Source organism: Diadema antillarum, unplaced genomic scaffold (assembly GCF_040938485.1).
Source record: "Diadema antillarum isolate AM-2024a unplaced genomic scaffold, OU_Dant_1.0 scf00000163, whole genome shotgun sequence".
Lineage (NCBI taxonomy): Eukaryota > Metazoa > Echinodermata > Echinoidea > Diadematoida > Diadematidae > Diadema > Diadema antillarum.
Window position 1 is genome coordinate 679,376 of NW_027271052.1, and position 144,179 is coordinate 823,554.

General features: G+C 38.0%; 3 protein-coding genes across 3 annotated transcripts in view; 1 reads left to right on the forward strand and 2 right to left on the reverse strand.

The window, feature by feature from the left end:
- Positions 1-17,564: 17,564 nt before the first annotated feature.
- On the forward strand, positions 17,565-44,622 carry LOC139722294 (protein dead ringer homolog). The gene is made up of 7 exons (XM_071633603.1): positions 17,565-17,600; positions 18,315-19,151; positions 20,011-20,083; positions 35,356-35,539; positions 41,867-42,129; positions 43,567-43,773; positions 44,453-44,622. Exons 1-7 carry the CDS (start codon positions 17,565-17,567, stop codon positions 44,620-44,622), a joined length of 1,770 nt encoding a protein of 589 aa, XP_071489704.1.
- Positions 44,623-52,594: 7,972 nt separating this feature from the next.
- Positions 52,595-87,699, reverse strand: LOC139722336 (transient receptor potential cation channel subfamily M member 3-like). Its single transcript, XM_071633646.1, has 26 exons — positions 87,640-87,699; positions 85,536-85,664; positions 79,456-79,550; positions 78,013-78,169; positions 76,969-77,182; positions 76,203-76,342; positions 74,620-74,797; positions 73,854-74,028; positions 73,270-73,393; positions 72,513-72,585; positions 71,764-71,864; positions 69,667-69,804; positions 68,916-69,002; positions 66,665-66,808; positions 62,973-63,202; positions 61,977-62,199; positions 61,220-61,354; positions 60,581-60,775; positions 60,118-60,246; positions 59,259-59,370; positions 58,342-58,487; positions 57,287-57,461; positions 55,330-55,471; positions 54,120-54,313; positions 53,353-53,485; positions 52,595-52,730 (listed from the first exon to the last, which is right to left on the reverse strand). The coding sequence occupies exons 1-26, from the start codon at positions 87,697-87,699 to the stop codon at positions 52,595-52,597; spliced, it is 3,765 nt and encodes a 1,254-aa protein (XP_071489747.1).
- A 13,227-nt stretch (positions 87,700-100,926) lies between these two features.
- Positions 100,927-144,179, reverse strand: part of LOC139722337 (putative ammonium transporter 2) — a 46,363-nt gene continuing 3,110 nt past the window's right edge. The window contains exons 2-11 of the mRNA XM_071633647.1: positions 132,207-132,362; positions 131,592-131,702; positions 116,390-116,533; positions 111,195-111,405; positions 110,314-110,456; positions 107,631-107,843; positions 107,188-107,314; positions 106,661-106,939; positions 105,544-105,739; positions 100,927-101,016 (exon numbers count right to left, since the gene is read on the reverse strand). Of these exons, the coding sequence (XP_071489748.1) occupies positions 100,927-101,016; positions 105,544-105,739; positions 106,661-106,939; positions 107,188-107,314; positions 107,631-107,843; positions 110,314-110,456; positions 111,195-111,405; positions 116,390-116,533; positions 131,592-131,702; positions 132,207-132,362 (1,670 nt within the window). The remainder of the gene's footprint in view (positions 101,017-105,543; positions 105,740-106,660; positions 106,940-107,187; positions 107,315-107,630; positions 107,844-110,313; positions 110,457-111,194; positions 111,406-116,389; positions 116,534-131,591; positions 131,703-132,206; positions 132,363-144,179) is intronic.

Here is a 144,179-nt window from a genome sequence, read left to right on the forward strand (position 1 = left end):
CCCAAGCGTCACTCTACTTTCACTGAATTTTAATGAAGAATCTGTATTTTTCGTCAATGGTCGTCAACTTTTCCATAACTTTGGACTTCTTACAAAGTCACCTCGCCCATGTTTCTAAAACTTACTGAATAAACACACATTTTCCACACAAAAAAGACTATAACGTGTTGTAACCTACGGGAAACGTTTTATGTTGAATGTCATTTATTCACGATGTATATAAATTATAGTTCTTATACTTCTGAGGCACACATTTTGTATGGACTATCATTTTTTATATGCCCATTTTTGCATTATCTATGTCCCACTAACATTACCTCACGTCTTCATTTGAGAATGCCCCGTTATCGTCATACAGTGTAGCTGAACTTCGCATGTAGATGGGTGAGAATTTTGAACGATGTACAATTGTCAATTTTCGTACCTTATGACATTTTTTCCCTTAGAACACGCCAGGATGATCTAAGAAACCAGATTTTTTCATGTCATCTCAAAGATTGGTAAATTTCCTTTCAGGAAATATATGGTTTGGTTGACTTTTGCCTGATATTTTTCATTTCACAAGGACTTAAAGCGTAAAAATACGGTAAAAACGCTATTTTCACAATAATTTTTGTTTTTCAAACTAATGATGTGCATTTTTAATGGTACGTGGCATTTAATATCTGACCATGTTCTGGATTTGACATATCATGGGTATGTACCACAAAATTATAAGAACTTTATGAGCACGAATAAAACTACAGAGAACAATTAAAATATCAAAGTCCTAAACAGACGAACGTCCGTGATGCTTTTATTTCTATCGCTGCTGCAAATTCTACTTTGTTGTCCCAACTGTAACGTATACGAAAATTTGGTGTTCCACCTAATGAACATATCCTGCAAAAATTGTACGTCTGCTGGCTGTACATGGGACGTAATATTCTTTTATGCAAAATTATACTCAGTTTTCGTCACGGACGTGCCTCCGCTATTTTCTAATAAAGATCGTAGCCCATGAAACGTTATTGGTGATATTGTTCTGAGTCGTAATCAACTAAGATCTAGCAACACGATAATATGTTTGTTTTGAGTTTCTGTCCATCCTTTGCCAAATAGGAACCGAAATTACATTTTTAAACGAACCTCCAAGAAAAAAAGAACGTCCGTGATGATTAAAACGTTTTCGAGTGGGACACCATCTTGCTTTGATGGCGAAGGTGCATTTTACCTTTGGCTCTCTAGCCGAGGAGCTGCATGTCATGTTAGGAGCGGACTGAGTTTCGTCCGCAGTTTTTGGACCATGCAATTCATCAAAAACCAAGCAAATAATTAATATTTTCTCTGAAAATTCACCTCCTGATCCCCTTCTGAGCAATACATATGTTGTAACGATGTCAAATTTCTTATAATTTGCATTGACAATACATTTTCAAATTTTTGAAAGAGTTAGGAAGGCTAGGTACTCTCTGCCGATTAGTTATCCGTCCTGGAACATGACCCTAGTAGTAGAACGAACGTCCGTGATAATTCCAGAGAACGTCCGTGACGTATGCAATCCCTCCGATAGGGATAACTTGTCCCGAAAGTGTCCTGTATTCTTTAAAACTTTTGGCTCGAATAGCGACAAATAAAGTTTTACAAAGTAGAAAATGAGTTTAGAGCAGTAGTTTCAGAATTTTTAAGGCGTTATGTGATCATGATGAACAAACAATTGAAAATTTACTCGCAATTTTACGCTTGTTTTCCCTCTAATTATACAAAAAACAGCTAAACACTTAAAACTAAGTTATAGGAAAATGGAATTTTGCGTAATCTGTAATTTCTGTGCGTTTAAATTTCTTTCTAATGAGGTTCTGGAGACAATTTGTACTGTTACAGGTTCTGAAAGTTTCGCTCACGGAAGTTCTGTCCGAGAAAGGAAATTTCTGACAATTACAAATATATCACTGCACATAAGATTAATGTTACTTGAAAATATTACCAAATCACCGAGCCGCTCATACCCGAAAGTGAATAGCGTTCAGCACTCAATTTACCTGTAATAACAAACGGAAAACGTTTTTTCACGGATGTTCGTTGGTTGAATAAGTCAGTGGATTACATAGTAGGAGAAAGAGGATCAGTGCCACTTTTTAGTGACAGGTGCTCTAAGTGTTTATCTTTTGAGTATGGTAGCTGCCGTCTCAAACAGAACACATCCAGTTTTGGTCTCCATAACGGACGTTCGCTGTAATTGTCATAATATTAAATGCCTTAATTCATTCTTGTTTTTCTCTTCATGACGATTTTCTCTCATTCCCTCAGTAGCCTGAACATGCTGCGACCAAACAGAAAACAAAAACAAAATAAAACAAACCAAAACAAATTCGAAAAGTGCTACGCAATCACATTCAGGATAATGACGGAAGAAGTCTGTAATGAGCATGTGTTGAATAAGAAACGGAAAAGTTTCAAAAGGACGTGGAAGCAGTTGAATGAAAACGACTGAGAAATAGAGAAGGGATCGAGATCCAACACACAGAGAATAGAATTGCCAGTGCACTCCCCTTATACCAAATTCCTCTGGAGAAGTTTTTGTTTGTTTGTTTATGTTTTTTATTCATCGAAATGCCGTCACAAGCGAACAAAAATCATGCAGTATACAATTATTGTCTGATGAAAACACACAAATCCTCCGCTTATCATCACATGGTGTTGTTTTATACTCATCAATGAAAAGCCATATTCATTTGTAATTTTTTCCAAGATTTTTTTTTTCATTTTACATTTAAGAGACAGAGAGATCGTCAATTTGTTTGTGCTTTTGTGCTTACTTTGAAAACACATGTTAAAAAAGTAATGATTAAGAATAGGTTTAAGGTTGCACTTTGATACGTTCGCTCTTCCAAAGATTCGTTACTCCGATGTCCAAAGGTTTGTTATTCCAAAATAGAAAAAAAAATTGTAGTTAATTTAGGAGGTTTGTTATTAGAAATGTTCTTCGAAAAATAGATATTAAGGATCATTATTTTTAGGTCCGTTCTTCTAAAAGTGGAATGGGCCTGATATTCGTTTAGGTGAAAACAGTTATTATGAGGTTTTGAAATTGGAGGATTTTAGTTGTTAACTTGTTTCTCCACATTTGGATAAGCGAACATAATTTTTCATGTTCCAATAAAATAAGCCTTTCGGTTAACCTTCGGAGATTCCTATCATTTACCGAATAAAAAAGCTTCATAATTATACGAACTCTATCAATTTTCGTATTGACAAACTGTATGAATAACGAGCCTCCGAAATGACGCGCTACAAAAGGTTTGTTATAACAAACCGTATTGTATAATATTGAAGTCACAAACATCCATCCAAGTTATATGGAATTATTGTGTCTTGTTATGACGAAACTTCGCAGTATCGAACCTATTATCATTTCTGACTAATATAATAACACAAATTCTCCTCGGTAACAGTGTGTAACACAAGGAGCAAACACAGAGGGATTTCTTCCTAACGTATTCGCTTGCCCTCACCAGGTAAACTTCGTATTTCTGTAACGGAGCACATTTCTGTTGTTTCTCTATATTAATTCTTTGTCATGATTTTAGCTGTGATCATGTTCGTTATATAAAAAGCAAATTTTGCATTGTAGACTTTATATAAAAAGTTTAGGACCTGAATATTTATTTTCATGATAACGAAATTTTGATAAATATATTCGTTCTCAAGGATGGACTACGTCACTGAGATTACACGTACGTTTGCACGTTCATTTACGAGAGATGGAAAAATTGTTTTCTTTGATTCCTCAGTATGAGAAGATAAACAAGCTTATATAATTGAGAATTGGTAATATCTATTCAGGATTTTGCAGAGGAGTTTGTTCTCGACATGAAATTGCTGTTTGCTGTGAGTAGAATGCGTTTCCAACTCAAGAGAGCTGCATTGTTCAATATCTTGTTTGTTCCGAACGTCCGTGAGCTACATGCGAACCTCCGTGATGAAAACTATGCTATGTTTGTTGGGTTATAGAGACTGCCCAGATGAGATACATCTTAAAAAGGTATATTATTATTTGGGAGTGAGGATTGAAGTATGGGATAGTGAAATAAGAGGTGAAAATATTGAGTTTCTGTAAAATGCGCGTAAAGTTAAGAAAGTGTTTAGCGGAAGAGCAATATTTCCACAGAAATGACGAATTTAGTTAAATCATCAGTTGTCTACCATTACGTACAGGTTAAGAGTACAAGCTTAATATTCTGCAATCACGTACACATGTCCCTTCAGATATTTCGTTAGGATTTTGAACTGAATCAGATCTTTGGAAACTATGTTAAATGGTATTCAAATGTATGTGCAGTACTATTCCTCACGGACGTTCGCTGCTCTGGACATGGTAAACTTCAGCGGTGAATAAAAACTTGTTCCTCTGGGAAAATCCCAGTATAATTGGGTTCATATTAAAGCTTGAGTTATACTCTTTCAGGTAAGATGAATGATTAGATGAATTTCCTACTTTTTGAATTTTGCCTTGTTTTGGCTCAATTGTACATCGTTCAAAATTCTGACCCAGATACTTGATGGAATGGGCATTACATACAGTTGAAAAACTGTCATAATCATGTTAACTGATTTGACTTTTGGATCTATTTCAACGGAGTTTCAACTGTCATCTTTGAGCAATTTTACAATCATACAATTACATTTGTAATATTATATCATTGTAGCTCTTATTTAACATACTTGAGAACTCGTTTGTATTTTGACTACCATCACTCGATGTCATCCGCCATTATGCCTAACACGTCATTGACTCAGGAAAAGGTCCCAGCCATTATCATTGGTGATAGTCCTCCAAGCTATAGGGTTCTGTGCATGAAACCATACAGCCGAACTGTCAAAACGTATTGAGGCGAATGAGTGGTGGGATTCCTACCTCCCGGCTACAACGTAGGATAATGGATAATGGTCAACTGAAATCAGCAAGCTGCACAAATCGCTTGACGAGGAGCATGTCATCATGAGAGTATTCAGCGAGGTGTCAGCCCATAAGAGCAATACTCAAGGTAATATGTCTGAGATTCTCTGGCGCGGAGGAGTCTAAACAGAAGACACTGGTTATCCCGTTTGCCACATTGTGAATGGGTGACCTTTGGAAATTTCAAATGTAGGGTCATGTAGAGCTTATGCTTTTAACAATACATTGTAGATTAGGATCCTTTTTTAAATACATGTACATGTGTAGATACTGTATAGAGAGTGTGTATGTGCCAATGTAACCGAGTTTAATGTGATAGAAGTGTTTGTAGCACCACCTGCACCAACAAATGGAAGGGACAGAAATCCAAATCTCAAGAACAGAATGTTTTGTTTTTTTATGTTCATTTCTGATCTCTAAACATATGGTTTGTTTGTTTGTTTGTTAGTTAGGATGTTCTTTCTCTCTCACCTGCCGTTTTTTTTTTACAGTATTAATCTTTTTTTTGTCTGATTGAAATGCACGCTTGTTTGTCTTTTTTTTTAATACTTGAATCATGTGATATGTGAAGTCTTGTTTTTTTTCCCTGCTTTATGTTTTAACAAGTCTATTGATATAAATGTAATGTTGTAAGTGATTAAGGTTTTTTTTTTGTTTTTGTTTTTGTTTTTTTCTGGTGAATGACATGAATGCAATATATATTTTTGTCATATAGTATTTGAGAAATGTTTATAACAACCTCTGCATCAACAAGTGCAAGTAACCAGTATATGTAAAATAAGCACAGAATATGTTTTTATGTTCATTGTTGATTTCATTTCCAATTTTTCATTTTCCCCATATGCCATGTGCCATTTCTTAAAGTCTCAGGCAAACTTTTCTGACTCAGCCAGTGCAATACTGCCATACACAATAGTGCAATACCTGCCTTCTTATGTTCTGTGTTATGTGATCAGTGATATATGAAGATTTTTTTCTTTTTTTATGTTTGACAAATTGTTTTGAAATATGAAATCAATGTTTTAAGTAACAATGATAATATATAAGGGTTTTTTTGGGGGGGTGGGGGGGGGAACGTGATATTGATTGTAGTAAGAGTAATACGTTTGTAAACGGTGGTTTTGTTGTAATGATATCAAATGTGTGGTTATGATAATGATAATCAATTTTGGATATTGTTAGTGAATAAAATGAGGTAGAAGTGAAAAAAGTGAAAGTTGGATAATGTAAAGCTGAAAAAAAGGAGAGAGAAAATGAAGAATAAGAAGAACAAAAAGAAGAGAAAAAGGAAAACAGAGGAAGATGAGAAAGAAGTTGAATTCACAGATATTTTTAAAGTAATCGTAATTATTTATGGTAATGAGAATAGTGATGTTAGAAATTGTATATGTATAATGGGAATTGTGTTTTTGTTTTGAATGTTGATATTGTGTGACGAATATGTTTGATATTCATCTTTCATTCTATGTATTTTATACAATCTTGTACATATTTTGTAGTATCGTGCTTATTTCTGTAAAATGTCTGCAATCCAGCCTGCGGGCTGCAATGGACATTACTCAATAAAATACCCTTTCAATTCAATTCAAAAGCCTGCTCGATCAACCCATATGCCAAATATGATACATCAAATAATAAAGAAGTTATATATAGGGTGGGGTAAATTGATATTTGTATTCTTTGGTTATTTGTCTCCCATTGCGGATGACACTATAATACAAGGACGTGTGACAGCCTTTGTCACAGCTATATGTGAAAACAATTTGGTCGTGTATTCGAAGCATTGAGAGCGACACGGTATCTGTATGAATCACATCTAATTTTCTAATTATACTGGGACATTTTGCGGGAAGTATTAGCACTGTCAACGTACCTATTGATAATGTTTTGAAGGAGAGCCACATACCAGAGACATTATGTGCAAGCACTGTAACGATCCTTTGTCGTGTTTGTGAGCAGGTCGTGCATGCACACACTGGAAAACCACACTAATCTTTGTCTGATCACAAACCTACTACACATGGACATTCATCATTTTCGCAAATTAATGTATGCCTCTGTCTGTGTCAAAAGTGTCACACACACAAAACATTTTAGATATTGAGTTCCCTGCTTTGATCGCATGATTTCCTCCGCTGGCAAGCCAACGCTGCAAAACACAACGCAGCTTTGGAAATTATAACACAAATGTGCAGAAGAAAATAAGTGTCAAGGAAAATGCATGGGCGGTTGTGGTATACATCAGTATGATTATCACGGCTCAGATATCTTCATTAGCAAAATGAAGATACTTCTAGACAGAAAGCTAAATATTTAGCAAATTGATTATGATTTGTAAACTCATTTTCCTTCTATTCCCGCACATTTTTTTCCAGAGTAAAAAGAGACAGCAAGGGAAGTGGACATGTATGTCTCGCTATGTGTTAGGGATAGTGAGTGAGTCTGCATTTCTTAGGAATATAAACGAAATTAGTAATGTTCTGACGTTTGCTGCTTCTCGTCATTGGCGTTTATTCAAAGACATTTTTCGTCTGAAAAGGTGCATCAGCCAAACAAAACCGGAATTAGGGAAACAGTTCTTTTGTCATTGACGATGCGTGATAATGCAATCATCATTTTCGAGACACCTGTATGTACCCGATAAGAGTCAGGAGATGGTGGCGGATCTCGTTCTTCAAGGTGGTTGGCTTGGTTGAAAGTCCAATCGTTAGTAGGTCCATGGCCTGATGTACCGACGTCTTTTTATAGTTCCACAGCTATTATTCATCTTTCTCACCACTGCCTTCCAAACTGTGTGCATCAATCTCCAATGACTACTGTAAACTGTTTTTTCTGTTACTGCTCGCCATTCTCGGGGTTTTGGTCACGTGGGTGTTATGAAAACATTGCCCACTTTTAATGCATACTTCCAAACCTATATTTTATATCAGAGGACACTGACATTGATATGAACAATACATGAATAGTGTAAAATTCCGTTGAAGGTGATTTAAAATGAAAGCATGAATCGGTTTCAGTGAATTCAAGACTTTTTTTTTATTCAGGGTTCAAATTTTGCTCTATTTTTACTATCCCTCTGTACAAAACTTCATCTTTGCACAGGGGTCAATTTGGTGTGTATGGGAATGTATGGTTAGCTTCCAGACAATGGCCCTGAACAATAATTGTCAGGATTTAAATGCTATATTCATACTGTATATTCATGAGAAATTCCATTGTCACAGCTAGTCTTTATTCATCCTGAAATGCAGTGTATGCAAGCACACGAAAACATTGTATTACCTTTTTCATGTGCATGCATTTTACCCTTTACCATGAATTCAGACCAGCAGTGCCCAGTCAATCCATTATAAAAATTATTATTAAAAAACAGTGGCGGATCCAGGGGGAGTGCACCGGTTGCGCCCCCCCCCCCGCCTTTATTTTTTTGTGTGATTGAAACAAAAGAAATAAAATGAAAAAATGGGGGAGGGGTGCTTGCGCGTCCCCCTTGAATTTTGCAAAGGCGTCCCCTCTTTACGGAATTCCTGGATCCGCCCCTGATAGGGCCTAAAGCATTCATTTGCTTGGACAGAGAGAGAGAGAGAGAGAGACCAGAAACCTAGTCAGCAAAGCTCTGAAAAGGTAGTATTCATGGTATTTATGTATTCATGTATTCATGTATTCCATCTGGATTAGTCTATTGTTCAGGGTCATTTTAAGCACACAGTCACATACACATTAGGCCTATTGGTTACTGCGTAAAGTTTAAGTTTTGTAAAGAGGGTTCAAATTTGACCAAAGTCTGGAACTTAACTTTACAATTGATCATGTATTTCATGAAATTGATTTATGCTTTCATATTCAAATAACCACCCACAAAATTGTACTTTATTCAGCTATTAAATGACAGTGTTGTCTGTTACATATAGTTTTTGGAATTATTAAGGATCAAAGTGGGAGATGCTTTTTGTAACACCTCATACTATGTCAGCACGAGCACCGAACTTGAAATCACACAATGTCTAAAAATATCAATAAGGACTCTGTCGTTAAATCAAAGTGTGCCATCTACGGTCAATAATAGCATTATCGCGGTCGTGTAGTTCCGATGTAGTCCTAAAAAAATCGCAGCATACAATGTCGTGCTTTCTATCTCAGTAGGCCCTACATGTATTTCCCTTTTATACAATGTTGCACTGTTTGTGTATAACTATGTATATGTAATGTTTAATCACAGTTGTATATTCGTTGGAGATGAAATCAATGAAAAAGATTGAATTCTTAAGAAAATACACGTCAAATGTTCAAATCCTTGATATTATCTTGTGACTTAGAAAAACAAAATCTGTATCATCTATAGCTAATTCAGTAATAAATGTTGTTGAGGTACGTAATAAACCAATTCACAGTCAGAATTTGAACATGTGCAGGTCTTCTCTTAACTTGACTTGTAAATGAACTATTTAAAAAATGGGTAGGTTTTTATGAAAACTACGCAATAAAGTACTTTTTGCGTACATGATTAAACCAGACTGACAGGTGAATTTGTATTCTTATCAACTAAATCAACAAAAGACTTTCAGCATTTACCACTTACCAATTTACAGGTCAAATTACCACCTTCAGTTTAGCTATTTTAACCGCTCCACTGAAAGATTATTCCACTTCTTCCGCCTCAAGAAAGAGAAAACTAACAATTCCTATACAATTTGTATTTCCAAAGGTCACTGAATACTAGCGGTAACTGTGAACCGGCTTATACTTGAAACATGGAGCTGTACTTCGCAGCACGTCTTTCCAATCTTTCAGTAAGAACGCATAGTGAATAGCGCCCTCACTAGGGTCGTCGGCAGACTTTTACCATGCTTTTACCTGTTCAACTCAAGTTTGTCTCTTACACGCCATTACAATAAGTGACAAATGTTTACTTTTGCTGTAAACACAAGAACAAATCTTGCGCCCTGATATTTAGGGAAGAGAAGATTTAATCAGCGACATCAGCTTTTATCTAGAAGTCCATTTGTACCGTCTGCATGAAATGGCTATTTCCACGAGACTATGTATTTACATGTCAAATCAGATGTCCTTATGGCCTACTCCCTGTGCATTTATTATTTACTTCAGAAAGCTCCACTCAAAACAAATAAAAAGATAGTAAGAAAGAAAGGAAATAAGTCATCTAGGCAATTTTACGTATTAGAGTGGATGTTGAGAACGCATCCATCATTATTGTTGATGCATCATAGAATATCATTTTAACTGCAGGTATAATGCTTGCGCGCATTTACATGATATACACACGTGCGAGTTTATGCGCGTGTATGTATGTGTTGGCGTGCATATATCCATATGTTGTTTCATTATATTAAATGGGTTAGTCAAATACCGGTTAGTGATTGGCTAAACACAGTCGCGTGATGGAGGCACATTGGTTATGTTCGCCCATGGGCAAAACATTTTTGTAATGTTCTCCCATGGGAAAACATTTTCACGTAACAATTGACAAACGATACCAAAAGATTGGACGATCATATTTTTCACGCAATAGATAGGATAAATTTGCCTATTCCATACAATGTGAAAAAGCAGATTTGAATAACCCATATGATATAACAGATGATGACTTTTGTTGTCGGGAACATGTACCAAACGTTCCACCCTCAGGGCTATGGAAATGCTATTTCGGGGGACTATAAGTCCCTCGACTTCGTCTCGGGACTTATAATCTCCCTCAATAGCATTTCCAACCCTTCGGGTGGAACATTCGGTATGTTCCATCCCCCGCCAGTCATCATCTATACAATGTTATTTTCAAATCCTTTCCAAAACAGCCCGAGCAATGTCAAAAAGAGTTCGAACGTAAGGCGGAAATTAAGAGAGGGGACGTAATCACACAGCAGAGATACGTATTGTTATCGCTATGAAATGGAAGGGAAGAGATAGAATAAATGGGGAAACAGAGAGAGAAGGAGAGAGAGAGAGGGGGGGGGGAAGAGAACTACTAGCGATAGCATGGGTGTTAAAGTGGCAAAGGGGAGGTAAACAAAAGCCGTCTTGTTTCCGGTTCTATTCCGGTGAGCTACTCAGCAAGACTGTTAAATGAGTGTCCATTTAAGAAGGCCATTTTAATGCAGCACCCCATAGGATTATGGTGTTCTTGTGACCATGGTAACGGGGTATCATCCATCCCGAACAACACCCCCTCTACCATTGTACCGCCCCTGCTTGCATTTAAAGGAGCGATGAGGCTGAATCGCGAAGCTATTAACTCTGTATAAACAAATTCAAGGAGGAAATAAAAGGGTACGGGGAGTGGAGAATCTGTCAGCGTGAGACAATCTTACGGGGAAGAGAGAAAAAAAGACATAGTGGGGATATAAAAGACTCAGTGGGTACTGCTAGGGCTTCTGCAAGCTGTATTTTGGCCTGAACTGGTATGTGATTGCTTTGAATACACCGATCAAGAGGAGAAATACAGGTGCCAGATCAGATTGTATAGATACTTTCTTTCGTCCTTTTTTTTTCTTCTTTTAGCTTGAGTGACGTAACTTTGATACTGTAAAAATGCCAATGCCTTTGAAGGAAGATCGAACGGTGAATAACAGATCGCAAGAGAGCTTTCGTTTGATTCCAGCCGACAAGAATATCGACAACAAAATACCAACCATAATGATAACAAGACACCCTCCCCCCCCCCCCTCTCTCGTAGAAAAGGAGGTGGTACCAACCAGTATGGCGTATTTTGCGTCACACCAGCATGATGCATGCAATCTTGTCATAATATCAGCATCATGAAGTTTAAGTCATTATGCATATTTCCAAGACTGCTGTGTGGTGCGCAAAAGGTATAAAGTCAAAACTCGAAGTCACTGTAATAGTGAAAATATGCTTCTTTTTAACACACCAGGCAAAATCAACCTCTTCTTTACAGGCCTATCAGCGAATTCCCTGACTCTTTTGATAGTCATTGGTCGCTATCAAGTCATTATACTTCTCTGAAATATTACCATAAACATTTGCTGATCTATTACGTTTTTGTTTTGCTTTCTATTTCTGTGTGAGTGTTTCATTATTGTTTCTTTCTTTACTGGTTCTGATTAAATTCATACGGGTCCTCTCCCCCTCCCTCTCCAAATGCGATTATTAGAAACAAAGTCGTTGATTGAAATCACCAAGATTTCATGTAAATAAGGAGACATTGCTTCTTCAGGGGCGATCATTTTCAACGATTCCGCGGTTTTCAGAAAGAAAGTCTTTGATTAAAATCACTAATTTTAATGTGAATGAGGAGACATCACTTCTACAGGGGGTGGTCATTTTTAACAACTTCGAGCTTTTGGTAACAGAGTTTAAGTTCCCAAAAAAGCGGTATGTCTTGGTGTCTCAATACAATGCTTTCCGGAATGACAATTTGTAACGTTGCGTTGTTATAAAACATTATCACATGCGGTTCATGTCAGCAAATGATTGCTAATTAAAGGACAAATTCACCTTAATAAACATGTGAATTGAGTGAATGTTGAACATCAGTAGCACACATCAGTGCAAATTTGAGGAAAATCCGACAATCCATTCAAAAGTTATGAATTTTTAAATTTTCTTCGCGGTCACTGCTGGATGAGAAGACTGCTATCACATGCGTAGAACGATATAAAATATAAAGAGAATTCCACAAAATGTATTTTTATTTTTGAAAGAAGTACACATTTCCTCGACTTAATACTAACGTATAAGGGATTTTTTAATTATTCCCCTTGCCCTCTGAAAGAGGCAAGTCAAGTGCTCTTTTATTATGCAAGAAAAGTGAAAATAATTATGTTGAATTTTCTTTATATCCGAATCGTTCTACACAAGCGTGACATCACAAGCTGCAGTAGTCTTCTCATACAGACGACACTGAAACTTCAAAAATTCATAACTTTTGAACGGAATGTCTGATTTTCCTCAAACTTTCACCGATGTGCTCTCGTACCATGAGTACTGTGCTGTATTCTCTCAATCCACATGGGTTAAGGTGAACTTGTCCCGTAACTCACTCTTCCACCCATTCATGACTTTGGATGGATTATCACTATATAACGAGATTCTAACGGTTAAAAGGATAACTTGAGATGACCTTCAGATGCCCCTTGGAAGAAACAAGTAAAAAAAAGTAGAAAAAGTAAGGAGATGAGAGGCGAATGGGGTGGGGAGGGTGCACTGCTGATCGGATGGACAGAATGCGGTCCTTAAAACCGCGCTGGGAAAGAATTGGGTTTAATTAGTTCAGGTGTGCCGCTGGGTTGAGTGGGGGTATTATCATGCGGTGGGAAAAGAAATTGCCTAACTGAACTCCGTTGCTGAGCCGTTACAGTCGTTTCAATGAGTATTAATCCCAAGTCTTTTCGTCCCAATTTCAATGTCGCTCAATTACAAGACACGCTGTGAATAGAGGAGGGGGATTAAGGGGTACTTACTTGAGGTTACAGTCTTCCTCGAAGGTTTAGAGCCAAAGAAAAAGAAGAGAGGGAAGAAGAAGAAGAAAAGAAGAAGAAGAAGAAGAGAGGGGGATCTTGCGGTATATTCATCAAACATCATCTCCTGTATAAAGTGTACAGAATTACTAGATGAATCTTGAGCTTCTACTGTTTGTTTTGTCAGGCTTTTTTTTCAGTGCATGCATCACTACGCCTCCGTTGGTGGGAGCAAACAAGTTGGTCAAGTCAAATAACAGTCGATTTAAAATGTATCAGTAGAGTAATTATCACCCAATTCATTGGTATGACGGGAATTTGGCATGATTCGACGCTCTTTATGTTTACTTATTGTTATATATGTTCCTGAGATTCGGTTTGGAGGGTTCGTTTCATATCATATTACACTCTTTATATTAACTTTTGGTGATATGTTTATTATAATATGATACAATCATGCATACGTGTAAGGGCCCTACAACATAAATGTGTATAAATATGTGTCTGTGTGTGTTGTTAGTTAATACATGTATATGTATAGATTTCTAATGTTTCTAACGCTGTCATGACTGTGATTGTTGCCGTGTGTTGTGTCGTTTTGTTTTGTTTTTTGTTTTTGCGGGGATACTATCCCCCCCCCCCCCCATAGGCCTATAAACCGTGAGGAGGCTTTATGGCAGAAAATTGATAAGATCCCACGCTTTGCAAATGAGGTTTTGGTGTTCATGTATATTGCAAACGCTATCATGATGTATACACGTATTTCCCTCACTTGAATTGCGCTTTCACTCTGGTGATTTTAGAGCAATGGCTTAATGGTTGTTGATTCCTGACAGCTTAGTACCACGTACCAGATAACAACAATCATTAGAAATGTGTCTCTCTTTAAACTCGTATTTCCTGCGAGAAAAACAAAACAAAACATGGGTGTATTCGTGGAACACGACGGACTTGCCCAAGAATTAGCGTCATTATGATCATTACACATGGCTCCACTGTGTTCAAACCCGTAAGACGGATTTGTGTGACATGCGCTGAGTTGTTAAGTTGTTGTTGTTGTTGTGGTGGTGGTGGTGTTGTTGTTGTTGTTGTTGTTTTTTATCAAGGGGAGATTGTCATAAAGACGACAATGAATGTACTATTTGAATAAAACGAAATGGTATAATTATGATCTTGTAAGCGAGTCTTATATAAAATTGGTCCTACAACTTTGGCATAAGACAGAGGTGGGGGGGGGGGTTGAGATGGTTGGTAGGTTTTTCTTCTTATAAACAAGAGGGACTGATGTCATATGATATTATGATATATGTGATTGTAAAAGTTATCGGGAAGAATGGTGGACAGTTTGACAATGTATATTATTTTGAAAGGGATTAAAGGGACGGGATTGGTTGAGATGAGGATTCAGTTCTTAACCTTTTGGAAGATACCTAAAAATCACTTGATAATTAAATCGTAAAGAGTATTATAATTCTAAAAGGAAATCAAAGCTTATGTGATGAAAATCTCTTTTGAAATGGCTGGGATATATTGAAACACAAATTAAAACAAAGTGATCATAATAGAAGGGGTCCCACCTTTTTTTTTTTTAAGGATCGATTTCTTTCAGATGTCAGCTAAATCAAAACCAATGGGGATATTGAAGGGGGCATTTCAAAGGAAAACGTGTCCAATAATACAGTTCGTTTACTTATCAATGATAGCAACAAAGAAACTGACGTAAGATAATCTATATCAACTCATGGTAAACTTTAACAAAAAGCATATCTTATTGGTCGTCGTGACATGGGTTTAGGTTTGTTTCTGTCTATTTTCCTCCTTGTATACCTTATTTGCAATACAAAATATGCAAGTATAGCAAACCTTTCTTTTTCTTATAATATTATATGGACGTCATTGGTTTCTAATCAAATGACCAATTGTTAGGAACTGTATGCAAAGTCATACAAGTTCTGATCATGATAGGATGAGTAAATTGGAGAATGACATTGTAGTCGCATATAAGCAACAGAATGTAACTGAACGTTTCTCGATATAAGATATTTTATATCACATCTTATTTTGTTTTCTTAGTTCTGTCTTTCCAAATGCCTTGACCACAGTTATTCATTCTAATTCCACTCAGTCATGACTGAAATATACTTTTAATGCAGTTTCTTTCATCAACTTATGTTTGTGAGTTCACTGTAGCCCCCCCCCCCCCAGGTAGGCTTATACTTTATACTGTAGTGACAATAAGGCCTAGTGTCATGAGTGTCATTCGACAACAAGGAATGACTTTCATTACATAGTGATGGTTGCTTGCAGTTTACACCATTTAATACTGCGTAATGTAACGTTTTTGTTTTCCGATTATTGCGTGCCTGTAGTCTGCCTATGTGGGCTTCCATTACTTTACTTTTTGTTCTTTTGTGTAATTCCAATACAATCGAGTGGCCCGCATCTTTCTTTCGTTATATGAAATTTACTTTATAGATTACACACTTACTTATTTTTTCCACTTTCAAGTGTAGTATATGTTTGCTTGTTCCTAATTTTTGTGTTTCATTAATTTGTCGTAACTGTTTTATTTGAATTAAAGTAATGATATTGGAAATAACATCCCATTTGAATTTGAATTTGAATAACTGCGCACTCACACTCTTACATACATATCGATTATTTATACAGTTATAAGAGCGAATGAAAGAGTTATACGACATTGAGCATGCCATTAATGTGATACGTGTTCATTTGTTGAAGGAAAAAAATAGCATTATCATAGCATGATATGTAAAGTGCAGAGGTCATAGCTGGATTGATAGCCTACCGCAAGGACACCACACCCTTTCCATTACGATCCGAACAACAATTATAATTTACATCAGCCAGAAAACACGTGACCATTCTAATTAGACCGGCGCGATCCTAAATCATCATCATAGTTTTTAATAGAGCCTAATCATTGATCGGGTGTATTGACCTCACAGGTTCATTGTCCCCACATTTTGACTCGCATCTCCGCAACAATCACAAAAAGACTGCAATGTTGATTATGTTCGTTGAAATAACGATGAGGACATGCTATTCCAATCAGGGGAGGGATAGGAAATTTCCCAATTACGAGTGGAAGTGGGTCGTTAAAAAGTTACCCGATACGCGAAATGGGACAAGACGCGATATGATTGGGACATGTTAGGTGAGATCAACAAATCGATACACGATCATCCTCATGCCCGGTAAACAACTCTTAACCGGTCAATAATTCCCGCATTGGGTCTCTCCTCCTTATTCAAGGGCGTTTCGAGCCTTGACGACGGCCGGAGCGCGGAAGTGAGAAATCGGTGTTACCGAAAGTGCAGAAAAGCCCCAAACGCTCGGATAAACAGCGCTTCCTGCCGCAAATTTAATTTCTTCATTAGAGCTTCCGCCGCTAACCGCAACGATAGATCGCGATTGGCTCTTTCCACAATTACGTCTACAATTCTTCTATCGGAAGATGTTTCATGAAAGTATGATTTTAATTCAAATCTCGATTTGATTTTACTTCTGTCGTGAGCCTTCTGCTCAGCAAAGCCAGTTATAGCAGCTTGCCGAGGGGTCGCATTTCTGGAGAAGAGCTTTGTTGCGCAATAGCGCGCAGCTCAACACCTCTCACCTACGTACATTCCTTTACATCACCGTTGTTTCATCCATTGGTCTTTCGGCGGCCGTGCATTATCTGTGCAGTTGGCATGGTGTGCTGAGGAGACTTGCTCGCCCGCACGTTGCCGCATCGGTGTCATCTCGCTCATTCACATACTTAGTACTGAGTTTTCTGACCCAAGGACAGGGATATCCTGCGTGGAACACAGGGAAGGTTGCTGGATTCTTGGTGGAGCACATAGAACCTAGGTTCCAACAGTTCACGAAATTAAGAAATTGCGTCACCTGATCAAATGGGTGCAGAAGTAATATAAATTCGTGGCAATTTGTCAACTAATAAGACGTAGAGTATTACAAAAGAGCCGAATTGGTTGAAAGTTTGCGCCAGTGATTTTCAATCAGAGCTCGGGTGAGGCACCGCGCGGTCAGCATCGGCGGAAGAGACGGCTGTTTTCTGGGTATACTGCTGCGGGTAGACTGGACTATATTGTTGCGATACCTCTTCATCGAATTTGAACAACTGTGCAGGGAAATTCTCCCCAACGCATCAAATCAGTTACTGGATGATGGAATCAATTATGACTGCTCCCCCGAAACACCTGGTGAGTATGAATTCCATGTTATATCACTCAAAAAAGAACATCTTAATTCTTGATCTCAGTCCAAACAACACGCTATTGGTATTGGTCCCTAATTCATTATGATCTTGTCTTGATTTGCGTTGTGACTTACACTTGCATTTTATCCAGAGTTTGTACTACGAGTTTGAGAGTCAAACTAGTGTTATGTAAAGTTGATTTTGTGTGTCTTTTTTTAATTTCTAGCCAGTTATACTGCATTTTTTCTTTCTTTGCTTTGATACCTAGCTCTGTTTAAATTGTATTTTATGCCAAACAATCTTCCCTAGTTTTTCCACCTCATCATCCCGCAACACAAGCTCACACATCTGTTAATAGGGCCTACCTTGCAATCTTATGTATAATTCATGGTGGCTTTAATCTTTCACCTCCATCTTAAATCGTCGTTTTCCTCCTACTCTGGTTCAAATGAGAGAGCCCTCAACTGAAAAAAAAAATAAAAAACTTTTTCCGACTCTACTAGTAATCTTTATGTGTTTGGTTGTTGTTTTTTTTTTTGGTAGTATTGTCACTCCTGAATAACTCTTGCATGTACTTCATCTCTGACCAGAAAGACTTGTTTGAATGTTATTACATAACCTTTGTTATTTGCCATTGCTATGTGAGATTATGTACTTTTCTATTCTTTTTTAACTTCTGATTGATTTTTTTTCTTTTCATTTTTTATTTCACTTCCAGTCTCCAAGACACCTCGCCATGTATGAAATGTCACGGCGAGAACTCCTGGAACAATACATACACCAGAATGGCCATGAAGAGAGTGATCATCCAGACAAACCAAGGAGAATGAGTGTGGATCCAGCCAGCGATGAGGAACTGGATCGTGAGGAGGCGGTTACCAAGGAGAGAGAAGAAGATGAGCGGAGGCGGGTGATGGAAGAGCAGAGGCGCATCATCGAGGAGCAGCGTCGCATCGTGGAGGAGCAGAGGAGGAGGCTGGTGGAAGAGCAGCAGAGGCAGCTGATGGAGGAGGAAGATGAGGAGCGGAGACTTCTCATGGAGGAGCACCGGAGACGTCTCATGAGGGAAGAGAGGGAAGGCATCCACGACAAGAACCGTAGGGAGGAGGAGGAGGAGGAGGAGGAGGAGGAGGGTAACGAGGAGGAGATGCAGACGCGAGATGAGGAACTGCGTGTCAGACGCGATGCAGCCCAAGCCCACATCGACCTCAACATGATGCGTGCGAACTCACATCTGAAGGAGATCATCAACAAGAACCGGCGATTCAGCTCCCCTCCCGGTCCCACCGAAGACCTGTCTCCGCGACACACTAATGGTAGCATCCATGACAGCGACAGCGAGTCTTACCTCACACATCGTGCAGCGCACGGTGGCAGCCCAGACCTTCCTCACTCATTTGTGAAAGCCTCGCACCCCCTCATCAAGAATGAGGAAATCCTTGAAAAGACGGACATTGACATCGGCTTGAAGGATGACCTCAAAACCACCAGCATGGATGACCGGGATGGAGAGAAACCACAGACAGAGTGGTCATTTGAAGAACAGTTCAAACAGGTACCAGATGTTACCATCCCTTCATGGCTATTTAACAGATCTTAAAAATAATGTGCAACACGGGTCATAAAGCCATGTGCATATCGTCGGGTGAGAATGAAAAGGGTGTAAATTGCCACTAAACCCATTTTGTTTGAGGCAACTTAATGCCCTTCTCATTCTCAGCTGACAATTTAATGACACTTGAAATGTGAAAAAAAAGTATAAAGTCAACATTTTTATGATAACCTTGTGACTGTTGTAAGTTCGATGAAACCAAAGTCTAGCAGCTACAGTGTTGAATTGTCAGTGGAAGCTCATGTTAACCATTGACTGCTGTAACTGTAAAAGTTTTTGTGAATTGAGAGACTAAGGAAAAAGGATTTTCATCTTCAGAGATTCAGTGTGAGCAGCTGTTTAGATGTTGCTGTTTGTAAAGTCTCTTGATAAAATTTTCAGTCTATAGTCACTGCTTGTGCAGTGGAACCTCTTACAAAAATGTCAGACATTTAAAACGTTGACATTTGAGGGGGTAATTTTCCAGGTCCCAACTCTATATATTTCTGTGTTTTGCACCCTGATGTAGTCATAAACCTGATATGATGATGGTAATAATAAGGTTATGGTCATTTTTTTTTAGTTTTTGTCATTATGATTTCTCTTTTTTCAGCTCTTTGATTTCTTGTTGGTTGAACAGAACTACAAATTTGTACTGAGCGCTGAGGATTAAGTGATAGAATTACGAAATCGAGTCTAGTACTGGGGTTGGTAATAATTCAACTACCATTTGAATACTTGTGTCTTTAAATGTTTTCATGTGATTACATGTGGATATGATCCATTGACTTTTTATTTTCCTCATTTCCCCTCATTTTTCCAGCTGTATGAGCTATCAGCAGATCCTAAAAGAAAGGAGTTCTTGGACGATCTTTTTAGCTTCATGCAGAAGAGAGGTGAGTAACAGGTCTTCACTTGTTTCAAAGCTTGATTCAGCAATTCCTCTTCATCTTCACCAACATGTTGTAGTTTTCTTCCAAGTCAAGTAGAATTTTTTCTATTCTCTTTTCCCTTTGAGGGATACCTAAATTGGTCAAATGCTGATGTTAATAATACAGAACGGTATTGTTACAATTGTAGCACTACCCAGTAATCGTACATCTCAGTATAGTATCATACATGTTTTTTCCTTATTTTGTTAGTTTGTCACGAAGTACAGGTGTAGCTACATTCTAAAGTACATACTACTCATGGCCATCATGTTCTAGTGTGAGATTAGAGACAGCTGATGTAACTGGATCTCACCAATAGAATTCACACAAAATCATGCAATGCTAGTAACAGCTACATTGTAGGTATTAGGTAAATGAGATGGTCCCCCATTAGACTTTTTTTATCACCCGATATGAAAAAAAAAAAAAAAACTTTATTGTATTTGCATCCAGAATTCTAAGCATTCAGGGGCTTTTCTACGAATTTTGTATTGTTTGGCAATCAGAGATATGCTGGTTATGATATACCTATCAAATTAAGTGACATGGTAACATACTTATGAAACTGCAACATCTGTTTGACCAACACCCAGAGTTAGGTATTAATTGGCATTGACAACTCTTCTGAGTGCAAAATCAGATTAATTATGCAAATTTTGACTCTGAGAGGGGGACTACTTATCAGATTTAGCTCGGGCCAGAGGGGACTGAAAATTTATCTATTGATTCAGCATGGCTTTTGATTTCAGTCAGTCCCATCTTGGTTCTCTGGATGGCAAATTAATGACATGATGTCAGCGTGCATCAGATCAATACCAATTAGATGGATATGCTACTCTCTCATGAATGCTGCACAATCTGTCGCTGGAAATCGGAATGGAAGTGTTGGTATCTGCAGGTGGTATAATAGCAATCTGATTCAAATCCAACCTGGGCAGCTTCCATACTTTTACCAGAAATGCATACAGAGTTTGCTTTGATGAGCAGGTTAATGCAGAGCATTGCAAGTGAAGTATTAGTGATAATCAAGCACCATAAGGAAAACAAAAAAACAGTACTGATAAACAAAACAGAAACAGACCAAACATGATATGTCTTAACAGGAGACATGGTAGCAAATGAGAGCAAAATACTTCTGTTAGTGAGAAGCTTTGTACAGCATATGTACTTAAAACAAATTGAGAATTTGGTACTACTATTGTAGTTATCTAAGATGAAAGATAAGTGTGAAGCACTGCCATGTTGAGGGTTTTTTTTTTCCATTTCCAATCATATCAAAAGGAAAAAAAAAACTTAGTACCACCTCATTTTATTATCTTGTTGAGCTGTTGGTTGGTCATCGGAAACTTCTGATTAGCATCGCCCATTGTAAGATTTTGTTCTTCTTTCATGTTCATGTGAAAGAATTGATCCTGAAACCCAGGATTTGTGGAAAGATCAAATTCACTTTTAATGCATCATCACAAATGGATTGCTTACCCAAATTTTGTCAATTTTGTTCATACAATGAAGAATGACCACCTTTCTATAAACTCATGAACTCTGAAGTAAATTCAGCATGAAACTTTGATAGCCAGCTACTGAAATTGCTGATTGCATTTGAAGCATTGGGCTAATTATAAAAGTGCCAATCAAACTTTTATCTTCACTGACAAAGCAAAGTAACAGAGAATTTTCACAATACATTGATTTTGATATTGTATGATGTCCCATCTTGAGCGGTATTTTGCCTACTGATTTTTTTTTCTTTTTTTTTTTTGTTGGGGGGGGGGGTTGCATCTAGGGTTTGGCAAAGAGGGTCATGCTCAGTATCTGGAAAATGGATGACAACAATGTTCTCTCAATATCATTGTAGTCATATTTGAGAGAGAGAGGAGATATTTGAAGCACTTGCTGATGTAGATCCCCCACAACATTGTTGGATTGAGTGTATAACTTGCCCTGGGATTGGTATCAAATCAAACATTTTGACCTTCATTGCACAGATTTTCTTGAGAAAAGTGGAACTGGGGTTGTTCTTTTTCTGTGTGCTTGTGTGTGTGTGTGTGTGTGTGTGTGTGTCTGTGTTATTTGTTTGTGCATGTGTAATGTGCTGTATCTAAAGGTTCAGCTCATTAACTTGCTTTCTGATGAACATTAGGAAAACAGACAATTTCACCACACAATGTTTACATCAAATATTGCTTTGTTTTTATAGCATTCAGACAATAAACCTCAGTACAGTAACCATATTACATCAGTGGGTTGTGTTCATGGGAACTTTGTATGTAAAAGTCTGTAGTAGAAACTTTAGTTAAATGTCAGGTAGGTTTAATCATGTAATGCATAAAAAGCAGGAGTGTTTATGGTTGTTAATATTAATTACCTTTCCACATTTAAGTATGTTGTAATAGTGTGTACATAGTTGTTTGTTTTTTATCTTCTTTTGTTCTTCTCTGAAGTTGCTGTTTCTTTTAAGATGCAGGTTCAGTAAGAATCAAAAGGCTTCATTTCAGTGGAATAGTAATTACTCGGCCTAATTGCTAAAATAGAATCTGGCTTGGATGCTGAGAGCATAACTGTAATGGAATATATAATTTGAAAGTTGAGGTTGTTGTAATAGTGCTGTTATGGCTTGATGTTCATGGACATGAAGACAAAAGAAGGAATTAATTACCAATCAGTGCTGTCAAACCCCCTGTTGGTCCTCTTAATTAGAAATAAATTGATTTCACTGGAAAAAAAGCCAGCACTATCTTAGAGTGGCATCTCGGATGAAAAGAAATGGATCAAAGACGAGTTTGATCCAATGTAAATGAGGGTGAGACAAGACGCTAAGTGGTGCTCCATGGTCCACGATAACACCAAGAGCAAACACTGATATCATCAAATTATTAGCTGCAAGCATCAAGCATTTTGTGTCAATGTAACTTGTAAGAGAGCTGTTTGACAAAATGTGTAAAATTAAAAAGTGAAATGTTAGTCAGCATTGGAGTTACCATCATGGGTACTATTCTAGTGTATAATACCATGAATAAGTGATTATTTTTCCCACTTTCACTGAGTGATTGATGGGAATTTACGGCAGTTTGCTCCATTTTGTTGTGAAGGAACATGATGATCTCCAAGAACAATGGAAGATAGTTTTACAGGCGCGTGCTAGGTCAGTACATGTAACAATCAATATCAATGCTAGAGCAACAAAAGGGTCTAGACTGCATACAGTCTTTGGCCTTGTGTTCATGGATGAATTCAAGGGTTTTTTAAACCTTCTGCATTGGAAGGTAGTTTCCTTCCTTTTAGAAAATCAAGTACAAGTCTAATGCTTAGTTTTGATTAGCAAGTAGAGGGCTCGACACTTACATTGTACATCTCTCTGTGGTTGCCTATTCTGGCCACTATCAAAATATTTGCATTTGAAATTTTGGTGGCCCAAAATTGAAATGTATCAACCCGACATAAAAGGTAACATAACAGTTCATTTCTTTTTTTTAGTTTAAGTTGCTCAGTGGGGCCACCAAAAGATAGCCTTTTTGGAAATTTGGTGCCCCGACATCAGTTTTTCGTGGCCCCAGGCCACTGGGCCACCGCTAATTTTGGGCCCTGAAATATACACTTTGACTGGATGTTTTAGATTGACAATGAATTATGACTTTTCACACAGTGATGAATAATTTTTGGTGTTGAGTAAGAAAAGTGTTAAGAAAATGAAATGTCATTGATATAGGTGTGATAATAATTGTCCAATATTTTGACATTTCATTCTACAGTTAATCTCTGAATACATTAAAACAGTAGTCCTGAAGATTTTGATCCCAGAAGGATCAAATACAATAATTTGTCTGTTTTTTCTGCATCCTACAGTGAGGGATTGCAGCAGACCAGCTTAGCATGTAAGATTCTTCAAACTTGAGGGCATCTTTCACTCTTAATACAGAATTGTAGATGGGGTGCTTCAGTGCTTGTCACATTGGATTTTCTAGTGTGCATGAAATGGGAAAAGGAACACGATTATCCCAAGAGTTTTTAAGGATTCATACAATCGTTTCCGCCCGGGCTTTTGTGGGTAAAAAGAATATGCAGAACCCTTATTTGACAGTAAATCAACTCCCTCGATCCTTTGCTTCCCATTCACCGATGTAAGATTTCATGTACTACAGTCGAGTAGAGAGATACACCAACAAAAGATGTAAATTTATCCCTGTTATCTACAAATTATAGTGGGTAAAGTGTATGGAAGCGCGTTCAATGCAGAGTTGGAAGCACTGCAAAAAGGGGGTTATTTGGAGGCATTTAACTGGTTAGGTTTGACTTAATATTATTCTGGAGAGGAGGAAGACTTCAAAGCAGATCTATGTCATCTTAATTGCACACCCCAAGAAAGGTCTGTTGTTGTACAGGGTAAAACTGGGGCAGCCTTATTCCCAGTTGCCTTTCTAATGAACATATTCAAGTCTTGTGTTTCCATTTTCACTCTAATACATCAGAAATCTATTTTCATTTATCTGAATGATCACCAATGATCACTCTGTTTTCAAAGGCTGTCATTTGTGTACAAAAAGACCTTGTATGTTACAACACCAAGGTTCTGTAGTCTTCCTCTATTTTGATAACTTGTGTAGGAGTATGTTAAACACAACAGTGTAGCTGTAACAGCTTTTCAACATAATTCTGATCACATTTGAAACAGAACATGTTCTTTGATATCAAAACTATGAAGCTATCACATGCTAACCTATATCCACCTTTATTCTCAGACAAGTATCCACTGGGATTTAAAAGGGAGACATGTTTCATGTATGTGCTCCAAATTGTCACTCATTTGAAAGCAGAGTTCAATTTTGTATTCACATTTTGATAGACATCTAGTATAAAATTTATGATAGAAATAAAACAGCATATATAACTTTAAACAATTTTATATAAGTTACCCTTTAATCGTAACTTTTGCTGTCAGTTTGCAAGCTTCTAACTCTAACTGACTGGAGACGAGCAAGGTTGCGCACTCTAATTGTGGCTGCTTAATGCTGCATAGAAAGAGACATCTTGGAACATGCTGCTGTCCTCCGCTATCTTGTAATACTGACCAAAGTGGTTGGCTCTATTTGCTGTTGAGATGTTGGCAGCTTGAGTGAATGTGGCACCTGTAAACAGGTACAGGGTGAAATACATCTAAGAGAAACTTTTTTTTCCCTCCTCCAGTATCAACTGGATGCTAAGCCGGCCAAATTAAGCTTTACCGCAAATTTTTCCTTCTAAGTATCCCCTGTCTTCTACCCATCCAGTGTTAAATCTAAAAGCTAATATGATGATGCCGTCCCAATAGCGCTACTGAAAATTCCTGTTTGTTTGAGTCACCGTGACAGTGGGTGTGTGAAAGGGAATCACACATTCCTCTTCCCCCTTGAGGGTGTTTGATCCATCCAAAATTCGAGCTTGATTGTTCGGGCCCACTCCGTGTATTATCTCACCTAGCTGGTAGAATCGGCATCCCAAGTTTGCGCGGAAGGAGCTCCATTGAAAAAAACACGAACTACACCAGCAGTAATCCTCTACTTTCTTCTTTTTTTTTTTCATTCCCCAAGTGGACGTATTTGTCACAATGGTTGGTGTTTAATCAAGGATTCATCCAGCTTCCCAATCTGAAGAAAGAGGTTTAATCTCCGGTACTATCATCCGGCAAATTTATTCTGCCATTGAGCAGTGGTAGCCACTGGTGGGCCTCTTAAGTTCTTCTTGCCACTGTATCGAGCTGGAATCAAAAGAGCTGTTTACTTCCCTTTGGCTTGTCCCATTTACCCACGTTTCTGGAGGGAAGTGGGCCACTCTTTCAATTGTCCAAAAAAAAAAAAGAAACACAAATCACCGCCCAAGAGCTTGTGGTGGAGATGGACAACACAAAACAGAAGGAATTACTTTTCTGGGAACGAAGAGATGTTGTTGAATAATAGCTGGTCTTTGATTGGTAGGAAATACCTTGAGTCAGTTTGTGCAGTGGAAAAAGGGAACACTTTCACAAAACATCACAGAATCAAATTGTATGATAAAAGGAAATCAATAGGATGGCATGTTGGTTGATGTGTGTTGGCTGGGAAAGAGGCTGGCACTCTCAGCTGAGGTGCTGCCCGATGAAAAGGTCGTCATCATTCTCAAAGAATGCACCTCTTAGGCTGCATTTGTGTGGTTTATGATAACTATGCAAAAGGAGCAGTGACCACAGACTGTTCCATTATTCCAGCATAATGGCAATTAATGACTCAGTTCTCTTCTTCAACATTTGTCAGTCATTCACCCAGCTCAATTAATTACATCAATTGGGAGAACTGGGAGCATAAAGCCTGAAAATGACTGCAGTTGTGGGGGTAAATTGAAAGTGGGAATGGTTTCACAGAAGAAAGAGGAATTGTTGTCAGTCAGTGATCTCACCAAAAATAAGATAATGCAGTCTAAAAAAGCCATTTGATTTCTTGAAGATTCTGAGAACCTCAAATGTTTTTCTTCTTGTTTTGAGGAATACACTAAAAGCACCTGCACACTGAGTGCCCTGTGTGTGGTACCTTGTGGTCACCACACAAATGGGTAATACTGAAGTGCTTTACTATCATTCAGTTGTCATTGGTATATCCACAGGCCATTTAGTAGCTGTCCACAGAATAGCAATGATATGATTAAAGGTATATTATGTCATATATTACTATCGAAAAAAGACTTTTGGTCGCATTACTCCCAAAATGTCAAACTGCGGAAGATCTTGATAATATGTAAAAATCTTGCACTTCCCCCATACCATGCATGGGTTGTAATAATATTTTACTCTTGTTTCCATGTTGTTGTTGTTGTTAGTTTTTTCAGTTGCCCCTCCTCTGAATAAGAAAGTGACGTACCGTATATGTGGGAAAGAACACTTGGACTTAAGATGTTCACACAGAGTAGCTGGCATTAGTGGAGGCATCATTATAAAAGCACATTATATACTGTGGTTATCGATCCCATCTTCCTACCTCTTACGGCCAAATTTAGCAGTGAATCCCATCCAGAATCAATACGCATCAATGGAGGACCATTTTGATCCCCTCTTATCACTCGCTTGGCCATCCCGCCCGGATGCATTGAACTTGTCAGTAGTCCAGTGCGGCTGAATAGATAATTGATTCCATTCCAGCCAATTCAAAGCTGTAGAGGATTCCTCATTAATCCCTACTGATGGGAAACTAACAGTTGCCCGCTTTACCTTTTTTTCCCTCCATCTTCCCCTTCGCGTAATCCTTTTGAATAAAAAAAGTGCTGTACTACTTCTCCTAATCCCCCCTGAATCCTTCTTTGAATCTATAGATCCCTAGTAAGGACTTTCCCAGATATAAAGGAGGAATGAAAGGGAGATGCCCGTGTCATTGAACCCTGTAGAGCTAATGTCATTAGGGACCTGCTGACTAACTGAAGGGGGCAACTTTCAATTGGTGTTAGCATGTGAATTAAAACGAAAAATCAATGCAAGGTATTCAATTTTCAGCAGTCTTTCTGAAGCTTTAAAACCAATAACTTTGTCTTCTGTTGATAACCCAGCCCAGTTTGGTCCTCCCCTCCCCCCCTCTCCAAAGTCAAATTCAAAGGCACATTAAAATAATCCTCAACTTTGTTCCTTAATCTATGCCTGAGACCCCTCCCCCCCCCCCCCCCCCCATCCAAATCAACAATCAAGTAGACAGCTGTACACTGTATCAGGACTTATATATTTCAAATTCATTAATCAGACTTCCAGAGTATCCTTGACAGCAGTACAAAAAGAAAGATGTTTTTGAAAAGGGGAGAACATCACTACAGTAATTCATGCTAATTCATATCATTATTTTATTTTTATTCTCTTATTTTTGTGTTTTGCAGCCAAGATACCCTTTAACGTAGATACTGGCACCTTGTTAATTTTGCAAAGGGGGCACTCTTCATTCTTCCATGAAGCAGCGAGTCATGTCAATGTGATGTAAATGCAGGTTTGTGTGATTAGTATTTCACAAACAACAGGTGTATACTTTAATCACCGTTCTCTCAGGGATATGTGCACCAGTTATGTCCAAGGCTGACAACAAGAGGAGTGCACTTTTCTGTCTGCGAACAACAACAAAAGCATTATGAATCCATAGTTCATATGTCATTGAACAAGTCTCTTTGATTCTCTGTTTGATCTTATTTTCTTTTAACGATCATTTAGTGGGACGTTTCTGGAGAGCATTCTGTTGAGATGTGTTATTCCAGAAAAGACAAAACATCTCCTGGCACTGGTTCTGCAGATAAAAAGTACATGTAGTTGAAGGACTGCAGTAATTACAGTTCTCTTCTTTAATCAACTGCTTTTTTTTTTCTCTCTCTCTCTTTTTTTTCTTACCTTTCTTTTGTCTGCTTCACCTGAGATGGCTGAATTGAAGAAGGGTTCTAAAGTGGCTTCTCTGGAGATCAAAGATCATTAACTAGCAAATCCTCCCCTGGGATAGAGGTGGTTTGGTGATTTAGGCGGGAGGAAAGAGGAGATTACGGGGCCCCAGTTAAACTTGATATCCTCTGATGAAAACCATTAAGTGGAAGTTGCAAAATATGATTATGACACAGGTGTTTTTTGAGAAGTGTTGATTAGTTGTCATTTATAGGCCACGCAAGCTCTGTCTTTTTTAAGATTTGATTAGTCAGATCAAGTGGATTTTTGAGCGCTGCTCTTTCTTGCTAGATATGAAATGTTTCAAGAGGGTAGTTATTATATTCATTTTTTAAAATGAAATAGCAAAATGGGCCCATTTTTCAATAGATTTTCAGGAGTAGACTTAATTCTAGCACAAAAGAAATAAAATATTTTAATTACGAAGCACATCTTTGCACACGGCAGAATATGTACAAGGTTTACATTCAAACCAATTAATGTCTTTTACTTGTCCCTGGATTATACCTCAGAGTGAGATAAAGCAATACCTTTTACAAGAAAGACAAGTTGCAGAAAAAATGCACTCGTCAAATTTAGTTCAACGTGTATAATGAATACTGTATACGCTATATATTTCGCGGGGGTTTTATTTTCGCGAATTTCGCGAGTCGGGAGCTATTCGCGAAATTAACAACACGCGAAAATATTACCTTCCAAAATGAATCCCTTGCCTTGATGATACGAACATTTCAGTACTAAACTACTAGTATACCATGTCATGGCTTACCGAACAGACCATACTGGCTAAGCTTGTTTACGCACGTCCACATCTACTTACGAATACTGTAGAGAGCAAATCCATTATCGCAAGGGGACCACTCGTCAGAAATCTAGGGGACCATGCACTCGTCAGAAATCTAGCGCGATGGACTTAACCACTTCAAAAATATTGAATTCTAACTTACTAGTTCGCAGAGTTTGCAAGTCTTTTTCATGCAGTGTATAACTAGTATCATTCTTATTTGCTAGTAAGTTGAACATTCACACTTTCTTTGCCACTTGATATTTTCTCTGGTCCCCCAATCGCGAATTTAACCACTCGCGAAAATGTGTGACAGCGGCAATTCGCGAAAATTTATGTACGCGAAAATTATAGCGTATACAGTAGATACTACTGACTGTAACTTGAACTATCACCGAGAAAGAGATAGAGTCAGTTAAGTCTTACTTCAGTGTTGTGGAAGTTGCTACCAGGGGGACTTGTTGTCACTTTTATATCCATGGGGAATCAATTTCAAAGTAATGAAGAGGGCTAATAGGGAACATATTTGTGGATCTAGAAAGTAATTGTCATACTACCCAGATCCACTGGAGGTGCCATGTTTACACCGCTTCCTGCCTGTGTGTCTGCCCAGGGCTGTGAAGACTTATTCCCACCATTACAGTGCCACGCCTATTGGCATGGTTTTGATTAATTCTCCCTTATGTTGAGAGGACGGCGGCTATTTGTCATCGTTGCGCTAATTCGTGCCCTCTCCCAAGTTCTGATCAGATGATTGGACGTAGGGTCCTTACCGGATTAATCCTCCGCAAACTGGTGAATGCCTGCCATGAATTGTGCCTAAAATTGAATTACACGCCAGACTAAAGTCTTGATTCCCGATGATGGGCAGGTCGCACTCAATGATATACGGAAATCTCCGGGAGATGACCTGCACTTTGATTCTGAGGCAGCTTTCGAGAGTGAGAAATCCTTTCTGACTGCAACACAGACTTTGTCAACTAATTTTTCAATTTTTCATTGTCAGTTTATCCTTCATGGCAAGGCACTGGCAGTTTTAAGTGAAATTCTTATTTTCTCCGTATTGTTTACACCCTTTGTGAAAATGTTCAGATTAATTTTTATACTTACCTGACTTATAGAAATAGAATCTCTTTCATCTGAAACTTTGTATGTAATTTACAGTCTTCAGAAGGAACAGAAAGACAGACATGAAGAGGTGGGTACATCATGCTCTTCTCAAAGGCAATTAGTATCTCTTCCCTCTAGTGTAGAAATCATCGAGCAAGACATCCCTAGATACCAAACAGTGGATCACCCCCACATTATTATTGTTTGTCTCCCTAAATAAAAGGGGGAGGGGGGTACAATCTCCCTCCATGATGAGGGACAGTTTCCTTACACATGTGGTCGGCCAAGATAAGACATGAGATGTTCCTGCGCTCATAGGCTTTATCGGAAGCTGGAGAGGTTATTGCGATGAAAACATGCTATTGATACAGTGCTGGGGTCTATTAAGAGAACCAGGCTTTCTTACCTGTACACCTCTGCCTCCTCTGAGTATTTCTTCCAAACTTATCAGTGCATCACGAAGTTGCTTGCGTGGAGTAAGGTAAGATCATCCTCTTAACACCCCTCTCAGATGACAAACGCCCCAATCTGATATAAGCATCTCAATCTCCAAGTGCTTGTTGGTTCATGGGATTTGGATAAAATTTCTAGCGCAAGGCACAAAAAAGCAACAACAGCAACAACAAGAGAGAAGAAGCAGCAATAGTTATCAAATACCAATAAAAAAAACAAACAAAAACAAACAAACAAATGGACCTGCATCGTTTACAAGCTGAACATAGGTAGCAATCTGAGACAATGGCTTGCAGAGAAGACAACAATGAGGTTAGATCAATTTTTGAAGCTTGTATCAAAAACCAAAGGTTGAAGAGGATGAGGTCACTGAAAAGAATCACTATTTCTAGGTTGTGGGGAACAAGAAACGATTGTTACGGAATACTGAAGTTTAGCAATATGAGTCTCTCTTTTCCATAGTAAGAGTTTTTACAGTAAATGGCATTATCTATATTGTGTTTATTTCTTGTTTTAGTAAAAGCATTCTTAAAACTGAATCAGACAAAACGGTGAAAGTGACAACCTGCAGTTAAAAGTTTTTGCTGCCTTCAGAGTTTGTGGGAAATTGCTTGCCCTACTGCACCAAAGTGATCACATTAGTACTGTCATTGTACCATTAAAATCTGTTCTGCATTTGAGCTAGGTAAACCAGTTGTGATTTATCACATGTACACTCTACATCGCAGAAAATATAATGTACCATTATATCATTTTTAGAATCAATTTTCCTTTAATTAGGAAGGCCTCTACCGAGCAAAAATTTGATTCCCCAATCTGCACTCGATGCAACTCTGAACCTCTTAGAAATAGTATTCTTCAGCATGCAAACTGAACCTTTTATTATTTGCATGGCAAGTTAAGTACTATGTTTGTCATTGTGCATTGTGTGGTCTCCATTAGAGATTTGTATTTCTCAGGGGTATAGTCATCGTACACGTTTGCAAGATTGAAATAAGATGCATTTGGAAAGAAAACCCCTGAAGCTCATGTCCATCGATATTGTCTTTTTTTAGGGTGAGACAGGATTAAATTCATCCTTGGTTGATTAGAAACCATGGGAAAACATAAACCATGAATTGTCGCCCGGGAATAAAGAACAAGGAAGGTAAATATTCATTCCACATTTCAACAGGTATGAAATGATAAATATCTGTAGCCCCCTTCTCTTTCTCTGCCCAAAGCTTGCTGTGGAGAGATGTGGGTTATCGGAAAGCCTCCATTAATGGGAAGTACGCACAGGTTAGGTCGATGACAAGCAGACATTGATACCATAGCCCAAAAAAGGCAGTTGTCAAAATGTTGGAGTTATTTGATTTCAAGATCATGGCAAGCTTGGCTGCAAAGATTGCGGTCCATTCCGAGCGTGGCGAGTTCAATGATTACAGTGGAGGCTACCGCGTTGTTTCCGATCATCCTTTAGGGTTAGCGGAGTAAGGCGATTGTAGGCTAAGATCGGACTCTGGTCCACCTGATAGTGGGCTGGGACTTAAGTGAGAGTTTTGCCCCTTTCTCAATTCTCCTTTCAAAATACTACATCATATTCTCCCATTAGCTTGTATACATAATTTGTGTATGTGTGTGTGTGTGTGTGTGTGTGTGTGTGTGTGTTCTGATACCTGTATGGTATAAATCCAGATTTAGTAGCAAGATACAATAGACTTTCCCCCTGATATTTTGGAACTGTTCTCAAAGATCATCAAGTTTTATTGGTGTATACCTCTCCCTCATCCTGTACTATGCAAATAGTATTTTGCAATCAAAGTTCTGAGACACTTCTGAAGATCGTGACTATCATTTTTTAAAAGTATTATTATGATTTGAGATAACGTTAGCAAAAGTTATGAGAAAGTATGCTATTGATCAGTACAACATGTGTTTGACAAATTGTCATCAAAAGATTGTATTAAGTTAACAGCTAAAATGAATATCAAATTATCAAAAAGAGAAAACAACTTTTATTTGATTTTTTTTTCAAAGGGGGAATTTCTTCGCAAAGAATGTGATATGTTGCTGTGAAAAATGGAAATGAAGTGTGTTCATCTGTAACAAGTATGTGAAAGTAAAACCTCCAGAAGGACATCGGGAGTGTGAGCCAAGAATTGAACTCGTAGCTTTGATCCAATATTGGTTATGGTGGCCTTCATGTTGGGGCACAAGCTTGTTTACCAGAATTAGATAAACAATAAAATTGAAATCAATAGGAAAGTCTGACGCTCCGTGGTGGGGCGCAACAAAGGCACATGAGAGATCAAATGAAAAATGTCATTGTGGTTTGCGAGGATGGCACACACCTGACAGATGGAGGACTTGTTACCCATTGTGTGGGAACATATGTCCTGTGCGGCCAAAGAAAAGAGAGAGAGTGCGTATCGACAGGTTGGGACAATGGTCGAACAGGGTTAGCCATTAGAATTAAACCCAGGGAGGACAAAAGACTTACAAAGCACAGAACTCTCTCACACTGCCGGCAAGGATTGTAACGCACTCTCTCCAGCTCCTACTTTTCCCCCCATCAATTTTTTATCGACGTACACCATTGTCTTGGGGTTTTGATCCTTCCCGATTCAGTGGGCAGGATTTAGTCGCTTGTCAATAACGGGACAAGGGAGGATAAAGCCCCGCAAGGCAAAGGATTTCTTTCTTTGATATATCAGTGTGTGTTTATGTGTTCGACCTAACCTCATCAGCAGGTTGATGGTGAAAAAATGTGGTGGATCTATATAATGTTTGTAGAGAAGATGATACCAATGATGTTGATGAAAATTGATGATGTTGATAACACTGGTAGTTACACCGTTAAAGATAGTCCTTGGGCATCCTGGCAAAAATACATCACTCAGTGTGAAAAAAAAGACCATGTTCTCTGCTAATTACTGTCTCCTCTGGTTTTCATGCCGAATTAATCACCCCCGACCAGAGAAATCAATATCTTGCAAATGCCTGGCAAGTTGTCGCCGACATTCCTCTTCCATTTCTGGGCCAATCCTAACAAAGGAGCCGACGCATGTGCGGGAATTCAGTGAAGTCACACAAGAGAAGAAAAAGAAGCGGCGAAAACTCCGCTGGCTTTGTCTCGCTGAGCTAAGTGGCCACGCATTATATCGAAGATGCACAATTAGCCCAGCTTCCTGTATCAATGCAAATGAATTAGGCCTTTGATATACAATTTCCACCTCCCGTATTTGAGACAATAACCTCCTTTTATACGGCTTTTCCTGCCATTGCATGGAGGTGATTAGATTTGCTGCGTGTTTTCCTAAACCCATATTTTCAGCATCCTCACAGCATGGGATCTTGTTACACCTCGAGCTAGTCGTGCAATTTGTAGCACTCATCGAGAGCTAGCACTTAATCCTCAGCCTAGTGTTTACCACCGCTCTAATGAAGATTGGATTTGTAAATTATGCACCATTCTTATCTTGTCATCGCAATGCATACCTCCGTATGTGGGCTATAATTGAGATGCTTAATTGAAACAAGATGTGGCTTTTTATATTTGTGGACACGCTTTTAGTGGGTCTAATTGTCAAAGCCTTGGAATTACAGACAGAAATTAAAGTGAAAACAAAATGATCTTCAAAATTGAACGAATGACACCCTTGTGTGGTATGATTAGGTTACCCTAGACATTCGTGGCTTGATAATTTATGATGTTATCGATACAAAGTCATTTCTTAGTGGTTACCAGTGGTCAGAGTTTGTCAGATGAAGGATGTATGATATTACTTCATTATTTTGACTCTTTTAATTTTATTTTCTCAGGGCAGGGGACAGGTTTCTAGTTGTTCACCTACACTGCAGAGTAGAAGCTATCAAAACACAAAAGTAGATCAATGCTTTGAGGCTTTCTGCCAGTCTCAAGTGTGGATGTTTTCAGAAAGATTCTGAAAGACCTGGGAAAACAGAAACCACAAAATCTCTCAGGGTTTCTTTTCTACTCACTGTTCTTGAAGCAGAAAGAAAATATTACAGAAAGAATTATCTTCATGATTTTTAAAAGATTCTCAGATTATGTAAAAAATATGCTTCTATGAAATCTATTTTCTCTCTTGGAAAACCATGCAAACAAGATTGATAAGGAGTACATATTTCCACAAATCTGAATCCCATGAAATTAATATTACTGTTGAAATGTGTCTACACTAACAGTAGTTCAACATTGATGACTGGAGAGTGTACCATCACAGTGTTTGAGTTATTGTTGCATGGCTGTCACCCTCTTAGGGGCGGATCCAGGAATTCCATAAAGAGGGAAAATTAAAGGGGGTGCGTGCAACCCCCCCCCCCCAAAAAAAAAAAGAAGATTTCTCTTATTATTTCTTGTTTGTAACAAAAAATAAGGGGACGCCAGTGCGCCCTCCTCTGGATCTGCCACTGCTTCTACTAGTCATTTTCAAAAGGTTATTCTCATCTTCGTTGCTTGTCTTGATGCCTGAACTGCAGGGACGCCAGTGAACAGGATTCCTATCATGGCCAAACAGGTGCTGGACCTGTATGAGCTGTACAACCTGGTGGTGGCTAAAGGGGGACTGGTAGAAGTGATTAACAAGAAGCAGTGGAGGGAGATCACTAAGGGGCTCAACCTCCCTGCCTCCATCACCAGTGCAGCCTTCACTCTCAGGACACAGTGAGTTCATCCCTCATCTCATTCTCATCACTGACAAGTTTAAAGGTCAAGTTCACTGTTATAAACATGTGGATTGAGTGAATGCAGCAATATTAGTAGAACATACAGTTGTTTCAGCAAGAGTTTGAGGAAAATCGGGCAATTTGTTCAAAAGTTATTAATTTTTGAAGTTTCTGCTCAGTCACTGCTGGATGAGAAGACCACTACAGCTTGTGATGTCACATGCGTAGAACGATATAAAGAAAATATAAAGAAAATTCAACATATTTTCACTTTTCTCGCATTATGAAAGAACACTTGACTTGCCTCTTTCAGAAGGCAAGGGAGAACATTATTGCCCTAATATGTCAGTGACAAGTCAAGGAAATGTGTAATTTTTTCCAAAAATTAAATTTTGTGAAATTCTCTTTATATTTTAGTTATATTGTTCTATGCATGTGACATACACTGTAGTAGTCATCTCATCCAGCAGTGATTGCGCAGAAACTTCAAAAATTAATAACTTTTTAATGGACTGTCCAATTTTTATCAAACTTTCACTGATATGTTCTAGTGATATTACGGCATTCACTCAGTCCACATGTATGTGAAGATGGACTTGTTCTTTAACTTCATGTATATGTGGATTGAGTGAATGCAGCAATACCATTATAGAGCACATCAGTGAAAGTTTGAGGAAAGTTTGAGGAAAGTTTGAGACTACTACAGAAACTACTACTAGAAAAACAAAAGAGAATTCCACAAACTCACTTTTTAAGTAATCGTTCCCTCTACTTTTTACCAACATGTGTTAATGGGAATATATGCTCATTTATTATGTGAGAAATTTGAATTCATATTGAATTTTCTTTATGTTTTCTTTATACCGTTCTATGCATGAGACATCACAAACTGTAGTATTCTTCTCATCCAATGATGGTGGCATTGAAACTTCAAAAATTCATAACTTCTGAAGGGATTGACTGATTCTCCTCAAACTTTCACTGATGTGTTCTGCTGATATCGCTGCAATCACTCAATCCATTTCTATATGATGGTGAACCTGTCCTTAAAATGGAAGATGGAAAGAATGAAGGAAAGCAAAACCTGGAAAAAAATTAACATGAACCAACAAGGCTGTGCCTTCTTTCAAACAATCTGAATTCTTCATTTTCAACTTTGACGATACATCTATAGACCTGTAGTCATTCATTACTGTGTCAGGTATCAGGTACTAACACTACAGAAACCCACTGGTTGGCAAAGGGTAATAAATTGCACACTTTGAAATTCTCATGCACTTGTGACAGTCCAGTATCCTCACCATGCTCTTAAAAAAGAATAATAATAAAAATAAAAAATAAACATGTAACTAAATATAACTAAATATAAATGGATATCTATCCCTCAAGGGTATGTGGCTATTATATTTGCAAATGTGGGCTGACAGGAAACAATGAAACATTTTATTTCTTTGGCAGAGATCTTTTTGAACACTACAGACAAAGTCACCTTGAAGTCTTGCGCATAGAAACTCTCAAACATGGATACGTAGGTCTTATGTCCACAGTCACTTTGAGTCAAATCAAATTTCATATGTCATTTCAAGTTGAGAAATAAGTCACTTTGGTATAGCAAATAAAAAAAAAGATTCTCACATTTGCTTGATATTAGTCTGCAATTATTGAATGAGTAAAGTGTTCTATTTTCCATTAACCCTGGGGTAGATCTCATGGCAAATTGGATTGAGTAATAGCTGTGCTGTATTTAATGTTACATGTTTAGAATTGTATCATCACAACAATAGTGGTCTACTTCATCAGGTCTGCTGATGTCTTCAATTTTGTTGTCTTTATTCATTTACAATATTGAAAGAACTTAGAACAATCAAGGAAAAGAAGGTGATTGAAGTAATTTTAGGAGCAGGACATATAACTCCGTAATTTGTGATCTAGGAACTGTGTCTGACTCAAAGTTTTAAAGAGGGATTTATTTTGACATTGTGGGGGCTGTGTTGTAACATACAGCTGTACCAGTATTTTTTATGAAGAGATATTTATGAGGGCAGTTCCTCGAAACTGTAATGAGATCCCAGAATGCTGTGCAATGTGGCAAACGAAACGACTGAGGCATTGATAGAGCCCTAAAAATGGTATATTAGATTTAGCATGGTAATTCATAAATGGTTCCGGAAGAAATTAATGACGTGCAAGCACTTCAAGCAAAAAGTGTAGTGATACATGAGACAAAGTCAGTTGGAAGATGGCATACTTATTTTATATGTGAATATCAAAAAGGAGAAGTGTGTGTCTGTATGAAAGTCGAAGTCAAATTCTTTGTGGGAACTTTGTATCCACTGGAGTGACATGGGAATGGAAGGATAGTCCTGGCTGGACATACAAGATTTGAAAGCTGTCAGGCCATAGCTCTGATATATAGGTTCTTGTGGTTGAAATGTATCTTTCACTGTTGTCCACAGAGACAGACCTTGAAGTTCGGACACCTGTAAACAAAGTGGAGCAGCATGAACTCCATTGCTTTGTCATACCAAAGATACTGGAGCAGAGAAGGAGAACTTTTTTAGGAAGTAGTAGGTGCATTTGATTAGGATTAATTCATCTGCAAAATACACCTCATTTGGAGTCTGGACATGCTCTCTTTGGAATTAGCGGGACTATTTTGTTTTTGGTATAGATTCAGCAACACCTGACATTTTTTTTTTTCATTATAAAAGTCATAGTCTTCGTGTAGGACCTGAGCAGAGTTAGAACTTAAAAAGAAATAAAAGAAACCTAGTTCAAATTTCAAGACTGAAGTGAAACAAGTTTTGTTCACTTAGACATGAAAGATGAAAGACATAAAATCTTTTATGCATTTTTAACATTTTTTTTCTTTATAGATGTACATGTATAATGTCAGTGAAGAATCATGTACAGATTTGAGACTGGTGTTACAAATCAACCTGTTCCTTACTTGATTGTTCAACCCAACAGACTTTGTATGGACTCACCAATTTCTGTTAGACGACAAATTAAGCGTAGTTTAGGATATTCAGACTTGCCTTAGAAAACTATGAAAAGCATTGTTACTTTTTGATATATTTCTTCCACTGTTACCAAAGTTAACACTTCCTACATTGATGCCACCTTTTGAAGAATCAGATATGAATTTTTAAAGCTGAAATGATACTGATTTGAAGATTTTTCTTTATTCATTTCTTTGACTGATCTGTTAAAACTGGCACAGAATTCTCCTATCCAATCATTTCATGAAACTATAAAGAACAAGAGGCTTTAATGATGAGGAAATAGTTACAGTGGGTCTCGAAGTAAATGGATAGCGGCATATAAAACTTGCAAAACTCAAGAATAGGGACAGTTTACTCCCATTACTATGCATAAAGGTGGCAGCTAATTAGCAGTTCATCACATGGACTGATTCACAATTTCTTAGTACCAGGTATCTGTATTAATAACTGCTTCATATGATTGTGTACAATTGCCTTTTTTTGTAAAATCAAAATTGAAAATGAAGTTTATTTGAAACAGTAAATATCATAGAGTAAATAATCATGAAATTGGAAAAATGTACAAAATACTCAATTTGTTTGACGATTTATCTGGTGGTTTAAAACTAGAGGGATTTTGCTTTGGATATGCTGTCAATGCAAAGTTGAGTATGATAGGAAGATTGGAACGATCCTTCTCATTGATAACATTATTGACAGAGTTATTGTGACCTTATTGCGACCCACATTTTTACCACCTGTGCCTGTGCTTTAAATAATGTTTGTGGTGTAGAAACAGCCCAGGTGTAACCGGGGGCTCTGCGTGTCTCGATGAGTGAGTGGCTCCACGGATCAGGCGGTGTTCGCAACTGTGGCAAACTGCTAAAAAGTTTTTTTAATCTCTCGAGGTATCTGTGTGCCCTTTAGGAAGAGAGAGTGAACGAGATCCCAGAGTCTCAACGAGGAGTATCAAATGAAAGATTACTGATAATGAACATAAGAAAGTTGATGCAGAAAGCTGGAGGGAAGGAGAGTGAGAGAGGAAAGGGGTTATAGTGCCATACCTGGTCAACTGAAGAATGTATTCTATGCAAGGAGAGATATTCTTCTTTCATACAAGAAGAAGAGATAGCAAAAATATAATTGTAGAAGATGAATTTTAAGACTTTTTCGGCCCACTCTTCGGGTATGAAAGTAGAAACAAAGAGGGAACATAAACAACACTATAACAGACTTGTGAATACAATTCTTGTAGATTATACATAATGATACAAGGATATGAGAGATTATAGTATATGGGAGTATGTACAAGTGTGAGTTAAATGAAAAGTGAAAACAAACAAAAGAACAAAAAGTAAAATAAAATAATGTATGTGATAATAAAACACCAAATTGTACACAACAAGAGCCTATATACGTAGACAATCTACATGTTAGTCTTTTACAAGCTAAACAAAGCAGGATACTAAATGTATTTCACCATCCTACCCCTATGAGTACTTGTAGGTCAAACTCTTTTTTTTAACCATCTGTGGCGCTTTGACAATTTTCTTTCTCCGAATTTTTAGAAAATTGCAACGTGATAAGGTGAGTAAATCTTGCTAATCTTCACCTGGGAGGTGCTTTAGTATCAAAAAAGTTCCATCATGAATGTGCAGAGCACTTGGAAACATTCTTTGACATAACTCTCTGAGGCACATAAAAATGTCTCCCTTTGAAAATATTATAAGAACGAATAAAAATGTCAGGTGAAATACATCACCTTTGTGAGAAGACAAACAAAGTGTGCTCTGCATATCACAATGTGATGTGTTTGCATTAAATTTTAAATACAGATGATTCATATGATCTACATGTCTCTTGCTAAATATAAAATAGATGACTAGAGAAGCTTTTAAAAGTAAACAGTCTGTTGAATGAAAGCAGTGTGGCATGTACGACAGTTACAAAACAGTGTGTGGGATTCAAGTATGAATGGCATTTCTGTTTATATTAGATGTGTGAGCAAGAATATTTTTCCTCCCATACTGGTTTGGAATAAGACTACATTAGTATAGTGAAAAGAGATATAGATGCAGAGTATACCAGCAAAAGCAAATTTAATTGGTGAAGGTTTTAGCAGATAGAAAGTCTGCTTTGGTGAAATTCACTCTAATCAATGTTGGATGAATTTCAGTTTCGTTTTTTACCCGTTGAGGATGAACTGATTCTGCTTTAACACACATTTCCCACAAACACCTGGCTGAATATACTCGCAACTAGTCTTCAACAGGTTAAGTAAAATGTATCACACCAAGCCAACTTTCTGCCTTCATGTATCCAACCACCACCGGACGAATTTTATAATTCAAGCTTCCTCTTCATGAGCCCAGTGATAGTGGGGGTGGGGAGGGGAGAGAATAATTATGATCTGTGGAAAATTACATTTCCAGGAGAATATACTTTTGTACTCTCTGAATACAGACTTTTCTCATAAATGTGTACAGGGTGTTTGGCCTAGACTGTGCATGCACTCACAGGCACTTTTGATTGGAGTTGACAGATGGTATTGTGGCATTTAGAATTACAATTTAGGTCTCATGACTTCTCAATGATTAGGGCATTTATCAAGGTCACTGTTTAAGGAATTGTGTTTATGTTTCCTACACATTTGAAGCATACTATTGAGTACTTTCATATACGACAAACTTTAATCATTATTGTTCTAGATATCTTGTTTTCTGTGTGCTGCTATGAACTGTTTGAACTCTTATATTCAGCCATGTGTAGGATTCTAAAGAAGCTGTTCTTTATAAGATTCTGAAGAACATGTTCTTAAAATCCAATTGATTTTGTACAAGTTCCATCAAGTTCTTCAAATGAAATGAATGAAATTAGAAAAAAAAATCTGGAAAATTCATCATGTACTCATATCATAAGATGCTTTGAATTGACCTATATTAGCATAGAATGTTTTGTAGTTTTGCTAACAGCATTTTAGTTAATTGATATCAATACCCAGAACCTTGATGCACAGCATACCTTCATAATGTTTTTGATTCCTGGAGCTAAGTTTGCATCGTGATTTGTAGCCATCAACTGCTACAGAATAATGGATGATTCATTGTTTCCTATGTCCCTGAAATAAAAGTGCCTAGGTGTTCCATGTTGGTTTTTCTTGGAAATCATAACCCTAACCTGCACACTATCGGCATGATGTATAGGTTTTAAATGTATCATGTTTGCCGTTTGTTCGCTTTTTATCAAACTCCTACCTGACAGCCGAACTTTGCATTATGCTTCAATGTCCTTTATTGTGTTTACCCTAACTTGATCTTGTATCCGCTTTTATATATTACCAGATACATGAAGTACCTGTACCCATATGAGTGTGAGAAGAAGAACCTCAGCTCTCCCTCCGAGCTTCAGTCTGCTATTGATGGTAACCGGCGGGAGGGGCGTCGCCCTTCCTACCACAGCCCACACATGCATTCCCGGCCCCCCTCACTGGCCTACCATGGGCTGGACCTTCACACCCCTACCGGCTCTCCTCCGCCTACCATGATTCCACATCCATCCAGAATTCCCACTCTTCCATCCAGGTTATCACCATCAACATCACCAGGTACAAAATGTATAAATCAACAGCAGCTATAAGAGTAATACTATAACAAACAGCAGTATTACACCAATGTGATATAATAACATTGTGTTCACAATTGTTGGAGGGTTTGCTTTAAAGGTAGGGGATACCTTTGACAGACCTCCCAAAATGCAGCAAAACATTAAATATGAACCTCAGGGGACTTGCTTAGGCCACTGCTTAGAAATTTGGAAGTCAACAGTTATCTAAAATTTGAATAATGCACAAAATTCAACTACTCAGTAGTTCTGTGAGTCAGCCACACTTAAGCCTTTTTGTTGCATTCTTCTGTATTTGTGATCTATAAACACAAATCTAAAAGTACAAGAGCTGATGTAATAACATATAGAGTGTGTGGTAAGAATGTATATATAGAAATGTTTGTAAGTGTTGATGAACTTTCTTCACAAAATATACATGATGGACACACATGCAGTACATGGGTCTGCAAAGGTAGCCTAGTAATGTACTGGAATTTACGGTGAGCCCCGAAAACAATTCAATTCAAAATCTAACCGTCAAAAAAATGTACTAAATGTTACCTTCCACTTTCAATACTTTATGGGAGTTTCTAAAATGATATTCTCTTCAACATACCACTGTATTTATACAACTCTTCATTTAAGGCATGCAAATGGGATTCCCTACCTTTAAGCTTTATCTTACTGGCAACTTTGTAATCATAAATCACTTGTGGTAAGAAAAATGCCAGTGCTTGTACCATGTACTCTAGGGGGAGGGCTCCAGTGCCCTTTAAGTGTAGCAGTTGATCTTTTAGGCTGTCTTTACCATTAGCAATGTGTTTGCAATGTCAGCATCACACAGGACCCCTTTTTGGAGAGTCCAGATGTTAAGCCCAATTCTGAATAGGGTCTGTCCTGGGGTGTATTCTTTCTGAGGGAAAGATCACTAGAAGTTATGGTAAAGTGAGGTATGTTTGTTTGATCTGTCATACAGATTGTCCCATTGTAGAAGAGATGATTAGACACACAAGAAAACAGACTGCAATCAAAATGACTGAAATAAATGGACAAAAGAAAGATGCTATCAGTGGCCATAGAATGAACAAGAGTGGTGTTTGATGGGTACATTTGTGTAGGTGAAATAGCATCACAAATTACATAATTAGTGGTTGTTTGGGACATTTTAAAGGCTCATTTTTCCAGGCTCTTGTCATTCACACAGAGAGAAACTCTATAGAGATTCATTCATCATTTCAATAACTGATGGAAAAAAAAGGTGATCATGGCCCTCTTGCCTTGTCCAGGCAAGTCTTGGTTTCAGAGTTCAGAAATTCCCTTTTAACCCATTGAGGATGAGTCAGAGTATACTCGGGCAAGTGTGTATGGGAAATGCGTGTTGTAGCAAAATCAGCCAGTCCTCAACGGGTTAAAAATATATTGTTCTTGTCCATTACAGGTGAGGATGATCACATCCCCCTCACCCTGCCCAGACAGGGAAGTCTCAGCCATGCAGCGATGCTGGCAGAGTTGGCAGAGAGGGGTGCAATCCCGCCCCCATCCAAGCGCTCCCTACTGGCAGAGGAGCACCATCAGCGCCTCCTTCATCTCCAGCAGCAGCACCTGCTTATGCCCACTGCCCACCTCAAAGTCAGCAGTGCGCGAGGTATGTTGGCTACCATACACACTGATACTCAGACACAGAAGACAATGTTTATCATTATTTGATCTGATATCTCTCACATATCATTGGCCTTTATATGCTAAAAGGGCCGTAAAGAATGACTTCCCTTGTTATGCCAAAAGGGCACTAAGAGTGTACAAAGTCTATAGTGTTACGGGCCTTTTTGCATAACAGTGGAAGTGGTTCAAGGCCCTTTTGGTATAAGACCGACGATATGTACATACACTGTACATTGTGTACACGTGCACACACATACACTACACATTGAGTATTTCTTATACATGATACTACAGTAGGCAATGAACATGGAGTTTCTCTCTCTCTCTAATACAGACAACACAAACACATAGTCGATGTACTCATGGCATTCAAAAGACGTCCAGGTGTTACATTGATGATGATGAATGTAATGCTAATGATAGATACTGACTTTTGTAGATCACTTTTCAGCCACATTGTACAGTCATGTGTTAATCACCTTACAGATGTATTTTTTCAACGATAAGAGATAAGAAGAAAAAACGAATACTAGCACTCCAAAGTTCTCCCTTTGTATAATGTATACACAAACATATGATATTATATGTATACATAATTATGAAATATAATATTGACTGCTTGTGACTATATTTCATATTTACTTTCTCTGAACCTATTCCAGCCCACCCCGAGTCTGGAATGCCTCTGTTTGAAGTGCGAGGTGACAACTCACTGGTAATGAGCATCGAGCTCAATGGGGTGTTCTACCAGGGCGTGCTGTACCCCAGGGGTGCACCGGGACACCCCTTGATTGGCATACCAATCCCACGGTCCAGTGCTTCTCCCAAGTAACGATCGTGAGAAAGGGACGTCTTAATTGTTGTATAATATGTGTAAAGTACTTAAAAGAGTAAGAAAAGCCAAGAAAATGTAGAGGTAAAATAAGTTTTGATAGTACTTTAATTTCTGCATTTCACATGACACAAAACACTAACAACCTACTTTGTTGTCCAAGCAAGGGGCGCTGATAAATTTTTGGTGTGGTTCGGAGCGATGAGATATCTGCACTGTTGTGTGCTATATTTATAAAAACAGTATGAAATCAGTCATGCTGTAAGTAGGAAGAGACAAAGTTCCTACCATTGGTTAATACTTTTGCCCAATTATCTGTGTGTGGAACTATTTCATGGAAAGTTTCAGCAGGCAGCAGAATGGATATTCCATGAGTGTAGCATCTATGACATTAGGTAGTTTCCACTGAAATCAGTTTGAAATAAAGTGTTTGTTTGTTTTTTTGGCAGAAAAGGGGAAAGTAGGGCTGCTTTGCTTTCTTGTTCTGAGGGATGAACACACAACAAAAAAAAAATCACAAACAAGATGGAACCGAGAGTTTAAAATTGCTATCATACTGATAGTTGTGACCAACTTACTTATTCACTAATGGCTTCACAGAGAAAAGAGGCCGAGTAGGATTTGGTAGCACTTGGGCTTGTTGTAAGCTAGGTACAGGAACGCTGTCAGATATGAACATTCCTGAAGTGAGGCAGTGCTATCTCTCCTCTATCTCACTACTGAGCATAGTTTCAATCAAATGTTTCCTGAAATGAACATATTGTACATATAGCGTATTTTGACAATCGATGAATTTTCTTGTAATCAATTTTCTGTTTGTATTCATTTGTTCGAGAGTTTGTGAATGACGGAAATGTTATTTATTTTGATATTTGAATTAGGCGGTTGTATTCATAATGAGTTTGCTTATTCTTGTGTTGTGATAATGAATTCATCTGAACCATTAATTAACCCACTGAGGACGAGTCCCGAGTACACTCAGGCAGGTGTCTATGGGAAATGCGTGTTGTAGCAAAATCAGTCCATCCTCAACGGGTTAACTGTAACTCAAAGACTGAACATGAGATAAAAGGTCATTGTTACCTCGTGTTGGCGAAATGCATGGAAGCATCATACTGACTTTCAATTCTATACCAGCACTTTTTAACACATAGTAATGACTTGACGACATCAGACCAAAGTCATGTGACATTGTTACATGACCATATCATGTGACCTCAGCAAGAAACTACAAGAGGTATGCTGCACCAAAGCTGTCAGCTGGAGATCTTTGTGCTTAGTCACGATTGGATCATGATGTTCAGTGAACACATACTTCCTCATTTTCACCCGATCTAAATAAGAACAAGATATGAACTACTCCAGTGACCTTTAGAAGACTTATTCATCCAGATAGTTTCCTGTGTTGTGAAAAGAAGAAAAGAAGATTATTGATGAAAGGTACATGGACTGAAAAAAAAAAACCCACAAAAAACAGCACAAATCTCAAAAACCAATCTATGGCATTCAGTCCCTCCCATACTTACTTCCTCATTGGCCCTACAAGAGATAAACAATTTAACATGAACAAAAAAGAAACCATTAAGCAAGCAATCTTGTGCATTATTATGCTGTTTTCAGTTTTCTTTTCTTAATTTATAAAGCAGGCGGAATTATGGAAATGGAAGAGTTCAAGAGACCTGCGCCTATTTTGGTTTCAATTTGCAGAGAGACGATCAAAAATTTAGCATATATGCTGCCTGAGCTCAACAGTGGGAGGAAATATTTAAAGTTGAAGCTGAAGTGCAATATGTGTATTTGTGTGTTTTCCAATCACGTTAATATGAATCACTCATGTTATGGATGAGACAAGATATGCGCCACACAGGATTGGACGTATTTGAGACAATCATTTTCTTATGAGAGGGTAGAATGAAAGATGAGCTGCAATATTGCTTTAAAGTGGAATTATCCATGTTTTCTCCTCGGATTTATGTTCGCTTTGTATTCAGTCTTGAGACATGCCTCTTTACATCTAAAGCGCAAGGTGATATACATTATTGATCAAAGTCCATTATGCATAAAGGAGAAGAGTTAAGCCATCTAATTCATTAGCAGTATCCCTGATAATGAGTTTAACTTGCTCAAGTGTATTATAATGTTTCACGGTACATTTCATGTTCGCTCAGCATGTCTACATTTTACGGCAACTAGTGCAAGTTCAGATGCAAATTTTAGGACTTGCTGTTACGAAAGTCATCACATATTTTTATTTTGACTGTGTAATGCTGTGTAATTTGCGTAATTTGAGGGAAATGGTTCTGCCTTATTTTGTGGTGCATTTTTAGTTTTGTCACGATTTGAATGTGTTGTGATCAGGGATAGAGTGATGCAATATGGATTGAGTGCTACACACATGTTTTTTTTTTTTGATATTTTTGGAAGAATGAGGTGCTGGTAATGGTGATTTCATTTGTACTTTGCTTTATTTTCTTTGTATGCACATTGAAAGGATACTTCTGGTATAGCTGAAAAGTGTGTGAGGCTGTATAGATCTTAATATTGAAACAGAGTGGCAAGCTTTAAAGGGTGTTTAAAGCAAGTAATGCTTGTATATTAGCATACGAGGTCTTTGGTTCAACCTTTCATTCAGTGTGAAGGTTATGTCTCATATTGGTTTGAAACCACATTCATCAGATCATGATATTAATTCCATAATTTTTGATCCACCTGCCTGGGTTAAGTTTGAATGAGATTTGGGTGTAATAATGTATTTGTATTTTTCTTTTTATGTTTATGATAAGCAAACCATTAAATGTGATGCTATGACATGCCAGCTCACACATTATACTTTATGAGTGAGTTGTATGGCTGAGTTAAAGAAATGGCTGACCCTTTTCCATTTCAGCAAAATTGCTTCAGTGTGCCAAAAACTGCTGTGACAAACTTTGTCAACATTCTCTGTGAAGTTGAGAAGGGCTTTCTACATTAATAGTTTGGTGCATCGTGCCCCCAATCTACATTTTGCAAATGCATGCTATGGAGAAAAATCACATTTTCTCTTCACAGCTTGTGTCCCTAAGCTGAAAGAATGCCATTTTTTCCCATATATTATTGTTTATTCTTTAGCCAGTAGATCAGCAGAAACACTATAAAAAACAATTTATAGTTTAGATAATGCACAGAAATTGCTGTGTCTACTTTATTTTATGTACCACAATTCTAATACCTGGCCTCTACATCTTCACAAAGTTTAGACCTGAGATGGTAGATGGCAGGAATCAACAGGTGCAAGACTTGAAATTATTCCTCCTCTTGTTTTTGTCAGATTTAAAAGCTCTTCCTAGAATCATATTCAATTTTCCTAAAATGCCAAATTGCAACGAGTGGTTAAGATAAAGCCCTTGTAATGAGTTGCTTTATCAGCGTATGGGTTGCTATTTTTTTTACTGCCATGTTCATTTTTTGTTTTGTGAAATAAAAAATGTGTATTCATATCTAAACACTATTGTACAATTCCTTTCATTGACGATATGTCAGTGTTTGAGAAAGGAATTTCCCATGTAATGTAATCTGCACAGTTTAAAATATATCAAAACAGGTGTGGTAAATATTTCAAGCATGTGATCCTGGCTAGGATTCATTTATTTCTTGATTTCTCAGAATCTGTTGGCAAGAAAATACCACAAACAATGTCAAGGTTCTTAAATTCATCTCCATTTTTCAATCAAACATTTTGGCGGAAACAGTCATACGCCTAGATATATAATACGACAATCATTTTTATAACACTGACTCAGCTATGTTGCAATTCCGTTTTAATGTGACATTGTTTAGTGATGTTAGCAGCAAAATGACAAAATATGATTCCTTTTTTTATACGTACTTCTGTGATGTTCTTACTTATTTCAGGCATAAAATATTTATGGCCTGATGCATATTCACATCTACCTTACTTCAATATTCTCATTTTGAGGATGTTTTGTTTTATCCCATATTTTTTTTTGTCCAGTAGAAGTGTGTAGAATTACAATGTTATGCAACAAGTAGAGACTGTAAATACAATAGTACTACCGTATTTATGTGTCACATTATAACAAGAGTTGATACTGTTACGAAAGTCAAATGTATCATTTAGATGCAGCAAATGTTATTAGTTTATGTTACATGTATTTGCCAATCCCACCAGTATTGGAGCTATAGGTACCTCTCCATGTTATGTGCTCTTTTTTTTAATCATAACTGTGATCAGTTTTGTCAAGCTTTTGTGATGTTTTTTACATCAAGGCCTTTTTCTCGTTATGTTTTATTATGAACCTCATAGTCCAGATTCATGGTTGATAGTGTGAGCTTCCATAGGTCTCTTGTGCGTACAAATTGAAATCAATATAACCCACAAGCGAGGGGGGGGGGGGGGTAAGAATTCTGTGTTTCTGATGTGTATCTTTTATTTTTAAACAACTTTACTCTGTGATACTCTCTTAACTTCTATCAGTCTGTGTCATACTTTCTCTGTGTAGGGAAGACAAGTATATTGTATACTTGATGTATTTGCCTTAGCATTATAGCAGAGTCTATGAGATACATGTATCACTTGGCATCAACAGAGTATCTAAACTTTTGACTAATAGGAGGGAGAAGATAACTCACATAAATGATGAAAATTGGACAAGATTTTGATATCCGTGTAGACATTGTACAGTGTATGCATGCGACCAACCAGTTTTCCGTAGGAAAAGGGTTCAAATTATTTTACAACTGGCGAAGGATACTGGTCTGTAGAGTACATTATTTCCTATTATTACTACTTCATATTTTGTATCATGACCAGAAATAAAAGTGGTTGAAGTTGTGACATTGTTACTCATTAGGAAATGACAAGAGGCTTCAATTATGTGATAATATTGTTTTATTTGGTATGAAGTACAAGGCACAATATGACAATCTGTGATCATGGTACATTCCATTTCTGTAGAAACTTACAGATAGGTACATAGTAAGACATGCATGAATGTTCACCCAGAATGCATTGTTGGCTTGGTTGAAGAAGACTTGCCAACATAAATCTCAAGTTTTGGTCACACTTCAATCCTGCTATGCAAGGGAGACTATACAGTGGTATAAGGCTGGATACAGGGCGCAAGTGTATGATTACTGGTCCTTTATTCAGCATAGTAATAATACTCTGTAACATTTTGCTACATATATGTAAGAAAGATGTAGAATTATTTTGGTGTGCGTGATTTTGCTTTCAACAAAGCTTGTACCAAATTGTGTAATTCTCATTGTGGAAATGTATGAGACAAAAAAATGACTATCATTGACGATACCTATACACAGTATTATTTGTATAGAAGTTTAAGACAATATACAGTGCATCTAAAATATGTATATAAATAGTCCATGCGTCATTATTGCAGTACATTCTCCTGGGCCATGGAACATTTATTGGAGGGGGTGCTGTGGGCCAATAGGAGATGGGGGGTGGGGGTCAAGGGTAAATGTTGCCCCACCCACCAGTCACAAGAGTCGGAGAGTCACACGTTCTGTGACTTTTTTTTTCCCAATCTTTGTGTTGTTTCAATTTTTATTTACTGTATTTATTTTTTGAAAAGAGCCAAAAATATAGGTTGCTACTGCCCCTCCCCCTCCAATCCAGTTCAGTGGCCCCTGCCTCTGTAGAATGGTTTCAGAGTTCATAGACAAATTGAGGGAAGGCCTCATTTTTCCCTCTCTCTCTAGGCGATCATTGCATTATACAAGTATACATGACCGTTATCCTTTTATTATTCATGTGGAATATGTGCCTTAATTAAGTTGAAGTCTTTCAAAGTGTGTTTGGCAATACTGTGCAATCTCAGTGTTCTTCATGTGACAGGGTGTTCCTTTTTATTTCATATCTTCTGTTAAAGTATTATTTGTGCTGCAGGTATTTCAGTATTATGCAATCCCAAATTTTGAGTCATGTAGCCCACTAATCTGATACATTGTGGAGTGAATTAAGCTCTTATGAAGTGGATTATTGAGGTAATTTTCTGCCTTCTTTTTTACTTTCCAAGACTTATTGTCGTACACTAACTTCAGACAGTATTTTTTTGTCAGACAGACTGAAGTGGACATATAAGAGAGTTACAGGCTGGCCTTATGTTGTATGTTCTGTGTCCGAGACTCTTATGAGTGTTACTTCACTGTCTGTTATGGACAGTCGTGACGTGCGACTTTGTAAATAAAGAAATCACCATTGTGGGTGGTTTGCCTTACCAAACATTGATATCTGAGTATGACTGTGGTTGTTCAATATTATTATTCAAAGTTTATTCGATGGAAATTAGTTTTCAAGTGGCTGAGATATCCAAAAGCAAAGAGGTCCTAATAAAAGGTGGGACTCACCTTTTATTAGTACCACTTCGCTTTACTTTGGTTTTTGGATAGCTCAGCCACTTCAAAACTAATTCTTATCAAATGAACTTTGAAATCCTCTTAGAATCATATGCTCTTTGATATTTAATAAGAGGTTTATAATTATTTCTCAAAAAGCTAAAATCTGATTCCCCATCTCAACCAAAACTATAATGCCATACTTTAAAGTCATTCTCACATACTTTTATGTTGTTGAATGCCTACAGATCAGAATAACTGTCGCCCTTGAGCAAATGGATAGAGTACAACACAAACAGATTTATTGGTACATTATTTTGTATTCTATGAATCATTATCATTTTAGATCCTTGGCAGCTTAGTTTTTACTTGTATTGCTCTGCCTATGCATAGATGAAACAACTAATATTAATTTTAATCACTGAAAGCGCTGGAGCGGCGAGTCATTTCATTCACTTGATCTATGCCTTCTGACACCACGAGTATGCGTGGAATATGAACGAGAGTTTGATGTCTTGGAACAAGAACAAACTTTGAAAGTACATGTATGTCTGTCTATCTGTATTGAAACCAACTTATCTGTGGTGAAATGGACAATGTTTGAATACACAGCTGACAAGGTTTTCTAAAGTACACCAACCTTTGTGTACATGTATTAGAATAACTGTTCTGGATGAGAAACTACAGTATTGCACCTGGATTCATAACATTTAATACTTTTCTGATGGGCAACATCACTTTCATATTCATTACTGAATGCAAGAAACAGCAAGTTATCAAAATACTTCACATCTTTGTCACTTCAACTTTGATTCAAGTCAACTAAATCTAGTATTCTACGACACCATTTGTGTTAGTCACCCGAATTTAAATGATAAGATACAAAAACAAGAAATGAAATCCCACAAATACTAAGAAGGAAATCTAAGAATTGTACATGATAACAAACATTTTTGTAACTGAACTGCAAGTAACGGAATATACCAAGAACAATATAAGCCATGTATGGGCTAGAGGTAAATGGGATTGAATGTATACTACATCATCAATTACTTAATCTCCCTTCTTTCACATTTTAATGATTTTGCATAGACTTTTTGTTGTCATTCCTATAGTAAAGAGGACCCTTTACAAGGATTGCTTTCTTAGTCAGTTGCTGAAGTTGTTCAGGACAGTAATAAAGTGCAGCATGAGAAGAAATTCTGAATAATTTATCACAAAATTATTCATGACATGTGAAACATTGCATCACGTGTGCAATCAAAATCCATCAAAATCAGTCATCAAGCATTTTGCATACAAACAAAAGGGCCGGAAGCGGATGCATGTGCATTCACTTTAACGAGATCAAGAAAATATCACTGGTTACACTGTGTTTCACTCGCACCCGTCCTCGCCGACAGGAGATACCTGTCGTAGAGGGCAGTACACTACTTATAAATGACAATGTACAATGTATTGTAGTAGAACTTCGATAACTGGATGGTGCATCGGTCTTCCCTTGCTCACATACCGTGAGAAGTATTGCTTCACTTATTCCAATAATGGGAGACTATCGCACACCATTATGTCATGACACGCACACACGATGATTATAAGTAGAATTCCAGATATCCTATTGGTGATGTGTGATGAAGTTATACACTGCCTTCTCCAGGTTCGTCATTCGCTCCGTCAGCTGATCCAGCTTTCTCCGGTTCTCGTTGTCATAGCGACTCTGCTCTTCCGACCGCGTTGCAAAGGCATCCACCCTAATTTCAGAACAAATCACAGACTTCTCTAATAGATGACACGAGATTCAAAATCACCACGGGAAAAAATAACGGCAACAAAGAATACGACAATGATGATTATAATGATGATGATGATGATGGTAATAATAATAATAATAATAATAATAATAATAATGATAATAATAATAATAATAATAATAATAACAATAATGATGATAATAATAATAATTATTATAATAATGACAAAAATAATAATAATGATAATAATAGTAATGATAATAATGAATAATTATTTCAAAAGAAAATAATTGAAGTACGTCCTTTCATACCGATGATGATTATAGGAAGGAGAAAATGATCTATGATAATGACAGCACAGTACTTTCCAAAGAAACGAGAGTCGTCTCGATAAGACATTCGTGGTTCAATTCCCCTGGTGGCGGCCGTTATGCCCCTAGGCAATGAACTTGATCCTCTTTGCCTAGTCTTTCTAGGGACGTTGGTCTCGTAGTGAGAGCTACAAGCACTCATTACAACAACAACAACAAATTGTACAAGCATACAGTGTTTCCATAGAAACGACCACAACGAAAAACCAAAAACAAATAACAGCAAATCATAACACAATGATGCAGTTTACCGTTCACTGATTTGTTCAATGGTTCCACTGATGGACTGTTGGTCCGTCAAGTTTTCCTCTCTCAAGTGATTCTCTACGATGTCTTCCATAAAGTTATACAGCAGCTGTAGAGTGTGATCGTCAAGCTGTATTTCTGTGGGGGAGGGGCGCACACAAACGTACACACAAACACAGACAGACACACATACAGACAGACACAAACAGAAAAGGGGGAAGAGAGAAAGAGGGGAGAATGGAGGCAAGCTCGATGAGAGGAGGAGCGGTTTCATAAACACGCTTATTGCAATCAAACGTGATCTGGTGATAACGAAAACTAACAAACACTTTTAATCCAAATGAAGATTACTTTGCTTCAAAATTGACCGAGTTCATGTTACTCAAGGCTTTAAATTAAAAATTTTCAATGATACTTCTTCATTATGCACTATGAGAAATACTATTGATTGTTGCCAAAGTACATGAACCTATACAGTATTTATTTTGTGTCAATCCATTAATTTACTATCGCTTTCTTATCAAATTTAAGTGGAGATTGAATGGTACTGAGTAATAAACAGTTTTATCACGCTGTATCTCGATGGTTTCTATCGAACTGTATAAATTTCACACGATAAATGAAGAGTATTTTGGATGTAGGAGAAAGACTGACCAACAAAAATGGACTGAGAGCCGTCATTGGCAATCTAAGTGTGTTTCTGCTCCAACTCGACGAAGTAAGCATAATATTCATTATGAGCTCGAACATCAGGAAGATTTCTATAACTTACTCATATCTGAAACAGGCTTGGTCCTTCGATGACGATAACATGACGTCATTACTTTTTTGACCACGAGGTAGACGTGGACGATGAGGATGAAGGGCGGGGGCAAGAAGGGGCGTTCGCTGAATTCCATGATCAGACGATATCGCTGGAACTTCCAGATCTCGTTTGCATTCTCTTGAACCCGTTGGAAGGTGTTGCTATGGGATACAAAACCAGCGGATGGAATCAATGCAATTTTTGATATTCTTGGAAAAGTTTACCTGCTCAAGACTGCTTTCCTCATCTCATGATTCGTAGTATAGTGATTATCATCTGACGAAGACATACACTTGTATCCATCAGTTCACCAATGAGAATGCGTTTTAAAACAACATGTCAGTTGACAAACGAATTAATAGTGCTTACAGACATCACAAAAAATGTCGTTCACAATTGCATGGCAAATTTCTCCTTAATTGCATCCAACCATGACCCTGTGTTGATTATGTAAGTGAGGGATGCTCATTTATGCGCGATGTTCCTCCTTTTATGTCAGCTTGGTTGAATATTTTCTGGGTTTTTTTTTTTGTTTTTTTTTTTTGCTGCGTTTGAGCGTGTCTTGAACGTGAATATGCAAATGAGTGAGCTGACCATCTCATAACCTCATAATTTTCCATTGATCGTGTACAAAAAAATGACGAAAATTCAATGTTTCTTTCATTGAAGTCTCAAACATGGTGTTATTCCTGGTTGAATAACTTCAGAATAGTAATCTAGTAGATATATTAGGATTTGAGCCTCGGGCGTAATTGCGTTTGAATGAAAAACTGGAAATTCCAAAATCTTATGTACAAACTATAATATGGCAAGTTGTGAGGGTATGACATGCTCACTTTTCCATTTGCATTTTTTCATATTGACCATTCAAGAACTGTTTTCTGAAAAATTAGCGAAACTTCAAAATATCATAACTTCCTTGTTTTTAACCCGATTTCGATCAAAATTTTGCTGTTGAAGTCGAAACATTTTACTCTTTCTTATCAGACTAACTTATATTTGGACTGGATTTTCCCCTTTAGCAATGAAGTAGCAACGTCTTTCTCGGCCACTGCGGGTACGTGTGTATTGTATCTGCTGTCTAGTATTCACATGATGTGCAAAGTCGTCTGCACACTACTAGTATGATTTTCCGCCTTTATCGAGTGATTAGCACACTATGGGTTTAAGCGCTTACTTGAAAATTGCGATGAGCATGTTGATGAGGAGGACGTTGGCGATGAGGAGGTAGATACCCATGATGAGTCGCTCCAGGACGATCCCCACGTGACAAGTTTCCAGTCCCTCACGGGGAAACAAGGAACAGTTGTGGATGAACGCTGGAGGAAGAAGGAGAAAAAACAGAGGACATGGATGGTGGAGCGACTGCAAGATATGTTTGCATTAAGATAGTGAGACGAATTGAATGAAAGAAGAGCAAGGAGAGAAGAGATGGAAGAGAGAGGAAAGATGGAATAAGAGTTATAATAGGCTGAAAGAGGAAGAAGTTTATTAAGAAATGAAAAGAAAACAAAAACCGAGAAAAGAGGAGGAAATTATGAATATACGCCAACAACACATCAAAAACACGAAAACATAATGTGATGATAATGATGATGATGATGATGATGATGATGATGATGATGATGATGATGATGATGATGATGATGATGGTGATGATGATATCCACAGCATTTTGTATAGCGCCTTATATCTATTGTAGAAACATTCAAAGGCGCAGACTCTTCCAAGAGAGTTAGCAATTGAATGCCTGGTGAAATATGTGAGTCCTGAGTGAGGCTTGGAAGTGATCCAGTTTGTCAATTTCACGGAGAAAAGATGGGAGTGAGTTCCATACAGGTGGGGAGCGATAGAGGACATGTGAACATGATTTCATGTTTAATGCATATTTGCATTACGTAGCATTACGTTTTGAAACGTAGTTGGTTAAAGAAAATGTGATGTGGGTGTCAGTGTGAAGCAGAAATTTTATGAAAGTATCCATCAAGCCATACTAACAGTTAACCGAGTATGAAAGTAAAACCTTGTGTTAACATACACCAGCAAGTGTAGACTATACGTCTGTTCGATACCATAAAGATGTCTCAAGTCAAACCTCTTGCCTCCAATATTCAACAGAATATTTCGGTCAAATACAGAGATTCACTCTTATCCAACTAGACAATCCACAAATTTACATTTATTTAACCCCCAAACCGCACTCGTGCATCGTTCTATCAGACGCTCCGGCCCTGACACTTGGAATTCCCTTCCCATCGAAATAAAAAATATGACCACTATGTATTCATTTAAGAAGGCTGTAAAACTTCACCTCCTTCAGCAGTATTCCCCAGGATAACATTCTGATTCCGTTATGGTATTATAATCAAATCTATAATTATGAATATGTACGTGGTACATGATGCATGTATTCGTGCATACATATATCGATTTATTTATCTATCCATATTATGAATATGAATATATATGTATGTATAGGATGGGTACATCATGTATATTGTATGAGCATGTATATGTATGTGTACGATGTGCCTTACCATTACTGCGTACATAAAATAAGAACGATATATTTCATTCCATATCAGATAACAATATGTATAGGATACTTTGTATTCACACATTATTATTTTCATAGTGCATATTCGGTCATTACTCCGGCAAAGGCAACTGAACGTCTTAACTTTAATATCATTATCATATTGTATTTATCATCATTACTATTATTGTAAAGTAGTTGGAGTGGTACACATACACTCTGTAACTTTCCCTTTTCCCCCTACCCGTCCCTATTTTCTCTTTCTCTATTCCCTATTCTATTCAGAGTAGGTAAACATATAGTCTCCATATACCGTCAAGCTTCGGCTTATTTTGGAGACCCTTCTGTTTAAGTTCCATAAGCTGTTTGTATTTAAATGTCTTGTGTAATTGTACTAAAAACTATATATCGATATACTGTTTGTCATAAATGATATGTACATAATCATATCTGATGTAACGGAATCAAGCAGAAATAAATCAAATTAAAAAAAAAATTAAAATAAAATCAAATGTTTAACTAATGAGAGCGCTACTACTTTTAACTCCGGGGAGGGTGGGGGGGGGGGGGGGGGATGGCACACAGGCCGGTGGCTTACGATCACTCTCGTCAATGAAAAGTTCGCCGTAGATCTGCCAGTACGGTGTGTACACGACATCGCGAAGCACATTCCAGTCCCACTCCTTCATCGGGCTCATCAACGCCCTGCTGGCCACACCGTAGCTGATGAGGAAGACGAACAGGATGACGATGAACTTGGCAGTGTCGTTCATCTACAGAAGAAGTAACGGAATAGCAATAATTTTTCAGTAATTGTCGCCATTTTCAAAACTTCAGGACGTATATTTCGTTTACTTACCTTTTCAATTAAAAATTTGCACTCTGTGTTAGTAAAGAAACAAACACAACTGAAAGTGATGTTTAATTTGTAGAGTTCATATCACTTCGCATTGATTTGAGGGTATTGATGGTTGAAACACATAGTTTGCAATAGCATAATTAATGATTTGTGTGAAAATTATAACATAGTGAATGAGTACATAAAAACGTGATTTTCTTGCTGGGAAAAAAAGCGGTTTGATCACTAAATTATTAGAATGAATGTTTAGATTATAGATTACTTTCAATGTTAAAGGGGATGGCTAGTAACTGATCAGTGGGAATCAGTGGGAATTCTGGAGGATGATTGTTCCAATCCTTGTGGGATTCATTTAAGAGTACATTATATATCTATTGTTGTGTGAAAATTATTTGCTTCAAAATGGTCTCATATTCAAATAATGTGCAGTTTAATGTTTCCAGGTTAGCGTGCCTGGTCAGTGACGGGGCATTAATCTGCAGATTACTTGAACATGAGACCGTTCTGAAGCAAATAATTTTCACACAACAGTAGATATATAATGTACTCTTAAATGAATCCCACAAGGATTGGAACAATCATCCCCCAGCATTCCCACTGATTCCCACTGATCGGTTACTAGCCATCCCCTTTAAAGGTGAGGCTTCTTTCATAAACAATCATGCGGACATTCCCGGTTTAGCGCCCCCATCGTTCAATCTAAGTATTGTCTGTCTTTAGTAAAGAGCATGGAGAAGGATTACAATAATCAATAACTCTGAAAAAAGTCATAAAATTGAAAGGGTCGATCTCACCATTCTGCCGATCATATTGACGTAGGGTCCCATCAGTTTGTTGACGCTGAGGATGTCGAGGATACGGACGTACCAGACCATGATGTCGAGCGTGTAGAAGACGCGGCCGAGGTCGAGGTTTCTTTCCCACAGACGGAGGACAAAACCTGGAAGAGAATTTTAACGAAATTCAATCATGCGCACAGCCCCGCCTCCCGGTGGGTTAACGCCTTCAGCTTAATCTACTGTTACTTCTTAATAAGCCACTTCGGAGTTCCACTTTGCGCATGAGCAGAAAAGGTAATTCGAATCAATAGGCATGTTGGTTTTTAAATTCACTGGGATAAGCATCTGTGATGTAATAATTATTCATGTAATACTTATAAATGCTGCTTGCCAGCACATCCACCTGACAGTAAAAATGGTATTTGGTAAGATCAATAGAACTCAATTGCTAATACATTTAACGCAATATAATGACTTGGATGCTTTCCCAAGTGTTAATTGATGGATCATTTTAGTCATCTGGTCTACCCTAGTTCATACCTTGTTTGAACAGGATTCACGAATCCCATAAATTGTTATTTAAAACTTATGTACAATGTCGCTCTGAAAACGAGTGAAGTGCCCGTAACCGACTGAGAAAAAGAATGGTCGTTCATACCAATATGCCCATGATCTAACTCCGAACTGGCTTTTTCATCAACCTATACAATAAATAGTACTTTTTGACGCATAATCGTACTATTGTGTCAAGACAGGAGTAGGGAATGTACGTACTGACTCGGGATGCGCTTGATGCCTTATATAGGATTCTCCCCGGCTTGTTAGATTTGTTTTTATGTGTGCTATCAAGTGGATCACTAATCAATGACTTTGTCCATGTATAATTTAGAGATATGGACTGAGTCAACGCTGTGTGGTAAAGGGCATCTTACCGATTGTGAAAGTGATGATACCCACAAGATCCCAAAGGTTCCACCTGTCAGAAGCCCACATCCTGCACTGCTGACGGAACGTGAGGATTTCACTGTCTCCTTGCATCACCAGCTATGAATGAGCATAATAAACAGCATTACAACCTTCACTCAACACAAAACACAACATACAAGGTTATAGGCTAGTGTTTTTTCATAATCTTCTTAAACTTTTCACTTTTTAAAAGACAATCACCTGAAAAAAAAGAGAAATGAATCATTCATGAAATGATGTATGTGAGCCTTCTTTGTCAAAGCATAAAAGGAAGGAAGAAAAGGGAAATTTTATTTGTATTGAATAGAATGTATCGTCATGAAACGTTAGGTCACTTAGCTCGATATAGTAAGCCCTTCAGGTTCTCAGCCCGATATGATGATTCCTTTCGACTTATGTTTAGTTTATGTCTCTGTCACGTGAAGTCTTCTTGGAAGTAATGTTACACTAGGTGTGGGCTAATGTCTAAAAAAAAAAAATAAGTTAAACTTTGGACCTTTACCGGTGTCACACTGGGAGCATCTCTACGGGTGCCAATTTGCACCTTTCAGGTCAGAAAGATTGCTCACTGGTCTGAAAGATGCAAAGATGCACCCATAAATGTGCAAAGTTGAACCTATTTTTCTTAAAAGTGTGAAGGGCTATCTTCTCATATGGGTCGTATATTCTTTCATTATGATATACATAAGGAACTTTAAAGAATTAAGTAATTTGAAAAAGACTGGTGGATTCTTTTCACTGTATCCTAGGCCAGGTCCTCGCCCAACCCTCGGGATTTTCGCATAAAATGAAAAGCGCTCTCACGAGGCCGATGATAATATTTACTTGTCTTATTTCCTCCGTGGCGAGACTGAAGACGGTCACGACAACGAACCACTCGACGTAGGGGACCTCAGGCTTGAGCTCCATCAGGACCACGTAGGTGAAGGCGATCAGGAACAGGAAGTAAAACATCTGGCGACGGGAAGATAAGGGCAATGAGGTTGAGGTGTAATGACGAAACTCTGCAGAAGCGATTGGTTCTTCGAGAGCTTCGTAGATCTCAAAGCTTATTTCGCTTATACAAGTACTTGCCTTAATGAAACAGCTTACTAAAGCTACTTTGCAGATTGTCAGGCTAAACTCAAATCAATTAATGTTAGCGGCAAAAGATGCGTTTACTGCACAATACAAGAATATTACAAATGATAAAGATAACTGTCTCAATTGTTGATTAAACGTTATTTTGTTAATTCATCGAATTAAGTCCAACATTGTGTATGTCTGACTGTTTTAGAAATGATCTCACAGCATTGATCCAGAACTTGACGATGGGTGCCGTGAAGATGATGCGAACTTTCTCCGGGTATGATTCTTCCCTGTCATCGGTCGAGAGGTGGAAGGGGCTCCTCCTTCTGTTTCTTGAAACCCCGCTGCCGCCGCCTCCTCCTTTGTCTTCGGACCCCAGCGAGAAGCGGATGATGTTTCGTCCAGGCTCGTAAAGCTGTTTCCATGGCAACGCAGAAGAGATGATAAGATACATTATGAGAGTAGAGACGAAGGTTGGAGTAGGGAAAAGTAGCAGAAGTAGTAGTAGGCCTGGAAGTAGTAGTCTTAGTAGGTGTAATAGAAGTAGTCGTAGTAGTCGCATTAGTTGTATTAGTAGTAGAAGTAGTAGTAGTAGTAGTATATTATGTAGTAGTACTACTAGTAGTAGTATATTATGTAGTAGTAGTAGTAGTAGTAGTATATTATGTAGTAGCAGTAGTAGTAGTAGTAGTAGTAGTAGTATATGTAGTAGTAGTAGTAGTAGTAGTAGGCCTAGTAGTAGTAGTAGTAGTAGTAGTAGTAGTAGTAGTAGTAGTATATATAGTAGTAACATTATCGTCATCGTCATTCATCATCGTCGTCATTCCAAAAATTTTGATGATGATTCTTTGATGCTTACCACCTTGGGCGATGTAGGCTCGGAGAGGTCTGCTGTGCTGTACTGTCGGGTGTTTCTTCTCGACGTCACTCGGTATTCGTGGCCGACATCATCGTCCACATCATCATTGGTGCAGAGCAGCCACTGGAAGAAGGCCTGCAAACCACCAGCCACGTGATTACGAGCATGATAACAGTAATGATAATATTAGTGTCGAAAATAATGATAATGATAATAATGATGATAATAACAATGATAATCATAATAATCATAATACTAACAGTTATAACAATCGTCTTCATCATCATCATCATCATGCTGTAGTCTTACGTAAAACTGTACTTTCGTTTAGTTCCTTTCACTACCCTTGTCTGTTTGTAATTTAGTTTTGTTTTGTTTTAACAACTATTGGCAACATTGTCTTTCTATTTTGTTTTGACATGAGAAACGGATAATGCAAATAAAGAAACTAACATTGTCGACAATATATCTCTTACATCGTAAATTATGATCTAAAAATGTCGACGTAATTTGATTAAGAGAGCCATTTGCATTATTGGCAAAGATAAAAGCACTTATGAATGGAAATGATCCAGAACAAGATTGAATTTTACCCACGGTAACACTATGATAATAGTTGTGATTTTTCCACGCTCTGGCTAAACCTGCTCACAAGGATGATGACAAACTTCATTCTATAAATCGAGTATAGGTGTCATGCTTATCAAACTTTTTTATAGTCATAAGGAATACACATTTCAGTTGGTATTAATCTGACCTTTAACCCAGGGATGGCCTTCAGTTGACCATACCAGTGGTCATTCAAGAGCAGTTGGATAGAAGGGTGAGCGATGAAGCGGGAATGCTTGAAGTTAGCCGCCAGCGACAGGCATGTCATTCGACTCCAATTCCCAAGCTCTGCACACAGCAGTAGTCGGGTGTACTTGGCATCCTCTTCAAAACACTGGGTGAGGAGACTAACCGCCAACTGTTCATACAACCTTTGGGAGATGAGTCAAAAATAATAATGATTACGCATTAAAAAAGTATCAAGCAAAATAACAAAATTCCCATATCTTCCTAAATAGGCCTACTCAAATTTTGATTGAACTGAATAACGGGAGAGGGAGAGAGAGAGGGAGAGAGAGGAAGGGGGGCGGGGGCGGGGGGAAGAGACATGGAGAGGTGAAAAAGCAGATGCACCAAAAGAGCGGGAAAACTCTAAACTCAGGATTAACAAAGCCTATTAAGTTCGATTACCACCCATGAGCAGCGTGAATAATCTGAATAACATGCAATAATAGGTATCCAGCATCGCTCAGTTCAACTGGCAGGCAAGGCAGTATTAATTAACACTGACCTGCAATTTTAGTCACTGATGCATTATTTTGTTCTTCCACGTTGTAAGGCAGCACATGGTTGTATAGTTAGTTAATGATGGCCTAAAACTACACATAGTCATGATTCTCTGTATAATAACTTATTAACGTACTAGCGACTGTATTCTTTCATAAAGAGTTGCGATTGATCTTACGCTCGATTTATTGAGCGTAACTCATTGAAAAGAGCGTAAGGTCAATATTGAGCGTATGTCCTATTTCATAAAGACACTTAGGGTCTACGCTTGATTTTAAGAAAAATCAAGCGTAATTTTCAGTAGATTGAGCGTTATTTGCGATAAATCGCAAAGTTTGTTTATGAAACGCAATTTGCGATTCATTGCAATTTACTCTCAACCTTTATGAAATAGCAGCGAGATGGGATGAATTCAAACCTTGACTGCTCGGTGAGTCTGTCGGCGGCGTCGGTGTTATACTTGGATCGCGCCAGTCTCGCCAGGGAGTAGAAGAGTCTGAAGCCGATCAGAGCTTTTGGGAGAGATTCTCTGCCCAGCTGCCACATCAGGTAAGCCATGTTGTACTTTTTGGTCAACACCGACCAGAGGAAGAGGTCGTTGTAAGGGAAGAGGTTGTCATCGTGAAGATAAGCAGTCTCAGGTTCACCCTGAAGGACAGAAAAAGTGGCATTCCAGACGAATAATTTCACATCACGTAGTTCGTAAATCGTTAGTGCCATGTATAGATTTGTGGAACGCATTGTGGTCCTTTAGCAGATATTCAAATACTTTGAAATAAGCCCAAAGCATAATTGAGGATGATGATGACGACGATGATGATGATGATGGTGATGATGATGATGATAATAACGACGATGAAACAGCATTTATATAGCGCCATTTATCGGTAGAAACATTCAAAGGCCCTCGGCTCCCACAATGTGTCACACATCATTCACAAATTTGCTGGAAAAGATAGGTCTTCAGTTCAGATTGGAAAGTATTGAAACTGTTACAAAAAGCGGAACTGAGCGAAGATGATGACTGAGGAGGCTCACGTATTCCAGTAATGTAGTAATGTAATTCCATTACAGTACCACTTGCTTAACAACTTCACAAGCATGGTAAACCGGTGCCGGACTATATGCATGCTTTCTTAATTCTTTCATTGTTAGTGATTGTGCTTTCTTGAGCATCCAATCATGCATATTCATGTGAAGCTGCTATGTCGTCATCGGTGTTCATTTGATTTAATTATTGTGAATGATTTTGAAACATTCCTATTCCTCATCCCAGTCTCTATGAATTCTGAAGCTCTGCATTCAGTTTGACCAATTTACGGATGTTCAAAATTCAAAAGACTGAAAGTTATCCGGAAGTCTCCGTTAAGATCATTCACAAAGAGGATGGCATTGTATAAAACGAGCTGTACGGTTATGACGGTAGCGGCTGGAGCTAAGATGAAAAGCTGTTGATACAGAAAAGGCATAATGTCTATTAACTCTCCTTCTTCCTTTCTTTTCTTCTTCATCATCTTCGTCGACATCATCATAATTACATTCTTTCTCTATCCTTGTCCCTTCTCTCTCTCCCTCTGTCTCTCCATCTTTCACTCTCTTTCTCTCTCTACCTATTATATTCAAAGATGTAACTATTATATATCTATCTATCTATCTATCTATCTATCCATTTATCCATCTTTGTATCTGTGTGTGTGCATATGGGTGTGTTTGTTTGCGTCTGTTTCTGTGACTATGTGCTGTATAAACATGTAATTATTATGATGATGATGATGATTATGATGATGATAATAATAATAATAATAATACACTATATCAGATTTGGGTTTTTTTTTCTCTGCCAGTTGTTATCTTAACGATTTTGTACTCGTAACACTACTTCATATTTTTTTTTGTCTCAGTCATTCTTTCCATTCAAGCGACCGATACATTATTATCTCCGCTTCCCTCTCAAACACAACTTTCAGTTCAACGTCGATTCAACCGTGTAAATGCATGTCTTTTTCTTATCTTTGCCCGTGGTTTAAGAGACGCCATCTAATCAGTAACAAGGATGGAACATTTAGTTATATCCCTCCCCTCGCCCCATAGTCCCTTTCATGAACAATCCAAGTAGGTCCTACATTTAGCAGAAAGTACATCACATGAGTCACACATCCTGCGCCATCTATTCTGTATAACTGACCCCAGAAGAATGACCTTTAACCATTCTTTTCAGTTAAAGGCGAAGACTCAGTGAATGCAAACAGCGGATGAAGTAATATGAGCTCCTTTGCAGCGATAAAACTGAGCGGAAATTCGGGTCTTCCTTGCAAAGTGTGTACAAACATTCAGTGCTATGTGACCTCGGCCAACACTTCTTATTTCTTTAATCATTGAAGCAGTAAAGCAATCATAACGGTTCTTTGGTATGACTAATCAGCATTATCTCACGTTCCTCACACGTGAAATAATTAGCAATGAGTTAAGTGATTCCATCACACAGGCAGGCGACAGTATCTTGTAGTCGTCCTTGATGAAACAGTAAGTCATGCATTCTTTGTCTTCAGTACGGACAGACGGTGTTTTGGACGGGTCGAAAAGACTTATTGGTCATGGGTCAAGTTCCTTAATGATGTAAGATTTCTTCGTCAACAGGACATCTGCCTTAATTATATCGATATTTGCCCATTTGGGTCAATCGTTGTAATCCAATTTCCTGCGTGCTGGTCAGTGAAAGTTCAGGATCCCTAATGTGCCGACAACGGTGTCGCGTATGCGAATTAGTCACTGCCAATGATTGTGCTCTTGATAAGTGTGCATGAATTAAGAACGCTTTGCATTGATGACGACATGACTAGAAAAGAAAAACTTGCACAGGAAGAGATGATAATGACGAACAAAAGAATAAATAGTGGTGTAGACGGAGGAAAAATAGAAAAGCAAAGACAAACGAGAAAGGAAAAGAGTGGAGAATACCTCTTCGCAAAACTTCACATTTTGTATTTGGCACTTGAAATATCATCACCATCATCATTATTATAGTTTACCACGTGTCTTCATTAGTATTTATGCACAAGAATATAAAACCGAATGAAGTGTACATATTCAGGCCTTTTCTCCCATCCTCCTAAACAAAATTCATTTAGATGCTTCTACCCTGCCCTGACCCCCCCCCCCCCCATATAGGTAAAGTTTCTTGACTGCCACGTGTTCATGCAACCACTTTATAGTGGCAGTCCTTCTTCTCGTGCGACATAATTTCATATCATATTTGCAAATTTAGTAATGCAATATGAATTTGGTTAATGAAACTAATGTACACATTCATTTTTATCAATTACATTGTTGGTATGTAGATGTTTTCTGTGATATTGCCGAAAAGAAAATTGATCTATGTATGAACTTATGTTGAAGAAAATCAAATCAAACAAACAAACGAATACTTTATCGCTTTCATTCCTGCATAAGAGGAGTTTGGTGTCAGCTTTACGATTTCATGGCAAATTATACAATTCAGATAATTATCATCGTGCTATTACCCATGGTAATATCATTCATTTGTCCTACTTATTGGTCCTTTGTTTAATATTAACACCAACAAAAGATCAGCTAAAACAACTACAACAAAAAGCCGTTTTAATCGGTGAAACTCTCTACCAATCCCACTTCGGAATTGCAGCAACCTCAATACCTTCAAATCCGAACTGAAGAAACATTTTTTTTTTTCCAGCGACTTTGTGAATGATGTGTGACACATCGTGGGAGCCGGGTTCCTTTGAATGTCTCTTCAAATAGATGGCGCTATATAAATGCAGCTTCATTATAATCATCATCATCATCATCATCATCATAATCAAGGCGCCTCTTCCAAAGAATTATTGGTTATGAATTGGTTACACGATATCAAGTGATAGAGAGAAGAGATATCATGGTGGGAGATGATGTTGATTACCTGTAATTTTTGGTGTACAGTCAACTGTTGTGTGATCGAGAATATTCGTAATTTTCTTAGTTTATTTCATATTCTATGGGAGAATTGAAAAGCGTAAATCCTAAAAAAAAAAAAAAAACAGTTGAGAAAAGTACATATGGATAGACATTATCATCTACAAAAGCACTGAAGCATACCTCACAACATGGATTTCTCGTGATAGTTACACAGGATGAGGTGGAGTGGTTGCTGTACTTAGTATAGTTGGATTCGAAGCCCTTCCCGAGCAGATGCTCGATGATGCGACCAACGTCGTTGAGAGTTATCTTCGCCTCACTCTTCTGCAGAAAAAATTACAAACGAGATTCATCGTGTGTATTTTGTCACGTGTATGTATATATATATATATATATATATATATATATATATATATATATATATATATATATATATATATATACAGCATGTCCCGGAAAAAACGAAACCGGGTTTCCATGCAACTTTTTACCATCGGAATCATACATTTTCTTTACGAGCTATACATCAATGGAAAGATAAACTCTTCTTCTTTCATTTGATGTACAACTTAATGTTCATTGTTTATACATGACTGAGTTAGAACAATGAAAAGTGATGCTACTAAATTTTCATTTGCACGCGCAAATGGTGACTTTAAGTGAATTTTTCAGACTTTTAGCGTTACGTTTTCGAAAAATAAAGTTCCTAACCCAAATATGCATATTTTTTCTTTCATATGAGACCTTACGCGTCAAATATGAATACCGCATTCTTGAGACAAGTTTGTATGAAAGCATGCTTCATTTCTACCAATTCTACGGATAATCGAACAAAACAAGCATTCAGCTCTCCCAACTTAGCATTAGACAACGGGCTCATCTGCACCATTGAATTTACACAAAACAACCGCAGTGCTACAGTGAATGTTGTTGGGGGGGGGGAGGAGAGTATTTACAGAGGATGCTGTATGAGACGGACAGCCCTTTGTTGTCATTTATCTAGAATAAGCTATGAGACATAACCAATAATTGAGGACTAACATCGTGAGTATTCTCAGGTTGCACGTAGTCCAATGGCTACGGGAAATCGAACAACAATGATACACATTTTCATGATTTTATACCTTAAACTTATTTCACTGTTTTCATTCCTCTCTACATTTCCCTCACGGATGCTTAGTCCTTCATCACTGACACTCAGTGACAGGGTTTTGAAGTTTTTGAAGGGGGAGGGGAAGAAGAAAGAGAATGTTTTTCGCTTCATTTATCACTGAACTTGCGCTTCTAACATTTCAAAGGTACAAGTGTAGGGCAAAAAGTCGTCTTCTGTTTTGTTCTGTTTTGTGTGTGTGTGTGTGGGGGGGGGGGGGGGGGCTCGGAAGGCTTTTTCAGTTACTTTCATCCCCCTTCACATTCCGCTGATGAATACCTTTGCTCTGTGGTTGGCTCATGTGCTAATTTATGACCCTACTCCGAACCGTCTGTAACATTCCCTTTTAACCCCTCTCTTCATGTTTGTGTAAATTCATTGAAGCATGAAGGCCATTGTTATCTGCCAAGTCGGACAGGCGTCGGGAAAGCTAACTGACTCCTTGATTACTATCCATCTTTCTGAGTAAAGATGGACACATATTTTCAAATTAAGTTTTTTCGAGTAGACGTAGATCATTTCTTACGCATGAGATATCATTTGAAAGGAAAAAGAATTGATATTAGGGCCATGATTTCATTTTTTACAAAGGATTGCCGAAAAAACCTTAAAAACTCATCCAAAGTCGCCATTTGTTCGTGCAAAATGAAAATTTAGTAGCATTACTTTCTATTGTTCTAACTCAGCCATGCATGAATTATGAACAATGAGTTGTGCATCAAATGAAAGAAGACAGGTAAATCCTTCCATTCATGCATATCTGATAAAATGAATTTACATGATTAAGATCACAAAAAATTGCAATGAAACTCGGTTTCGTTTTTTTCTGGGACACGTTGTATATATATATACAAATATATATATATATATATATTTATACAACTTTGAGCAAAGAAAATGAGTTTCCATGGGGATCCAGATGGAAAACCATTTTCGTTGCTCAAAGTTTTCACTATTATTCGTTTCTGGTCAGTTCTCCCTTTGTTTGTTTTCATTGTACAATGTATATGTATATGTACATATGCATTTGTATATGAGTATTCATATACATGTATATATCATATGTATTATGTATATGTATATGTCACGTATATGTATATGCATGTGCATATGCATAGTATATGTATACGTATAAGTATATGTATATGTATATGTATATGTATATGTATATGTATGTCCACGCATGCGTAGTGCGTATACGTATGCGTATATGTTTTTATGTATAATTATGTATATGTATATGTATATGTATGTTCATACACGAGTATACACATGAGTTACCTCACAGCGTCTCGATCTGCGAGAGTGACCGTTGTTGATGTTGGCGTGACGAGAAAGCAGAGCAAGGCCTGGGAAGGGGTCCACTTCCTGAAATGTTTAAAAGTAGACAACTCAGACACATTCCCTGTTTTGCGTGTCAGTTAGTATGACTGAAAATAGAAACAGTACCAATAAGAACGATGGCTGTTGGTGTTATTTGCCGTTCCTACTTTTTGGTCAATGATGGTATTCAAGCTTTGAGTGTTAGGTCATAATAATCCATAATTCAGTAAGGTTTCCTCAAGAGGCCATGAGGAAAAAGGGACTGTGCGTAAATTACAGCGAAGATTCGAACCTAAGACATTGAGATTGACTGCCCTGGGTTTGATCATCTATAAGTCACAGTGTCAGCTTCTCAATATCAAACGTAGATTGTCGAGGATTTTGTGTTTCGTGAAGTTTATTCCTGAAAAGGAACTAAGCCTGTAACGCTGGTACTGTGTAGCTAACCTGACACATAAACATACATGTATATACACAAACACATGCACACACATACACACACGCAAACATGCTCACGTTCATATCATGGAGCTATCAGTAGAATACCTCAAAATAGAGACCACTTACAACTATTAAAAATTCGACAAATCGATATGCAAGGTCATTGGATCTAGAGGGTTTAAACTATGACGATTGTAAGAGTAAACAAAGGAAAATAAAATCAGATAAGATATGATTACAAGTATGTGTAACTGGCTGACGTACTTACCAGTGTGTTGTACAATGACACCAGACGTTCTCTGGTGAGAAATTTCTGCATGTATAACCCTCTCTCTAGGAGAAGCTTAACGAAGCCAACTCGGTCCATCTTCAAGGCGATGTACATAGCTTCCTCGAGGGCCGATTCCTTAAAATCAATCAAAGAGAGTCTTAGGGTTTGTTTGTTTGTTTGTTTGTTTGTTTTGAGCGATTCTCATTGATTTCTTCTCCTTTATAAGTGAAGACATATTGGCCCGAATTCACGAAGGTGGTACAATCTTTGTCCATGGTTTAAACCATGGACAAAGACCGAAGTTTTGTATTGGGCGCCAGGTGTTGCTTGGCCTATTTCGTCCACGAAATGCCTGATTTCGTAACGAAATAGGCCATGCAACACTTGGCGCCCCATACAAAACTTACGGTCTTTGTTCATGGTTTAAACCATGGACATAGATTGTACCACCTTCGTGAATTCGGGCCTTTGAGTGAGCTTCTCCTTTATGCGTTATACAATTTCCTAGTACCTAGATCCTAGTTCCTAGATCTATCAGTGATTCCCATGAGTATTCATTTCACCCTAGAGCCAGAAGACTATGGAATCGCCTACCGGGACCTGTAGTTAACCACTGCAGACCCAACATCATTCCGTGGAGCTGCTCTGCCTATTCTTAGAACAATGCAGCCTCCTGTTGGATCCGCCACGATGTAGTAGGATCCACGCTGTTTTTTACTTGCACCAGAGCACTAATACTCACATTTTACTTTATGATACGTGAGACTGTTAATGTACACACCAAATGGCACTTCCTTATGACACACAGCCTGAGTTTATCATCCCAGTAAAGTTTCGTATAAGAGCTGCCCCAAAGGATTACCGCATCAAGTAAAATGTATAATCACAGGACATCTTCTACAAAACCAGTTATGTAATGCGATGTATAGCATCAAACCAAAGAGGAAGAACATGAAGAATAGAAGAAGGAGGAAGAGGAGGATGGCATTTAAGATGAATAAGAGAAGAAAGATAACAAAAAATAGGAGATGATGATTAAGAAGAGAGAAATATTGATGTCCAAGTTTTTTTGAAATCATTGAATGCGCAACAAACGAACCAAAAGTGGACCTATACAGAACAAGGGAGGATCTTTTTCGGCAACAATACAAACATACTTACGCTTTTACAGGAAGGGCTGTGAGAAGTGTTAAAACATTCAGAAAAAGGCCTTATTTGTTGATGTCATCTCGAGGAAGAAAAATGAAACATCCAATAAAAGAATACCCTTTATTAGGCCTCAGCTGAACCATTCGTATAATAACGTCACTGATCAGTTATTGGTCATTACTTTGAATACATTATAGTCATAACGTTTGGTGATATAAAAGTATCTTATTTTCTCAAGGAGGTCAGGGGAAGCGCTGCAAGGACACACTAAAAGCTTCCATAAAATGCTGTAGCATCAACCCTGACACATGGGAAGCAACGGCACAAGACCTCTCAGCCTGGCCTACCTCCGGCATTTCCATGTCCACACTGCACCAGATATTTTGGGTGCACGTCACGAGACTGACACCAACGAGTCATACAGCCCACGAGGCATAGAGCTCACGAGTCATACAACCCATGAGTTATACAGCTCACGAGTCATACAGCCCATGAGTTCGACACTAATCTAACAAAGCCCACGGGACCAACAGATTAAGCCCCATGTTGTATCTGTCGAATTCGCGGGCTGTTTTTACCTATAGTGTGGAACTCATGGGCTGTATGAATCGTGAGCTGTATGACTCATGAACCTCTTTCCAATGTCGAACTCGTGGGCTGTATGACTCGTGGGTGTCGGTCTTGCTGGATGACCCGGATATTTTAGGGCGAGGATCGGACTGATTAGCCAATCTTCGCACTCACGGAATGTAGTGATACTAGAAGTTATTGTCGTCTTCGCCAGCGAAGGACGAACATCATCATCATCATCATTATTTTCAGCCGAACAAGAACTTTGCTATAAGAGTTCACCGACGTGTTCTTTGAATCTCTCTCATAATTGAAAGGATGTTAGAACAAGGAGGAGCCTCCATAATACGGTCAATGGACATCATCCAAACCTACCTCCCATCTCCTGACATTTTTGAAGATGTGTTCCTTAGCGAAGTCCACTCGGTTCCAGATGAGGGACAACTTGAGCTGGTCCGGGGCAGAGAGGTTGCTGGCTGTAATTAATAGAGAGCAAACGAATTAACGATTCAATGCGCTCAATCTTGGTACGTGTAAGCACATCATCATAAATATGGGCTGCATGTCTTATCATTTGTTTGAACATGCATTTTCTGTGTTCGCAAGGTTTCTGAGAAAGACTCTCCCCCTCTATTTACTCTCCTCTCTTTTACGACGAAACCAAAAATGGTAAGATTAATTCATGGCAATTATTGTGTCCTTATTGTTGGTCTGCTATGAGTATGTATGTTCCTAGATACTGTCAAGTGGATACATCTTGATTAGGGAGTAAAACGTGGATACATCTTGATTAGGGAGTAAAACTGCATTCTACAAGCTTGGCTTTTTAGCAGTCCCCTCCATTTCCGACCTTTTCTTTCTTATGATTCAGTCACATTTTGCCCATGTATTTTTTCGACTAGTATGTTTATTGAGTCATGTAAACAAATGACGTGTATCGAAATTTCATTTGGAAATGTAACAGTTACATTGTACTTAATTTGTTTATATGAAATTGTCATATTATATGTTTTGGCCGGAAATGAAATAAAAATGAAATGAAATGAAATGAGCGTGAGTACTGGTCTCAACAAGACGTAGATGGAGTATCGATAATTGTGATTTTTGTTATTTTAGATGTTTACCTTTCAGTAAAGCCGACAGGATGGCAGAGTCAATGTCGACGTTGTTCTCAGCCTCAACGCTGAAAATCGTAATCTGTGTCAAATTGGAAAAAGAATATAATAGACGGAGGAAAGGTGAAAATTATGTCAGTAATGGTATTCCCTATATGTTTACGGGACTTTTTTTTTGTTTGTTCATTATATCTTCTCTTATCAATGACTTGGTTGGTAGCCTTTTTAGCCGCCTTGGTTCAATCGATCGACATTTTGAACTTCGACAAGCGATTAGCCCTTAGCTCCTTTTCAAACCACAGACCAAGTTATCCTGTCAAGTTTTGCAAAATGAACATGTCAATGGTTAACTCTCTTCCTTTTCTTCATTCGAATTTGCTCCATGCCTGCGATTAGAGCTTTTCCATACAGACAAACGCACAAGGAATGTTTTTAAGATATTTCAACAAGAAACGCACGATTACATACATACACACACACACACACACACACACACACACACACACACACACAACATAAACACATACAAGGACAAAGACAAACACACAAACGTCCCAACTCTGGTGCGCGAAAACCTAGTTCCTGAAGTAAGATTGTCACTCGTCTAGGTAAAATTGGAGTATTTCTGGGACCGTCGCTTCTTATTCTGTGTTTTCTTCTTTTTAAGGTAAGGGGGGGGGGGGGGTTTACTAAAATCACAATGTCAGCTCTTCTTTATTGTGAGGTTACTGTCAAAAATTTCCAGGCTAGCTCTGTCAGGGCTTACCATGTTTCTCTGCCTCACGACTTCTAGAAGTTCCTGTAGAATCTTATTGCATATGTTCTTCTCCCTCGGGAACGTGTCGCATATCTTCTTTTTTAGCTGCTCTTGAGCCTCCGAAGACATTTGTCTGTAATGGATAGAATCAACAGCACGGATTTCTCATATATTTTGCTGTTTTTTTCCTCCGTCTGTTATAAGCAAAAATTGGCATCAGAGGCTGCACAAAAGCTTGAAAGACGCAATCTGCAGTTATCCTGACTATTGATATTATTTTTAGGCGGAGAAGTCTACAGCTATCTTTTTCTTAATTATGATTAGATTGTGACAAAATTCGATGGGATATGGTAATTAGTGAGTTATAGTGAGAAAATTAATTGATATTGTAGAAGCCTGTATGTAACCACCTGCAATAAGTGAAGGTAGATGCATTCACTTTATCCATAAACCTCAGATATTCGTGGAACAGTTTAATGTTTTTTCATCTGTTTATCTTCTCCTTTTTGCCATTGCTACTGTTCATTTAGACTTTTAATATATAATGCCATTATCATGACAGTTATTACTATGACATGCCGCGTATGTCTGACCCTGTTTTCGACGAGCTGTGCCTGTAGGCATACGCGATGAGATCGGCGGCGCGGCCGCTGCCTTCGGCGATGACAACCGGAATGGGCGGATCATGGGTGACGTTCTCGAGCACGACCCTGATAGTATTGAGACCTCCCTCAAGAGCGACGCATACGGCAGGAACCCCTCGATCACCTGATCGACAACAGGAGAAGAGAGAAGAAGGAGGTAAAAACAGTGACATTCATAGTGGCCAAGCATAAAGATGCTTTCTTTTTGTAGCAAGAAAAGGTATTGATAACTCAACCGATATGACTCATATGGTATTCATCCGCGATATTCGATCAAATCACCTCGCCTTGAGGGGCCAATTGGATTTTTTTAAATACACAATAAAAGGAGAGAGAGGGGAGGGGTGTGTAGAGGGTTGGGGGATAGAAGGTGAGAAAAGAGAGAAAACGATAAGAGCCAATAGGTTCATTCATTCATTCATTCATTCATTCATTCATTCATTCATTCATTCAATCAATCATTCATTCATTCCAATAGAAACATATGAATATCTTACAGAAATTGAATACATATATCACAACACAATACATAAAGAGAAATTTACAGAATATTTTTGATTATACGGAAATGTTGGAAATGGGGATTAATGCTAAAAAGCAGAGCTTGAAGGGCGCACCTCCCACACGTAATACAACAAATTATATTATGATTGATATACTAGATACTAAATGTTGCTATATACTAAATGTTTTCGAGTGCAGATTTTCTTCTTACTGGTGGCATCAATTTTCTTGCTCGAGATGAGTTTTTCAAGCTTCGATCTCAGCGAGATCTCGACGCCGTAGTGGCCAACGGATCCATCATCAACCAGGATGAAATGGGTGTGGTTTGGATCCAGTGACGCCCCCGATCCCCGATCCGAACTGGTCAAACGATAGTGTTTGATCCTTTGCTGTATAAATAAAGAGAAAAATCAGTAACTCTATGTACCCTCATCAAATTGATATTGACGTTGATAAAGATGTCTTGTTAACAATCTCATCCCTCGCAAACGTCTTGAACCAAATGTTTTGACCCCGTGTACATTGTACACTATGACCAATTATGAAGATAAATACCAAGAAATGATTGAATGATAATAAAGGCAAAGTTCTGTGTGATAGCAGCCCAAATACCGAGGAGGCTACCAGGGCCTCATAACAACTGACATTGCACACTTTGTATTTGTTTTTCAATACTTTTTTCTTTCAATAATTTGTCTTCAGCAACATACAAACTATGCAAATATTTTGTAAGCTCATACCGTTGTACAAAGTAACAGAATACAGTAGTAACACATTTTTTGACCCAAATAGCAAAAGTACTTATACACACACACACACACACACACACACACACACACACACACACATATATATATATATATGTATATATATATATATATATATATATATATATATAATCATATATATATATGTATATATATATATACATAAGCTCCCACCTTCACCTTTGATACTCCTTCCAAATTCAATGACAGAAGACTAGATTTGTCCTGTCTGACGTCAGTAATACAGCTGTAGATTAATGTCAATCAGGTGAACATGACGCATATTATATAATGCATAGCGTCTCTACCATAATTTTGTCTGTCTATATCGATTTATCTATCTATCTACGTATCTTTCTCTAATATACACAAAGCATGCTTTCAGTTAGGTTCTTCAGACTACACCTTGAGCTCTCACGAAATGTAAAGACCGTTTGATTTGTTTTATTTTTCTTTCTCCCTCTCTTTTGTTACTTCTGCTTCACGCACCTTCTATGCTTTATCCATGCCGTTGTGTATTCGCCTACTTTCTGACTGGTTCTTCTACGCTGACCGTAGCGCTTTGATATTCTTCACTTGTTAATAATATTGAATTTGAATTCAATTCAATTCAATTCAATTCAATAGTTTATTTATTTCCATCATCACAAAGAAAAGAAAAGAAAAAGTTGACATAATCCAAAGTGATACAATTTTTTTTTCATTTCTCTTACACTCGTCCGATAAAGGATTTTTTTTTAATACAATATAAATTATACACGAATGATGTCGTAAAAAAGAAACAATGCACTTTGTCATGGCAACAAAAATAGTAGTAGTGAATAGTAGTAGTGAATCGAGTTGTATATGTGAAATGTGGGGATAAATGTGAACAAAAATGAAATAAAAATGGAGATTCCAGTATGCCATGTATTGCATTCAGTTTTCCAAAAAAAGAGCTGGCTTGTAGGCAGCTCTGTCATTGTTTAGGCCTGTGCCAATCATGGATAGTTTTAAGAGTTTTAAGAAACAAGTAGTCCCTTACCACTGTCGACACTTCGGACCGTGTTTCGATGAGATCCTCTCTGTTGTCGACGATGCCCCACGACACGACACCAATGGCGGTGATTTTCTGGCGGGATCGCAGCGTGTGCTCCCGTACGGCTCTTCCTACGTGTCGCATAACACCTAATGCGGGCAAAACAACATAAATGAACTTGGAAATAGGCAGATAAAAAAGGTGTGAAAAATCATCAAATTTGTATACATAATATCAGCAAATGTGGTATTGTATGTTGATACGTTTCCGTTTCAGTTTTTGTGATGTCTCTGTATGAATTTGCATGTAGTTTTGTTCTAGTATCCAATGAACCAAAATTTGCATTGCGGACATAAAGTAAATCAATCTATCGATTAAAAAGTGTACCGCAGCTCAAACTTTACCACTACTGACCTGGCTACTAATTTGCCTTTGCCTACTGAGAGTTTGCTTATAAGCATATTCATTAACACATTCACAGTAATAAGTACGGTCTTCGATCAAGGGCAGCCTCTTCAGTGCTGCCATACTGCTCTACCAGAGGGCCCTGCCGTTATTTTACCCTAGCGTTGCTATGGTACCCATTTATACAACTGGGTCGAGAGGGATATGATTGGTTAAAACGTCTCGTCCGAGAACGCAGGCACTTGACGGGATTCGAACTCGGGATCTCCGAATGAAAGTCAACAATCTTAAATCCACTTTACCACAGCGCCCCCACACATTCATCAATTTAATCAGTGGGGTTAGGACCGAACTTGTAGTTCATCCTGACCTGTGTGGGTGCCACCTGTCAGGATCCAGGCATCGGTTGAGACAGCTACACGAATGATGCCCTTGCTGAAGATCCTCTTCAGTTTGGGTTGGAGTACGAAGTCCTTGGCCCCGCCTGTGACCTCAATGAGAAGCTTGGGCACCTTCAGTCCCCACAGGTCGGTGAGGAGGTTGAGCACGTCTTCGGCCGGTGTGTCGTGAGCGAGCCGTACGTACTGACATAGAGCAGAAAACAGGATCACAAACAGAGAAAAACGGCAACAACGGTGTTACTTTCTTTCCTATTGAATATAATTTATCATCATTTTCTATTCAAATTCTGACGCAGATAGATGAGTACACACACACACACATAACCACACACACACACACACACACACACACACACACACACACACACAAACACGCACACACATTGAAAGTACCAATGAATGAATGAACACTCTGACAACTAAATGTCCGACACGTATGGATGACCGTTAGCCAATCTCTTAAATCGTTTCTTTCTTTAATCGTTTTCATACTGCAATATCATCACTAAAGATGTAATAGGTTGACGTGGTATTGGCTGCTGCCTGCGTCGCACTGTGTGTGAATTCAAGGCCCAAAAGTGCATCGAAAAGTCAACTTGTTGAAGCTTGCCTGTATACTCCTTCTTATGGATGACAAGGCAAGAAGAAGACTTTTTAAAATTAGCCTTGACACTTTCTAAGGATGAGTAGTCAAGAAGGCGACCTTATAAAATTGACCAAGATGATTTTTTTCTTTTCCTCGAATAAGGCTCTCAGGATAAGTTTGAGATGTCATCCTCTTGTCTACTCGTTCTGAACTAGGACCCAGCCGATTTTCGACCAGCTGTTTTACCCATATCGTCATTATGAAGACGCCTTGACGAATTCGAATAAGTGATCCTCGCTCAAAGGCGAGGTCTGAGAAATGGTCCACCGGTCCTCTCGGCCAAAGCAATGCACTTTTAATTTTGACACTTGTTTCAGCAACTCGCCCTCTCTCCGCAAGTGTAATCTGCGGCAGAAACAAGACGTACCTTTGCCCGAGTGGCGGTCAGTGGTCCCTGGAACTCCAGATCACCGTATGCATCGGTCTTCAGGGCCTTCGTGTGTGTCTCCGGCTTCCATTCGTCGCCTCCTTCCACGTCTTCACTCTCATCCGTGTGATACCGGCAAAGACGACCGCACTGGCATCTGAGCGAGAGAAAGGTTGATAGCCAGCAATTCACTTTTGAAGTGATGGCATAGTTTTGGCAGGTTGTGGTCTGAATAAAAGGTGGGACCCATCTTTTATAAGGATCATTTTATTTGGGGATATTTCAACCATTTCAAAACCAATATTCATCAAATCACTTATAGGATATGAAAGTTCATACAATATTAAGAGGAATTCAAAGTTTATTTGCTGAATATATCTTTTGAAATGACCGAGATATCCAAAAATAAAGTCGTCCTCATTAAAGATGGGACCCATCGTTTATAAGGACCACAAAAAAAAACTAATCATCCCTTTAAGATCATGGAATGACACTTATAAACAAAGAAATAAAGAACACAGTTATCGGTTTTAAAATGTGTAAAGAGTGTGGGACTATGTTTGTTTTAATTGTGTCATTTCATTTGCAAAGCTTTGTTTTTCATTTCGCTTCCGATTATATGGGGGGAGGGCGGAGGTTGTAATCAATATTAACGTACACTTTGCTTGAATACGTAAATGTAAGTTCAATAATTTCAGTGAAAACAGAAATCTGTATACCACAACAAACGTCATTGCTGAAGCACTGATTACATGAGTCAAAAAGTGTAGTAACCTTCCCATAAACCCCGAATCTGTGGTATAGCCGTAGTTTGCATCACATAACCACAGGCCTTAATCTATGTCGCTTTTGATCTGGCAAGCATGACGCGTCAATATTCTACTGGGTATGTTTCAGTCCCTGATGTTGTCTATCCCCCTTGTTAACATCCCTTTCTGCTGGTACTAACGGCGGTGTTTCCGTAAGCTTAAAGGCATAATTTACCATTTGCAGATGAAACAAAAACCCAGCATTAGTGCTTGAAAATAGTTCTACAATGTGAGTTAGGGATAGAAACAACCAATGTAAAGATTTGAACCAGTATAATCGACGTTAAGTATTGTTAAATAAAGAAAATGTGAACAACAGATATAATAAAAATGTTTCCAGATTAAACCGTCTACAGTTATGGTTTAATGAGAAAAATAGCGATATCTCCTTATATTTTAGGCTTTATTGCAAAAATAATTTATATGGTAGGACGTTTTGTGATACAATTGACCTACACATATGCATCAAATGTAATATCTTGAACATTTTTTTAAATCACTGCTCCCAAAAGTAAACAGGACCTTTAGTTTCTTCCGAACCCCCATCCCCTTGGGTGCACCTGTACAGAGGTTGTCAGAACAGGAAATCATTGATTACATTTGTAATAAACAGTTCCAATGAAATCGTACTCACAAGGTCTCGTCTGATGGTGAAGGGACAAAGTGCACACACTCTCTCTTGTAGAAATTCTCCTTGATGTACGAGGCCTCATCTTTCGTCTGGATGGCCTGCATGGAGATTGAGTGAGCGGGGAGTGTGCAAAGCAACGGTTACTAGGCAGTCTTCCGATGAAATAATGAATCGATGATGTTATTACATTGCATGCAATATCAAGAGATTTCATAGTGTAACAGTCATAAAGTAGGGGATCTTACTTTAGAATTGATAAGTTATTTCATCTTGTGGCGATAGAGAAAAACTATTTTGTAAGAACTCGAACATGTTGGGTCTAAAATGATTGACCAAAGAGGAGACTGTTTCATGTAGAAACAGGCAATGTCAGGTCAGTCGGGGAGCTCCCTCCACGCTGGTTGACGAAGGACAGTAACCATTGTATCGAAAGGAAGTGATTATTCTTTCGGGCGAGAACAAGCAGTGTAATTAAGCAATGTGGTAAGAGACTCTACTCTCTATTAATACTGTAATAATACTTTATGCCCGATACTGAGAAAAGAGAACAATTCTTTTATTTTTTTAAAATCACGAATTGTATGAAGAGTGCAACCTGAAGTAAAGCTAATCAAAGTTTAATCAAAACTTAAAATCTCTACTCCAGCAAATTGGCAAGCCTTCTCGTTCTTGTCTTATCACTATCACGAAAATATTGAGGGGGTTGATGGGCTTTACCAAAGTATATATTCCTCGAAAAATGTGAACATGTCCTAGTGATTTGGTCGCAACCTGCCACCTTTAACGTGAAGTGCATTTTCAGCACACACCCGTAACACTTGTTAAAAGTGTGTGAAAACTGATTCTCAAACAGACACACAGACAGGCAAACAGACAAACAAACACACATCGTCATGCACCATATCTATAAATAATCAAAAGGCTTGGAAACTAATGACGTTGAGAACACGTCAGAACAAACGATGGGATGCACAATCGAGTTGATGGATCAAAAGGTATGCATCTACTCAAACTTGCATGACAAAATATGTTGCATACAGCGTGTCAATTTTATTCTGTTGTATAATTATCATCATGCATTCTGTTGCAGATAAACAAGGCTTTGCAATACGTCAGAAAATGAGGTCACTGCGTGGTTGCTACCACTATTACTGGTCATCTTGGCGGAGATAAATTTGAGGCAGTAACAATACGCAAAATTAATCATATTAGAGCACTGGGTACAATGCCAAGCAGGACAATAGTTCTAGCCATATGAGACAAACACACAACACATGCAGCGTCATTGAGGGAAGTGTTTCCTGATTGTTGTTTTCAGTTTATTCCTAGAACATGAAAAAAAAGTATTAATGCTTCGTTCCTGGTAACCACCCAGAAGCTTTATTAATAACAAACATTTTGCTATACGGAGTGCAGTGCAGTGACGGTACAGAGAAAGAGAAAGAGAAAAAGAAAGAGAATAATAAATACATCAGAGAAATATGTCTACTGTCACATCAGGGCATGGAAAACAAATATTAGGGTCATTGTCAATTTGAACTAAGAACGAAAAAAAAAGTAAATTATTGCCTTGTGGACAGGAGACCATCTGTCATGTTCCACTTTTTTTTATAAAGTTAGGCCATGAAAAATGAAAACAATGAATAATATGAAATTAGTGTTTGTTATGATGAAAAAGCATACAAATTACTGTCACCGTGTAAAACTTCTGAAGAAATCTCGAATCTACTTCTAGCCTACTTTCTGGACAACTCAACAATATCGAATTTCGTTTCCTTTTTGTTTCGTTTCGTTTCGTTTTGTTTTGTTTTGTTTTGTTTTGTTTTGTTTTGTTTTGTTTTTGTGTGTGTGTTTGGAATGTTCTTCTTTTGTGTCATATTTGCGGAGTTTTGTCGGTCAATCAGCCGATAACGCGCTGTGAATAACTCACTATTAAGCTTCCCGGATAGAACGTATTACCGTCTCCTCGCAACGCTATGATGACACAAAGAGAGCAGACTTTCTTTGATGACGTACACATTATTCTCAGCTAGACTCGCTCTGGTGACCGTCGACGAGCATAATTGGGAAAACTTTGCAAAGCGTTATGGGGCATTGTTTTTATTTGAGCGGAAAGTTAAGACACTTCAATCATTATTATTATGACGTTCTTAAAGTAACTTACAGTTACAATAACGATAATAGTAACAACGATGATAATGATAGTGACAATAATAAAAACGGCAATGATAATGGTAGTGATGATTATGATAAGAAAGATTATGGAAATATCAATATCAATAACAATTGGAAAATGATAACAATAGAAGTGGTAACAATACAATGCAGTATAATCGAGGTAATTCAACAAAAAAAAAAGATATAAAAGCATATAAGCCTATCTGAATGTGATTGCATTAGCTGCTAAACGTTTGTTTTGCGCCATTTAGACTTTGACCAAGTGGGGAAAAACGGTAATGATAATTATGATAATGTCAGTAACAAAAACAAAATGATACTAATGATAATAACATTGCAATATAGTGCAAACAAGGTAGTTTAACAAAGGAAAGACCAAAAAAATGCTTGGTTTTACATGTAACTGCATTAGTTGCTACGTTATGTTTTGTTCCATTAAGATTTTTGACCAACTGGGGCTGTTGTAGCCTTTTTATCTGCCATCAATGCGTTTATTTCATTGGAAAGATGTAAATATTCAAACATGTAATTTAGTGATACAGCCATGGAATACAGAGTAAGCTCAAGACCAAAATTGATTAATTTATGTCACCACCCAATTACATTTCCACAGCAAACACCTCTTTGCATACCTCATATTGCGTAGAAGCCATCACAGCGCTATAGAAATGGTTCATGTTTTTGTTTATGTACATCATGAATATTCGGCAACCCGAAATGAACCAAAAAATAAGACAGTGAAGTTGTGTCTACGGTGACTCAATGTGAAGTATCTAAAGCAATGAACTGCAAACGATTAGTTTTCCAAGTTTTCTCAAGCGATGAGAACTTTAAGGGAGAGGGGTCTCCATGACAACAAACTCTACAGGTGACTCATACCCTCATTCACTGAGCATGCCTCAATGAATGAGTCGTTGCCCCCTCCCCCCCCCCCCTTTCATGCTGCATACTCATCGTCTGTATTTATGACGTGTAGAGTGTCAGTTCAAATTAAGTAGAAGTCGGTGCGGTGATCTAGTGGAATTGGCTCACCCATGAAGTGACACTTCAAACAATAACCATGATAACACAACAAAACATGGGAGGGGAAACTGATATCAACGGCAGCCACTATTGCTGGTATATCACAGGGAGCAGTGATCCTGAAATATCCTATTGAAATTAGGGTATAATGAAACCTCCAAGCTACCATGCAATATTGGTGCATGTTAAGAGGAAGTGACTGTTATTGCAAATGAAAACTCCACGTGCATGGCATTCTTATACTCATTGTTCGCTTCCTCCACATTTAGGAAGGACGAGTATGGAATGCCATCATAGTCTTTCCTTGGAGTAACAATTATATTGTTCAGGGTAATGTTTTTTAACAAATTTTGGGACAGTTGCATTACCATTTTCTTTCCATATTTTGCCATTGTTGTAGTGGTTAAAAAATGTCCCCCTAGTATCAAAAAGTAATTTGCCCAAACCCAGTTGGCCCAAAAAATACTGACGTCAAAGCTCACGATATTATAAAGACAGCTCAAACATCATTAATATTACATGACAAGGTATTATGCTTATAAAATGTTTCTACGGAAGAGCTCGTTGTCATCTACATTCAACATGAAGTCTTTAATAGTAGTAGTAGTAGTAGTAGTAGTAGTAGTAGTAATAATGATAATGATAATAATAATAACGATAGTAATGATAATATTATTATTATTATTATCATTATCATCATTATTATTATTAATATTATTATTATTATTAATAAAAACAATAGTAATAATGATAATAATGGTAATGATAATAGTAATAATGATAACAATAACATCAATAGTAATTCTTATATAGCGCATTTCAGGCTTGAAAAGAATTTCAATGCGCTTTACAAACAAATTATACCATAACACAAATATAACAACAAAAATTGCAATCTACCAAATGAAATGTATTACTCTACAATAACTATTTTTTATACATGCATAAAGGGTCAGAGTTGCCAATAAATCTGACATAATTACAATAATAAGTTCAAATTCAACAAATATATGCTATTTGTATAAATGAATAATTTTTATGATCTTGTTTGAATTTTAAGTTATTCAAAGCTTTTTGAAACAAGCGTGTCTTACATGTCTTATGAGCGAAAAGTCTCTCCCAAGACTTTCATAACAGGGTCCCTACCTGAAAAACTTATTCAATACAACATTAGCAATTCTATTGTTTTCAAACAACGAGTACTCTGTTTCTTTACCATCCATTCTTGAAATAACGGGTGACAGTACTTTTAGAAAGCTAACCTAGGCATTGACCGTAATTACTAAGAAAGAATTTTCCTAATTGTACAACATCCCACTTCTCCCCCTATTGCGATCAGACGGGTACCTGTCCTTCAAGACTTATGAGACACCCCTGTAAGGTTTGAGTCACATTTCCACGAGTGGGATTCTAGCATCCTGTTCTAGCAACAGACTCGTGGATCCCTAGCACAGAGTGTGAGGAAAGGACATGCGTATATTTGTTCGGTTTTTTTTTTTTGGGTGTTTTGTTTCGTTTTGTTTTGTTTATCCTTAGGGGTGTTCTTGTTGTTGTTTACAGTGAAACAGGTTTTAGCTGACGAACACATTGAGAGTGGAAACATACATTGTGGAGACATTCTCCGAATTTAAAACCACTCAAATTGAGATTTGTCTCAAAGCAAAATCATTTTAAACAAATATAATATTATTTCAATCGATAAACAAAATTTTTTTCGTTGATTACATAAACAAGTAGACAAACAAATACATTACAAGTAATTTGATTTTCTAAGTATGGCATAGTAGTCAAACGTAACTGTGGTGAAGAGAGTGTGGATATTTGTCAAAAGGACGTTCCAACATCTTTTCAATGAGTGCGGGCACAAGTAATATTGTTTGTTTGTGTGTATGAGCTTAAATATCACTTCGATTTTTATTGCACAACAAACTTTGAAAAAAAAATCTTTTCATGACATTTCAGACTAACAGAGTTGGCAAAAACAGCCAAGTCACCTGTACAAAACAAAGTGTTAAATGGATAGTAAATATTAAACTTTGTTTTACGGCATTGCACTCGATTGAAATAAAACATGTGTTGTTTAACTCTCTTGTACACTTATGCCGTTGTGAACGAACACTTTTTTTTTTCCATTTTCTACTTACAATGAGGATGTGGGAACAACAATAAAACAATAAAAATGTACAATGTCAACAGTGCCTCTGCTCATTGTTAATTCTAGCTCGAAATGAAACATTGGAATGTAGGATCTACACGTCGTACACGTATCTAGCCATTCTGTGAAATAAAGAGAATAACTATGTTGCCTCCATTGAGAGCCAGTATGTAATGACGTCCGGAATGATTGTAGGACTTATTTCTTTTCAGTTATAGCTGATACACTCAACATCTGATATGCGTTTGAGATTGTTACACGAAGAAATTTAAATGCGACATGTTCCTGGTCAAATATATTTTTTTTCAGTTCAGTTCAGTTCAATTTATCTTCATATTTCTCAATGAAGGAATGTACATCAAGTATGATAAAATGAAGTGAATCACAATATCCGACTTGGATGAACAGTAAATTAATGTAAAAACATAAAACATTGCGGTCAATCTTTATAAGTTTGGCTGTATGAATAAATGAAATATGAGCGCAGGGCTTCAAGAAAGTCATTCGAAAACCTTAACGAAAGATGTTGTTGGTGGTGGGTTTTTTTTTGAGAGGGGGTTGGGTCAGATGTAGAAGTTTTGTTGGCAAAAATAAATAAAGCAACACGGTAGAGTCCGCACGCACAGTAAAACTTTTCACATTGAACTGCTGAAACAAAGAATTCCATTTACGCATTCAGTGTGCGTCGCAAAATAATTTTGACAAAACTTACTTGTGTGATTCTCGCCATAACCTGGCCAAAAATGGCGGCCTCGGTAAGGCTATAGGCCCGCATGAACCTACGATTGTGCAGCCCGTCCGCGTTCGGCATGCTGAAAGCTCGGCCCGTCTGCATCGTACCCGTATTCGACGGGGGCTGGGACGAGGGTGGGGCCGAGGTCGACTCCATGGTCGACTGCCAGTGACACTTCAGGTACTATGAAGTCTTGCACAAAATAGTTCACTCTCAAAATGTTCACTATAGGATGGAATGAAAAGCTAAAAGTTGGAGCAGACTGCTCAGCGGAAGTGTTCCAATACTGCGAAGGGATAGGTGTTCGTCAACTGTTCGTGGCCCGGTTGATACCGTTGGCAGGAGCTACTTCTAGTACGCTCATGTATTACACAACCGGAAAAGGGGGGGGGGTGAGTCGGAACGTTCAACACGATGATCATCTACTTATTAATTGACAAATGATGGGGAAAGGGGGCTAACTTATCTCGGTTTTGAGTTAGCTCTATCTGTCTGAGAAACGTGTCCGATGGGCCTCTAGCTTTCCTGCTTGCACACATCAATGGAAACTTCCCTGGCGTAATACTCGGTCAGACTTTTTCGAAATCCTGCGGGGGGTAAAATCCCTTTCCAATGTCAGACGAATCATTTCTGGTGGATGACATCAAAACTTTCACAATATCAATCTGCGTGTAAGATTGGCAATTCGCCCCGTATAAATTCAACCTCTATCCGCTGATCGAGGTGAATTATGGTGCAAGAAGTGGATATCCGAAGGGTGAACTCTGCAATGGCTTGCCCATGGTCAGTTTGGATGGTGGCTAACATGGAGGGAAAACCTCGCCAAACCGCCATCTTTGGCAAGCCCTCATTAGTCTAGTGATTCAGACATCTATTTGAAAGGCAATCGGAACACACCATGGACAAACTTTATGTGTCATTGTTGTTTAGTTCCTGCCTTTAGATTCCTCATGATTACATTGAATACATTGTAATATTCTATAACACTGAATTTGTAGATACTCATTATTTTGTTTAATTACATGACAGCACATGCACAGGTCACGAACGCGCACATACAATATAACAAACGTATAAAGATATACATATGCATGTATATGTATATATATATATATATATATATATATATATATAGGCCTATGATATTATTTTTATATCATATTTCATATGCAAGTTTATGAGGTTATGTATGTTTAAGAGTTTAAACCCCTTACTGCTGCCAAATTATATACAGGTTACCTACTTATAAACATACATATTATATTCATGATTATATATACAAATACATTTGTCTCTCTCATATGTTATATTATCTCAGCTACTATGATTGAAAGAATGTTATTGTGAGCAGGTTATTTGAGTTTATTCAGCTTGCTTGTTTTTCAAAGCTCTGTCATAGTATAATAGTATAATTGTAAAAATGTATAAAATTGTGTTGACTGTTTCCGAGAAAGATAGATTTTACATCATCTTGATGAATGTATGATTATAATCATGCAATATGATGTGAAATGAATAATCATGGATTATGTAATATATACATGTGCTGTAACCTAGACATTTATATTTCTTTTAACTCATTCTCAATTATATCTCAACATATCACTTCTCAGTGAATTGAAATTTTAGAGGACAAGTCCACCTTCATATACATGTGGATTGATTGAATGCAACAATATTATTATAACACATCAGTGAAAACTTGGGGAAAATCAGACAATCCGTTCAAAAGTTTTGAATTTTTAAAGTATCTGCACAGTCACTGCTGGATGAGAAGACTACCACAGTGTATGATGTCACGTGCGTGCGACGACATAAAGAAAATTAAAAGAGAATTTCACAAAACTTCACTTTTTGAATAAAGTACGCATTTCTTCAACTTGTTACTGACATACGTTAAGGGTAATATTATTCCCCCTGCCTTCTGAAAGAGAGAAGTTAAGTGTTCATTTGTTATGCTAGAAAAGTGAAAATATGTTGAATTTTCTTCATTCCTCCTTTATATCGTTGTACGCATTGTGACATCACAAGCTATAGTAGACTTCTCATCCAGCAAGCTTTATTAAGTAGAAACTTCAAAAATGCATAACGTTTGAACAGATTGTCCGATTTTCCTCAAACTCTCACTGATGTGTTCTACTAATATTGCTGCATTCATTCAGCCCATATGTTTATGAAGGTGAGCTTGTCCTTTAATGATGAAGTTTTTTTTATGTATTCTTCTACCTCCGCAATACTCAACTATCTGGCTATCTTGTAAGTGTACCGTAATTGTATATTATGTTATTTCAATTCAATTCAATTCAAACAATTCAATTCAATTCAAACTATTTTCTTTTAATGTGTCTACAATGTATATTTTGTGATGTACGGTATTGTATGTGTAGGGCCTCTGAGAGTAACAGTGTTTAGCCACTGACAGAGCTACCCTATACCGAAACAAAACAAACAAATAAATAAAATAAATAAATATATGAATAAATAAATAAGTAAATAAATAAATAAATAAATAGATGAATAAATGAATACATGGAACGCATGTAACGTCTGATCTTACAATAATATGATATCAATATTGTCATGTAGAAAACTCAAAACGCATGGCATTACAACGAATCAGTAGGAACAGATAACCAATGTAAAGCACACGCGTTATATCAGTTGCACATATAACAAGCTGCTCTATTATTTTGTATATCATTATCATTTCTTTTTTTCTGCTGGTATGTTTTCGGCCCCTTTTTGACCCCTTCCTTATAGTCATCCTGGTCAATCTTCTCCATAATGTCTCCTACCAATGAATGGAGTCCACTGTCTAATTATTACATCCACTGTATTGAACGTATTTTTGTATCATGATACATGTACAATGTAGTTTATTACTAATACATGTAGTTTAGTACACACATGCCAGCATCTACCTATGGGCAGTGCACGTCGACTTCGATTTTTTTTCTTATGTGTTGTTGAATATGTGTTCGTTTATTGTTTTTTTTTCTTCCAATCGGAAAGTTTTCTCCATGTTTGTACAATATCTGATGTGTAATATTTTGCGTTGATTTAACAAATAAATTTATTAGTAGTGTATTTTGGCAGTTTTGTACAATTGAATGATTGACCAGAATTATTTTCTGGCGTTAGGTTGAATGCGTAGCTTTAGTTTATCAATTCCTTGAAACAGCTCATCAAATGCATTGTGTTTGTTTTATACTTTGCACCCTATTAAATTGTGCTGAAAATGGTGTATTTTTATATTTATTTTTATATTGTTCTTTGTACTTACCTGCCTATGGACAGGTAGTAACCTAGGACTGTCTAAGTACGTGATGTGGTTTATGGAGAAATAAAGTATGTTATATAATATATCCATTCTCTTGACCTTAAAAAAACCGAAGTGAAATAGACTGCTCAATGGTATCTTTTATTCACAAGCAAAACGCAAATTGTACAACGACGGTTGACCTTACGAATCTTTTAGAAGGTTGATGCTGCTATAAAGAAAAAAAAAATAGTGGTCATGTACAGTAACATAATGTTATTCTTGAAATTGTGGACGTAGGGGGCGTGATAATGTGTATGCATAAGAGGGGATAAGAGGAAGAAAAAAAATACAGAAAAGAAGCCAGAAAAGACCATCGCACAAAACAGAAAGAATGCAGCCATGTGCACTTGGTTCTTGTCATCGAAGAGGAAGCTGTGAATGCCACCCATTCTGTCACCCTTTGTCATTAAGAATAATTGCTTGAAACTAACTAGTTCTTCGTTCTTTCCAATTGTTATGCAAACGAGTCCAAATAGCATTCATACTACACGTCTGATGACATTCTATTCAACTGCGTGCTGTATGACCAAGTGAGGTACGTGACTAGTTTCTTTTGTGGTTGCACGTATTGCGAGCTGAAGCAAATCTGTGGTGAATGCTCCGGATAGTTCGCGCGGGAAATTCGAAGATAGCGCTGCGCAGTGAGACATTACAGGTCCAGTAGGGATTCCGGTCTTAAGTTAACCATCCACGTTCTTTGAAGTGCAACGTTCTCGTCACATTCTCGTAGATACATTAACTTGTCTTGTCGCGAACGATATCTGTCCCAAGATACCAACATCGAGCCCTGTAACTTTATCTCAGATCTTCCAGTATTCGACAGTGGTTCAAGTACGTTCAAACAGATTGGAATGAAAAGTAGCAACGAGCCTGAGAGAATGGGTGAGAAATTGGACGAATCCCGCAATGCCTCGGATGGCGACAAGGATTTGAATCACATCGACGCCATTTTGAATAGTAGTGGCAGTAGCGGCGGCCAGGAGGATGGGGAAAAGACCTTAGCAGACAGGCGGATCGTGGCCGCCAAACACAACATGAAGCAGGACAGTCTGTTGCTGCGGCTTTTTAAATTCGTCTTCTACATTCCACTGAAAATCCTTTCCCTCTTTGGCCTGAACATCTTACAAGCAAGACTTGAATTGTCCGGAAATGGTAAGAAGCCCTCGAAACTTCAGTTCTAGCTGCATCTTATCATCCATTTATGTATTTGTTGTACAAAGTAATAGTTAACGCATTTACTTGAATGAGACGGGAATAAATCTAACAATAATGAACAAGGTCAAATTAAAGTAATATTCAAAAATAGTTTTATGGTGTCATGGAATGACACGAATATAAATTGTGTTTGTAATGCCCATTTTACAACAACTTTATAGATTTATTGGCGTTTCTTTGGCACAGTGTATTTACTCCCGTTATAACGAAGTCCTCGGGCCAGCAGTTTTCTTTCGAACAGAATGGTGTATAAAGATATGAGATGATAATTTTAGGACATTTTATCTTGATTTCCTTGCAAGGAGAATTTCGTTAAAACGTGTTTGTTATAACGGGAGTGCATTGTACGCCACAATCGAAGTTATATTGGTTCTCCGCTCGGCAAACACATTAAACTTGGCAAATACACTACCCATATTGATTTACTAATCTACTCAAAGGCTCTCTGGCTCAACACATCTTAAGAAAAATGTATAATTTCGGTAAGATGCCAACTTACTAGAGTAACGTAAATCAACGAGGTTCTTCCCTGTGAATGTAGAACAACGAGCTCTTCAATTCCACTGGAGATCTACTGATAACTTGGCTACACATTGGAGATAGAGTAGTTTTGGTACATAATAATTTTACTAATGCCAAGCTATATAGGGCCTATGTCTTTCCAACAGCGGTGTTCAAACACAAATCTGTTTTGTCTATGTTATATAATCTTCACAATGCTAGGAAGAAAACATAACATACACTACTTTACTATGAAGTAAATTTGCCAGCATTTCTTGTTACAATGTTTACCAATTATTCCTTGTTACTATGACATCAGCTCTGCTACCTCCAATCAACCTTGAGCATTGTTCTGCTTGTATACAAATGATGCACTGGATAGAGTGCGTTAGTGGAGATGTAGCGCACTCGAGGGTATTTACAATTGTGAAACATGCACGAGGCGAAGCCGAGTGCATGTTGCACTACATTGTAAATACCCGAGAAATAATCCTGTGCATCATTTGTTTTATAAAATGGGTCGAAAACTAACAACATTTTTCACGTACCTTTGTGGCCCCAAACATACGCACGTCGCACTCGCAAATCCCGCACATATAAGTACTGTACGTATAAGAGTATACGTACGCCACACATGTTATGCACACGAGAAAGGCCGGCCAGCAGCCCAAACTAGAAGTTGTTTGCAGGATTGACAGCGCGTATAGTAGCGCGCGACGCACTTGTAACAACTGATTGAGTGCGCACTGCTAGTGTAAACATTGTGACGTCAGGCCGTGTATGTTAGTGAGAAATTAGTATACGCACACGTGACTCATTTCAGCGCTTCCAATTGGCTACATTCTTGAACCCATTTTATAATTTGTTTTAATGGAAACTTGAAAATTAGAATGACTGCAAATTTCGGTATGACGTTGTTACCATGCCAACAATTCCTATTACTCTCTCTTGTCCGAGATACTTTGTCAAAGTTTGTCAGATTTGTCCTTAATTACTCTGCGACCTATCTCCATTTTAGCGAAGATCAACAACAGCCCACTTCGACCGGCTTCAACATCACCGCAAAAGAGAAAGCGGGACGACCGCGATGCGTCCGATGTCGAATTCGACGACGAGAACGAAGTTGCCAAGTTGCTCGAGGAAGATGCTGACTACGATTCGCAGCAAGATGACGATTTCAAGGTAAGGTATTCAAAGAAGTGAATGGAAAGGAAGACAAGAGAAAGTTAAAAGTACTGTTTACCATTGGGAGCAGTGATTTTAAAAAAAATCAAGATATCACATTTGATGCATGTGTGTAGGTCAGGTGTATCACAAGACATCCTACAATATAAGAATTCCCCAATAAAGCCTAAAATATGAGGAGACATCACTAACTTTCATTTTCTAATCAAACCATAACTGTAGACGGTTTAGTCTAGTAACATTTTTTATTACAACCATTATTCTAATTTTGTAGTATTTGAAATACTTAACATTGATTATACTGATTTAAATTTTTACATTGGTTGTTTCTATTCCTGACTCACATTTTAGAACTATTTTGAAGCACTAAAGCTGAGTTTTTGTTTCATCTGCAAATGCTAAATCATGACTTTAACACTAAATCTTCCAAGCTGTAGAAGAATAGACCAGCAATACAGACTCAGAGGACTCCGAGCTACAGCACACTATACTAGCTGATATGATAGCTACGGACACTCAGAAACTAAAGCATGCTTCTTGCTTACCAACATTGTGACTGCGTTTCTGGCAACTTATTATTGTAAACCCTTCATGAAGCAGGTGCAAAATCTCAAACCAGCTTACATCTGATGGACTATTGATATGCCAAAGTAATCGACTTTAAAAAGAAAGAAAGAAAGAAAGAAAAGACGTGGTGTTACTTTTTCAATAGAATTGAAAAAGACCCTCATAAACACATTATAGCTCTAGACCAGACCAAGCTTTTTCTTTCCTTTTAAGAGTAGACTAGCTTCTTGTTTTATCTGATCTGACTACATAAAGTGAATAGTAGTGTGTGCTTTTGATCAGGTCGCTTTGTAGCGATGTATAATCTATCTCATGACAGTGCGGCTTTATGTGTGATGGCAACCAAACGCTTGCGACATTAACAGTGTAAGCTTTGGTTCGATTCATCTTTGCTCTTTCTCAACCTCCTTTGCCCTCGACCCATATCGCGTATCGTGGTCAATGACCACCGAGTAGCCTGGGGAAGAGAGTTCGTGCAGCGATGAGTACGCCGAGGGCGACACCGAGGGCGAGCTGTCCAAACTGAGCATCGAAGACGTGTCCGAGCCTCGCCCCTCCTCGCTCCGGAATCTCACCGTTGTCGATGACGGTGAGAAGAAGGATAAGGGTTCGAAGAAAGCCGACAAGGTAAGGAGAGGGTGACAATAATTACGTTCAGACGGTGATCCTTAACCTCGAGGATAAGCTAACTTCGAGGATAAGCTCTATGAGGCGCCAAGTGTCGCACGATCGATTTCGTTAGGAAATCAGTCATTTGTAATTCGTCAACGAAATTATCATTTATGTCGACGAAATGACTGATTTCTTGACGAAATTGCCATTTCGTCGTCGAAATGACTAATTTCATAACTAAATCGACCATGCGACACTTGGCGTCCCATAGTACCCACCCTAAGGTTAAGGATCACCGTCTAAACGTAACTACTACAATTCTTTCATAGCTTTACAAATCGAAGCACGTTAGCAATGTTTTCATTATACTTTCTCTGTGGCGCTTTGCTTTGTTTTTTTTTCCCCTAGACATGGAAAACATGTCACATGTTCTTAATGGTCCGGATTTTAACCTTTCTTGACCATCGACCAACATTTCCATTGTTGTAATGGCCAAAACCATTACTTCTGAGGATGTTTTGTTTCCAATTAACACTCCAGTCAGTCTTTATACCACCAACACACATATTGTACGGTTGACACAATGATAGAATCCCTCCCCCCATACATGGTATTGACGTGTGTGATATGTATCAATAATTATTGTATACCCCAGTGTTACGCAGCCGCAGCCACTGCGTCACGTAATAGTGTGACTTAACCTCGTTTCTTGACAGATTTTATTCAAATTTGGAATGTAGGCATAGATAAATGTGAATAACGATCAAGCCGCTAATGGCCTGTGGTGGGAGCGCCATCACTTGTTCCGTCTTTACACACAAAACGATCGATTGGTTCAAGGGTCTGCCCAGTTGTTTGCGCTCAACTAGCCACAATTCTTGATGGATTTAGTTCAAATTTGGTACGGATGTTTAACATACCGGTAGTCAAATATGAATCTCATTATTTAAAGTGACCCTAATTATTACGCTTTCAAAGGGTCAAAGATTGTCACCATGTTATACTTCTTGCTATCCTCATTTCTTTGTGGGTTTCCCTTAAGATTTGTATGGAGGTGAATCATGGTGAAAATGAGGTCCCTTTTACTTAATTTATGGGTTTTGTAATGCTGTCCCACTGTTGCGCTATATATAAGGTCAAAGGTCATATTTTGGTTGATGTCTTGTGTGTGGCCTATGAGCTGTAGTTTCTTTTTCTTTTCTTTTCTTTTTCTTTCGGACGGATAATGGCATATTGTACTCGGGTGTGTAATGCAGGTCGTCATGGTATACTTTTAAAACCTATATTCTAACGACCCAGGGGAGGTATTCACTTCCGCTGCGTGGCAACGGAAAGCAAATACCGTTCGTCGACGGTCATACAACAATGACATGTGCCTTTGTCTTATGATATTCATAATATTATGTAAAACAGTTTGAGTCTCATTAAAATGGAAAAAAAGTCTCTTTGTTTCCTGCGGAAGCTACCTACATTGCACTATATTGTCACCATTCAACCTAATCACCACATCATGACATACAAAATGTTCCGCTCCATTCTACGTAGATCGCACCTAAACTATCACAACAATGCGCTGAGAGGTCTGATAGCGATAACTTGCTGCGTACCACTTTATTCGCGTTAGTTTTGTTCTAGGCGCATCACCCTATTACGTTCGCTAATGTTAAGCCTAACCTTTTGTACATAATTATTATGCCACTCCTCGTAGGCCGACATCGAAGAGAAGACTGTGATTACCCCAGCCGTGGTCGTCCCGAAGTGCATCGACGAGCCGATCTCCAAGCCGGAGATCACACCTGCCACTGTGGGTGTCATGGGCTAGATCACGTCCGGTGAAATAGCGCCCTCTACGTTGGCGATCAAGGCAGACTTGAGTCGGCGATGCGGCTGCGATCCACTTCAAGAGAAACTTGTTCAACCACACGATGTAGAGTGAAATACAACTTCGGGCTACTGGGTTAACATCATGCACTTTGGATCTAATGTGTAGGATACACTGTGGGAAACAAATCTCACTGACTGTTGATCATACGTAGCAGTTTTTGAGTATTCAGTGATAGTAGAGGTATGTCATTAGTCAGTTTTGTTGCTACATACGTAATAATAAATAACCCTTTGAAGTAAATTTAGAGTATCAAATTGAAGTTAATGATGTTTCACTATCATGCAAACATGATTTCCCGTTTTGCATGTTCGTTCTGTAAAACCTAATCTGTGCTGTGATTATCAACGAGAATAATCTCGCATGCCACGCTTTCCGTACATTCAGTGACGATAGCTACAATAATGCGTAATTTTGCAGATCTGGAGGATGAAATAATTATGTAATGGCTCGGTTATGTTATACGAGAAAGCTTTGGTCTGCTCAAAAACTTAACATGCCGGCATAATTAGAGACTTCTTCGAGAGCGAAACTGTTTGATTTAGATACTATAATTGTTAATTGATTGTAATAACGAAAAGACAGTAATGGAAATTACATGAATATGTGTTTTAACCGTTGTACCAAATTATGTTTGACCTGAAAGAAATCTTCGTTCTATTTTGTTATCAGTGTTTGTGCGTAACCATGTGGATGTTTAAATTCTATTTCGTCGATTGTTTATAAGTGGCTTTTTGTTGCTCTGGATCTGATCTATTAATGGAAACACAAGAATATGATTTATTTAGTAAAAAGTGTTATTTATAGCTTTTGTTTATAGATCTGAATTTATCAAATTTATTGTAAATTTTGTGTGATTGATTACAGTAATGTTGGTTGTGCTTTAAGAATGTTTTGATTGATGCTGGAATAAAGAACAAGGACATTATTTTTTTTCACATTGTTTATTCGTTTTCATGTAAGACACTTTGCTACCAGGCTCACGTTATCAACAGATTACATATGTATTATAATCATATAAAAAGAGCATTGATAAATTTCAGAAACATAAATCTCGTAATATACAAAATAAGGTATTGCATGAATAACATTAAGGCTGCCTGTCAAACAACACATTGACAATTGATTACACGGCAGAATGCTATCACATTTTACAACAGTTTGATATTCAAGAGGGAAGAAGAGGTTAATATTTTGTTTTGCTTTCTATGTGTATGCCTCTGTGTGTGTGTGTGTGTGTGTGTATGTGTGTGTGTGTGTGTGTGTGTGTGAGTGAGTGAGTGAGAATGTGTGGGTGTGGTGGTGTATAATATAAAATATAAGAGTATGTGGGGGTGGTGTGTGTGTGAGAGAGAGTGTGTGTATGAGAGTGTGGGTGGTGTGTGTGTGTGTGTGTGTGTGGGAGTGTGTCTGTCTCGGGTAACGAGGTGGATGTGGTGTAGAGGGTGGGGAGGTGGTTTAGAGATGAGAGGGACGGTTTCTTTTTTTTTGGGGGGGTGAAGTAATGAGTAGTTGAGGGTTGGGTATGGTGGAAAGGTGGGAATGAAGGTGGTTTTTGTTGTTATTATTATTTTTTGATATAATAGAAATGTCATTTCCTGTTTTTCTAGTGTTTGGCTAAATTGCCTACAATTGCATATGAATTTTTCTTGTTTGTTTTGTAGTTAAAAAGGAATGATCGGATAATTCATTATATTTTCCTTCTTCTGTTTGATTTCTGCCTTAAAATGAATTGAATGATTATTCTTGTTTTATGGATTATATGTCTCATAATTGTAGGAACATTTATGACAGATGTTATATAGAATTTGCGGGTTTTTTTTTGGAATTGTTATATTTTCAAAGGAAATGGAATTAATAAAAAGATCACTGAAAACAAAAAAAAAGTGTGTGTGTGTGTGTGTGTGTGTGTGTGTGTGTGTGTGTGTGTGTGTGTGTGTTGGCGTGGCTAGTTCACATTTCGGATGTTAGCTTTAAGAGAGAAGAAAAAGTAGAATACTACATGACAGTACGACTAAAACGAGGAAAACGTTGGAGAGGATATGTGAATATGCGGAAAAAAAAGCGAAGTACCTTTTCGAAGTAAACAAATGAAGTTATAGATGAAGAGAAAAATCGATCTTTTTAACCCTAGACTCCTATAGACGGATCAATTCATAAAAAATCTAAAATATGACACACCAGATTTCTGTAAGCAATGAGATGGTTTTCTTTACCCATCAGAGTCACAAAGTCAACACGTTTTTCAAGTAGCGCATCATACAAAAATATATCTGTTCATCAGGAGACATGATTTATAAACATGACAAACTGCAATCATTGCAAGGAAAAACGGTTGTTTTGATGATTCTGAAGAACGTACACGCCGACATAATGTTTAACCATTAATCTGCATTCTAATATGATTAACTTCAAAACATTAATTACAGCTTTCAACTATTAAGTTCATCAGATTTTACCATTCCACTAACGCTCTATTCTCTTTCGCAAACACCCAATTCCGCACAGTAATTTACTGTTCTGTAGAATGATGATAATTAAACAAGAATGAACGATTACGTCAATTTACGAGGTTATGAAGCTTTTCTTGCGAAAAGTTTAAAGACAAAACCCCAATGTAATTGCCTCTGCATAACATCTCACATTATCTCCTAGTTTTGCCTCTGTATTTACAGTCGAATGATATAAATGCCCCTCACCACCCCCCCCCCCCAAAAAAAAATGGAGAGGCACACCTAACATCATCACAACAGTTGGTAGTTTGCTAATGGCGGTAAAAACCTGTAATATTATTTGTTTTTTTAATTATCATACACTGAACTGATTGTAAAGAGCTAGTAACGGGAAGTCGACTTAGTTACTTGTAGTAACTGTAGTGGTGGTGGTGGTAGTAGTAGTAGTAGTAGTAGTAGTAGTAGTAGTAGTAGTAGTAGTAGTAGTAGTAGTTGTTGTTGTTGTTGTTGTTGTTGTTGTTGTTGCTGTCGTCGTTGTCGTTGTGCAGGTTGTGATAGTAAGTTACAGTAATGATATGGAAGTGGTTGTTCTAGTAGATAACACTTGGAACACAAAGATCATTTCATGTCACTCTCGCAGTGATATCAGAAGTATAGTATCAGTAAAACAGTATCCGTCCGGTTGCAGTGTAGTAGCTCCTATAGGTAACCATAGATATTGACAAAGTCAAAGTATTCATTGTTTTAGCCAGAATTATGGGAGTAGTAGCAGAAGTAGTGATAGCAGTAGTGGTGGTGGTGGTGGTAGTAGTTGTAGTAGTATAAGAAGTAACAGTAGAAGTAGTAGTAGTGGAAGTATAAGTGGAAGTAGTAGTAGAAGTAGTAATAGTGGTAGAAACAGTATAGTAATTAGTAGTAGCTCGTAGTAGCAGTAGTAATACAGTAGTAGTAGTATTAGTTGTTGTAGTTGTAGTAGCAATGGTAGTCGAAGTAGTAGTAGTAGTAGGTAAGTAGTAATAATAATAATAGCAGTTGTAGTAGTAGCAGTAGTAGTAGTAGTAGTAGTAATAGTAGTAACAGTAGTAGAAGTAGCAGTAGCAGCAGCAGCAGCAGCAGTAGTAGTAGTAGTAGTAGTCATAGTTTACTTTCACAAAGTGATACGTTGATAACAAAAGTTGCTAGCAGTAATTCATAATGAACTGAAAGTGGTTGTTGTCGTTTTTTCTGCAAATACGCTATAATCTTCTTCCGCGGTCATCTGGCGGTTGTCTATAATCGTCAACTGGTACGCAATGCATTGCACGTGTTACACAACTCGAAATTTACGCATTAATTGTGAATGGATTATCAAAATTGTCTACCGTCTTCAAGGAAAAAACGACAACAACAACACGCACAATGACATGGATTCTGTATTCGCCTTTTGTGCTATTCATCCTGCAAGTATTAGATCAATATATATTGTGTGAAGAGTTTCACACGAGTTATATGCAAGAAGCTCTGTGGTGTTTGAAGCTTCTTGGTATATGCCGCCTTTGTCGGAAAACAGAACTTGTCTTTGGTATCGCCATACACCCACTAAATCTCCATAAGAAGTATAGAGATCTGTGATCACCATCCACCTGGTTGAACAAGCGCCCTCTGTCGCCTTTATGCGTACATTTCTACGCTTGCCTCCTACCGATACTGCTATAGTAATACATCAAATCCTATGACTACCTCTATAGGAGAAAAGTTTTTCCTGAAGATCAAAAAGGTTGCTCTATAGGCATGCCGGTCGTACTGGGAAAGAAGACGTTTTAATAATCGGCCAGCCTATTGTCTTCCCTTTAGACTATTATTATAACAGTGTTTACCCGCCTGTTCCCAGTTAATACATGGAGCGCAGTTTGCGTACGTCAGGCATTTTCGGGGGAAGATGCTTTGAATAGGAACCTCTTATGTCATGGTTTTCGTACATTTTGAATTTTTATGAATACCTTATCACCATCACTGCCACTCTATAATATGTTCAACCATGTTTGAAAAAAGAAGTAGAAGAAGTAATGTCCATGAAGTGGTAAAATACCTAAGCAATATGCAAGTCACCATCATGCAGTTATAATTTTGTGTTTAACAAAAGTGACGGTGGACCCCTCAGTGTGGACCCCTGTGAAAACCAGCCTTTGGCTGACGAGGGTGTTCCACCTCATGAGTGGAAAATAAAGATTGAATTGAATTGAACTGAATTGAATTGAATTGAATTGAATTGGATTGAATTGAATTGAATTAGATTGAATTGAATTGAATTGAATTGAATTGAATTGAATGGAATTGAATTGAACTGAATTGAATTGAATTGAATTGAATTGAATTGAAATGAAATGAAATGAATTGAATTGAATTGAATTGAACTGAATTAGATTAGATTGGATTGAATTGAATTGAGTTGAATTGAGTTGAATTGAGTTGAATTGGGTTGAATTGAATTGAATTGAATTGATTGAATTGACTATAATTAAACAAAGTGTATCTTCAAGGTTAGTACTTGCGTGGTGTCTGTGGGGATCTACGTGTTACGTGGAACCTCAGATACCACGATAAATAGTTTTGTTGTTAGCTTCGATCATCCTTCGTTGATTCGTTTTTGTGTTGTTGTTTTGTTCTGTTGTGGGTTTATTTTTTTGTGCTAACAAAACACTTTTAGTACGTTGCATTACGTTGCTAACGTGTATTACGATCAACGAATTGCATTAATTTCCATATTGAGAACCGGTTCCGTGTTCCCTAGAGTATAATGTCATTCAAAGTGCAATTATCATCTTGCTTGTGTGTATGTTTTTTTTTTTTGTTTTTTTTTTTGAGGGGGTACTTTTGTTTTGCTTGTTTTATAACATTCACAAAAGCCTTGAATTGAGGCGACTTTGTTTGGTGTTCTAATTGTTGTTCAAACAAATTAAACAATAAAAGTATCATACTCCGTGTTGATTCTATTAAGAATTACAGTTTCTGGATTGCTAGAGTAGCATTATGATAGAAACTAAAATCTTGTAGGTAACTTCTACTGTCTACTTTACGGGAGCTTTTAAGATTCCTGTTGACACCAAGACTAAGAATAATGATTAATTTCGTTTTCATCAGATAACCTCACTCCTAATTTTTCGATGACTTGCATGCCGAAGTCAGCATGTTTCATCTGCAAATGAGAATTTGATTTTAAAAAAGAACATAAGAGAATAATACAAGCTTCGACGAAGAGATCACATGACTATCAATGAACTCACATTGTAGAGTCTAACAGTTTACCCAAGCCAAACCAAGGATTACAAACGAACAGAAGTCTATTGTCAGTAGGCGTACTTGGGTATGCATAATATAGAAACTCTTACATGAATACAATACATAAACATACGGAAATATTGTTGTTGTAATTTTGGTCTTGATTTCGGACTTGACTTGCATCGAGTTGTTACGACGTGTCACAACGTAACAACGTGTCACGCTGGAGACAAGCTGCTGCGGATTAAAAAGTGTTTGTGGGGGATGCAGTTGACTTCCACAGGTTTGGTGAATTTCGCGTACGAGGGCGTACACTCGGACCAGTCTCTTTCTACCAACTGGGCGTGTCCGTGTGGTGATATTGCATAACGAAGGCGATGGTGGATGGTCTCATTGGACCTTGTTCGACGTTTCTATGACAACAGATTCCATAGTATCCGACATCCCCCTCTCTCGCGTCTCCAGCCTTGAAGCGTCAAGCTGTAGACAAATGTTAGAAGAGAGAAAGAGTGACAACAATGACAAAGAGAACAAGAGGGAGCCATAGATTGATAGATACAATGAACAGAAATCAACACACGCAATACAAAAAGAACAGTTAAAAGAAAAAGCAAAGCAAGCAAAACAAATAAAAATGGCTAATAGCATTTCTGATTGATGCCCTCTGCGCAATTAACAAATTGGCCGATTGAGAGTCATTTATATTGTATAATGTCGATGCGGCCATAGCACTTTATCACTCTTCTGTCGAAACTCACAGTAGTCGACCAGCAATTTGGTGAGATGGATTCGAGATGGGTCTGTCACGTGACCAACCGACAGCCAAGTTGACAGACTAGATGTGAGAAATTAAGTGCTATAATATCCAAATAAATTTTCCCCTATCATTCACCTGCAGAACGGACTTATCAGCTATCATCTCCCGTCAGACACGGAAAAGGTCAAGAGCGTATATGAATGATTTAGTATTTGGAGCTGGCAAGAGAGGCTCGGACAATCGATAAATCTGGCGAACATTTTACCCTTTCGCCAGCGTCATGGATAGAAATAAATTGAGAAATTTATGGTCGGGTGGTCAAGATCAATAAACTTTATGAAAGTGGAAATAAAAGGAAACCATAACCCAAAGAGAAATGTGGATTGACTTAAAGCAGCAAAATTAGTAGAACACATCAGTGAAAGTTTGAGGAAAATCGGACAATCGTAGCAAAAGTTATTAATTCTGAAAGTTATGTGTTGTAATGACGGGATAAGGAGACTACTAGAGATCATGACGTCATGTGTTTACAACAATATAGAGAAAATATAAAGATAATTCCACAAAAATTCATTTTTCAAGAAAATTGCACATTCCATTAACTTGATAGTGACATAATGTTAAGGGTAGTAATTATTCCCCCTGCTTTCTGAAAATGGTAAGTAAAGCGCTTTTTATTACGGTAGAAAAGTGAAAGCATAGTGAATTTTCTTTATATTTCATATTATTGTCAGATTGTTATCCACACACGATGTGATAACCTCAAGTAGTCTCCTTATCAAGTGGTTCAAACACCAAAACTTTTAAAATACATAACTTTCGCATCGATTGTCCGATTTTCCCCAAACTTTCACTGATGTGCACTACTAATGTTGCTGCTTTCACTCAGTCCACATTTCTCTTTGGGTTTTGGTTTCCTTTGACACATAAATGCAACGGGGGCAAACAAACACCTACAACTGGCACTCTTTGCTCCCATCTGGTGGAGGGGGGAATATCTGTTATACATGAAGGAAGGGATATCGGTTGGTAAGAGAAAAATAATCTGTGTTTGTTGGACAAGATTGAGTTACAATAAGCAAACCATTTTTTAACACTTCTTCACCCTCTTCTACCGTCGCATAAACTGCATGGGAACTTAATGTAGGTGTCATGCTTTTTCTGTTTTCCAAAAACATTGTGAAATTATGTCACTGGTATAATTATGGTGCTAAGAAGAAACTTGTCAATGCATATTTTCATAACACATACAGGTAGTGATAAGATATTGAAGTATAAAGAAAAACCTTGAAATCGAAACAAATGTTTGATAACCTTTGATTAATGATACACATCCTACTAATGCTAATTTTGATGCTTGTGTACTTTCTATCACTATCTAAAAATGAAATTTGAAAAAAAAAGAGATGATGCAATGAGCGATTGAGTTTTTCCTGTCTTCTGTTTGACTTACCATTTCAATGCACTTTTCTCTTTATCAATAACAACTAGTGTTTCTCATTCATTAGTTCACCGTTTCAGATAATGTTCTTGTCCCAATCGCCTTCCACTTTCCAACTGTCGTTAATCATGAATAAACGCGAAACCTAAGTAATTAGATTGGCTTAACGAGCAAAATTTTAACCAAAAAAAAAAAAAAATCGAAAGAGATTGAGTGAGAGGGGGAAGGAGAAGGGAAGTATTTCTATAGGAAATTTGCGATAGAACATTAGTGAATTGCAACGCAAATGTAATCAAACGTCGAGAAACTTAATTAGTCTCCAGTAGTCGTTTTCTTTGTTATTTTCTTTGACATGTACTTCTCGCGGGCCAATTGACCCCGAGATCAACTATTATACAATGTAAGTGTCACGTCTATGATGAACTTTTGTTTTCAAGCTTATGAGGGATACAGACCGTTTTCAACATTTCTCAACCCTCAGAATGTCTAGAAATTTATGACATTTGATGGTCAACAGAATTAAGGAACAAAACAAAACACACACACACACACATACGCTTGTTTGCTGAATTGTTAATTCATATGTTCATGGCTCTAAATTGTATGGCTGTAAATGCACACATAAGGACATGTTGAACGTGAAAAAAAAACAACCAAAAAAGAAAACAACAACAACAGTAAACCAGTTACTGATTTCACTCCTTGTACATGTCAGTTTCCAATTTCCCTTCTAAACCTCGCTTGTCAAGAATAGTAGTCTGCTTAAAACATTGCGCTATGCAGCAGTGAGTGACATTGGCTACTATGCCTAGACCTGTATCAATCACTCCGATCCAAGCAAGTATGCGAATCAAGGTCAAGGACAGAATCATATCGCGATACCTTTTATCTCATTCAATTAATGCGTATTTCTATCAAGGTGGTATTTCTGTCCACGTCCACCCACCTATTCATTTTTTTTTCCACTTTACCCAATCATCAGCGTTTACAACCTTAACTTCCCTCGTATTGTCCATCAGTGCTTTGCGCGTAGCGACATCAATACCAATTAATACGAAACGAAAATTTGTTCATTTAGTGCTTTCAAACCGAAGACAGGTACTTGATTTCTTCTTCTGTTGTTTGATGTTTGTTTCCAGTTTTTCTTCTTCTTCTTCTTCCTTTTTTTTTTGGGGGGGGGGGTAGATAGTTGAATGAATCAATATTGCTACTCAGGCTTTCTAGTGTTTCATGCACAATGAATTCGTCCGTGATCGTGACCGGAAGTGGCGTAATTATTAAACGGAAACGCTGCCGTGTGGACAAAAAATTGTTATTTGGCAGGGAACCTCGCATGTGACAAAAAGAAATTCTTTCAAACTAAGGTCATCAGATCTATAACGATTAAAATTGCTTGCCTGCTATTCTAGACCCAAACTGTTTTTTCCAAGTGTCCTCGACAATCCATTTTGGATGATCACACCCAGTGAAAGCCAGATTGATCGTGTTGATTCACAACATTTTTTTTTTTTGGACTAGATTACTCAGAAGTTTGCTGAACTACTAGTAGTTACTTGTTTTAAAGTTTTCTGGAATAATACTAAGTAGGCCTACATCTACTGGTATCGCATTATGCGTAGCTTTGAATTGAATTGAATTTGAATTGAATTCATTTATTTAACCACGGTAAAAAGCCTGCTATCAGCTATAAGCTGTTTTTCAGCAAGGCCGTGAAATGATATCAAAACATAGAAATCATACAATGAAGAGAATGCCCATAAAAAACACAAAATAATCATTACAAACGAACGCCAGAAAAGAAATGAAAAAAAAGTCACAGAATATACATTGTGTAAGTACAGACCAAAAAACAAAAAACAAAAAAAATGAAAAAATGAAAATGAAACATGTGATAAGTTATTGGGAGATAGCAATTACATAAGCATTGTGTACTTTAATAAATTTAATATAATCAGGTAGAATAATTAGCAAATGAGATGTGCGAAATTGCTCTTGAGAATGCAGTGATTGAAGTTAGGATCTTGTTTCTGTTGGTAATGTATTGAATAATCTCGATGCCGAATATAGAGTGCTATTTTTAAGAATAGTTGATTTGGGCTTAGAGAGGTTAAGAACATTTTCATGATTACGTAAATTGTAGTGGCTTACTCTTTTCTCGAGACGTTCACATAAACTTTCTGGTAGAAAATTATTCAGCAGTTTGAAGATGAAAATCAATGCTTGCTTTTTCCAACGATCGATTAAACAGTCAACTTTAAGTGTACTATATAATGTTTGGCGGTTAAAACGATTATCAACTTGCAACACGATTCTCAGCGCCCTGTTTTGTATTATCTGCAATCGCCTTAAGTGCACTGAATTACCATTCATCCACAGAGTACAACAGTAGTCAAAGTGACTTTGGATTAAAGTGTGGTACAGCGTAAGAGCTGTTGCTTTGTCAATAAAACCCCTTGCCCTTCTGAGTAAATAAAGATTGCGTATGGCCTTAACTCTTACACTTTCAATTTGCTGAGACCAAGTTAGATTACAATCAAATTATATGCGTATTCTGCCTTTCTCTATTTACATTTACATTTGTTTTGATATTCTGAATTTGTATTTCATATTATATTTTACGAGTGTCATATTGATAACCTTGATCTTACTTCTTCATACGGAAGGAAAAGAGGAATTGACAGAGGAAGGCATAATTGCCAGCGGGATCTTATTCAGTCAAGAAGACGAGATCTATAAATGGTTACATGTGCGTAAGTTTCACATTTATCAGAACTTTCAAAATGAGGACAAGGATAAAAACGGCCCTTACCTCCCGGGGCCTCTGCGCCTCTCCATTTCTGGCAAAGTACCCGTTCGGTTTCCTCTTTGTGAACGGGTTAAACTTCTTTTTGGCTCGATATCGTTTGACTCCTCTTCGCGCTGAGCCGCCGTTTACTCTGCTTGAAGCGCCATTCGTTGAGGGCGTAGTTCGACTCATTTCAAGGAGATCCACAGAAGTTGTCTGCCTAATTAATGTTTGAATTTAAATGGAGAAACAAACATAAATACATTTACATTGTAGACAGAGTTCATGCATAGATAGATGGATAGATGGATGGATAGATAGATAGATAGATAGATAGATAGATAGATGGATAGATAGATAGATAGATAGATAACACATTACTGGTATAGGAAAACAAAGAGAGATTAATTTCAGCCACATTCTCAAGAAGAAGTTTGAATATTAATATAATCATTGTTATGTCAATAATTGAGAGTGAACGGAGAAAGTGTAAAGTTGTTTGCATAAAACATTTTAGGCGGAATGTCTTCTGTTATAGAAAGATAAATACAATAACATGAATAGTGTATGCCATTGACTGACAACATCATAGAGTATGAGATGTAAAGGTGTCTTTCAAAACGCCATCTTCCTGCCATGCCGCAAGTTTTTACATATTCTCAATCCTTCTGTTATTAAGTCGTCAATTATAACTGTCAAAAATACAACCAGTTTATTGCCTGGCCTTATTTAGTCTCAGGGAATCAGACCCCTGTTTCAGCAACACGGGAACATATCAAGCCAAACAATAAACCCAATTTGGGTAATATCTATAGTTTGAAGGGCATAGATACATCAAATGTAGATTTTATTGAACATGGCAAAAAGGTTGGGGCACGATATCTTTCCTATGGATCAGTTAAACACTTCATTACTTCTAAGTACTGATTGATCCTAAAATTGTCTCTAAGATTAGTTGGAATTATCATATTTAGCGCTCAGTGATACATTATGATTACCTACTCCCAATGACTCCCGGTTGCCCGGTGCTTTCAGGATCTGACATACTTATGAAATTCTTTGATGACACATAAAAATGAAATCGAAATGAAATTGATATCAATGATCCAGTTCCTCTTTCTCTGAGAATCATACTATATACCTCGGGTAAACGACGTCGTTATCGTTCTGTAACCCAGCTGACAGGTTGTATATTATATTAGTCCTTCCCTCGACGTCGCGTACATCACACGCCGATGGGGAGGCTAGGGACCGGGCGCTACCCCGCCAGCCCTGCCCACTGTGCTGCAATAAGAAGTCCGGCGCCTCGTGGCCGAGAGCTCTGAGCTCGTAAATGATGCGGACACGGTCCTCGGGGCTTAGCTGGTCAATGCCGTGCTCAACGATGTCGGCGCCTAGAATTTCGTCGACCTCGGAGCAACTGCAGTTTGACAAGTTGATTTGACGAGGGAATAAATCCTGTCCCATATGGCACACATTCCACATACACATATACACATACATAAACACTTTACACTAATTTACATTGATTATCATTCTCTACACTACAACTGAGCCTACTGAAATTCTAAGCATAAAAAGCATATGTATCGTGATGTTTTTCAGTTACAGTATCTATTTCCCTGTCTGACAGACTGATGTGGATCAAGGAAAATGATGTTCACTCACCGTAGGCCCATTGTGATATTGATGGTATATAGCAGGATGAACGATACCACCAGCGTCCAGATTGTCATGGCAACCAGCATGAGGGCCTGGATGCCCAGCAGCTCCCAGCCTCCTCCATACAGCAGGCCTGGCAGCACACAGTGAGAATGAAAAGAGCAAAACAAAACAAACACAAAGTCAAAAGCCAGAACTTCCAAAATACCTTACTTCCTTAAGCAATGCTTGATATATGCGTAAGTTCATGTTTGTAACCATGAGGCCAGAGGAGGATATGAGGAGGACGAGGAGGAGGAGGAGAAGAGGGAAAGGGGGAGGAGGAGATGGAGAAGAAGGAGGAGGAGGATGAGGAGGGGGAAGAGGAGGAAGAGGAAGTAGGGGAGGAGGAGGAGGAGGAGAAAGAGGGGGAGAGGAACATAAATGGTGAGGGAAGAAACTAAACTTACCTGGTCGGTTGTTTAGATTCTCAATGTTGTCGGGCTGCGCGAAGATACCAACAGACAGGATGGCCCATGCGGCGGCCAAGGCGTGTACCCCAATCACCCCTACCGGGTCGTCGATCTTCATCTTCTCCAGCAAGTGGGGTGTGAACACCGCTATAACTCCACCAATGGCTCCTATGAGTAACCCTTCCCAGGGACGGGCAAGGGCGCAAAGTGCTGCGACGAAAAAGGAAGTTCTTTATGTATGGGATGATTTAAATCGCCTCGTCTCTAGAAATTTGAAATGAATCTTAACATACATGTAGGGAAACTGGACAGAAATTATATGAATGAAAATCAGAAAAGGAAATGGGATTCTACTGTGATTCGAACCGGAGACTGGCCCGATTGTTAGTTAGGCTGGTGCTTTAACCGACTGGGCTGTGGGAAACCTTATCGTTCAGGTTTGTTTGTTGTTGTTGGGTTTTTGTTTTTTTTTTTGTTTTTGTCTCTGAAACGCCTCATTTTCATTGCTCGAGTCAACAGAAGCTGTTACAAGCCTGGCATGGATCCGAAGGATAGAAATCAACTTGCGGACAAATGCGAAGGGTTATCTGAGTGATGCAGCTTTTTGTATACTTATATACAATATAATATGATGATGCAAAAACTGTATACATAGTGATGCGAAACTATAGATGCGAAAACTATATACCTAAAGCAGATCGGGGAGGGGGATACACTAGTAAATCCTTTTATGACTTTAAGCTAACGATCTAAAATAATTTGAAAAGTAGACAGAAGTCGGATCATTGGATTACCGTAGTGATAGTTTGTTCTACGTCCTTCATGTTGTCATTAGCGAGCTGTAGATCTGCGACTCGAACGCTAAGACGACGCTAATTAGGCAAAAAATGGCGTTCTGCACATGCACCACGCAGCTGTTTCCATTGTCCATCCCTGAGATCCCGGGAGGCTGCATCGTCTTAGCGTTCGCGTCGCATGCAGGTCTAACTAAAGCTCGCTACTGTCTGACTGTGTTTGATGATGCGTAAACTCCGTTCCTTTTTGACCCTCCATTCCAATCCATTTACTTTTTTCTTCTGTTTTTATGAGTTAAGATGAGAATAGATATCCTTGTCTGCAAATATGTCTAATAACGAGGAAGGCTATTACTCTCTCAGCTCAAAGCGCATACACAATGTCGAAACAACAATGCCCTTATGATTCATAACAGAAAAACATCCACTCGTGCACAATGACTTTGCATTCATTATCAGTTCAATGATAATGACATTCTCCCTATCATCTCTCTAACCAAATGTTCATTATCTACCAATGACAAATTGGGAGGAATACAACGCACTTTATCCGTTGTATGAATGACATCTCTATCCGCCTCGATATAATCCACGAGCAAACAATGGTTGGAGGAAAACCAATATTTATATGTATAATTATGTTTCTGTTTCGCAAAAAAGAAGAGGATGATAATGTCAGAGACTCGCAGCGATAGAACAAAATGATAATAGGCCTTGAATTTAAATTTTCCATTCATATACGAAGGGTTAAAAGCATGATAATCAAGAAGGAAAAAATGAAGCTTGGCCTTGGGCGTTCTTAACTGATTCAAAGCCTGGAGGGTTACAAAGTAGCACGGGAAGGTACAGTCAAAAGATCATTTTTTTTTTACTCAATTAACATAGATTATGTAAAAACGGAATACATCAGATTTTTCTTCGAGGATTTCTTTCGTGATCTGAATCTTGAGGGGAATTATCTGCGATGATATCGACTGTCTCCTTGATTTTCGTAAGGTTTGGGCATTGTTTGTATGGGGATTATGGTGATACACGATAAGCACTTAAATTCGTTACTATGTTTTCAAAAAAAAAAGAGCAACAGATATATACTCTTTTAAGACAAATTATACGTCCAAACAAAGGACAGGAATGAATGTTTGTGCAAAAATAGAGTTTATCGGCATGCTGAGTTCTATTTCTAGGTAGTGAAGAAACAAATTCATAAGAATAACGGAACTATTTTTCTATTCTGTTAGTCTTCCATGCAGTAATGTAAAAGTTCTGCATTGATCGCAGTACTGAAGAACATCCATGCGTCACTCAATATGTGTTAGCGAGCCATATGACAACATAATTTATGAATAGCATCAAAGGGCACGAAATTGGATGCATATTCGAGGCTGTTTATTGATGGATATCATACGTGATTACTTAATGTGTACTAAAAATGCAAAACATGAAACACAGAATAATACGGAAGACAACGGCAAAAAGAAGGAATAAAATGTACAAATCAAAAGTGGATAGATACATACACGTCGGGATTAGTGCCAAATATTTCAAAACATGAAATACTCTTTTGGCCTTATAGGAAACATTTTCTCGGCAAAGAAGGAGCATGCAATGCTAGACGAGTTCTATTACAAGGGCAAGGCTGATAAATCACCTGTCCCAGCGACAAGCCCGCCAAGAACACCGTTGATAAGATCTGAAATATCAAACTGACGTTTTTTTGTCAGCCAGCTTCCGAACAGCCCGACAGATCCACCCCCCACAGAGGACATGATGGTATTCCCCGCAGACCTGATGTGAAATCAACAATAGAAAAACGTGGAGAAACGGTACGAGGATGCGTCACTATGGAAACATGTAAATTGCGTGCAATGAACGGGTTATCCATGTACCTGTGGCGCCCACGAGACCCCCTAGCACGCCATTCATGAGATAGCCCAGTTCGAATTTGCATCCATTCGGTCTCAAGAAGAAGCTGATGGTCATACCGACTATACCGCCCCCTACGGATGACAACAGCGTAATGATGGCTGACCTGTTCAGATAAGAATGAACGTTACATACAAAAACAGCTTTGCGTCAGTTACTTACTTCCCTAGAATTGTAACCAGGGCTGGTGGATAGGCAATATTAGACCTGTTTTACACGATCTAGACGTTATCTCAGAAATCTATGATCATTATTCAAATCTATGATCATTATAACTAAGAACTCGCTAGACATTAAACACGTATTATCATAGTACTAGGAGACAGAAAAAACATCAATGCGTAACATCAGCGCCCCAATTCTCGAAGTTTTGATCGTAAACCCTCAACAAAATTAACGTAACGAGTCATTGTTTTTTTCTCCCTAATGCTTTTATTTTGTATAGTAATAATGCCATTACATTTAACACTTTCCAGGACGCCCGATATTTCTCCAAGATCCTTTATCGATTCGTCACGTTTAGTGCAGGTTGTTGGTCTCAGAGCAATTTGATTTGTACACAAGAACGATAAAAAAACAACAACAACAACCTGCAGATTACTTTGCACTAAAATGCACTCAGAACTCTATCTAATTACATCACCTTTGAACAACAGTTTTGTTTCCCTGATGTTCGAGTACCTGCTGATAGCAATTTTAATAATGAGCTATACCACCGTCATCATGAACATCTCACTATTTCGCAGCTAAATCCCTTTCCCCATTACACTCTCCCTCTCTTGCCCCCCCCCCCTCTTCTCTGCTCTACCCCCCCCCCCGTTTACATTCACCACATGCAACCAACCGTGTTGCCAGTTTCCACTTCCCGCCTGAAATGCCGAACGTGCTGCCGCAGTTGAATCCAAGCCACCCCCACCAGAGCATGAACATGCCCAGCAGAGCGTTGGTCGGGTTGCTCATCTCGCAAGGACGTCCGTTCTCGAAGCGACCACGGCGCGGCTTCAGCATCAAGGTAGCGGTGAGTCCCGTTAGACCCCCGACGAGATGGACGGCGCCTGGGATGGGGCAGTCAGAGACACAATGTCACTCACTTGATACCCTTCCACAGAATATGCACAGAGAAATCATGCAGGAAGCCAGTTCGTAGTTCCACTTTGCGCATATGAGCAGAAAAGGGGAGTTTTTTATGATATCCAACTTAGATATTGAGCATCTGTGATGTAATGATTTAGCCTAATCCTTATGAAATAGTATTGCTTGCCAAAAGCCGAATAGATAATAATAATAATAATGATAATAATAATAATAATAATAATAATAATAATAATAATAATAATAATAATAATGATAACAAAAATAATAACATATCCACCTGAAATAGTTAATTAAAGCTTATATTTGTCAATAATGATAATAGATAATACGTGTTTATGCATTCAATGCAATACAATGGAATGGACTCTTCCCGAAATGTTAATTGACGAGCCATTCTGATCACCTGTTCATTCTTTGTCTGACAACAATGGAGCATTCTGATCACCTGTTCATTCTTTGTTTGACAACAACAAATTCCATGCACTGTTACGTCGGGCCAATCGATATATCGATTTGAAAACGAGTAAAGTGCCTAAGGGCAATTCCGCGGTTAGTAACGTTACATTTAAAGAAATTTAGATATTTATTTTTACTACTAAATCACCATTTATTCATTTCTAGACAAAATCATGTTAAAACATGTTCATCCTTCCCAGGTCTATGATATAGAAAAGAATGAGTGCAATCCAATAAATATTAGAATTGCTATGGCAACTAAAAGGGCTGGTTAGTAACGTTACGAAAAAAGGACATGACAAAAAAATCAGTGTCTTGTAACAAAAAGTGTGCAAAATTTCAAGTTACTTCAAACAAAGTGTTGCATTAATTTCAATTATTGCATCATGACAAATGTTCACGCAAATATTTTTAGCAGTTCGACCGATAATTCATTAGCTAGAACCCCAAATGCATGGTTAGTAACGTTACGGTTAGTAACGTTACATTTGTCCGGAGTAATTAAGCAGGTCATTTCACCCTTTTGTAATTGACAAAATGTCACATGACTTCTGGAGTATTTAAATGTATTCATCTTTTACCTTTTAGCAAAAATTTGAAGAAAAAATTTCAAAGCAACCTACTGTAATTGGCATTTAAGTGAATTTCAGCATCCCCAGTCCCACATGTACATTTTAAATGATGGTTTTAGATCTCGCAAAATCAATAAATACGAAAAATAAAATTTACTGAATTTGAAAGACCTTAGTGATTGGTGAACATCCATGGCATTAGTTGATACCTAAATTAAAGAGTAAGATAAAGAGGCACATTTCTTTTATCCATGTCATGTCCACCTAACTGCGGAATTGCCCCTAACCAATTGAGGACAAGAAAATAAAGGTCGTTTACGCAAATGGGCACATGGCTTATATAGATGCAAAGTAATACAAATGTAAACATAGTCAAAGTCTGACACCATTGGCTAGAACACAGGTTGCAAAATGCATGATAAAATCTATGCGATTAGATTACAATGCACGTGCCAGCAAAACGTGAATGTATTCCGCAGTGATTTTTTAAATGGTATTCTTTATTTGAATTTCATTCAATGTTGCCATCAGTTTAACAATGAAACGGGTATGAACAAAATAAGCAGCAGTATTCTTTTCACTTGTGCTGCTGAATCAAATTTTTAAACATAATGTTGTGCAAACCATATCAGTATACAAAAGTGATATAAATTCTGCATAAGCCTATGACACCACAGACACACACACACACACACACACACACACATACACATTCCTTTCAACTCAAATAAACTCCTCAACATAAGTTCTGCAATTGAAGTTTGATAGATCATATTTCTCTTATACCCACAATATCTTCATTAGATATGGCATCATTAGAAAGCCTGATTAATTATCTTTAAAATGACACCTCACTTGATACGATTGGGTGTTCTTGGAATGTGCAAAACAGCCGAGTATGGGTACAGATCAAAAGTGAAAAGTCGCAACAATTCTGCTATTGATAATTTACACTTTTGATGAAAAAAGGCCGCCGGAATGAGCAATGCTGAAATGAGAGCACTTTCAAAAACTCCTATTTCCTAGACATTAGATGACTGTTTAGTCAACCTTTATGTTTAGTTTTAATCTGCAGATACTCCTGCAGTTTTTGATTCATGGATGAAGTCTGGAATCTAATGATAATCTCACAATGCATTCTTTTCAAGCACATTCCTTCCCTGAAACGGCAAAGCAAATGGGAATTATATTGCTTGACATAACACGTTTGCTCTTATTTTGCAACATTTCACATTTGACCTTTCCTCATACTCAGTCATACTGTGCATTCCAGGAATGCATAATGTAAACAAGTGAGTTGTCATTGTAAAAGAAAAACCAATAATCAGGCTTTCTTATGATGTCACATTTGAATATGATGTAGTTTGAAGAGAATACGATACATCAAATTGGAATTGCAGGACTCTTTTGAGGAGTTTAAAACAAGGACAACATTGTAAACTGGAAGTGCTGTATCAAAGCAAACGTAATTTGGGCACGAATAATGAGAGAGTATCTTTCCTACGTACACATTGTTTTCTATTAGAACCTGACAATATAAACTTGATTGCAATTTGTCCCATTAGTGACGAAAAAAAAATAAGCAGAATAGAATGGAAACGTGTATAAAACTCACACACACACACACACACACACACACACACACACACACACACACACATACACTTTGTAACTCGCCTTTGTTTGTGAGCTGATGGGGAGAAAAGAAATAAACTCTTTGACGCCGTATTTTGATATGCAATGGAGGTCCGTTCGTTCGCATTAGTAATCTCCAAATACCATACAGGATGAAATAAAACAAGAGATACCAAAGGCCATACTCGCAAGATGTTTCTTGGAAGCCGTACGAGGGCGATCCAATATGATTGTGCCAATTAGTTTACCAATTTGATTAGAAACGATAAAAAGGCCATTTCTGATACAGCAATGCATTTAGTAAATTCAATATGACAAACTGTCACTACCATGCCATGGAAATAGTTGCTTTCCACGAAATCTAATACGCATCTAATTCGTAAATACACATCATGCTGTGGTCGTTTTGGAATTAAATTTAATGATTCAAAACCTCGTATCAGTCATCTAAGCGCTTCATTATAAATTTCACGACAATTCCAACAAAACTGAATGTCTTATATAGGCAACTGGCATGGTTTCCACAGGGTACTTTTAAATGGCCACATAAATCACGTGATGTTGACGTCACTTGTTTCGAAGTTCCTCTTTGGCTTTGTCCAAGGGGAGATCGAAATCGGATTTGCTCTTATCAGCGACGCGTTAAAATTCCACACCACCCCGTTGATCTGGGGAGTGTTTCATCAATTTAGTCAGCGCTGACAAGTTGTCAGTTTCCGACAATTCCAGTGAAATCCTTGGTTTTGATTGGCTGAGATGCTCTGGTCACTGACTGTTATCATGGTGATTGTCAGAGACTGACAACTTGTCAGCGCTGACAACTTTCATGAAACGGTACCCTGGGGGTGTTTCATGAAGCAACTTGTCAGTGATTTTCACCGACAAATTTGCTATCAGCCAATCAGACGCAAGGATTTCAGTAGCTTTTAACAGTTGTCAGTGTAAATCACTGACAAAAAGTTTCATGAAACGGTCCCCAGATCTCGGGAAAAGTCAAGACAAAATATGGGTAGGGGATTATTAGAGTGAAGACCCAGTCACGTGACCCAGTCAGTACGGCTTCGTCTTTTTGCTGCATGACTGACATTCACGTGTTCATGAATTTCTGCATATCTGTCCGCAGCGCAGTTCCATAAATGGTTTGAGTCAAATACTCAGTCAATGCATTAGTTGAAATACATCCCATCACCATTAGCCTACTTGTCTCGTTTTGATATCTTTTCAGTTGTTGATATTGTTATTTATTTCCATCAGAAGAGTTCATTTCATTTCATCAGTTGTGACTAACGAGGTGGTCAAGCTATCTGTCTACAAATTGCCAGCCATTCTGGCTAATTTCCACGAACTAATATCATTAAATTTTTATCGTAGCAATAATAGTCATTCCAATCAATTTGTTTCTAATCATAATTCGAGGCCGATACTTTGGTGTACAGGTGTTCGGACGTCGATATAAACGGCTCTGACATTAACTGGTCTCGTATTCTCGCCACTGATGTCAGCAGTGACTGGCAGAATTCAATATGTGAAGAACATCGTGGAGGAAAGATTTAAAAAAATAAAGGGAAAGTCCCAGTATGGATACAGCTGTGAGAGAGGATATGATATGCTAAATAGGCTTAATGTTATAATGACACAGATGTCATTAACATGTCAACGAAACTTAATTGTTTTTGAAGGAATGAATGTAATTATCATTTACTGTATTTGAATTCTTATATGGTTTAACTTCTGTATTAGTTTTTCTCTTGGTATACGTGAAATGCACACAAGCAGTATGCAAACATTACACTAAGATCATTGTTACAACCTTTGCCACTTTACAAAATAAACCAGTAAAGAAATTGCAGACAAAAAAAAACTAATTCGGGCATAGAAGGCGTTACTACCAATAATAAGAGCTAACAGCAATGTATATTATTATAAACAATGATTAAAACAGATACAATGATTCGTAATTCTATACCACACAAGCACACATCAACCTTCATCATTCCAGTCTTCATTTCCTCCTCTTTTTTCCCCTCCTTCAACATCATCTTGTGTCCTCCTCTTGCACTTCGCCATTTCTTATTACCATTGTTACTGACGTATCTTTTCCTTTTACTATCAACATTAAAAGTCACGATCATGAAGAGCGATTTTGGATAATCTTCATCATAGCCGCAACCATTGCAGTCAGTGCCATTTCTTATTTTTCATTCTTAGCATCACTGCCATCCGTTTTATTAATCATATCACCAACATAATCATACCATTACTTCATCATCATTGCACTCACCTGCTCCTGCTATGTCAACGGCACCCATCTCACGGAACAGTCCCGTTTCTGCCCACACCCAGTGCGCTGGGAAGCAGTAGACTAGGGTATTCACCATGGAGAACACGCAGTAAGCCTCGAGCTTTGTCCTTTCCGCCATGGCACCTGCCAAAAATGACGCCACATGGAAAGAAAATGAGGAAAAAATAAATTCATAGGCATTGACTACCCTTGACCGCTGGAAGAAAGTGACAAGGGGATATTTTCCACCTGTCCTGCCTGTTAGTTACTGCACTATAGGTAACCATGGCTACTCTATTGATGATCTTTTCATTACCGCATTACTGCTAAACTGCCCAATTATAATCATGGCGCGTCGATGAAAAATATCGATCGGCATTGATTCTTCAACAATTGCCACTTCCCGATTTACAAGTGAACACCGTTGACACGGGTAAAATAATAATGACAAAGACATAAAACAATGAAACCCAGACACAAGCATGATCGGCTAGTTTTTTTAACTCTTTAATGATAGCAACTTGAATTCATAAACATAAAAAAGCTGATGGGTTGCCGTTGTCGATGTAGGTTCCATTTTGAATTTCATCGTAATTTTATCCGGTAACGATACGTAAGAAGTAAGAGCTTACAGGTAAATAGAGTTACCCTTCGACAGCGGAGTAAAACGAATCATCCTAATTTTTCCTACTATATACCAATGCAATTCAAGATTTCAGTTTTTACAACTAACTGATGATGCTACTCCATCCGATTGTTCGACTGCTCATCACATGACATTTCCTAAGAAGAACAGCTGCAAGTTTAATATTGCACGATGACATCACCAACCATGTATATTACTCGATAGGCTGTTTATCAGTTTCGTAGTTTATCATTCGCCCTGCCTCGAGGAAACAGTTATTTGCTTACTAAGGTCATTGTCTTGACCACGACTGTAAATATCGGTGGTGTTGAATATTCAAACAAATAGTTGAGGGCGTTCGTTCGTTCGTGCCATGGAACAAGATTTCCAATTCGGTGAAAGATCTTTTACCATATTTTGCCAGTCACTATTAAAAGCCTACTTGTTCATACTCGTTCATACTCGCGCTGTGACTGAGCGGGTGAGCATTTTTGCATGTAGATTAAAATAATATTCAATTTGTTGACGAGCCAGAGCATCAAGCAGGTCATGTATTCCGGAGAGACATTCCAGCACTCTCTCGGTATTCTGCATGAAGCTCGAAAGAGAAAAATGCTGCAGCCATTTTGTGCAGCCTATAGCTAAGCAGAGGTAACTCTACATGGAAGCAAGAACAAAACACTCTTCATATAATAATGATGTCGTTCTTCTCACTCTCACTGGGATATCGGAAAGATAATTGCTTGCATCCCTGTCAAAAGACCAATTATCGGGAATATTTCCTTTATTATTCATTTTAAATAGATTTTCATTAATATGACGACGGTATACAATTGATAAAATTGTTTCATTAATTTTGTCAAGGCTGAAAGTGAATAAATGTTAGCATTTGAATGTAATGCATGCCCACGAGGTTACAACAATCATGCGTTATTTGCTTGTATTCCTTCATTGTTGTCAAAACATTTCGGTACTGGCATATCGAAAACATTGTAACCTTGAATGCAATTTTTGTATCTAACCACTATTGGTAACAGCAGTCAATATTAAAATGATAAAGATACGTGACACAGCGAGAGGGGAAAAGGATGTCAGTATCGTTGATTGTATATACAAATATATATATATATGAATATGCCTAGAGTTCTGTGCGCAAGTGTATGTATGTGCGTACATGTTTTCTCTTCAGGAATTCGGGTATTGTTGTTTCGATATTTTGTGTATGTGCCTTTGCGTTGAGAGGATACTGCCAGTACTAGCTTTCTTCGTGATTAGACAGACAAGGATATTGTCACTTAGAGGTAATGTATAATAGTGGAAAAGAAAAGAAAATGGATTGAAATGGAGGGTCAAAAAAGGAACGTAGTTTCTGCATCATCAAACACAATGACAAGACGAAGGACATATGACTGACTATCACTATACAATAATCGAATGCCTCGACTTCCAACGCTATCAATTTCATCTCGAACAGCGCATAGCTCATAGTATAGTGTTACTACAATTTGCGACATAGGTCTGCATGATATAAACAGACAGAGCAATCGTTGTGTTCGAAAGAGACAACAACATCATCATCAACAACAACAACAACAACAAGATGTTTTTAAAAAGATGCGCTCTCACACAGAGCAAGTAAGTAAATCAAATTGAGGAAACATGGAATGATAAAATCATTTGGCTTATCAAAAGTTTGCCCTGATAAACATGGTATACTTGGAATCTGTGTGTAAACATACGTGCTGTATATGGATGTGCAATCCATAGTTTTCGACTGTAAACAGTATTTCAATGCCAGCAAGCATATACAGCATGCTCCCGACTGTTTTGTTGTTGCTGTTTTCGTATTTTGCCTCAGGAACCCATGATGTATAAACCTATAAAGCTTGTGCTCGAAGAACGAGATACTTCGAAATGAATTTGTGAGAAGGCCAGAAATTATACACGTAGCCAGAGACTCCAACTTTCCCGCTTTCGACGGGAGATCTCCCGCCGAAAGCCCATTTTTGCAAAATCTCCCGTTCTCCAGCTTAGGATTTGATTTCTCCGGCCCTGGCTCTGTGTCTCCCGTTGGAAAGGATATCTTACTTATTGCCATATCGTATGTTGAAAAATAGTCCTTAGATAGCACGAGAGAGCATCTAGAACCCTAGACTGGACCCCGGCCGCAAGGAATTTCGCGCTTCCTTCGCGCTCATCAACTTGGAGTCTCCCGTTTGCTAGGGGTTTCAGGCGGGAGAATCTCCAGATCAGAAGGTGCTGGGGGTTGGAGTCTCTGCGTAGCTTCAAAAAGAGGCGGTCAAGCCATCGCTAGCCCTCATACTCATACATCATTTGATGAACACTGCCTTACAGGACTTGGACTAACACATTCCCTTTTCAGTTGTCTTAATAAGTGCTTACTGACTACGAACTATGTACATGTACTTGGAAGCATACCTATATGCTGCGCCTAGCTCGCCAGGCACTGTAAAGATGATCAACGTATTTCCCTACCACTGCGAAAAATGGATTAAAAGTTGGTAAAGAGAATCAAAATCATCTAAATCTTCTCGATATAGAGCGGGAGTGTACAACGTTATCAATGATACTACTAGCACGATTCTCTTGGAGGTGCTTAATATACTATTATCTCTCACTTTAAGGTACCAATATTTCCCATGCCAAAATAATGGTTCATTATCAGTAAGCAGGATTTGAATGTAAAACCTATTGTTTAAAGTTCCAAAGCTCTTTTCAGCACTCTCATTTAAACTTTGCTGCTCGAGTTATAATCAATTTTGATGCATGATAACACCTCCCAACCTTTTAGCAGTCTATTTTTCCCACTACTGGGTGACGTTCATGACAACATTCGAACGGGTTCAATGATGCGTCAACTGCCATTTCCAGTACAACAGCATGGGTTATTGGTGCAAACTAAACTGTTTACGTACATGCTTACGTACTTGTGAGACAAAATTCTGGTGTCGAATTTGATTTTCTTACAATAATGGAGAAAAGGAATTGAAAGTATATCAAATCACCACATCAGATCTTCAGGAGCTCCGCCTTGTTCTTGTCACTCTAACAAGATGTTTGCTCGGGTATTATAGTTGATGGAACATCGATTTGGCTTGGAATGTTTTTCATTATTTGTATCTTTTAGTCTGATTTTGAAAACAAAAGAACAAAGCTGGAATAGGTGCAAAAGACATCATAAAGAATTTGATGCCCTCTGCCGAATTCGTCGGACAAACCAATCTTTTAACCAACTATATTTAGGACTAATCCTTGAAAGAAAGACATCGTAATAATGAAGATGATGTTAAACTTGATAATATCAATAGGAATTGTAATACATGTAATGTAATGATAAAACAATAATAGAATGATATCGATAAAACATCCGTAATTGTAGTCGCATAACAATAAAAATGATAAACATGATGATAAAAGAAATAAGCACTGAAATTGTTCTTGAATCCAACAAACAACTTAAAGAAGAGGTGAAACACCAGTCATTGTTGTTGTTCTCTTGATGTGATTATCCAAAAAAAATACGAAAATGCCATAGCTTGTGTCAACAATATCGCAGCCTTCAAATAACTGTCACCACAGGATAAGAAAAACAAATAAGCAGCTGCACAGACAAATGGTTTTAAGTCTGGTATGTATAATAATACACAGAAGTGTGTGTCAGATTTATCCTTCAGCCAGAAGCCTTGAAGGACTGCGTAGATACCTGGTAGCCTCATGGTCACCTACCTATAACGTGTGATGCCCAGCCATACGAATGAAAAAAGAAAATGTTCATACATTTGTATGAAGAACCTCCGCAGCGCAAATTTGATTTCCCCAAGAGTGGTGAAAATTGTGACAGAAATGTGATTTCCAGAGCATCGCCATACTTTTGTTATACTAACTGGATGTGTATTTGGGATGTTAACAATATCTGACGGAAAATGTGCATGTCACAGTCAATTTCTTTAAGGATTACGTTGACAGCTTTTGACATTTCTATTTTACTTTTTTATACGATGTATTTTTGTAATTATCTGGGATTGTGTAAGAACAACAGGAAATAGGCAGATTGCACTTCGCGCTTTAATCATGCAAGATATATTTTAAGGGATGATAAGCAGGCAGACCCCTTGGTGTATTGTATGAACTCCCCAACTGATGAAAGTTTTCTATCGACATCAATGTATAGGACGTTTATCATACTTTCTCATTTTGTCAGTTCTACCCGCCAAGTGAATGAATATCAAGCATGATGGCAGTCTTTTTCCCAGATGTAACAAAGAAACAACAACTATCAAACATATCCTTCCTATAACTCCACCCTAATCTTGCAAACTAGTATCACTGGATACTGACAGATGGAACATTGTCGAAGGGGTAGTAAATCACCGAGGGAGGAGATGGATCATTCTCTTTTCTCCATACAGAAATGAATATTAAACCCACATTCGGGGATGAGTGAAGTGTCATATATCAACTTGATGCAGTGTTTTCCTGATGATCAATCCCCGAAGCAGGCAGAATCTGACAGGGAACATCCGCTGAGTGGTGATTTGGAATCGACAAGTTGGATTGACGTCCTTGACTTTCAAGGTATTATTCATGAAGGCCATTGCAGCAGTATCATTTAAGCTCCATTAAGTTCACCTCTAATCTCCATAATAACATGAGTGGGGTATTCGCTCCATGATTCCAACACAAGTCCAGTTAAACAAATATGTTCTAGGGTAATAACTCGCTCGATCAATACCGATCCTACCTGGTTATAGTCAAGGAAATTTTTAAGTTTGACCAGAGTATATGTACAGTGCCATTTGATACTCATCATATTTCATCATAATATGGATGGAAATGTATTTTGGGTCGGAGGAAATATAACTGTCTTCAGAAATGAACGAGGTATTGGGAAACCCTGTTTCAAACATGCCGCCAGAATATTAGACATTTCAAGACTTATATTCACACATTGACGAAGTAAAATCTCTGAATGCTTTCGAAGCGCCCAATGGTCCATATAGCATTGTGGTAGACATGCTGGGAAGCACAATCTTTGGGCGACGGTGCAGATGCAAATTTAGCAAAGAGTATAAAGAAATGCGGTGCTGAAGCGTAGAACATGGCATTTGTTTCTCTACCATTTCAAGTGTGAGAAATCTTGGATGTCTACGTTGTCATGACAACCACGGGGAACCTCAGAGGGAAAGCAGTGAGATGTTCCAAAGAATTGCTCATTTCCTTTAAACGGTACATGATGTCATTTTAGGAGCCATAGGATTTATATAGTGGAATTAATATCTTTAGGTGCAGCCTGTCTCGGTAGACTTCCACCGTTTTTGCGTCATTTGAAGGTGTTTAAATTCAACGTTTATCTACTCTTCATTCAATAAGTTTTCCAATGTCGTTTTCTGTGTCACTCTCGTTTCTATAGAAGTGTCAGCGATAGTTTGTATGTACAGGGTAGAATGATTTGCCTATGCTATCACAACCTGGGTAGGATGGAATCGTCATTGTCAGGGTGAAGCCTAGCTATGGCAGGAGAAGGGTTAATGATAGGGACGATGCTGTTGTATGTATAGAAAGTTGATTCAGTCTTGAATGTCACATTATTTGAAATGAAAATTAAATGACAAAGGATTGACTCCACTGAGGTATCAGGTAACATAGATTTGGTACTGCAGCACCCTGTGTTGTATGCTTCAGACACTTTTGACTCTGTCTTCATTGTAGACTGATACAACATAGAAAATAAGTAAACCCATACCATCGAATAAATCAAAAGGCTGGAAAATGAGATTGAGATGGGTTGGGTGGGGGAGAGATGCTGAAAGAGAAGCGGTAAGAGAGATGGTTAAAGAGACGTGATTAGAGAGGGAGATGTACTATTATGAAATGGAGGATGGCACGATATTTGCTCCTGCGACAATTGTTTCATTCTTTTTTTCCTTTAAGGACTTAGGATTAGGGGTGTGAAAGTGTTTCAGGTTTAGCTTGTTGTCAGGATTAGGATTAGGGTAAGTGTTATGTTTTGGTGCAGATACTATGTCTGGCTTAGTGTGCAGATATTTAATGGCAGCAATTGTCGCAGGAGCAAATGTGTCGTGGAACAGAAATGGAGGAAGCGAGGCGGGGAGAAAGAGAAAGAGGGAGAGGTGTAGAAAGAATATTGAGATTATCAAAAAGATGGCTGTAGATTGAAAATAATCAAGGGGGAGATGGCGGGAGAAGGAAAGAGAGTGTGAAATGTTTTGTCGCCTTGAAGAGGAAAGGTTCGATGGCACTGCTGTATTTAAGATGACGTCATAGCAATCTCTCTGAGTTTGACGTTGATAGAATGAGCTGGCCTACAGAAGACATCATCCTGCTGTATAGTCAGATAGTAGGTCAAATCACCAGCAATCAACACTTGCAGTGGTGCAAATCTGAATTAATAGAATACGATTCGCATTGATTTCAGGTTTGTCTTTTTTTTTTCTTTTTTCTTTTACTTTTTTTACCTGACACATATTAGTGCATGTGTCTGCCACAACACTTACAGTGTGATATATTGTTAGCAACATGCTTAGAATGTCATACATTTATGAAAGAGAATATCCATCACAGCACTAGCTTAAAGATAAGGTTTTAGGGTATACTCACTGTTAGGTTTCAGACATCAGGACCACACTTAAATTCACGAAAAAAAAAAATACATAGTGTACGGTGAAAGTGTCTACCTCGAAATATTCTAATACCATGGAGACCATGGAGACCAAACACTACATCACTAAGTAAGTCACGTGATCCCCTTTCGAAAAGAAAGGACCGATCACCCTTGATCAAGAATAACGTACTCACAATGATTATAAAACATCTACACCTACTTCCAGTGCTCTCATAACAACGGCTATATTCATGATGACGTCATCGATGATGATACCTTGATGGTGACGATGAAGATGATAAAGATGATGATAATGATGAGGATGATGATGACGGTGATGGTAATGATGGAGATGGTAAAGATGGTGATGGTAATGATGGTGATGATGACGATGATGACGATGATGACATGATGACGATGATGATGACGATGATGATGATGATGATGATGACGATCTCTTTCAGGCAAGATTTTGTTTCTTTTTTATGAAACCTCACCAATGCAAGCGCAGACAAAATTCTTTCTAACTACTTGTAGTTAATAACTTCTCGCACAATATATCTCTGCTCTTCTTTTTCCCTTTTATTCAGTAGCCTCTAAAGATATCCCGTTTTTATTTGAATAAATTGTTATATATAATGCTATTCATATTTTGTTCATGCTATTCATCAACACAACTTGGTGCTAAATGAAAGCGTGAGCGGTGAGGTAAAATCAAAGACACCGATTTTGATAGTAATGGGGGAAAAAGAAATGAAATAGCGGAAATTTCCTTGTTTCGACAGCCTGGCTAAAAATATAGGTCAATGACAATAATTTATTTAAGCAATTACGTCCCCCACCCACTATCTATTAGCTTGACAAATAACAAGTGTATGAAATGGGTAGCCTATCAAATAGATATGGCATTCCGAAAAGGCTGAACGAAATAAAATTGACCTCCAAGGCAGCTGTGATGCATCTAACAAAATTCTATAATCATAATCAGAGTGATGAGGGTTGCCAAGCAATGTGGATAAACGGGAAATTAATATTTTGTGGAGGCGATGAATGGGTATTAGGACATGATCACAGAATGCATGTCTTTCTTTGTGTGAAGAAGATGTAAAAAATAAACAAGATTTGTAGGATGAGCATCATTCTTTGGCTCTATTCCTGTTGTGGGAAGCATGAGAAGATTATGATTATCATGTAGCTACTCGATCGCTCCGTGATTCTATCAAGAGTGTAGTGACAGCGGCGACGATTTGGTTAAAAAACAGCTACACCGTATAGCCCATCATTGATGACAACATTCTGCATCAGACAAATTGTCAAATAGGCAATGACAGCACCTTTCACTCACAAGTCATAACCTTTTCAACGCGAGTATGTGAACAGGTGATGAGTGTGCGTGCATCTATGTCGTGTATGTGTGCGTGAGCGTGGTTTTTGGCCTTGATATTATTGTCCAAACAGACTTCAAACACTTTTTTCCACTTTGCGAAATAAATGGTTGGAAGTCTTAATTTATAAAATAAAATGTCGACAATGATAGCATTCATTTATATATAATTATGTAAACCTGCAGCTATTCGTGCGATGTCAAACACATGCCCCAGTCTGATAGCTTATCCTGGGCGGCTTTAACAGTCATCAATCATCAGACATAATTCATCTGAACATGCTGACGGTTGTTTCCTAATCTATCATGGCATTAGATTTGTTTGCAGGCAAGCAGTACTCATTGACATATAAAGCGTAATCCACAAATTCTCTATAGCTCGAGGTCCTTTTCACTATAGACTGGTGCATGTTATCAGAGAGAAAAGAATTGACCACAAAAATACAAAATGAAAACGTAAAATAAGAGAAGCCTTTTTGATTATTTCAAATCTTGCTTAAATCTAACTGTCAAATCGAAATTCAGCAAAGACGAACCGTATTTTGCAGTGTGGGATACAACGTGCATGAAGTTTTGCAAAAACAATAATAAGATATTTCCACCATCTCCTTGGTAACACTTATATACATATATGTATGATATATATATATATATATATATATATGGCATAGCCTTATAATATTATACAAGAATAAGATTTATAGGCTGTAATGATGAAAAAGTATATACGTATATACATATATATACATAGGCATGTGTGTGAGTGTGTGTGTGTGTTTGTGTGTGTGTGTGTGTGTGTGTATGGAATTGTAAATCGTTTCATAAAATCTTTCGATCACAGATAACACTTTAATCAAAGTTACTTGATAATAACTTATTGCTATTGAACTCAAACATGTGAAACGCTTTTTATCAAACAAACCTGATGTAAGAAAGAAAATAAGTCTATTCATTATTGTAATTCACATATCTTCATTCCAGCAGTTCAATATTGCTGATGGGCAGGAATCGCTTCAGAGCTAGACGATGCACTTGTTGGAATGATAAAAGGGGCTATGTAGGTCATTTAGCTCCTTTCCGAGAGCACAATATCAAAGGAAGGAGGGTAAGGCGCCACCTACGAAGGTAACACCGCTGACTCAAAGCCGTGATTGGGTCTGTCTTCCGAATCAATCCGAGCTATGACCTCGGTGATATTATCAAAGTGTGATTTCATCAAATTTACTAAATGCCAAGGACGATGTAAACGATAAATAGCTGTTGTCTTCACACGTCAATTTGAAATTAACTCAGATGCTCATTAAAAACGCATATGGGCAAAAAGGAAAAATGAATTAAAACTTTATAATTTAAGTGCTGGTGGTGAAGGGGATTGTATAACACGACCATGGAATCTTTTAAGCATTTTATACTACGTTCTTTTTGTTTTTGTTTTGTTTGGGACTTTTTTGAGTGAGAGATATGCGTAGTGTATGTAACATAGGTATGAATGTTTGCAAACATATTCCCTAAGTTCTATTTGTAAGATGTAATTACTACTAATAATAAGGGGTACATTTTTTGGATATGTTATGAGAGAGCCGAGGGGAGTAGGCGTGTACGTGTACAATAAAGCAGTAACAAAAATAATAAAGATAGAATAACTGAGCGAATACTTGAATATTTAAGGCAGTATATAAACACACACACACACACACACACACCCACACACACAACGACGACGTCCTTATTATCCATGTTATCAGGGCAGCGATTTGGCGATTTGCTCTTCTACAACCAACACAAACTGCCTCAGAATGTTCAACTATTCATAATCATAAGGTCCCATGACGCTACAGATCGTATCTAGAAAGGGCCAAAATTGTTTAATTAGGCCGTAACTTTCCTGCCGCAAAATTGTCAAAAGACCAAGGTTCTTCTATAGACAACCCAAAACAATAGAAGCTCCAACTTGTACAGATTGCTATTCATTGGAAACAAAGGAATATAACGTAGCTGCGACTGTCATTCGAAAGTTAACAAGCAAAGCGTTCGATAAACGCAACCTTAGCCAGAGCGCTGTGTCAGAGACACAAATAAATTAATCTGTTTGCTAGTTGGAGGAACGCATTAACCTTTCAAATCAAATTTCCTCCGTATCTAGCGGCAATGACGCCAGAGGTTTGTCATTGTATTTGATTACATGGTGAGAATAAGATTCATAGGCTGTACATGACACTAATGGGGAAATTGATGTGTATCAAATTAAACAATGCCAAATGTACCATTATATGAAACCTTCAACGAACAAAGGTTTTCTCGTGCACCAGGGTTTTAGGCATTGCCTAAAAGTTAACATTATAGCAAAGTTTCTATCACACATACGGATAAACTGTGTCAACTGCCCTACTACTACCCGAAAGAGTCAGACATGTGCACTTAATTTCAAGGGTATACAGAAATATATCGTATAAACTGTGTAAAAAAAAATAGGATAGCAAATGTTGCTTTTTGTATATACCCTGAATAACAACGTAAGCTACATGCAATGTTTCTATTCATTAAAGAGTAGTATAGCAACTTGAATTGCTTGCCCAGTCTTAACGTTCAAAAGCGACCGTCAGACCGTATTGAATAGGTATACAGTGAAAATGGTGTTACTGATGCGAATATCGACTTCGCCCTGGTAACATGGGTAACGTGACTCGTATTTCTTTTAAGATGAAGTATTTGCAATACAATCAGCTCAGTTTCCGGCGAATAAAAAGCATAGCCGTATATGTTTCTCAACGCACTAATGCCTATAGACCTTAGTCTTTTTTTTTTCTTTCTCAAATAACCATTTTGTTTTCTTGTTGTTGTTGGGTTGTTTTATTCATTAAAGTCAAGTGGACTTAACGTCTGAACGAGGTCGCGACTATCCAAGCGTTCAATACAAGCTCAAGGAAGGCTGTGGCGAAAAAAAAAAAAAAACACAACCTCAATGCATCAAAAATATCGCATGTACTGCGTAATACTATATTGCTGTTATTCTGTGTTTTTACCGTTTAATTTACCTGTCGCTATAAAGGTCGCATCATGATAGGAGTATTTATTGTTTGATGAGAAATTGCTTTTTATGAGGATTAAAAATGAAGGACAATTGCGCAAGCAGACATAAAAAGGTAACAAAATACTAAAAAGGTAAATTGAACAACTGCTGTACCCTCTGTGTGTGTGTGTGTGTGTGTGTGTGTGTGTATGGGGGGGGGGAGCGATCAGTCTTAAGAAATACACGTTTTTACTGATATTCTCTTTTCTTTCACCTTCTGTGACCTTTGTCCCTTGCTATTTTACCTTTCATAGTTATATATTTTTGTCAATAGTACTTTGCGTCCTATCTCTATTGCAAAACAAATTTACATTATTATTTTTTTTTCCTGGAACCCGTGGTTACAAGCTCTGCTTTTGTGGTTCCGCTTTATATCATAATGTTAGCTATCCTTTTTTTTTTTCCTATTTTTGTCCTTAGAATATGTATAGACAGATAGACGTCAAGTGAAATATGAAAATAAACGTGCTGAACTGTTCCCTGTGTCTTGAGTGTAAGATCAGTGCAGTTTCAGTAATTCAAATTCATATAGCGTATGGGCATAGGATGCTGACACTATACATGTGTGTGTCCTTTGTGAAAATGAAACATATTACTTTCTGTAACTCGATTTGCCTCTAATTCCTCCCTCTCTGTCTATCAGTCTGTCTATCTGTCTATCTATCTCTCCCTCAGTTGTTGCCTTCTCTTTCCAGTATTTTCGTATTCTAATCAAATTAAAGAGAAAACATGTAAGCCTACCAAATCAAATGTGTATCTTATGTATTTCAATGTCAGACAAGTGAAAAGGGGTGACTTGAAATGAGGAAATAAGTGTGTATCCCAAATGGATTTTTGTGACTGATGTAAGGATTGACTGCGTGTAATCCAAGGCAAGTTCGAATGGGTGAGTAAAAACGATTGGCGATCACATGTACTTGATACTGCCCGCAGTTTGCTCACTCAACCGTTATTCTCTCTAAATGCCACACTGAAAATTAGCCGTTCATTAAGGATTCATTTCTCAGGATTTTATAATCCGCACCATGCAAAGGACCCCTTCGAAGCCAGCATGTAATGATGTAGAAAGGCGTGGCAAGTACGAACGCATGAGGGCGTGGTGTCAGCAATGAGATTGGGCGTCAATTGAAGACACCCTTGCTCATCCATCCATTACTAAAACAGCCCTTACCCCCTACAACGTCGGGACAACGTCCGGAGAACAAAATTCCTCGCGTTGCACAATAAAAGTACAGTTTTAAACCAACACACCGATCGATAAGCCTTCTCCGGATAGCCGGGTAGGTTTCTGTAACAACTTACCCGTTCATGCGCAAAGAGGGTATGGTTACAATTCATGCATGTGATCGACGAGCGGCGAACCATTTTGTTACCCACGCCGATGAAAATCGGCAGGGGGTTATGTAAAGGGTTCCGTATGTTTGTTTGTTTGTTTGTTTGTTTGTTTGTTTTTTTGTTTTTTTTTTTGTTTGTTTGTTTGTTTGTTTGTTTGTTTGTTTGTTTGTATGTTTGTTTGTTTGTTTGTTTGTTTGTTTGTTTGTTTGTGTACAAGATAACAAGAGAACGGGAAAACGGATTTGCACGAAATGTTCAGGGAATGTTTGGATAATGACAGGAAAGAATCGATTAGATTTTGGTGATAATCGGTTGACCCTTGCAAATTCTGTGTGACCTTGAAGTTTTGACCCCATGGTATAGTGACCATTCCGAAAATTTCCCGTTTCTCACTTTGCGATTTTCCGCTACCATACGAAGACATAAACTCCCCAACGATCCGACTTCGCTGCTCAAATGTTCGTAAGAATTCCGAAATTTACGTTTAGGCCTATTTGAGGGACTATGTCCTTCTAGATTTATGAAAGTTCGTTCTCCGTCATCACAAACTGGCCCGTATTTTGATGATTTTTCAAATCAACATTGATTGTTTTTTTCGTTGGAGGAGCATTTTGCTCGGTCGCAGTCACACTGCACGATATGCGCGCTCAATGTCAATGCGTGTGCAAGGCCGCTGAAAATGCATCGCGCTCTACACTGTTGGTGCAAAATTGCACCGGGGACGTTGCGGCGCTCGTTGGTGGGCTAATACTGGTGCAGTAGACATTTGCATTCAACCCTTGCATTGAATAATTCCCGTAGACACTAATCATAGGGGTAATTGCCTAGGGGGTACGTAAATTTTGTTTTTCTTTTTTGCTTTTGTGGATACCATCAAAGATCGTACACTCATACGACCTTTGATATTTGATGATTTTTCAAATTAACATTGATTGTTTTTTTCGTTGGAGGAGCATTTTGCTCGGTCGCAGTCACACTGCACGATATGCGTGCTCAATGTCAATGCGTGTGCAAGGCCGCTGAAAATGCATCGCGCTCTACACTGTTGGTGCAAAATTGCACCGGGGACGTTGCGGCGCTCGTTGGTGGCCGAATACTGGTGCAGTAGACATTTGCATTCAACCCTTGCATTGAATAATTCCCGTAGACACTAATCATAGGGGTAATTGCCTAGGGGGTACGTAAATTTTGTTTTTCTTTTTTGCTTTTGTGGATACCATCAAAGATCGTACACTCATACGACCTTTGATATCATCACACTCTCGGCTTGCTATAATCAAAATATCCCGCAAGAAAACGGCGTATTTCTCGATTTTTAGCGCTTTTTCCGCGACCCGTCGCGTAGACAATACTCTTAAAACTGGACTTAATTCGCGCGCGCTTGGAAAAGTTCCGATTCTGCACTTTTGACGGTGGAATTTGGGATTTTCGATGGATTTTTGGAGGAGACTTAAGGACTTTCCTGTACGTGAATGAGTGTTAATACCGTATGTGTAATTATGTGATTTGCGTGTGATGTGACTGTAGAACCAAAGATCGTACACTTCAGTGTACGATCTTTGGTAGAACTCACTGGCTGGTGATAAAGCACACTGGCAATTAAGTGGCCGAATTCTGGTAGATGACCGAATGCACATTATGTTTACCCCGACTTTGTACTTAGGCGTGGGTCTGCCGCCTTTGACGGCCCCTCTCTAGTTTGGACTGTGGCGCATGCGTTTTAACAGAAGGGTTGTCGGGGTAATGTCAGGGTAACGTCGGGGTAATTACCGCAGCTGACGAGAATCGAATGCAAGAGCTACAGTGACAACGTCCGAGCAACATTTTACCGGGTAAATACAAACAAACCAACAAACAAGCAAAAAATGTCGGACGTGGTCGCGGTAACCATGGTTTGATAGGACCTGTTAAATCAGGGTCTCACTTCAACCGTATCATATACAATTGATTAGAGATATTATGTGAAAAATGAATTGCATAGGGGAATGGGTGAAAGATAGCGATAGCATTCTCCACACATAACTCTTCTACGCTACCTAAGTAGTGTTAGCAGGAGCATCAAAGTTCGGAAGCTAATAATGACCACCCAGAAGACGGCGGCACTTAGAAGATTAAATGAATTCCGTATCAAAGTGGTCCTCTTACCGGAAACAATGGTGGTAGCCGTTGTAGCAAAAGAGGCCTGGAATACAAACTGAGCGAAGATCCACCCAAGTTCGTCCTCGTTGACGGAATCGGTGAAGAAGTGTCCAACACCTGTACAGCAATCCACAAGTCATACAAACAAACTATGATATCTGTACAGACTATCCAGATTGCTTTGATAAAGATGTGTGATTCTATATCAACTTGAGATTTACGAGACAGTAGACAGATATAGCAAAAGAGGTGTTTATTATTCATCGACTAGGCCGATTACATTACCTGTATACCATATTGCCTAGTTGAAACAACATTCGGAACATTTGACTGGCAGAAAACAAGCGAAAAAGGATACATTCGAATAAGATTTATGAGCAAACCTAACGCAAATCCTGTATACCTTATTCCACTGAATATATCCTCTAGCGAGGTACTGATCCTTGAGCACGAAGGAATACTACACGAATGGACTGTAGTTAAACATAAAACACCTCATATTGATAAATTTAGAAATAGTACCAAAAATTAACTAAACTCATTATCACTATTAAATTCATATGCTTATTAGGATAGGGACGTAATATCAAGCTTTCCTTTCACCCCATCAGGGCGTCTTACCACAAAATTTATTCGTGCCCTCGTCGACGCCGAAGCTGAAGCCGTAGCCGAACATCCAGTAGGTCAGGCCTCCGAAAATGACATCGACAGCGTTCTTGACCATGATGTTGACCTCGTTCTTCCGAGACACCATTCCGGACTCGAGAAGCCCAAACCCTGTTCACATAGGTGCACAGAAAAGAAATAAAGACTCAGTCACGAAAGGCTTACAAGGTGCTCACTATCATAGCTGACTTTCATCAAACTATAGAGTAAGTTTTTACATGGATAACAATAACAATCCACAGCGCATCACATTGAAAATAAGAAGTAAACATGCAAGAAAACAACTGTAATATAAGTAGAAAATACAGTTCTCGCAGCAGCTGCAGCAGCAGACGTAGATTTGATAGTTCGAGAAAGAGTGGAAGTAGCAGTAGTGTCGGTGATAGCGGTAGTTTTGCCGGTAGGTTTGGTAGTAGTAGTAGTATTGATAGTAGTAGTAGTAGTAGTAGTAGTAGTAGTAGTAGTAGTAGTAGTAGTAGTAGTAGTTATAGTAATAGTAGTAGTAGTGGTAGTAGTAGTAGTAGTAGTAGTAGCAGCAGCAGCAGTAGTAGTAGTAGTAATGATAATAATAATAATGATAATAATAATAATGATGATAATAATAATAATAATAATAATAATAATAAAGTAGTGGAAGTAGGACCTCGTAGGAGGAGGAACAGGAGTAGGAGTTTGTGGTACTGGTATTACAAGTGAAAGGGAAGAAATTGCCACAATGATAGTAGCAGTAGTAATGGTAGTCGTAGTAGCATTGGTAGTGGTAGTTGTAGTAGTAGTGATCTGGTGATAGTGGTATAAGTGGTTGTGGTAGTGGTAGTGTTTTCATGGAGGTAGTGGTTGTCATCATAGACAAAATAATGTAAATCGAGAATATCGTCGGTAGATACATTGGCAAAAGTTATTTCTGTTTGTATTAATTGTCGTACTTGTGGTGGCATTAGCTGGGGTAGCAGTACCAGTGGTAGTGAGTGTTATTCTTGTTGCTGTGACTGCTGTTGATGTAATTGATTTATCTCTGGTTTCTACTGCATGTTGTTGTTGTTGTTTTTATAAGGATGTTAGTGATTAGGATATGGTTTGTGTGTATGTACCTGGAAATTTGTTTGTCATGTTGTATACCGGGAACTCAGGGATGGCAATCACTTTCACTGATGGCGTTTTGATGTTGATTGTTTGTCATAAAATCATCAGATATTTTTCTTCTAATTGAACATGGTCTGCCCTCGCACATGAAGGATAGCTACAAAGCAGGCCATGGCCAAGAAAATACCTACCTCGCGATCCAACTTATAGGAACAAAAATAATTGCATGAAAGCAATCATTTGATGTGCATGTGCACACTCCTAACAGGGTTTGACCTATTCTACTAGCAGTTGGTGGCGGATGAAAGGAGGTGCCATTAGCTTATGAAGGCCATTATAGTGATATCGACGTCAAAGATGTCTAGTCAAGTAGATCAACGTATAGCTAGTCCATGATGTCATTTATGAAAGAGGAAATTAATTTCATCTAGCCTTTCATTTGCTGTTTTCGCTCTTCTCCGGGGGAAATCTCTTGTATGTACATTGCAACTGTGTGAAAGGAAAGGCCCTATGTCGCATTGTTTTCAACTTGATTTTAAGAACTAAAATGATATGTATTTTAATCTCATCATAAAGAGTATACATTTTGTCCTATGTTGAGTCGAATCTATTTTTTTTCTTTTGTTTCGTTATCAGTGGCGGATCCAGAGGGGGGCGCAACCGGCGCACGCCCCCCCCCCCTTTATTTTTCGTTAAAAACAGAAGAAATAAAAAAAGGAAAAAAATGAAATGAAACCCGCGGAAGTGGCACCAGAAATATTAGTCACGCCCCCACCCCCCACTCCCCCCCCCCCCCCTTTACAGAATTCCTGGATCCGCCCCTGGTTATGATATTGTCACGTACGTAACGTGCTATTAACATTAGTTAATGATTCACAGTCCTGAGTACTTTCAGCTTAAATCGGACAAGACAAGGGAAAGGATTTGTGCTCCCAGCAAAAATGGGATTACGAAGTACAGCAGCATAGGTATACAAAAAAATCTTTTAAAATTTCCATATCCGTTAGATATCGCCTAAACCGTAAGTTGCATCGCACATGACCAGTACGCTATTCGTAAATTATCCAATGTATCTCTTTCCACCAGATAAGACGGTTGCTGAAAACTGTAGTTAAACAATAGTTATCCGTCGTTTATAGTATTATTGGCGAGACACTCATACAAAACAACGAAACCTAAGAACTATGCAGTGACACCCTAATTTGACTTCCTTTTTTTGCAATTGTTATCTCTTTCTCTCTCTATCTTATTCTAAAGTAATTAGTGTCATTCGAGAATTCTAAATGCATTGGACATGCAACAAAGTGGAAATACCGCATGACCACAACTTCATTGGTATGCTGTGTTACCATGGTGACGAGATCTCGCAGTTTACGGTCGGGATCATGTGATAAAAGAAAACGTTCACGTGACTATTCTTGTGGCCACAGCTTCTTGGTAAACTTCTTTATTTCTTCTAAATTATCGCAAACCACTCTCTGAGAATTGGCGACAGACTAGCGAAAATGACTCTTGATGCCTTTCTTGGAAGTTAGATGACTTTTTAGCTGAAGATGTCGTCCCTTAAAGCGACATCTTTAAGCGAGATATCATATTGAAAATATTTGAAGATCAATTATTCATTGCAACTTATCAGATTACTTTGATGACACTTACGACAGCCAGACAATTTTTGATTTAGTAATGCACGTGTTTTAAGTTGTCAGTTGTATCGGAGTACGTTCCATCATCTGTTGTGCTCTATATCATTAGGCGTTTTCACATCAGCCCGATGTTTCGAAATAGCGCGCTATTTTGCTGACTATTTTCTGCGAAAAATATCTCGAGCTTGGATTTTTATCGAGCTGATGTGAAAACGCCTATTGTAAATACTCTTGTTTTTTGTTTTTTGTTGTCGTCGTCGCCATTGTTATTGATGTTGATGATGATGATGTTGTTGTTGGTGGTGGTGGTCATTTTTGTGTTAACAGGCAAGTGGGTTTACTCATTCATATTAGCACCTGTGACGTAAGGATTGTCTGTGTAATCATTCACCTGCCACAGCAGCTCCATGCTTGGTACTTTGCAACTAACATCAATAAAAAAAGGAAACAGTTTGCTAATGCATTCCATGCAAAACAATAGAATCGCTGCCATTTAATTGACTGGCCTTTCTCTCATCTGGTCTATGCAAGTTCATTCTTTCTTTGAACACTGTTGAATATGAATTGCCCAAGTTGCTACATCTGTAGATTTTTGATATGTCTTATGTCGCTTTTAAAACGCATGAAGCGCCTAACCAAATGAGAAAAAAAAAAACCCAAGATGATTAATATTGTACTAGTGTGCGAATGAGCTAAATACGAAATGGGGTGTTGTTCCCCATTCAGTATTTGTTCCTGTGTGACTATCACCCCGTTTTGATCACGTTCGATATTGTTCGAGTAAAAATGGAATGTTTTCACACCTGGGCCATTCCGTTGCTAACGCTTCAGGAAAGACGCATGTGTTTGTTTGTTGTTGTTGTTGTTTAAAGGGACTGTACAGTTCTGGTTGAGGTGAGGATTTAGCTTTTAACGTTTTGCGAGATATTCAGAAATCACTCTATGAGATGTCAAACAGCATGCAATTCTAAGGGGTATCAAAAGTTTATTTGTTGAAAATCGGTTTTGAAATTGTTGAGATATCCAAAAACAAGGTGAAACAAAGAGATCCTAATAAAAGGCGTGGCCTGTCGCTTTTTATTATTATCACTTTTTTGGATATCTCAGCCATTTGAAAACCAATTTTCATCAAATAAATATTGAATCCTTAAAATTACATGCTCTTTCATATTTCATAAGAGGTTTCTCATTATCTCACCTATAGGAATGTTATAAACCTGAATCCCCATCTCAACGAGTACTGTACAGTCCCTTTAACACCTGTTGACGTTACCAATAGGATGACGTCATTCCTTGTTCTTCAAAATGAAAGCAGCGCAATGTAGTGTACAATAGTTTCATATCTAAGGCTTTTATACACACGCCCTCTTTTCTTTTATACTCGTCTTTCCCTCTTTTTTTCTTACCTGAAGTATGGGGTTTTCCGTCCTCTTTCGCCATTTTAAAAATCAATTTCAGTAATCTGTTATTCGAATTTGTGCCGAGAAGCACACAGAATGCAAATCCTAACTTCAATGTAGTCAATTGTCATTGTAATTTGTTTTTCGTCAACCATTTTCAAAGACATAGCATACAAAACCGTCAATTGTCATTGATATTTATCCCCGCCGCCCATCGACTCGAAAGTGTAAGGATCTAGTTCGTCTTTGTTCGCACAATTTCATGAATTTTTAAAAATGAATTAGTCAAATTGTATTGGTCTTTTATCGTGAGGGCGAACCAATTCTAAGTCGGCATTATCTCACTTACTCCACGTATTCGGCAGTCAGAGAACATTAAAAACATTAAAGATAATCTTTAAATATGTAATGACAACATTTGGAATTTAATTATTTCCTGATTTTATGTTATTGCATCTTGTGTGTGGAACAAACTTTATTCAACATGGTAAACGGCACAAATTATAATGTCTTTTTTTTTTACGTTAAAACGGGCTTTAACTCTGTAGCCATACAAATGTAAAATTGTCTTTAATCATAATGTGCTTGGAAATCGTGGATCATTGTTTTCGTTTATGTGACAGACGTATATGTTTGTCTCCATGTGCACTCTGATTAGGGTGTGTTTGTATGTGTGTATGTCTGTGTGTGTCTGTGTCTGTGTCTGTGTCTGTGTGTGTCTGTGTCTGTGTTTTTTGTTTGTATGGTGTGGGCATACGTGTGCGTATGTTAACCCTAAATATGGAAAAAGGGAACGGTTGCAGAAAAAATGAAATAACCAAGAAATCACAACAGACAAAGATATGAGATGAATTTCAAGGAAAATTTGACGGAAATGATCGCTGAAAGACGAAAATGCTTTTGCTGTTACGTGTGCCGCGAGTATGGCGAGTGTGACGAACTAATTTGACTTGTCAACGACGAGTATTTCGCACAGTAAATGAATGATTAATTAGTTTGCATGTGCACTCAAGTAAAGACCTCTTACATTACTTATTGAGTATCATACTGAAGAAATCGATTCCATCTCGGTGTGGAGTGTGGAGAATTAATTGGTACCCCATGATGAATTTTATTTTCACATGTTTTTTTTCGTAGCGATACTTTCGAATACGCATAGTCATATAGGCCTACATGCTTGCTGTCTTTTGAAGGTCATACGTTTTGAATTTGTACTTTTTGACCATCAACGTCATTTGCAGTATCACCATAAATTATAATAGGACAGAATAAGGGTCAATTAACTAATTGAGCTTGTCTGTTCAATAAGCCAGCTACAGTGTACGCCTAACTTAGAACAAACGCATTATCACGTGATAAATCTTTCCTCGTTGGTGGACCTTTCCGATACGTGTCCGAACTTTTCTTGCACATAACGAACATGTTTTCCATATTGCAACAGATAACGTGTATTTCATGGATAAACAAAGTGGACTGAATGAGATTGAAATTATTAAGATACAAGAACCATTGAACTTCGACAAGCCAGTTTTTTTTTTCTTAAACTAGCAAACTCTTAATATATATACTTATGCTGAAGATAGCCATGGTGATACTTCTAAATCTAGGGACTTGCTGGTTTTGGTTTGGTTCACTTTCTTTTCTTTCTTTCTTTTTTTGTAACTCTCAAATCTACATTAAATATTTTGGCAAGTGCATGAGACACAATGATAAAGCCTAAACGATGAAAACAAACAAACAAAAGAAAACTTTATTTTATATAACGGAGCTTATACACAATACAACCCTACACAAAGACTGGCTCTCTTGGTATAAGAGTCAGGTAAACTCGAATATTGATATCCTGATAGATTTATTCCCAGGAGTAAGGTCATTTGGAATTTACTACCGCCCAGTATTCGAAATTCACAATTTAACAGGACGTTCAAAACACAACTTAAAATAGTTCTCCTCACCAAATATTAGTTTCACGTTGCTTGACACTTGATCCACCACTTGCATAATTTATCCAACAAGCGTCGCACTTTCTTTTATTCTTGTAACGTTTCCAACTCTTTATAGTCAGGTGATCCCATCACTGCAAACCTTGAGGCTTTTACGGAATACCTTTTTCTTTCACTTTACTACACTTCTCTTTTCTTGTTCTTTTTTTAAGTATGACTTTTTTGTAAGTCTGACTTGTTACCACTTTGCTATGATAACCTATGCCATCCCTCTGTGTTATACGTGTGAATTATGTTGTATTTCATCTTTTTAACTGTATATGTTGTAAATATTGAAAGAAATAAAAGAAAAGTCATCATCATCAAAAATGTGGTTTGAAAAAAAAAAAAACAATCACCCACACACTTACGGCGAGTGTCATTTTATAACCATGGATCATCCATATGTTTATGCCTCTGCCACGAAGTGTTGCCGGAGGCATATGTTTTCGGGTTGTCCGTCCGTAATGAATTTGTCGAAAGTAACTAAAAAACCGTTTGAGGTATCCTAATAAAACTTGGCATATACATGCACGAGGGGACGAAATTGTGCGCATCAACTTTGGGTTGCACATGCTCAAGGTCAAAGGTCAAAGGTCTAGGTCAAATGCTCAAAATTTCACTATTTCCCTAATATTTATGCAATGCCAGAGTCGTTTTCTTCTAACTTTGTGTATACATGTATTGACTCATAAAGATTCATTAGAGAAACTTTGGGGCCATGAGGTCAAAGGTCAAAGGTCGAGTGAAAATGCAGAATTTCACTTCTTCCACCAGATCTTTGAAGTGGTTCAAGCTATCATCATGAAACTTGGTACATATTTATACATATACTGCCTGACAGTGATTCTCTTAAGAATTTCAGAGTCATGGAGTAAAAGATTAAAGGTCAAGGGTCAAAGCCCAGGTTAAAATGCTAAAATTTTATTATCTGATGCTTAAATGACACCTTTTCTCCATACTTTGGAAATTACTCAATGCATAAACTTATAAAAGAGTCAAAAATCGAGTAAAAATCCTCGAATCCCCAAATACCTGCTCTCTTGAGCACTATACATAGCCAAGTAAACCTAGTTCAAGAAAAGTGGACATTAAACACGTTACTGACATGTCATTTTGATATTTTGCTAGTTATGTCAAACTGTCGTCACACATCGTCAAGATGTACTATGGACCTATTGGGAGAATCATGCATAATGGCGGAGGCATCCCTGTCGCCATAGCGACATTTCTATAGTTGTATGATGTCATTTGTTTTGTGCGTATGTGTGTCCTTGTGAGTTTGTGTGCATGTGTGCTCGCACGCGTAGGTTTCATATTAAGGAAAGTAGTATTCAATGGTATTTTGGCTTAAAACGAACCTTCACGCTAAAACGGCCTTGTATAAGATGAACTTGAAGTAGGACTCCTTGCTTGGTCGTATGCGTGTGCGTATAATAAAGCTTCTGTTACATGCTATAGTTTCCAAGGCGTCATAAAGTCAAATCATGCATTAAACTCTTACACTAATTAGCGAGCATGAGTCGCCTCGCGGCATTCGACTTGCAAGGACAGCAGCGTGGACAGAAACAAGAAACAACAACATCAAAGACACAGTACGTCGACTACCTTTTTAGTGTGCATGTGTGCGTGTGCGCGGTACTCCCGTCAAGCATTGTCAAGTAGGCCTATAGATACCTATTGCTAGTTTGTGGTGTGTGTGCGCGCGTGTGTGTCTTGTGTGTGTGTGTGTGTGTGTGTGTGTGTGTGTGTGTGTGTGTGTGTGTGTTTTGTGGGGGGGGGGGGGGAGGAGAGGGTGATGGATCAAAAAAAAATGAATAGATGCACCAAAATCAAATTATTCACTACCCGTGTCCTGGATTAATAGTTATTACGTCCTGATTAAGTATACAGTTGCATTCCTTTTCTATGTAGACTGTGTATTCATATGGTGTACTCGTGTGAAGCTGAGTTGAAGCAGCACGTTCATCTGTATGATCACATCGTGGACGTATGTGGGTATCTGTGTGTGTAAATGTGTGATGGTGTGTGTGGGTGTGTGAGCGTGTGTGGTGATGATGAAGATGATGATGATGATGATGGTGATGATGGTGATGATGATGATGATGGTGATGATGATGATGATGATGATAATGACGATGATGATGATGATGATGATGATGAACAGCATTCGTAAAGCGTCATTATAAAAGGCGCCCGGTTACACATCATTCACAAAGATGCAGACAAAAATAGGTCTGTGCACGTAAGTTGTGTGTGTGCGCGCGAGTGTGCGTGATGATGTATCAAAACTGTGCAGTTACTATACGTAGTCAGCTGTGTAGATGATGATTTCTAAGCCGAGCTAGTAAAATTCCGACTGCATGGTTTTACACAACCATTTAATTTTGTTGACAATTAAATCGTAGCTGTCAAATTGGTAGCAAGGCACACAATTTTATTTTTTTTTAATCGGAAATAAATGATTTCAAATAAGTGGTCATGCTTTTGTGCAAGCAAAAATTCTGCATTAGGAAGGAAACAAACAGTGGCATTTTCGGTAGATGATAATTATAATGATATCCAACACTGTTAGTATATTTTTGAAAAAGTATCCAGAAACCTTCTGTCGCATAGGTTTTAACATCCGTGCATAAGAAAATAAAAACATAAAAGAACAAAGAGGAAGGCGTACAGATGTCTCGGTGAAGACATATTTGTCTTCTCTGAAATGCATCTTCGTTTCGTTACCTTCTTTCTTTTTTTTTTTTGACCGCTCATGTATTTTGTAACGTAATTATACGGTACTAATATTTTCATTCCAATTCAACTTTAACAGTAGGTAAAAAAAGAAAGAAAAGAAATGCCACGCATATACTGTAATATTATTCCTACTTCGATTTCTCCTGGAGGAGAAATTATAGCTACATTTAAATGTTGTTACGGTAAATAGTATTTCTATACCCTTTGTTCACGACCTCATAACCAGTTCAGCTTTAAGCAAGACAAATCGTTAAGCTCCAAACTTTTATTCCTAATTGTTTTAACCGTTTGTCTAGCATGATCACGATGATGCGAACTAAATAGCGCCGTATCGCCTTCACAAGCGCGCCTGATCTCGAAAATACGATCCACAGGGCATAACCAAATGAAAATAATCCTAATGGGTGAGTTTCCAGTGTTCATGTAAAGTTGATTCATGGGGCATGGTTGTTTAAATTTGATTCTCTCGTCTGCCATCAACTCCAATCAATGAACATGGGATGATCGCAGGTGGATTGTTTTACTTGGTTTACCTGGTTTCTCACAGACCTGATCACTCACTCAACACATCTTGCCACATTTTCCAGTCTTCTATTGGCAAAGCGCTATATGCCCTTTCCAACGTCAAGGTCAAACTTCAGGCATTAGCAGCACTTAGCAATAACAGACAGTTTGTTTGTTTGTTTGTTTGTTTGTTTGTTTGTTTGTTTGTTTGTTTGTTTGTTTCACCTGGTTTTGTTGTTCGACCATCTGCTGTATAGTCAGTTGCATTCAGTCCAAACGGGGGAAATTGTTTGACACCTACATGTAGGGAAGATTCACCTGGACTTGAGGTTTGTTTGTTGTTGGTTTTTTTCCTCTTGAGGGAGGGGGGTGTGTTTACGATAATAGTTTTTTAAGTGTCTGAAATGGCATATAACCATGGCAACGAAAATCTTTTGCCAACTATTCCATCTGCCCCTGTATCTTATGCTTTCGATTGTGAGGTTATGTAGCTTTTACATTTGTGGTTTTGATATATAGATGATGACTGGCGGGGGAGGGAACATACCGAATGTTCCACCCGGAGGGTTTGAAATGCTATTGAGGGAGGTTATGAGTCCCGAGGCGAAGTCGAGGGTCTTATAGCCTCCTGAAATAGCATTTCAAACCCTGAGGGTGGAACGTTTGGTACATGTTCCCGACAACAAAAGTCATCATCTGTTATATTATATGGGTTAGTCAAATACGTCAAATACGTCAACGTCAACCACCAGCACAACGCACTCGATCGCTCGCATCGCTGCGCTCGATCGCGCAGAGCCAAATTCACTGTGCGCGCGCGGTCCTAAGCCTTCTGTCATTTGTTACGTGAAAATGTTTTCCCATGGGAGAACATTCACAAGAGTGTTCGCCCATGGGCGAACATAACGAATGTACCTCCATCACGTGACTGTGTTCAGCCAATCACTAACCGGTATTTGACTAACCCATTTAATATCAGGTAATGTTCAACGCTTCAATTAACACAAAACGTTCATTCTATCATTTGTAATTATTTCATTTATAGTATAACCAGCAGGAACAGATCATTTCAAAATCGTTATAATCACACATCTAAACATTTTCTATGAAAGATTAGTTTTAATTGAACTGAATAAAAAGGAAGATCTAACATGTCATAGTTGTGGTAATTATATTCTAGGGTTGATGGACTATAAACACGTTTTGTTTAATTTCATAGAGTGTGGAATTCATACGTGGGCTCGTTATGTGTTTTGTCCAATGGCCGAAGCAAATTTCAACGTTTATCGGGAAAAGCATATATTCAGAGAAATACAAAATGATCGAAGTGCATCTCGCCGTGTTTTTTTTTTCTTTTTGCTTTATTCCTTCTCAGAACTTAAGAAACCAAGATACATGAGGAGGCAGTGTAGGACATTTAAGGATGGTGTAGTTTTGGTTGAGATGGGGACACAGGTTTTAACATTTTGCGAGATGATAAAAAACCACTTATATGAAATATGGCAGGGCATGCAATTCAAAGAAGAATTCAAGGTTTATTACCAAAAAAAAAAGAAAATCAGTTTTGAAAATGGCCTAGATATCTAAAAACATAATAAAACAAAATGTTCCGAATAAAAAGCGGGACCCATCTTTTATCAGAACCTGTTTGTTTTCGGATATCTCAGCCATTTCAAAACCAAAGCTGACCACATAAAATTTGAATTCCTTTTTGAATTGTATGTTCTTTCATATTTTATATAAAGTGGTTTCTTATCATCTCGCAAAATAATAAAATCTGAATCCCCATCTCAACCAGAACTATACCACCCCTTTAAACAATCTAATTTGATTTGGCACCTCAATTTGAAAAGTTTCACTATTTTATCTTTTCGCTTTCTCGTAGAGCTTTATATCAAAATCAAACTTCTCCATGCAAAATATTCCTCTGCACCTTGGATCGTATCTTGTTATGATTATGATTATGAATGCGATTATGATTGTGACATCTTATCACATTCTTTCCGAAATACTTTACAAATGAGAAAGTTACAAAATAAAAAATAAAACAAAAGAAATAAATCACCGGGGACCCTGTAGGGCCCTCTATGTGCGTCATTACACATGATACAGATGATACAAAAACAGAACTTGCATTTTTTTTAAAGAAAGAAGAGACGTTTTGTTCACATTTGTCATGTCAGCGATTACAGACAGGCAACAGTCTCACTCTACTCCATCATCCATTCAATTTTTGAGAAAGGAAACTGCGGACGGAAAGGGCTAAGGCTGGGATGAGAAAGAGTAAGAAATATCGAGAGTCATATCGGACAGAAAGGGGGAGAATGTGGAATGGAGAGAGAATTAGAGGCAATTAGACGTCGGGGAATAACAGGATGACAGAGGAATGAATGGAAGAAATGTTGTTTAAAAGAACGAAATGGATGCAGAAAATACTTCAGAAAGAGAACCTTTAAAGGGCTTGCATTGTTGCGCAAGAACAAGAAGATACACTTGGCATATTTTCCCCTGTGACTTTTACCAGGGAGGTGTCTCATCTCCCTGGTTTTACCTTCTATAGCATCCGGAAAACTG

Coding starts and splice junctions, on each gene's coding strand:
- LOC139722294 (XM_071633603.1), top strand. CDS start 17,565: ATGGAATCAATTATGACTGCTCCCCCGAAACACCTG. Junction 35,540..41,866: donor GCCTTCACTCTCAGGACACA/GTGAGTTCATCC, acceptor ATATATTACCAG/ATACATGAAGTACCTGTACC. Junction 42,130..43,566: donor ATCACCATCAACATCACCAG/GTACAAAATGTA, acceptor TGTCCATTACAG/GTGAGGATGATCACATCCCC.
- LOC139722336 (XM_071633646.1), bottom strand. CDS start 87,699: ATGAATGCAGCAATATTAGTAGAACACATCAGTGAGAGTTTGAGGAAA. Junction 54,314..55,329: donor ATGCTCATCGCAATTTTCAA/GTAAGCGCTTAA, acceptor TGTATCCCATAG/CAACACCTTCCAACGGGTTC. Junction 52,731..53,352: donor ATTGAACAAATCAGTGAACG/GTAAACTGCATC, acceptor TTCTGAAATTAG/GGTGGATGCCTTTGCAACGC.